This window comes from Castanea sativa, chromosome 12, assembly GCF_040712315.1.
Source record: "Castanea sativa cultivar Marrone di Chiusa Pesio chromosome 12, ASM4071231v1".
NCBI classification, from domain to species: Eukaryota; Viridiplantae; Streptophyta; class Magnoliopsida; order Fagales; family Fagaceae; genus Castanea; species Castanea sativa.
In genome coordinates, this window is record NC_134024.1 from 6838305 (window position 1) to 6957698 (window position 119394).

At 33.9% G+C, this 119394-nt stretch overlaps 11 protein-coding genes and 1 long non-coding RNA gene across 14 annotated transcripts; 6 read left to right on the forward strand and 6 right to left on the reverse strand.

Moving 5' to 3' along the window:
* The first annotated feature begins 2634 nt into the window (after window positions 1-2634).
* On the forward strand, window positions 2635-4378 carry LOC142618774 (AAA-ATPase At2g46620-like). Its single transcript, XM_075791795.1, has one exon. It carries the CDS (start codon window positions 2769-2771, stop codon window positions 4209-4211), a length of 1443 nt encoding a protein of 480 aa, XP_075647910.1. The 5' UTR covers window positions 2635-2768; the 3' UTR covers window positions 4212-4378.
* Window positions 4379-7864: 3486 nt separating this feature from the next.
* Window positions 7865-14372, forward strand: LOC142620935 (vacuolar protein sorting-associated protein 26A). Of its 2 annotated transcripts, XM_075794252.1 has the most exons (13): window positions 7865-8072; window positions 8678-8731; window positions 8821-8895; window positions 9911-9985; window positions 10122-10194; window positions 11015-11059; window positions 11299-11410; window positions 12262-12328; window positions 12704-12748; window positions 12983-13038; window positions 13290-13465; window positions 13679-13876; window positions 14020-14372. In XM_075794252.1, exons 2-12 carry the CDS (start codon window positions 8729-8731, stop codon window positions 13858-13860), a joined length of 909 nt encoding a protein of 302 aa, XP_075650367.1. In that variant the 5' UTR covers window positions 7865-8072; window positions 8678-8728; the 3' UTR covers window positions 13861-13876; window positions 14020-14372. The 2 variants fall into 2 exon arrangements, with proteins under 2 accessions (XP_075650367.1, XP_075650366.1); XM_075794251.1 differs by having other exon boundaries at window positions 13679-14372.
* Window positions 14373-16417: 2045 nt separating this feature from the next.
* On the forward strand, window positions 16418-20225 carry LOC142620009 (uncharacterized). Its single transcript, XM_075793444.1, has 6 exons — window positions 16418-16843; window positions 17310-17408; window positions 17937-18128; window positions 18316-18435; window positions 19467-19538; window positions 19689-20225. The coding sequence occupies exons 1-6, from the start codon at window positions 16508-16510 to the stop codon at window positions 19911-19913; spliced, it is 1044 nt and encodes a 347-aa protein (XP_075649559.1). The 5' UTR covers window positions 16418-16507; the 3' UTR covers window positions 19914-20225.
* A 640-nt stretch (window positions 20226-20865) lies between these two features.
* Window positions 20866-23899, reverse strand: LOC142621199 (rhodanese-like domain-containing protein 14, chloroplastic). Its single transcript, XM_075794519.1, has 6 exons — window positions 23505-23899; window positions 23308-23354; window positions 22577-22669; window positions 22014-22152; window positions 21808-21910; window positions 20866-21169 (listed from the first exon to the last, which is right to left on the reverse strand). The coding sequence occupies exons 1-6, from the start codon at window positions 23725-23727 to the stop codon at window positions 21055-21057; spliced, it is 720 nt and encodes a 239-aa protein (XP_075650634.1). The 5' UTR covers window positions 23728-23899; the 3' UTR covers window positions 20866-21054.
* A 6472-nt stretch (window positions 23900-30371) lies between these two features.
* LOC142619322 (uncharacterized) lies at window positions 30372-36255 on the forward strand. The gene is made up of 8 exons (XM_075792385.1): window positions 30372-30657; window positions 32160-32304; window positions 32400-32568; window positions 33630-33900; window positions 34749-35014; window positions 35097-35312; window positions 35436-35538; window positions 35773-36255. The coding sequence occupies exons 1-8, from the start codon at window positions 30507-30509 to the stop codon at window positions 35832-35834; spliced, it is 1383 nt and encodes a 460-aa protein (XP_075648500.1). The 5' UTR covers window positions 30372-30506; the 3' UTR covers window positions 35835-36255.
* Window positions 36256-37669: 1414 nt separating this feature from the next.
* LOC142618905 (F-box/WD repeat-containing protein pof10-like) lies at window positions 37670-40590 on the reverse strand. The gene is made up of 3 exons (XM_075791963.1): window positions 40387-40590; window positions 38761-38920; window positions 37670-38102 (listed from the first exon to the last, which is right to left on the reverse strand). Exons 1-3 carry the CDS (start codon window positions 40463-40465, stop codon window positions 37856-37858), a joined length of 486 nt encoding a protein of 161 aa, XP_075648078.1. The 5' UTR covers window positions 40466-40590; the 3' UTR covers window positions 37670-37855.
* Window positions 40591-51759: 11169 nt separating this feature from the next.
* Window positions 51760-58935, forward strand: LOC142621191 (U-box domain-containing protein 44-like). The gene is made up of 5 exons (XM_075794508.1): window positions 51760-51966; window positions 52837-54132; window positions 54386-54689; window positions 57034-57524; window positions 57817-58935. Exons 2-5 carry the CDS (start codon window positions 52912-52914, stop codon window positions 58810-58812), a joined length of 3012 nt encoding a protein of 1003 aa, XP_075650623.1. The 5' UTR covers window positions 51760-51966; window positions 52837-52911; the 3' UTR covers window positions 58813-58935.
* A 6684-nt stretch (window positions 58936-65619) lies between these two features.
* Window positions 65620-66488, reverse strand: LOC142620098 (uncharacterized). The gene is made up of 2 exons (XM_075793526.1): window positions 66151-66488; window positions 65620-65905 (listed from the first exon to the last, which is right to left on the reverse strand). Exons 1-2 carry the CDS (start codon window positions 66486-66488, stop codon window positions 65620-65622), a joined length of 624 nt encoding a protein of 207 aa, XP_075649641.1.
* A 3089-nt stretch (window positions 66489-69577) lies between these two features.
* Window positions 69578-70855, reverse strand: LOC142620099 (uncharacterized). Its single transcript, XM_075793527.1, has 2 exons — window positions 70578-70855; window positions 69578-70223 (listed from the first exon to the last, which is right to left on the reverse strand). The coding sequence occupies exons 1-2, from the start codon at window positions 70853-70855 to the stop codon at window positions 69578-69580; spliced, it is 924 nt and encodes a 307-aa protein (XP_075649642.1).
* A 1418-nt stretch (window positions 70856-72273) lies between these two features.
* On the reverse strand, window positions 72274-76319 carry LOC142618486 (oligopeptide transporter 6-like). Its single transcript, XM_075791427.1, has 6 exons — window positions 75758-76319; window positions 74965-75062; window positions 74293-74862; window positions 73580-73838; window positions 73288-73470; window positions 72274-73159 (listed from the first exon to the last, which is right to left on the reverse strand). Exons 1-6 carry the CDS (start codon window positions 76232-76234, stop codon window positions 72548-72550), a joined length of 2199 nt encoding a protein of 732 aa, XP_075647542.1. The 5' UTR covers window positions 76235-76319; the 3' UTR covers window positions 72274-72547.
* Window positions 76320-92355: 16036 nt separating this feature from the next.
* Window positions 92356-103807, reverse strand: LOC142618674 (RNA-binding protein 2-like). 2 transcript variants are annotated; one of them, XM_075791658.1, is made up of 7 exons: window positions 103539-103807; window positions 100125-100246; window positions 99793-100030; window positions 99615-99676; window positions 99460-99541; window positions 97307-97426; window positions 96713-97182 (listed from the first exon to the last, which is right to left on the reverse strand). In XM_075791658.1, the coding sequence occupies exons 1-6, from the start codon at window positions 103630-103632 to the stop codon at window positions 97323-97325; spliced, it is 702 nt and encodes a 233-aa protein (XP_075647773.1). In that variant the 5' UTR covers window positions 103633-103807; the 3' UTR covers window positions 96713-97182; window positions 97307-97322. The 2 variants fall into 2 exon arrangements, with proteins under 2 accessions (XP_075647774.1, XP_075647773.1); XM_075791659.1 differs by lacking the exons at window positions 96713-97182; window positions 97307-97426 and adding an exon at window positions 92356-92484 and having other exon boundaries at window positions 103539-103759.
* A 10857-nt stretch (window positions 103808-114664) lies between these two features.
* LOC142618592 (uncharacterized) lies at window positions 114665-116753 on the forward strand. The gene is made up of 2 exons (XR_012841321.1): window positions 114665-116095; window positions 116581-116753. It is a non-coding gene; the product is annotated as an uncharacterized LOC142618592 (long non-coding RNA).
* The last annotated feature ends 2641 nt before the right edge of the window (window positions 116754-119394 follow it).

A 119394-nucleotide genomic window follows, 5' to 3' on the forward strand; every position in this document is an offset into this window, starting at 1 on the left:
CGTTATACAAATAAGTTATTAGAAATAAATTGTTTCCAAGCAGACATGAACTAAATTTAAATTTCGCCTATGTGACGAACCAAAGTATTTGAACAAATCCAAACTTAGATATATATGCTTCCGAGAGTTAATACGACTCATGATTAATATATTTCAACTTTGAAGAAAATTTGTTGACAAACGTATTTTTATTTTAAGTTTTATAAAACTATTACAAGTGAGTTGTAAATGAATTGATTCGTAAATTGGCGTATAGTTTGGTGGCTAATATGTAACAACAAATGTAGAAATATAGGCTTCTTGGAAAAATTGTACATGAACAAATTTCGTTCAGGAAATTAACAAACTGAGTTTGAAAAAAAAGTATTTAAGTTTGGCCATAAGCTTGAGTTTAGCTTGAGCTATGATGACAGAAATAAACTAATTAGTTAGAACTCATGATGTTTGGTTTGGGTCCACTCTTTATAATCTAAGCAACCATCAATGAATGGTTTAACAATAGCGCAATTAGCATGAGATCCTATTAGAAGTTTGTTAGATTAATTTTTCTGTTCTCATTTTTGTTCCTCTCTAATTTTCCATACTTGTTTTACTGATTAATGCTGATAGTTTATTTTAATTACGCTTCGTTTGTTTCAATGAAAAATATTGTATAAAGATAGTTTTTTTTTAATTTTTTTTTTCAGTGTTTGGTAGCATTAGAAAAAAAAATGAATTAAAAGAAAACTATTTTTGATCAACATAAAAAAATAATTTATTTTTAGAGATTGTCTTCCACTAATATTTTTTGGAAAATAACTCTATCTAACAGTAAGCTAAATAAGAGAAGTTACAAAATTATTTTTCAACTTATTTAAGGTTATTACCAAATATAGGAAAATGAAATAGTTTTATAGAAAACATTTTTTGAAAAATGACTTATTTTCTAGAAACGTTATTGCCAAAATAATCAAAGTGTTAGTTAAACTTTTTTTTTTTGGGGGTGGCATCTAGGTGTGTTTAAGTCTTTGAGATATCTATTTTCCATTGCCTTATTTTACTTTTAAAAAAATATAAACTGGGTGAAAAATAAAAATATTTATGAAAAATGAGGTTTTAAAAACAAGCCAGCTAAGCTTATAAGCTATACCAAGTACACAAAAATTAAAATAATAATAATAATAAATTGTACATCAGGTTGTAAACAAAAAAAAAAACTTTACTGACAGTTAATTTGGTTTTACATTTTTTTGTTTTTTGTTTAAATTTTATTTCAAATAATCTAAAAGTTATAAGTTAAGTTTTAGCTTTTTGTCTCATATTTTACGGATAAATTTACTAAAGATAAATTGTTCCCAAACAGACATGAACTAAAATTTAAATTTCGCCTATGTGACGAACCAAAATATTTGAACAAATCCAAGTTTAGGAATACATCATTCTTATAACGCGGATACGAAAGTTAATACGTCTCACAATTAATATATTTCAACTTTGAAGAAAAATTTGTTGACAAATGTATTTTTATTTGAAGTTTCATAAAACAATTACAAGTGAGCTGTAAACGAATTGATTAGTAAACTGGCGTATAGTTTGGTGGCTAATATGTAACAACAAATATAGAAATATATAGGCTTGGAAAAATTTTACATGTACTAATTTCGTTCAGGAAATTAACAAACTGAGTTTGAACAAAAAAGTATTAAGTGTGGCCATAAGCTTGAGTTTAGCTTGAGCTATGATGACAGAAATAAACTAATTAGTGAGAACCCATGATATTTGGTTTGGGTCCACTCTTTATAATCTAAGCAACCATCAATGAATAGTTTAACAATAGTTTATCTTATTCTTTTGCCCAAAAAAGAGTACGAACAACAAATATGCTAAAAAAATGTTTTGTTCCCATTATAAGCTACCTATTCAATAAATGTTGAATATATTATTTTAAAATTTTATCTAGGTGTTAGATACATTATAAATTCACTGTATAAGTTTTATAAATTGATGTATCATCAATCATAAAAAAAAATTCAAATATTTATTTATTATGTTATTAAAGTCGTATTACAATCGTCAATTTGTATTAAAATTAATTATATTTTAATAAAAAAAATTAGGCATCATTAATTACATGCTTAATAATTGACATTTTATTTTATTTTATTTTTTGATGTGAATAATAATTGACATTTTACCTTTTACAATAACGTGTTGGTTCATGGTTGTTACCATGCATGGATCATGTAAAGGCTAATTAATGGGAAAAAAAATTAATAGTAAAGAATATTCGATGGAAAAAGCTTTGAATTGGATGGCATTAAAGTTTTTTTTTTGAAAGGGTGGCATTAAAGAATTGAAGAAAAGTGTTTAAAATTCATAATCAAACCCACCGTTTGTCAATCCAATTGAATAATTTGCCCACATGACCAACTACTAATCAAACCCACCATTTGTCAATCCAATTGAATAATACTTTTCATAATAATCATCACCCTCTCTCTCTCTCTCTCTCTCTCAACAATGGTTCATAGTCATTGGTCGTACATTCACAGCCAAGAAAATAGACTAAATCCTCTCTCTCTTTCTGTCTCTCTCTCTCTCTTCCATTTTTGACCTTTTAAAACTCGCCGACTCTCCACCTCTAAACACCCATTAAATTCACCTCCATTTCTAGAATTTCATTCTCAACTCCCCCGTTCACTTTTCCTTGCTTCCTTAATTTTCTCTCTATCAAAACAAAAACTCAATCTTCAACTTTTGCTCCTAAACCTTTATATCATTATCTTACCATGTTTTTGGTTTTCTTGTTCGTTACCATTTCTTTTCTCCTATTAGTTCTTAGACTCTTGTACAAAACATCCGTCATTCACATTTTCGTAAAAGGGTTACGGTCCTTAGGGGACAAGTTTCATGCATACCAGTCCTACAAAATCCCACAACACAATGAACACTACCAAGAAAACCAGCTATACAACAAGATTTCAATTTACCTGAATTCGTTGCTAGCCACAATTGACGAAGACTCTGATTTCACTAATTTGTTTTCGGGTTCTTCTAAACCCAATGACATCTCTCTCCACTTCGATGACAACCAAACCGTCCACGACACTTTTTTTAGCGCTCGAGTGTCGTGGACAAACGAGGAATCAGAAAAAGAAGGTTGTACTAGCAGGTCGTTTGTACTAAGAATACGAAAAAACGACAAGAGAAGAGTTTTGCGACAGTACTTGCAGCATATTCTTTCGGTGGCGGACGAGGTGGAGCAGAAGAAGAAGGAGGTCAAGCTGTACATGAATTTGGAACAAGGAGATAGACGGTGGAGATCAATTCCGTTCACTCATCCAGCTAGCTTCGACACGGTGGTCATGGATTCTGATCTGAAAAACAAGGTTAAGTCCGATCTTGAACAGTTTGTAAAGTCGAAGCAGTACTATAACAGGTTAGGCCGTGTCTGGAAACGGAGTTATTTACTTTGTGGTCCGGCGGGTACAGGAAAAACCAGTTTTGTTGCTGCAATGGCGAGGTTTTTATGTTATGATGTGTATGAAATTGACATGACTAAGGTTCTGAACGACTCGGATTTGAAGACCCTTTTGTTGCAAACGACGTGCAAGTCACTTATTGTGATCGAAGATTTTGATAAGTTCTTTGTTGGAAAATCATCAGCGGCGGTTAGCCTGTCCGGGATGTTGAATTTCATGGATGGAATCGTGTCGTGTTGCGGGGAAGAACGCGTGATGGTATTCACGGTGAATGGTAAGGATGAGGTTGATCAAGCGGTGATGAGGCCAGGGAGGATTGATGTTCATGTGCAATTCCCATTGTGTGATTTTTCTGGTTTTAAGAACTTGGCTAGTAGTTACTTGGGGGTGAAGGATCACAAGCTATTTCCACAATTGGAAGAGATGTTTCAAAGTGGGGCTAGTTTGAGTCATGCCGAAATTGGTGAGATTATGATCTCGAACCGGAATTCGCCTAGCCGGGCATTGAAATCGGTTATCACAGCCTTGCAGAGCAACATTGGTGGACAGAGATTGAGTGAGAGTGGTTCAGGTAGGTCTAGAGATGAGGCAAGTGAGCCAGCAGCAGGTGTGTTTTGTAGAGAAAGTGTTCATACAGTGAGGGAGTTTAGGAAATTGTATGGACTTTTGAAAATGGGAAGTAGAAGAAAAGAGTCTGTGGATTTGAGTTCAGCTGAGAAGGAAGGATCACAACATGGAGTTCAAAATTAATGTAGGTTTTTGTTGTTAATTGTTTCCTATAGAAATTAATGTTAGGGATTATTTTCATAATGATGTAAGTAGTGTACCTTTAAAACCTCTTCACAATTTTCATAAGTTTGTTATATTTATAATTGTAAATTTTTAATGAGAATGTGAACTTTCTGTTTTTTTTTTTTTTTTTTTTTCGGTTAAAATAGTTTCAATGGTTGAATAAGAGATTTGACGTTCAATTCTGCATACACCAAAAACTAATTGGTGTCTTAGTCTGACGATAAAAATGTATCATAAAAAACAAACACCACAAGTTAAAACTATTTCAAAAAAAAATTATGACGTTCGTTTCTGGTAAATATTTTTTATCATATACCAATTAATTTTGGTGTAGGTAAGAATCAAATCCTAAATATCTTATTTAACAATAAAAGAGTTTTTTGGTATGAAAGAGTTTTTTGGTGTAGTGGATATTTTTTGAAGTTTGAAATTGTATAAACCTTGAAACTTAGTTTTCAAGAAAGTTTGAGTCGTTTTCGGTTGCCGTTGACAAATATTGCATGGAAGAAAAGTACTACATGCGGTGAATTTCTAATTACTTTTTATATTTATAAATGACTAAATGTAGCATTTTTCTCGAATAATCTAAATTAATGAAGTGTCCCAAATTTTACCTTTTTGCGTTGTCTTTTATTAAATTTAGTATATAAGTTCATTTGAAAATAATTTATTTAACTGAAATCGAAAACTTTTTACTATAAATATTGTAGATAAAGTTAAAAGGCAACTAAAATAGTATAGTGGGATCATGAATAGTAAAAAAAAGTATAATGAGACTCATGAATAGTTGTAAAAATAAGTTGAATAGTAGCAAAAATAATTTAAAATAACTTATTTAGGTAAAATTGAAAATTTTTTGCTGTAAATATTATAGATAAAGTTAAAAGGCAACTGAAATAGTATAGTGGGATCATGAATAGTAAAAAAAAGTATAATGAGACTCATGAATAGTTGTAAAAATAAGTTGAATAGTAGCAAAAATAATTTAAAATAACTTATTTAGGTAAAATTGAAAACTTTTTGCTGTAAATATTATAGATAAAGTTAAAAGGCAACTAAAATAGTATAGTGTGACCATGAATAGTATCAAAAAGTACAATGAGATCCATGAATAGTAGTAAAAATAAGTTGAATAGTAGTAAAAATAAGCTGAAACAACTTATTTAGCTAAAACTGAAATTTTTTTAATGTAAATACTGTAGATAACGTTAAAAGATAGCTGAAATAGTATAGTGGGATCATGAATAATATCAAAAAGTATAATGAGACCCATGAATAGTAGTAAAAATAAGTTGAATAATAGTATAAATAAGCTAAATAGTAAAAAAAAAAGAAACTGATTTTCTAAGCCAATGCCAAACGCAACCTATATATGTGATTCAATACACGGACAAGACAAGTCACACTTTGAGGAATATTAATATAAATATATGTACCAATTTTAGTAATTTTTATTTTATAAAATTACACTTTGCGCCTCTGACCAATATTATTGATTCTTTTAATAGTAATCTACAATATTTTTACAAACTGTTGAGGTGGCTAATTCTTATTAGTTCATATCTGGGTCCACTACTTACATCACTTTTTTTACTTATTAATAACCACTTATCACATCAACAATTTGTAAAAAAAAGTTTGTAACTATAACATTTTCCTCCTTTTAAAAACCATTATAAAAATCTACAGATCCAAAATCTAAAACAAAATATATAATCCCCAAAAAAAAAAATTATCCCAACAACAAAAATTATGAATAGTAAAACTAAAAAAAATTAAGTTCAATCAACTAATTTTACCCAAAACAAACAACTCGGTCCTTTAAACAAATTTTAAACAAAATCATTGTCCTTACCACCTATTAATATATGAGTTTTATTTTATATTTAAGAAAGATATTATAAATGTTTTTAACCTATATGTAAAATATTTAATATATATATATAGTATATATTTAGTATATATTTGTAGTATGTATGAAAACCAATCAAATTGCATAACATGGCAGTCTAAAATCACATTGCACTGCACCATAACTGATATATTAAAGTGCGATATAATTCTAAATATGACTCAAAATTGAACCGAACTACACCATGAATATCCCTAATTGAATATCATAAATCTATTACAAAATTTCACCAATATAAGTGAATATGGATAAAAGCCTCTCAATGTGGATGAATGCTGCCTTATATTGAGCAAAAAAAGAAAGAAGAAAAAAAACTAAATAGCTCCTTACTATGTTTTATTATAGTTAATTTTCCAAGAGCACTGAGCAATATGTAATTTTGTTTATTTTATAGAAAAATTATGATTTAAACCTTTATTCTCCACTTATTATTATAACAATTAAATATAGGGTTATGTTAACAAGTGTTTTTAGGGCATTGGTTAACAATCCATTTTAGGAAAGTTTTGACACCACTTTTTATGGGAGATGAAAAAAACTGTAAAAACATTAATTGTTTTTTTTCTTTTCCCATAAAAACTTTCTTTAAATTGATTATTAACTAATACCCTAAAAGTATTTGTTAGCATTTCCCTTAAATATATAATCCAAAAGAAAGAAAAAAATCTTATGGTGCAAACTGCAATGCAATGCTATGATGCATGTGGGCAATTATGAAAAAAAAAATTTCAAAAAAAATGAGTAGCCACAACCTACAAAATGACTGGTTCAACTTTTAATATAATGCAATAATAAATCAATTCTAGTGAGTGTTTGGATTGCGATAAAACAAAGAGCACGTCTGCGATTATGCATTTTGTTTAAAAAATGTGGGTTCCACGGTACTGATCATGGACCCACAAAAGTCATCTAAACACAAATTTCAATATAAAGTTGGGTCCCACAGTACTATTCAAACATTTAAAATTTATTTTACTACAGTGTTTTCAGTTTTCAGCAATAAACGGTATCCAAATAAACCCTAATCTCTAGATTAGGTAGATAAAAGTCTACTAACTAGTGCATTGATGCAAACTTCAATGAACTAGTAATTCATCCCTAGGTTTAGGGGTTCGTTTTGTCAACTAGAACTCCAATCATGATTACAAATACATATTCTAATCATGTTTAAAAAAAAATAGCCATTTTTGTCTTCTTTCAAAGGTAGAAGAAAACAAGACACCAACCCATTATGGCACTGTCAAAAAAAAATTTCTTATCACATGATAGGTTTAACGGCGAATAAGATTAACAAACATGTTGTTCTTCAACCTTGACTAATTTATTTAGGAAAATACTAAACTCCATCATAAAATGCTCATTAAAAATGATTTATTATGAGATTCAACTAATAAAAAATTGTTATAAATCAATGAGAGGGCTAAAAATATCACTGAAGCGACAAACAGAATTAAAAACGTTAACTCTATTGGCTTTATACTATAAAACTAGTCAAAAAAATTTATATGAAATTATTTCTTAATGGTCAACTTACCGTGTCCGTTAATACTACCCATTTATTTATTTTATCTATCCTCAAAATAAAATAAATTATTTATTCCCTCAATAATAAGTTAGGGCACTTGGGCCTTGATTAAAAAATTGGGCCTAGAATTAACAGTTAAGGAATACAAAATTGTTTGTGAAAATTCTCAATCTTGTCCCTCCCATCTTATCACGTGCATATCACGTGAGAAATGAGCTCGCTTCTTCGTCCCCATTTCGTAAAAAACTGTCAGAAAAATTTCAGATCGATCAAACACAGTTTCGTTTTTCTCGCTGAAAATCTCTATTGTATTGTACCAAATTCCCCAAATTTCCAATCCTAGGGTTCGTGTCCAGACTCGTTACTGTCCTCTCTTCCTAAGGTACGGAATCAATTGTTCTCAATCTCCAACGCTAAATCGGTTCGAATTTCCAGTTGATTCTGATCTCGTTTACTTTTGGGGCTTTAATTTTGTGATTGATTAATTGATTGATTGATTGATTGGGTAGCTAATTCTATATGTACCCACAGTAAATATCACTTGGGATTTATGTAAATGTGTTGTGGGGTTTTGAAAAACCTGAGCTTTGGTATTTCTGACAGTTTTTCTTGAATATGTATGATATTTTGGGTATTGGGTATGTTTCATTTTTATTCAAACACACACAAACACTCAAATACACATACATAAGCAATTTTTATGTATTAAGGTGGTGATGCAGGGTTTGGAAAAATATGGGCTTGGGTGTTTTTGGTAATTGAGCAGTGTGGCTATTTGTGTAATCTGTGGGTTTTAAGCTTAGTTTGAGCTTGGATTCTTGAATTTAGTGCACATGCATTGGTTATGAGCTTATCCCATTTCTGTCTTCCTTTTAGGGTTTCTATTTTAGCTGAAAATTCATTGACTTTTGAAGAAATTTAACTTTGGCAATTGGTGACTGTGCATGTTTAGCTTTGAGGTCTTAACATTTACACTGAATTCTGCAGGTGCATAGAGTAAGGCATTAAGATTTGGGATTTGATTTGATTTTGATCAGCATGGTAAGTTTGCACGATTAGCTTAAGACAGATCTGATGTTGTTGTTTGATACATTTTCGAAAATGTGTCTTGAAAATTTTGTTTGTCCCAGAATTACCTTATTGGAGCTTTCAAGCCGGCCTGCAACGTTTCAATCACATTTTCGGATGGAAAAACTCGCAAGCAGGTAGCTTATTGATTTGAACTTTGTATAGTATTCTACTTTAAGCACTAGCCAGGGTTGACTTAAAAAGGGCAGTTTCTTGTTGTTGCCAATAAGTCTTTTTATTGAAAAATTGGTTTCTTCTGAGTGTTGATTTAAGGCATGGCATCAAGTGTATGTGAAATTTGGTTATGATGATGCATGGACTGTTTGAATCTCTCATGTTATTGTGATCTAAACATTTTAACAACGAAACTTACCATATATGGTGTAGAATGATTCATCATTCAAATAAGTGCTTATGTTCTCTGCAACTGTGTGGGAGTATTACTTGGGACAATATTGGCTTATGACTGCTCAATCAGTGGCTATCTAAGATGCTGGGGTACGGATACGGGTATGGGTATGGGGATACAACATTTCTTGAAAAACTTAGGATACAATATGTCGAGGATACATGTATTAATTACTTATTAAATTTATTTTTTATATAGTGCTAAGCATTTGTTTTTTTATATATTGTTAAGCATATACCAATTTAAAAGAAATAATGGATAATAAAGTGAACCCATGACCATTAAATTTTGTATAGAATACAAACCAAGATCCAAAAGAGTAAATAAAAGATAACTAGATAAGTGTTCGACATTGAAACCAATACATAAAGCATATAAATAAAAATTCTTAAAAGTTTGGGCTATCTCTCACCATCGGGGGTTGAGTTACAACAGTATCTAAGTCGTGTCACTGGTGCATCTAGATGTATTGGCATTTAAAAAAGAAAAAGAAAAAAAGATTGGGTATGTATCTTAGAGGTATCCAGTATGATACCGGTATGATACATATTGGATACCGGTATGTGAGCAAAAATGGAGTATCTGTGCATCCTAGGTGGCTATAACTTTTTTTTTTTTTTGGTTCGGTGTTGGGAGCTTTCATTTCCATGTGATTACTATTCAAAATTTAATTTCTACTGAAATTGAAACATTTTTTATAGTCTTACGATTTACCTTTTTTTGTTTTCTATGCGCTTACATAGGTCCCGCAAAAGAAGGAAAATGGTCAAACAGTTATGGTCCCACTTTTCCAAAGTCAAGAAAACATTGCTGGGAAGGTATTTGATTGATAGCACAATTTTAAATGTTAAATTATTGTAATGCAAAATGTGAATTTATAGGAAGTGTCTAAGAATTCTAGATTGTTAACAGCATTACTTAGAAAATATTTTCTTTCTGTGGTCTTATTTTCAGATTTCTATAGAACCATTTCAAGGGAAGAAGGTTGATCACAACGGTGTGAAAGTTGAGCTCCTTGGCCAGATAGGTGTGATTTTGTTGCAAAGTTTCAGTTTGGTACATTATCAATAATTTTGTGAAACAATAGGTTTAGTGTGAGAATCACAGGATAATAATTTTTCTTTACCAAGTTATTATTGGACTTCTTGCTTGTAACAAATATTCGAAATATTAAAAGCACAATGGCTGAAGGATTTTATTTTATATTTGCTAGTGCAGTATGTAAATCTTTAAATAATACACCTCTTTGGATGCTTATAATTCGTTTTTGAGGATTTGGATTAGTCCTTCTGTTTTTGATCTAGACAGTCACCTAATTACTATGATTCTGAATGAGTATGATATTTCCTGATGTTAGAGGGTTCAAGACTGTTTCTTTGGAATTCATCACTGATTTCTTTCATTTCAGTGTAAAGGGTGTGCTTTGTTGTTAGGGAGACCAATTGCCCCAATTTGGCTTTCTTTTTCTTACTCTTAAAGAATATGTATTATTAACTAATTTATTTAGTGGTTACATGATTAGAGACCTTTTTAAACAAAATAAAAAACGTTGAATGTTATACAAATAAACATGCTTGAAAGTGATAAATTTCTTTTAACTGTTCTTCCATGATCTGAAGAGTGATACCATTACTAACTAAATATAATACGATATTAAAGTTGGTTTAGCTTTGATAGATTCCAGTCATGAGCAGTGACAGAAGCATCTACTTCACTAACTTTTTCATATTTTGGTCTTATTTTTTGCTGGTTCCCTTTCCTTAGTTGCTAGTCAAAAAACTTTCTAGGACTAATTTTCTCTCTTATTTCTGAGACAAATCATCAATGAAAATTTATTTTGCTCGCAGAGATGTATTTCGATAGGGGAAATTTCTATGACTTCACTTCCCTTGGTGAGTATACTTTGGCTTCCTTGTCTTTAGCTTTAATTATAAGCTATCAACGTGGCTTCTTTTCATTTATTCATTGTTCCTAATTAAATACCCCCCCCCCCCACCAAAACACTCACACACACGCATGTGCAAAGAAGTTCCTTTTCTTGCAATTTGTATTATGCCAGGTTTCATTCTGAGATTTAAAAATGTGGAAATTTATTTGACTGCTTTTAATTTTTACTGCTCTTTGTTTGTAGTCCGTGAACTGGATGTTCCAGGAGATATATATGAGAGGAAAACATATCCATTTGAGTTTTCTACAGTTGAAATGCCATACGAGACATACAATGGGGTGAATGTGAGGCTTAGGTAAGCTATTTATCATATTGTAAAGCTTTCACTATTGACCAGTATATTCGTACTTTCTGTTAGTATCTCCTGTTGTGGCATTTACCATTTACTACTTGCTTTTGCTATAGTACTTACTTGCTTGCTGAGTAAGATAGTAATTGTTTGTGCATCCTCTGCCTTTGGTCCTATATGTAATTACCTATTTTATGATTCTGGTTTTGAACTTTGAATAATGCCTTAGGCTGGGGGCAGAATCTCCTCTCCCCTACCCTATCAGCAGCATCCTTTTATTGTGTCTCATGTAATAAAACATTTAGAAACCTGTTTTCTTCTCATTTTGTGTATTGCTTGCTTCTGAAATTTCCTGAAATTTAATATCTTATTGTGTCTTTAGCAAGTCTGCTGCCTAAAGAGAGAAGACTTATTTAATCTGTTATTAGATTATAAGTTATGGTAATAATTAATTGCATATTAGTTTGCCAACTGCAAATTTGCTATGTATTTCATGTTATGAGTAGGTTATAATGGTAATCCTAACATTAATTTTGGGAACTTGTGATATTTTGCTGTGAGTCACTGCCTGCTATTGAATTCTATTGTGTCTATAATTGTTTCTTTTTTAGAGGACAACCAATTGTGCTTATCATTTCAATACCTTTGGCTGTCTCAATATATTATTTCTTTTATTCCTTCACTAAATTATCATTTAATCATAATTGAAGGATATGACTAAGTTCATGTTAGTTTGCCTAAGTAGATTGCTATGTAATTAAGTAGATTGCTATGTAATTATTACTGGTGATAATTAAATAGGAAATGTGATGTTAGCATTAATGATTTATGATATCCTGGAAATCTCCTTTTTCCAGGTATGTCCTGAAAGTCACAATCAGTCGTGGTTATGCTGGTAGCATCGTGGAATACCAGGATTTTGTGGTATTGTCTCTCTCTCTGCATCAGTAATTGGTGATTAGTTTGCATGTAGCCTTAAGTAGTTGTTACTTCGCTTCTTAAATGTGGTATATAATTTAGTTTAGGGAGTTTTGATTGAAGAGGAAGCTTATATTTTCCTTGTCACCTGTCTTTTGTTGGTCACTCATTATCTGCTTTCAAGTTTCAACAATTATTTTGGTTCAGTGTTTGTGAAGATACAAAAGTTATACCTATGTACTTTTTCTGGTCTATTCCCTTTGGAATTTTAAACAAAAATTCTGTGCAAGTCTTTTTTCCTTTATCTTTATATTCACTACTGTTGTAGCATCTCACTTCTGGTTCATATTCTTTCTTTTTCTTTTTCTTTTTTTGCATCAGGTTCGCAACTATACCCCACAACCATCAATTAACAACAGCATCAAGGTGAGTGCAGCAACATAGCTTTGTTTGGTTATTTTTGCTGCTGTCTTAATGTCTTTGTAGGAATGCTATGGGTCATTACTTATTTAAAGAGGATTTATTACGTTGATGAAGTGAAAAGTCTGGTTGTAGTTGCCCATTTGATAGTGTATCATTTTGGAATTATGTTGCATTTGTCTAATGCAGTGTTACAACTAATGTCACTGGGGATTCTCATTATTTTCATGGTCTATGCAGATGGAAGTTGGAATTGAAGATTGCCTACACATCGAGTTTGAGTATAACAAAAGCAAGTATGTCAAACATGTACTATTAACTGGATTTTTAAGTTGCAATTGAATATTGGCTAACCCTGACTGTAGTTAGATCTGGCTAAACCTGGTGTTTAGGGTGGTCCATTTGTACATGGTTGCCAGTTCAATCAATAATTTATAGCCTTTTTGTCTATCTATTCAGGAGTACAGAGCAAATTAAATTTTTTTATGTAGCATAAGTTGGGAGGGGATCATCTATGTCATTGCTTATTGGTGTTTTAAATATGCAGGTATCATCTGAAAGATGTTATTATTGGTAAGATATATTTTCTTCTTGTAAGAATCAAGATAAAAAATATGGATCTGGAGATCAGGCGTCGAGAATCAACAGGATCAGGGGCCAATACCCATGTTGAGACAGAGACACTTGCTAAATTTGAGTTGATGGATGGCGCTCCAGTCAGAGGTATTCTTTTAATTACCTTGCTTATATGTACAGTGAAGAAACGCTTCTATTTTATTGGCAAACATAAAATATACCCTATTAATTTAGTTTAGTGGGATCGTCAGGTGAGAGGTAATTTACTTGTTGGTTTCTGATTTTACATGTTGCACTTGTGTCAATTTATTTAATTGCCTATAACTGTAATGGCTTACAATCATGTGCTTGATTTTACAGGTGAATCAATTCCAATCAGACTGTTCCTTAGTCCATACGAATTGACACCTACATACCGAAACATCAATAACAAATTCAGTGTGAAGTATTATTTGAATCTTGTTCTAGTCGATGAAGAGGACCGGCGGTATTTTAAGCAGCAGGAAATCACTATATATAGGCTTCAGGAAACTTCCTCCTGATTAATCATCTTACATGGTATGAACTTTTGATTCCAGTTGGAAGGGAAAAGAAAACTAAATTGCCTCAGAGCACCTTGTAAAGCTTTGTTAGGATTCATTTCGCTGGTGTGAAAATCTTGTTTCTATAAATGGCTATAAATAGCTTTGTATTCTTGCCAGTGACAGCTTTCATACAAAATTGTTGCAAATTATGTACATGGGCCATGCTGGGGCGGGGAGGATATCGGCTTGCTGTTGTGAAAAATCATCTGAGATCAGCCATTATGACTTACTGTTGCAGCAGAGATCTACGCTTTTGTTTAAAATTATGGAGCATTTATTTATTTTATATTTTTCTTTTCTTTTCTTTTCTTTTTTTTTCTTGCCTTTTATTTTGTAGTTTTAGTTTTGTAGAGACATCTATGGTGTTTCCATAAGCATACAAGGATTACTGTTTTTTAATCGTGATTGTTCTTGTTTTAATAGATATTCTGCAGGAAGATATAATAACAAGAAAAAAAATCTTATCTGAAGTGGTGTATGACTTCCTTTTATTGGCAAATGGCATAGTAGTCCTATGTCAAATTGATGATAACTAGACAAAGAAGAATCACAACCGTGTTAACCATATCAAGGGTTAAGAAAGGCATATGAAAATCGTCTTGAACCTTTGCAAATGGTAGAGAGAAAGCTCATGCAACACAACAAATAATAAGAGTAGCTATATATAATTTATTGGGACTCCTGGTGTCCTTATTTTCTCTTCTTTTTATCTTTCATGGTACCTAGGTACGAATGCATATACTACTATTTTAAAAACCAGGCCGGTTCAACTAGGAACAAATCTTAATTTGGTTTGGTAAAAATAGAAAATCACTCTTTTCCCGTTATTTGACTATTTCAGTTTTTTAAAACCATGCATATATGTAATTATTTCTAGATTTGATACACTTTTTTTTTTTTTTGGTTGAATAGAGATTTGAAACACTCGAACAGACAATGAATGAACCATTACACAGTACTTTAACGCTATGTTCGTTTCAATATAAAATATTTTTAGGAAAATATTTTCTAATTTTACAGTGTTTGTTTTGTAATAAAATATTTGGTCAAAAGTAAAATATTTTCAGTCAACCAAATTACCCAAAGCAAATTTATGTAATATATTTTACACTTAAAATTTTGAGAAAACATTTTACATTTGCTCAATCCTTCATACCCGATACTTATCACTCCCGCACTTTCACGCTAAAACTCTCCTCTCGTATATCTCTCCAAAAAAATCCAACCACCCTCTTAGATTTCTCTCAAAAAAACCCAGCCACTTTCAGTCTCCTCTCCTGCCAATCTCCGGCTCTAAGGTCTAAAGACACCACCAGCCAGCTCCAGCTTGCCAATGTCATCTATCGCCGGCAAAACCAGGTACTTTTCTGCATTTTTAGATTAGATTTCTCCTTTTCTTTTCGTTTTTCTTCATCTCTAACCCTTCTCTGGTTTTTCTTAAGTTCGATCTGTTGTTTTATTATTATATATCTGTGTGTGTCGTATGGTTTTGTTTCATTTTGATTTATACATTTATTATATTAAATCATCTAATTTATTAACATTGTCATATTTCTTTGAACAGGCTCATCCTGCTCATGCGCCATATTTAAATATAAAAAAATTGAACAGTATGATGAGATGGCTATTGTTGTTGGTAAGGGCATGGCAACTGGTGGCTTTTCAAAGCAATGGAGTGAATGTTCTCCATTCGTTGAAAATGAGATCCCACAAAATGACATCCAAAATCCAAAATTTGAAGGTGACTCTAATACATTGCCAAAAGATGCCCATGAAGCTTCCAATGGAACTTCATCTAAGGGAAGGAGCCATAGAAAGAGAACTTGTGCAGCTATGAATGAAGATAGTCCTTTTAGTGAGATGATTGAACAACTCAAACAGATTGCAATACAACTTTAAATTTTTACCTTTTTTTTTTTTTTTTCATTTTACATTGTGCCAAACATCGGAAAATATTTTACACAACATTTTCATATACACTACCAAATACTATAAAATGAAAATATTTTCCTATAAATATTTTACATGTAAAATATTTTACCTTTGCAAATATTATACATCGAAACAAATGGAGCGTAAGAGTTTTAGAGCTTTTTTTCCGCTTTATTTTTTTTTATTTTCCAGAAATTGTGAAACATTTGGCAATTTTGCCAAAGAGCCATAAGAAATTCCTTATTCCTTAAAGTCAAGACTAAAGTTGGTATTTAGAGTTTTTTTTTTTTAGAGAAAAGTTCTACAATTACCTGCAAAATCAAGATCTTTGAAGTTAAAAAGAGTTTTTCAGTTAAAATCAAGTTGAACTACTATAAAAATTCTACAGCTATAATACTCTCTGCTCATAGTCATAATACTGTTTTCTCAAAATGCTGTTTTCTTTTGTATTTATGGTAGACCCATCATTAATTTAATTAATATAATCCACCATAAATTTCTTTTTGAGTGATGATTATTAATTTATTATACACAGTGTGTTAATAGTGCATGCACCATATCAGTTAAAATCTAAAAATGTAATTTTTTTAATGGGAGTTGTAACTATTAGTGTACTTTATCCAAAATATAATACCCGGGAAATTGAAAACAACGAACGGGCACAGCACGAACTATGTTCACCAACCTGGGGAGACTGATGAGCCAGAATCTAAACCATCTCAGGGTTCGCGCTTTCTCTACAGCTACAAGAGTTGGAACCCACAATGGCAGCTTTCACTGTGACGAAGCTCTTGCCTGCTTCATGCTTCGTCTCACTCACAAATTCTCTGCTGCCCAAATCGTTCGAACCCGAGACCCCAAGATTTTGGAGTCACTGGACGCGGTGGTCGACGTTGGAGGACTTTATGACTCCACCCGAGACCGCTACGACCATCACCAGAATGGCTTTGCCGAAGTGTTTGGTCATGGCTTCACTACTAGGCTCAGCAGTGCTGGCTTGGTCTACAAGGTGCTTGATTGAATTACTCATGCTTCTGAGAATAACTTCTTTGATTTTATGTTACTTAAAAGCGTTTTTTAGTTTTGTTTTATACAGTGCCACTGCATTTCTAATATGGGGTTGTTCAAAGTCTCTAACTTTATCTCCTCATTGATTATTATGTTGATGTCATTAGTAGAATTTCATGTTTACAGAATTTTGTCATGATATTCATTTGGATGATCAAAGTTTTTCATCTCTAATATATGTTCAAAGTCGGAACCTTGTGTTCATCGAGTTTTATAAATGCCCATTATTGGAATAAGATTACAGACCTCATGAAGTAACAAAGTTGAAGTTGACTCATTTGCTTGAGTTTGTTTCTTATTACTATTTTTACTGATATATCCATGCAATATTAACATTTTATAAGCTACTAATAACAGTACTTCTTCGTTTTCTTGCAATCTAATTAAATGTTTTTTTTTTCCTTAAGCATTATGGGTTGGAGATAATTGCCAAGGAGCTTCAGCTTGATGAAGGACACCCAGATGTGCATCGTTTATACCTAGCAGTGTATAAAAGCTTTATGGAGGTACTAAATTGTTTTAGCTGATATATAACATAACGGGAAATTTTCCTTGCTTTCTTTAATGGTAAAGATTTGTGTCTTCTATATGCAAAATGTACTGCATTCCATTTCAAATTCTTTATGCTTCTCAAGTTTTCCCACTCCTTATCAAAATGAGGGAAAGGAGGGAGCGGGGGAAATATCAAATTATCAAAAAAAAAAAAAGGTAAGGTGGAGTATGGCTTATAAGTCAGCTATTGGGAATATTTACCAACCGACAATTATACTTTATAAAATGATAGAAAGACTTGTTGAACTTCTAAATCACATTACCAAACAAGATTAACTGAAGTGTGGAAAATATACTTGGTTCTTCCTGTAGTACGTTATGTTTAATTTATGCAAGATATAAGCCTTTTCTTTACTTGAGTGCCTAGGAATATCTATTGAAACAGTCATTTGAATTCTCTCTCTCCATCAGTGTGTGCGCTTTTGTTGACTTAGCTTTTTATGTTTTTCTCTTTCTTTTTCAACGTTGCTCATTTTTAACAGGCAATTGATGCCATTGATAATGGAATCAATCAGTATGACACTGACAAACCTCCAAAATATGTAAATAACACAAACTTGTCTTCAAGAGTGGGAAGTCTGAATTTGGACTGGGTGGATCCTGATCAATCATCTGACACAGAAAATGAGGCCTTTCAACGAGCAATGACTCTGGCTGGCAGTGAATTTTTGGAGGTATGACATTTCTCAAGTCTCCTTTTGTGTGTGTTATATGTTAAAATTTTCTCAAACACCTGTTTACTGACTGGCAGCTGTTTCTTGAGCATACATTGTGATGTATTATTGAAGAGCCGGCTGTAGAAAGCCATCAAGCATATTCATTCATAATAATAACCAAATCTTTACCTTTCTTTAATCACAGAGTGTTCAGTTCCATGCAAAATCTTGGTTACCAGCACGATCAATTGTAATGGAGTGCATTGCAGCAAGAGATAGTATTGATTCTAGTGGTGAAATCATGGTGCTGATGAGATCTTGCCCAGTAAGTTGGCATTACCTGCCTTTATTGATAGCCTGATAAAACTTACTTTTGTTTCCAACCTCTGGTTGTGTCTATTTAAGGGTTGGAGTGGAAGGGACATTTCAATTTTAACCAGCCTAAAATTAAAAATTATAATATTATGATTATTTATAACAATATTGACTTCTTCCAGTTTTACTTGGGTCAAATTTTGTTACTGAAATGCTGAATATCTCTGTTCTGTAGGTTGTATGCTGAATATATGTATTTGTTAAATAAGCATGGCTTACTTTCAAACATCATAAAAAATCAATAGGAAGCCTCGTTGTCTAATGTATTTTACAAGATAATCTGTTGAAGTTTGCGAAATCTTGCTGAAGTCTATACAGGGAGCTGATAACTGATGGGGGTTCTGATGCTTTATCCATGTGATTGGCTTTTGATCTTTGTATGTCAATTAAATCTCCAATATCTGAATTTATTGTATTTGGTACACATGTTTATGATACTTTCGCCAAGAGCCTCATAGCTCAACTGGTTGGCACCTCTTGGTGCATCCAAGCCCCTTCCCTCATTGTAATTACTAATTATTGACTTATCAAAAAAAAAAAAAATTTGTTTATGATACTTTCATCCCCCCCCCCCCCCAGTCTTGCACATGACAGTGTAGTTTTTAAGTAATAAGGAAAAAAAAAAAAAAAAAGATAGAAAAGAAAACATTAGGTTTTGTATTACTGGGCATTGAATCCATTTTTGTTTATGGTTTAGAGTTGATATTGCAATGAAACATAAAATGAAAAAGAAAAGCAAGGTTTTTTGAAAACTAGTTTAAAAATTTGAGATGGAATGTAATAAATTGTTTTGGTATTTGATATCATCCTGCTTGTTATAGAACATTCTTGCTGAATTTTCTCTTTCAACAGTGGAAGCTGACTTAGGTTTTTTTGAGTACTAGTTTAAAAATTTGAGATGGCGTGTAATAAATTGCTTTGGTATTTGATATCATCCTGCTTGTTATGGAACATTGTTGCTGAATTTTCTTCTTTCAACAGTGGAAACTTCACATTTTTGAGCTTGAGGAGGAAATGAAGATTGATCCGTCCATCAAATATGTCATTTACCAGGTTCCTATAAGTGATACTTGTCTTAAAATATTTCATTTCTCTTCATATGGTGAGAACTTTTTGAGAAACAAGGGGCTGTTTGACTGTATTCTTTGTAGATGAGTGGCTTAGACAATATATTAAAATAGTTATACTACTCTTTATATACAGGATGATAGGAGTGAAAATTGGCGGTTGCAGGCAGTGCCAGTGTCACCTGACAAATTTGAGAGCCGAAAACCTCTACCATATCTTTGGAGGGGTTTGGAGCATGACAAACTCTCTGAGGTTGCAGGGATACCTGGTTGCGTTTTTGTCCACATGAGTGGGTTTATTGGTGGAAATAGAACTTATGAGGGTGCTCTGGCTATGGCAAGAGCATCTCTCAAGGCCTAGGCAAAGCTATTAATTGGAGATACTGTATTCACAGCTTTTGAATGTTATCTGGAGCTATTATATCCCTGATCTCTGTGACTAAGCCTCTTATGATAATTCCAGGGACCTTTCAGATTTGTGTTGGACTACCCATATGGCATACTCAATCTAGTGGAGTACCACTTAAAGATAAATGTTAATCCATCTTTTAAATGAGTACACCAAGGCATTGTCACACTATTTATTACTTTGAAAAGGTACATATGATAAAAAGTTAATTTATTAGAATTGGAACTCTTTTTTGTCGAATGAAAATTGCATTTTGTTCAAGACCATGATTGGGTTGAGTGTCAAAAGGTTAAATACCTTGTCGTATAATTTTTTGAGTTTCATTCTGGTTAATTATTGCTGCTGTCATTTTTTAAATCAGTTGGTATGCAGACTCAATCATTTATATTGGAATTTTTTGCTAGTAATCTTTGGTGCTCCTCTTGTATTACTGTTGACTCTAGTTCTAGATTTTATTTAGCTTTGAGTCTTGTAAAACTTGTCAAAACATCCTATTTTAAATTAATAGCTTCTTTTTGTTTCACAGAGCATTTGATGGCAAAAATTTATTTCCAAATTGGAGCCCTTATCGCAAATGACAAAAAGATATTTAAAGAGTACTTAAATCTGCAAATTTTATATTGAGATGAATTTTCATGTTCTCTTTTGCTGCTATAAAAGTGTTGATACTCATTTTAATTGTAATTTGCATGCCTCACAATAGACTTGAGCATCAATAGGGGTAAATGGAGGAAAAGCAAATACCACTAGAGGGGTTTTCTTATTCAATAAAGTTGATGATCACACTACTTGTGTCTAGTCGTTTGAGTTGAGGGTGTGTCCAAGTTCAACCTCCTAGTGAGAAATAAATGCTGCTTCCATGTTGACAATCAGTTTTATTATTATAATACATTTAGGTTCCAACTTCCAAGTAAAAATGGGTTTGATTAAAAGATTTCCTACAGATTTCAATAAAAGCATCCAGTATGAATACAACTTGATCTTCATACAAGAAGTTAATGTATGGACAAAAGTAGATCAATCATGATGGGAGCTCACTGACATTCTCATATGGGACAAAACTGGAGCAACTGTGGAAGCACCATCTATTTCTTCACTTTTCTGAAGTTATTGGCAATTCCTCTTTCGACCATGCGTATAGGCCCCCTTCTAAGTGGAAGACATTGGTATAACCATTGAGGACAAGCAAGTAGGCTGCTATAAGTGACCTGCATGGAGAAGCACAGGTAAATGTTAAGATCTCTCAGTTGAGCATTGAAGATGCAGAAGATAACCCATATAATTATAGTAATGCTGGGAAAGATGTATTACTAATTTACGTTTGCCACAAATATGTGAAGCAAAGGAATATGCAAGACTGGACAAGAGACTAGGCTGACTCCATGCTTAGCCCAGTAGATGAGCATCATGAATGTTCTTCCCGCTATATCTAGCTATACACTACAACTACAAGTTTCTCTACTCCTATAAATTTGTGTCTATCCACATCTGAATGCCAAAACTTGAATTGCTTCTTCATTAAGCAGAATGACTTTAACCAGATAACATATTATTAATATCTTTATTGACACCTCTCCAATTTGTGTGAAATACAAATTTTGCAAAAGAATGCCTCTAGAGGGAAATTTGAAAAGTAGCCCACTGTCTAGCTTTCTAAATGACCTACTTCACATTAATTTTATTATTGAATTATCCTCATCTTAATGTACTTTAAATTTTGAATTTTTTTTTTGAGAAGAAAATTTTTAATTTAGTATAATGCACATGTTGAAGTTGTCTATAGTCTATAGTGCATTGCAATGAAGTCTCAAAGGAGAAAAATACAGGAAGAATTGATAAAATTCACCTTGACTGTTGACCTTCTGGGAGATTTTGGGTTGGTTTCATTGTACCCCCAGCTGAGCAGGCTACTATTATCTTTGCATTTTTATCTATTTTTGATTCCACACCTGTTAGCATGTCAAACAGTCAGTTACTTCTAAAACTCTTACATAGTCTAAACTCTAAAGTCAATGCAAAGAAGGGAACCATGATTTGGCAACTATGTCATACTCTGTATGAACTCTGGATTTTCTTCTGTACCAGAGAAGATTCCAAAGAATGCAAATGCAGCACGTCTAGCAATGTCCCATGCTGTCCACTCCTTTATAAGCCTATATATTTGCACATTAATAGCTCCTGGTGGATGAGCCTACACCCAAAAGCTTTGTAGTTATAATTGAGCATAGAAAAAGAGTATTACTTTAGCATCATATTTATTGCTCCTGTCCATAAACGATCTACATTGATAGAACAAAAAGTGAAGAATGCTTTTTTTGTTAATATAACAGGCTCAGTTGGGGCAGTTATCAAGTCTTCTCTACCATTTTCTTAAATCCATCATTTTGGGTCCTTCTAAGGGTGACTTGGGCAACTTGATTAGTAGAAATCCATATTCATCAGTGTAATAAGTATTAATTATTGCCAAAGGGTGGGACTTGCAGTAGTTTTTCCATAATTTTCGGTAAGCATGCCTAATTATTACTCCAGGTCAAAACCCAGGTCACTATAGAATTTCTTCTATTATTTTGACTTCTCTTTAGCTAATTTAGTTTAAAATGTAATAAGCAGATTACCTCTTTGAATTCTGCTTCAGGCCGTACATCAAGGATCACAAAGTTGTTTTCTTTCTGGAGGCGCAGAGCCTCCTTTACATCCACACTCCTTACCTGCAAAAAGAAATATGTTATTGAGAATATCCATCTTATGTTCCAATAAGCATCACCATATTCCTTCTAGTTTTTGTCTACCTTGATACCTACATTTCATTCAACCAGAGTGATAAACTTGTGTTTCTAACCTTTTTCATGATGAAATACATGTTCTCTTTCCCTCATATAAACACAAGATACATGATCTCATTCTCATTCTTCATTTCATGATGAATTATCTCACTTTATCCATTATTTTCTTTTTTAGCTTTTATGCAGTTGAAGTAGCTGTAGTGGTTGTCGTTGCTCTGTTGATCTGTTTGTCCTCTAAAATCCTTTAGAGGTATGGATGCAACATTAAACTTTGATTGATCAGATCATGGAATGTGACAGTGTATCAACAATTCCACAAGAAATTAATTTTGTGATTACTGTTGCTAGTGGCAAAAATAATTCCCATCCACTTTGAATGGCTTTGTGTGCTTTAACCCCACACCACATGTATGTGAGAGTGCTGTTGCATAGACCTGTTACATAAGATACCCATTCTACTTTACACTTTAGAATTGTAGAATTAATATCTTCTTTTAGGTCTCTGTATGGCTGTGTGCTTAAGAGGGAGAGAGAGAGAGAGAGAGAGAGAGCTGAAGCTGCACCTTTTTCTGTAGCAGATATTCCCTCTTAATCTTCCAGTCTTCTTCAGCTAACCCCTCCAATGGAAGAGTAGAAAAAAAAAATTCAGTTTCAAACAAGGAGATAAGCATATCAAACAAACTTATAGCTATTTCAGTGATCATATTGTCTTTTGAATGTGGGGGTCTTATAAATTAAACATAGCCTAGAACAGGAGTACCTGGTGATTTTGCAGGTTTTGTGGCTGCACTTCGGATACTCAGGCCCCTTGGCACAGTATGTGACAACATTCTTTGCCTTGTGGAGCTGACTGATCTCACTGCGACCCAACAGGAACTATGATCATGAGTATGTTTTGGAGAAAATGTTAGCAGTGATGAATGGAAATTAGGATGTAAGGAGGATGTAGATGAGTGTAGGGTAATTGAAGTTATAGTAGCCATTCTTCAAAGCTTCAAACAGCAACGCAATTTTCAAATATTAACAAGTTGTTAATAGTTTGTAAGTGCTATAATTTGAACTGCTGCTGCTTATTTTGCTTCTGTTATGTTGATGGATTTTTGGATACTTGGGGAGGTGGCCAGGTCATTGGACATTTTGGATATTTAGTTCTGTGGGAATCTGAGTTTGTGGTGGATATATAGAAGGACCAGTTCCTATAGGATATCTTTCAACCCCATCACTTTGTCTTCTTTCGGGGCTTTAGTAGCACTCCATCCGACCTGGCTGCTGGCCTTTTAAGACTTTGTGTTCCCTCTACATTATGTAAGTGCAATTGGCATTGAGTCTCTATCAAAATTAAGTTATTGCATTGTATTATATTACAGACAACTATTTTCATACTTAATTGCGGTTGTGAGTGGTTGATATAATGTGGTAGGCCACACAAGATTATAGTAAATAGAAAAATGTCCTGACTACTCACAATCGCACAAATTAACAACTTGTGAATTTAGGTATGCGATCAAGTGTGCCTCTAAAATTTTTCTAAGCTAAATTTCACCTCCTACTTTAGGGAGTTTTTAATTTAATTTTTTAAATAAAAATTCTAGTCTTTAACTTCCATTTATTATTCATTGTAGTCCTTTTGTCCAAATCAATTCAATATGTACCATTAAGATCGCCAAAATGATGTCATTTTAGATAGCAAGTGTAAAATAGTAAAACTAATGGTGAAATTAATCACCCAAATGGTGTCATTTTAGATAGAAAGTGTAAAATACTAAAACTGATGTGGGACGAAAACGCTGACCGTTCCTGGACGGTCGTCACCTCGGCAGCCGTCCAGGAGTTATCCTCATAACGAGGGTAACGGGCAAGGCCGTCCTGAGGATGATGGCGAAACTCCATCCCTCGTCCATGGGATGCGCACGGTTTATCCCGAGAGGACTCGTCCACATAAAGATTGGTGGACGAGGATGCTATTGGAATTCAAGCACACTCGACGGAATTCCAGGACGAGGATATCATACTTAGGAAAATCTCCGAATATAATATGATAATCCCTTATTCTACGCATAACTGTCATATATCCGTTGTGAAATGGAAATGTAACTCCTAAACGGTTATGGCAGTTACATTTAATCATTTTGCCTCCTCGAATTCAGGGGAGGTTCTAGTATTCAATAACCGTCTATGGGAACGCTATATAAACACTGATTCTGACAAAGCAAATGTATGTGAATTTTTACTCCAAAAAAGTTGGAACTCCAAAAACATAGTGAGAAAAACTAACTTTACCATCGGTGGGTTTTTGGCCGGCAGCCCCGGTCGCCTTTGATTGGCTTCTCTTTTTTCTTCAGGCCGCAGAGAGAGCAAGTGGTCCTATCAAGTCCGAAGCATCCAGCCTACTGATCTTCTTAGCATCATCAAAAACTAATGGTACAATTAAACAAGTGAATTAAATTGAAATTAACCTATTTTCTAATTATTTGTAATCTAACTTATTTTTTATAAATCAATGATAAAGTTGTGATTTTGTAACTTTTTATTATTTGTTTGATCAAGATGGTGAAGGACTGTCTAAATCTGAAGAAAATTTTTTTTTCTTTGAGGTAAACGATAGAAAAAGAAGGAATTCTCAATTCACTAAGAAGAAAAACATTTGCCAAAATCTAAAAAAGACCCTTGTTTTGTGATGAGTAGTGGGTTGCCATAAAAGGTGGGAAAGATTGAATACTAATTTAAATTGGGGTCATGGAGTCATGTTGTGTTAGGAACATGTTGGCATCGTTAAATAAAGATACTCTTCTTTGTCAACATCAATCTTGCAATTATGCAAATACATGAGCCTCAACCTCACATGCCTCTTGATTTGTGTGCTTCGACTTAATAGGCATCAATCACTTTTGTGCTGGAAGTCGTATGATGTGATCTTAAGTGAGAATGAAAAAATGAATTCCTTTCAATTTCAGTCAAGAACGAGTTAAAAATTAGCTTAGCTTCCACCAAGGCTCAGTCAGTATTGGGTATTTGACTCACTAGTTCTTCACTTGTTAAAACCGCGACTCTAAAAATGAGTTAAAAAAGTGTGCATGCGTTTATCAATGGCTCAGTCAGTTTTGGAGTCCGTGTGCCATTGTAAGTTTGTGTGTTTTCCATCCAAAAAAAATCTAAAAAAGTCGACGAAAATATTATTTCTTAAACCAATACTTTTAAAGTATTCGCTAACATTTTCAATAATTTTAAGAAATTTGGTAATTGACTATTTTAGAAAAGTTTTGATACCACTCTTATGAGAAATATGAAAAGTAATTAAAAAAAAAAAGATTCAGATCCTCTAGATTTCTTAGGGTACTTTACCAATAGATTTCTTTAAATCCTAATCATTTTTTTATGATTTAAGAGTTTAAATTCTACCATGTCAACATTCTACTAACAATACTCTTAAGATAATATAATAATATTGCAAACAAAACAATTAAGATTATTGTTAGTGAAATGTTGATATGGCAAAATCTAGACCATTAAATCATTAAAGATTTAAGGAAATCTATTTGGAAAAGTACGAAATTTAGAAGATCTGAATCCTAAAAAAATGGTTACTTTTTTCTTTTCTCATAAAAAAAATTGATAAAAATATTTCATAAACTAATACCCTTAAGGCATCTGTTAACATTTTCCATAATAAAAATAATTGTAGCTTTTTTTTTTTGAAGAAAAATAGTGATAATTAGATGCAATGATATTGTTTTTATGCTTGTGAAAAATGTTGTATCATTATGAAAATATTCCAATTATAACATGCTATCTTTAATTATAAAAGAATTTTGTGATAATTTTGTTCGGGCAAAGATTTGATGCAAACTAAGTAGACTCCATCTAGTGAAAAATTCAATCTTAACACCGAAAGATATAAATCTAGACATGTATCTATCTTAGTTTGCAGCAAATCTTTTTTTTCTTTTTTCTTAGATTTTTTTAGTTGTTAACTTGTTATAGTCTACTAGAATAACATTATAGGGCATTGTCGACATTAATAAGATAGCTTTGCATGTACAGTTTAATATAATTATTCAACTAACAGTCTTGAGCACTAAGTCACTTTCTTAAACTATGGCTAATCTAATCTAAATCCACCAATCACGTCAACTTAGGGCTTACCCGATTTGTACATTGATTTGATCATATATTTTAGGGCATATGCACAAGATCCAACGGTTCCAAAAAAAAAAAAAAAGCTGACAAGTGGGTCCCACAATTTCCTCTGAAGTCGGTACAAGATCCAATGCGTACAATTTTTTTAGGGAAGTTTTGTACTGTGCTCTGCCTCGCTAACAGTACCACCGACAGCTGCTATCATGATTTCTATAAATTGGACATCCTAGATCTCGCCACGTGGCACACCATAGCAATTTGGAATACATTAAATGACAGTCAATCCTAAAACCGCGTCCTCTGCACGTATCCTCTGCATCTCATGGTTGTACTTTTTTTAACTTTAATTAATTCAATTATTGTATATGCAATTTTATTAAAATTAATAATCATAATAAAAATTCTACCTCCCTTACCAAATTGGCAAAATTGTCAAGGGTGTTTTGAATAGCAGTTTAAATTATGTTGTTTGAGTGATTTTGATATACGTAGGAGTAAAAAAGTGTATGAAAATATGTATAATGTTGTTTAAAATGTGAAAAAACTATTGTGCCAAACACCTTCTAAGAATTTTCCAACCAAAACATGGATATGTATTCCGTACCCATTTCTTAGCAACATGCATTTATTTTCACATGGCTTGAGAGTTTTTTTTCTTTCTAAATGAAAAAAGAAAATAAATGAATGAGTATATTGAATTGGAAAAAAGTTTAGAATCACATAATTTTTCACGATTTTTTGCCACAACTATAACATGGCAGAGTATGATTGGTAAAGAAAAAATGGTGGGTCCATGTGTAAGTGATAATTAACCACTCACAATCTGCCACACTAGAGTTGTGGTAAAAAAATTGTGGAATAATTTATAGTCCTAGAACTACTCTATTAAATTTTATTTAAAACTAATTTAGAATTAAATGATGAAACCTTTAAGGGTCATAACTCCATTAATTAATTTGTAGCTTTTATTTACATTTCACGAGTAATACTTAGCTATTTGCGAAGCATGAAGAATGGTGCTCTCCTTTCACATTTATAGTAGAGTTCACTCATTAAATTCATTATATGGTCCATTATGAATGTGTGAGAAAGGAGCACTACCTATCCATGCTCCGGGAGTATTTAAGAATTTTCCATATTTCACTAGCTGACTTCCATGTGCAGTGCAATTTATTATTAGTTTTTTTCCCCAATATTTCAATATTGTAGCTTGAGTGATTGACATCTTATATTGTTTCTAACATAAACATGATTATAAAAAAAAAAAAAACATAAAAATGTTCAAATCCCCACCCCAACTATCAATGTATACAAAAATATATTTAATAATTTGATCATACTATACATATATATAGTATGATTTGATCATACTATATATACATACATGTATGTATGTATTTACAAATTGAAAAATTGTATGATATAGTGGCTAATATAATAGGCATGTTTCATGCCTACTAAACAAACACAAATATCCTTCAATTAATTTTTTTACATTCTTGATTGTGTTACTATTTTTTTTTTTTTTGGACATTATTTCAATTGTTGCAAAAACAACTTAATTTGAGCAAAAATACCATATTTCATATCAATTGTTTCTCACATAAAAAAAATATCAATTGCTTCTCATATAAATCTAAGAAAAATGATATTAAAATATTATTACGCTTAAAAGAATTAATATAACAAATAAACATATCTATTCTATTAGTAATCTTTCTAATTGCATAAAAAGTTAGGAAATATAAATGTTTAAGATTGATTTTATGAATTCACAAATATATATATATATTTTTTATGGTCTTTGTGTCAATTATTGTCAAAACAACTAAACATGAAGAAGAATGTCATATTCTAAATTTATTATTATAGAATGTCATATTCTAAATTTGTTATTATTATTCCAACATAAAAAGTACTATTTCTAATATAGATTTTATAAAAATCATATAAACTTATTTAATATAAAATAATTAACGCACAACTATAGATGCATTTATTCTATTGGCTAATTCAAAGAATTAATATTTTGATATAAATGCAAACTTTGTTAAAGTAAAAGTATATATAAAGAGAAATCTCAAAGAATGTGCTACGTGGCACAACCCATACTCTCCAACATGAGTTTTATAGTTATATATATATTGACTAATTGATTTCTAATTGCAAACATTGTATTCAACTATTCATTAAATATCCCCTAAAAAAAAAACTATTCATTAAATATATTTGAGAAAAAATCATATTATAAATTGGCTCACTTTAATGGGCTTGTAGCTTGATTGGCTCCACTCATCCTTAGTTCATGCCTCCCTCTTCTCCTTAAAGAAGAAAAAAAACTTAGTTTAAATCTTGATGCAAATTAATTTCATTCTTTATTTAACCCCACCTACATAGAATAATATTCTCAGATTTATATAATTGGCAAAATATACAATTTAATACTTATAAAAAAAGATTTAAAACTATGATTATTTCATGATTATTATTCTTACCATGAGCTCAAGACATCAATTAATTTTTAGTGCATATAAGATTCTAATCTAAATCTTTTAGTTATAGACAATTTTTGTTACCAAATTAACTTATTGAAATTTACCTATTAAATAGTGATGTGGCGATATGAAGCTCGATTGCCAAAAGATCAAAACATATAGAGGAAAAGTTAACGGGTGTCTAAAGACATTGATTTAGGAATTATTTATAGAAACTTTTTATAGGAAACTAATTTTTTGACCATTTTTTATATTTCTCACATGACATCAATTAATTTTTAATATAAATGAGATTCAAATCTCAATATTTTAGTTATAGTCAATTTTTTATTTATTTATCAATTTAACTAATTGAAATTTACCTTTTCAATTAAGAGTAATGTTACATACACAAACTATTTTACAACATTTTTACAAAATATTGATGTGACTAACCTCTTATTGGTTTTCATCTAGGCCCACTATTAATATCATTTTTTCATTTACCGATAATCACTTACCACATTAGCAGTTTGTAAATTTTTTTTATAAAATAGTTTGTGTCTCTCGTATTATTCAAGCTCAAAAAATATAAGGAAAAAAAAGTTAATGGATGCCGTAAGAGCATCGATTTAGAAACTAATTATAGAAGTTTTTTATAAAAAAAGAAAAAACCAACTTTTTTGACAACTTTCTATATTTTGAATGACAACCGTAGTAAAACTTTCCTAAAATAAGTAGTAACAAATGTTAACCGACCAGAGGAGAGACATGAGCACACAGCATAACTTTTTTTTTATACCAATAGAACAAAGTCATTACACAAGTTCTGGAGTAACACAGCTATGATTTTCTGGGATGGTAGCTGCTAGATCAGCTGAGCACACAGCATAACTTGAACATTCTTTAATAAACTAAAAAAAACCAAAAGTCAAAAGTACAACAACAAAAACATTGTACAACTACGAAGGAAAGCAGAGGATAAAAACCCCAATCTTCTTCCACCTATATATACACACCATACAAATCTCTCTTCATACGTATCTCACAGTGTATCTCACTCTGCAGAGAACACACATAACATTTTGCTCTGCCGTTTCCATTCTTTCTCTCTAGTAACTGACTGTGAAAACCCAAAAAGCAAATCAAAAATGGAAATTTTCTACTATTTGGTGTTTGGTGGATTGGGAGCAGTGGTGGCAGCAGTGGAGCTGAGCAAAAATAACAAAGATCGAATCACCACCACACCTGCTTTCAATTCCTTCAAGAACAATTACCTTCTTGTTTATTCTCTCATGATGGGTGAGTCACAGGTCCAAAAACCTGAGCTTTACATGTATAATTCATTTATATATCGTCTGGATCTTATTTAGTATACCTCTCTTCAGATCTCACTGTAACTTTTTTGGGTACTTTGAGATCTCAATGTGTGTGCTTTTTTCTATGCGTATGAGTAATTATATGTCTGTATGTATGTGGGTTTGGTGAATTTAGATCTGATCTGGTGTCTGTGAATTACAAAGTCCCTTTAGAAGAAGAAAATAAATTCTGGGTCTTTTTTTGTTTTTTAGATTTGGGATATGGTGGCATTGTGTTTTGGTGATCTGGGTTTTGTTGATTGAACATTTTGGGAGTGCTTTTGTTGCTTTTGAAATGTGGGCAAAAGTGTTATTGAAAGTGTGTTGCTTTGATTTTGAAGTGGTTGAGATAGTGGATCTGGATTGCATTGCTGAAGTTGATGGTATCTGGTGTAGATTAGGAATTGAGAGAACAGAAGGTTTTGCTCAAACTGAGCTTTGTACTATTACTTGGCTTAGTTTGAAAGCTTTTACTTTTTGAGGATCCATAGCCGACCCAAAAAATTTGGGATATGCACCAATGGGTTTTGAACCCACAACTTTGCCCTCCTCCCAATTTGAGCTACGGCTCCCTTTCATTGTTTTCTTGGGAACCAAGAGGAGCGTTGATGTTTTTGGACATCCTCTGTTCCTGTTGTTCCCTATGGTCATTGGCGTGGTATTATTATGTTCTGGTCTGTGACTGATTGAGTTGGTTGGATCTAGTTGGTTTCTAAACCATAATGCTTGCTCCTCAGTGGATATATTCTTATTCTCCTCATCAATATGTACTTTTTTGGTTTATGTTAAGCACTCTTATATATCGTCATTATTTTGGCTTATATTGAGTCACAGGGATTCATTAGGAAGAAATATAAAGTGGAAATAAATAAAAATTTGAAGATCTAATACTAGATACTCTAGACAAAAATAAGTATTCAATATTGGACATTTTACTTTCTAGTTATGTAGTCACATGAACCCATTTAAATTTTGATAACAATTTTTTTTGTTTAATCAATATTGATGAATGAAAAACTTTCTTAAAAGCAAATCAAAGTACATGGCTGAACTAGCCAAACTCAGGCTCAGGGTTTTACAGCCTACCAATTAGACTTAGCCCAAAAATAGATAATTGAATAAAAAGCTTAATGAATAGACAGGTAACAATTATTACAGAGAAAGCAACCTAAGGGGAATCCCCTAATTCATACAAGGAGTCATATTTTTTGTTGGAATCTTTTGTTCTCCCAAAACTGGTAAGCCTGAATCTTATATCTGCAATAGTAGACTTCATGACTGCATCTTCATCATTATGGTAATCAAGGTGAATAATAAATTGATCTTGCATGTAATTATAAATATCAATTCTGGTTTTAGTTGAAAAGGAAAAGTGTTGTTTATGTTGAAGTTTCTGGTGATAGTTGTAATTCTTTACCTAATGGATTACTGTTTATGTGGCAATAGCCGGGGATTGGCTGCAGGGTCCTTATGTCTACTATCTTTATAGTCAGTATGGTTTTGGAAAAGGGGAGATCGGACAGCTGTTTATTGCTGGGTTTGGTTCATCCATGTTATTTGGGACAATTGTTGGATCTCTGGCTGACAAACAGTGAGATTTTCCTAGAACTTTGTGTTGTATTTTGTCTTGTGTTATTGATTGAATTCATTTTCTCATGATATTTTGACTTCATGCACTTAATGCAGGGGTCGAAAGAGGGCATGTGTGACGTACTGCATAGCATACATACTGAGCTGCATCACCAAGCATTCTCCTCAATACAAGGTTTTGATGTTGGGCCGTATTTTGGGAGGTATCGCCACTTCTCTCCTATTCTCAGCTTTTGAGTCATGGCTTGTAGCGGAGCACAACAAGGTGAGGGGTTGTTGCTTTACCCTTTCATGGTGATTGTTAAATTGCAAATTCACATTCAGTTGTATGGTTTATATAAATGTTCTACTGGGTAGTCAATGGGAACTGCTTATCACTTTCAGCTGATACTGTGGAGCCATTATGCTCTCTTTGTGTTTGAAGGTAGGTGAGTAGTAACGTAAATGGTAACTTGTATGGTTGAACCCTCCAGGTCTTTTGACTGACCAAGCACAGTATACAGATTTTTAATTTTCCAAAATCTACATAGTCCCCCCCCCCCCCCCCACCCTTCCCCCAACAGGGAACTGGCAGGGCAGTCACAGTGAAAAATTAATTTTGTATCTTTTCAATTCCATATTGACATAAAATTCTTTATATAATACCTATAAAAGAAAAATCTTTATATAAGCAGATTTTCCATCTCTATAGTTAATCCAAGCGTCTGGTCTGATGCAGTCCTTGGAAGTAAGATACCCAAAAGAGACCGTAAACATATAATTAATGAGAGTTCTCAATAAATTCAATGTAATTAGCAGAAATAGATATTTATGCTACTTGTCAAAAAAGAAAATATATTTATGCTGCTTATAATTTTTCCAAACAATTATTTTAGCATTCCATTTGCCCACAAGTTGTTTTAAATTCTAGAATATTGTGATTAGAAGGAAAAATAGTACTAGTACTGCAAGGAGGAAAACAAAAAAGAGGAAGAAAGAAAGGTTGCTCCCTTTCATGGGTGTCTGAAAGACTGAAACCTGGAAACTGGACTGTTTGAAATTTCTTCAATTTAACTGCCTCGTTCTGTCCTAATTTAATTATTTGGAAACTCTTTCAGAATACGATATTATCAGTGTAAGTGTCCTGCTACTGCTTCTACTTCCACTTCCTGAATTCATTATTTGGTGTCTGAAGGATATAGTTTGGAAATTATCACATTTTCAGCTTTTTTTTTTTGGTTAAAACCAACTTCCAGTATAATTAACAACCGATATTTGATATCTTCTATGAATGTTATCTTCTCATATTAATAAATATTAATTGTGTTTTCCCCTTAATCTGTGCAGAGGGGCTTTGAACAACAATGGTTGTCAATCACATTCTCAAAGGCAATATTTTTTGGCAATGGTCTTGTTGCCATTATTTCTGGGTTGTTTGGTAATTTACTAGTTGATACATTTGCTCTTGGCCCTGTGGCACCCTTCGATGCTGCTTCCTGCTTTCTTGCTATTGGTATGGCCATCATTTTATCATCATGGACAGAGAACTATGGAGATCCTTCTGAGAGCAAGGACTTGCTAACCCAATTCAGGGGTGCTGCTGTGGCAATTGCTTCTGGTAAAGTTCCATTTTTTTAATTATACATCTGTTTTATTCTTTTTAAATACAATCATAGCATGTGGATACTGAAAATAGATCTTCAAGAGTACATATCTTTAGAGAGTGTTCGAGCCTGCATCAAGGACATATCTTCTGATTATTCCACCCAGCAATCAATTATGCCATTCAATTCTTGTTCAAACAATTGTTATGCTTCTGATCTTTAACATGTCTTAAGATGGTCCTGTTTACTGTGGCAAGCTGTTGGGCCTTATTAGCTATTAGCTTGCCATTTTTTCTTATGGTTTTGTTCAGCCTGTGTATGCTTTTTATAAATACTTTCACGACATCATCACCTCCTCTTGGATCCAAGATATTGTGAATTAAGAAGTCGATTTTGATTAAAATAAAAGATCATATAGCAGGCTAATTTTGGTTTCTTTGCCTTGCTTGTTCTTCTGTCTTCCTTATTGTGTATTTATTTGTTTCCTTGAAGTTCATTTTCTTTATTTGCTTCATTATGTTTGTCCCTCCTTTAGTATTACCTTTTGTGGTTTAGATGAGAATATTGTGTTGCTCAGTGCAATACAGCTTGCCATTTTTTCTTATGGTTTTGTTCAGCCTGTGAATGCATTTTATAATTTCTTTCACAAAATCGTCACCTTCTCTTGGATCCAGGATATTGTGAATTAATAAGTTGATTTTGAGTAAAATAAAAAATTATTTATCAGGCTGATTTTGGTTTCTTTGGCTTGCTTATTCTTCTTTTGTTCTCATTGTGTATTTTTATGTTTCCATGAAGTTCATTTTCTTTATTTTGCTTCATTATGTTTGTCCCTCATTCAGTGTTACCTTTCGTGGTTTAGATGAGAAAATTGCATTGCTTGGTGCAATACAGTCACTGTTTGAAGGTTCAATGTACACCTTTGTGTTTCTCTGGACTCCTGCTTTGAGCCCAAATGACGAGGACATCCCTCATGGTTTCATCTTTGCGACATTTATGTTGGCTTCAATGATGGGAAGCTCCCTTGCATCTCGGTTGATGGCCCGCTCATCACCCAGAGTAGAGAGCTACATGCAGATTGTTTTTGCAGTCTCTTCTGTCTCTCTCCTGCTTCCCATTGTGACCAGTGTAAGTCATGTTATTATAGCACTTTGATATTGATGTAGTCTTATACTCTTCTGGTGTCTTCTAACTTCAGTAATTCAAACAGGTCATGGTGGCACCTTCCAAGGTGAAAGGTGGAAGCATCTCATTTGCAGGCTGTATTCAAGTTGTTGGCTTCTGTGCTTTTGAGGCTTGTGTGGGAATATTCTGGCCGTCCATTATGAAAATGAGGTCCCAGTACATTCCGGAGGAGGCCAGGAGCACCATCATGAACTTCTTCCGCATTCCTCTCAATATTTTTGTGTGCATTGTGCTGTACAATGTATGTTTGCATTCCTCTAAATACTTAAATATGTTACTTGATTTGAGACTTTATTGGCTAGGGCATGTGTAGATAGCCTCCCACTGTTTGTCACTGACTAGTTCTTTTGGTTTGTCTTTAAAGGTTAATGCGTTCCCCATCACGGTCATGTTTGGCATGTGCTCAATTTTCCTCTTTGTAGCATGTTTGTTGCAGAGGCGGCTCATGGTGATAGCAGAAAAGCCAAGTATAATTCCTTAACTATCTAATGTTGCTACTTTTATTCAGATTTAGAATTGGATTGTATCATACTTCATTCAGGCTTGTGTTGTGTTGTAATTGTCCAAAATTAAGTCCATGAATTACAATATAACCTGAATTCTAATCCAAACTCTAAATGTATATTCCTGGATCATCTGATACCCGTTACTTATCATGGTATTTTGGTGCTTATAGTTGACTGTGTTTGTATTTGTTACAGAGACACAAGACTGGACATCATTGAAGGAAAAAGATACGGAGGCAGACCCATTAAACATCTAATTGATTTTGAGCAACAGAACTAGGAGTTTTCGAGAGGTTGGAAGCGGCTGATTGAGGGTGTATTCATTTTATAGTGATGGCTACGTTATGTAAAGATAGTGCTCCACCCAGCAAAGGAAGGGAGAAGGGGTAGTCACTCTTTCTGTAATTGTTTTCTGGCTGTCACTAAATCAACATGGCCGTGGATTAGTTATCTCTTCAACCATTCTTCAGGGAAGAAAAGATTTGCTTTTCTAATGTTGATACTATTCTTTTCTAATAGAGATCTATAATTCTATATAGTCTGTACTGATGGAGAGCAATATTTGTTTACATTTTTGTCCATTAGTATGTTGATTGAAAGTGCAATCATGAATTAATGCTCTCAATATTTTTCCTTGAATAATGAGTAAATGTATCTTATCTTAGGTGTTCAATTCAATGTTGCTGTCATTAGTTTTTATGTACAAAAATTTTATTATAAGTGGAAGGGAGATCACAATTCTTCCTTGGAGTATGCCTTATCAAACATTTATAAGTTTCATATAGCCAATCATAAATCATATATAATTATAAATCGCTCAATCAAGAGCACTTTGATTTTGTGCCATCTATCCTTCGAATGCCCTATTATTTGGAGCAAAGTGTGTTTAGATTTTAAAAGCACCCAAATTTTCTACCTAGTGTCCTAATTATACTCTAATTGTTTGTTTATTGTATTTACATGCAAATTCAAGTTTCTTAATGTAGAAAATATAAAAAGACTCGATTCGAATATATTATGCTTCTATGAAACACCATGAATGTGTATAGTTTATTGTTTATTTGGTAGAGACATTATGTGTGTGTGTGTGTGTGTGTGTATGTATATATGTATATGTATGTATGTATTTCACCCTTGCATATATAGGGATTATAAGCTTGTCTTATACTCTTATATTATATATGAGGGCAACATTGTGAGTGGTCTGAGGGGACAAATTCTGAATAATTTCACTATTATTAAATTAATTATAATATTCTTACAAATTCTGAATAATTTTACTATTATTAAATCAATTATAATATTCTCTTAAGTTTATGTGTAACTTTAAATCCACACCAAATATAATAATTCATCTCTTTAGAAATTTATGTGAACTCACCTTAGATCTTCGCCCACTTTGAATACAACCACTTCCTATGGTTGTAACACCCAAAAACATCTCTCAAGAGAAAAAACCCCTCAAATTATCTTCCTTGTATGTGCTTACGGCTAAAGAAAATCTCATTGGAATTTGAGGCAATTTTCCAACAATCTCCGCCTTAACTCATATTCCATCAAGACGTCTTCTTCTTCTAGGATTAGCTCCACCTTAATCAAAGCAAACTTTTCTTAGACAAAAGAATCATCACATCCATAACTTAAGCCATACTTATTCACACTTGGATCAAATTCCACTAGGAGCCACCAGTTCAATCATGGTTCTAGATGTCTCATCCATCTTTAATTCACACAAACCACCAACTAATCAACCAAGCTCTAATACCACTTGTTAGGAGGTAAGGCCTAGGTTCGGTGATCTTTATGGGTCCAATGTAATTGGACACTAAACTCAATCCAAGTCCCTTATTCGGGAGAGAACATTGAAGATATTATAATTAAGTAGTTAATATAACATATATGAACACCACTCAACCCGAAAGCTTAAGCCAATGAGTGTGAGCTTAACTATGTTATATTAACTACTCACTCTTCTCATTATTATATAATGTGAGACTTCACTCACATGTGTATTAGGACAATGTGACATTTTTTTTATTTATACCAATTTGACATCAGCATGAACTTCTTGTAAAGTAGTCTATGTATATGATTCAGACAAAAAAAACATCTCATTTGGAGTTTTATATATAAGATGTTAAAATAAAAATCAATACAACAAGAATTTTACACTACCACCAAGCTGGTTTTTTCAAAAATCACACTGAACAGGTTCCACAGTAATGCATACATACAGAGACTTTACATCAATTTTTTGAGGTTCAGATTTGAAATCCATTTATAGCACCCGACCACGTTTTGCATCAGTAGAGGCAACTTCCAAATCCCCTATGAAGAAAAGTATTTTGTCCAAGATCCCTCTACAGGATCCCTCTTCTTGTGATCCTTCACCATTGAAACCTCTTTGTGAATCTAGAGTACAACTAATTGCACCTTTCCTTTGCCTCCTTGAACCCAGATAGCGTTGGATTTCACCTTGGTGAACAAGATAGTAGTCACCACCTTCTCTTATTATCTTCAGGCCTCTGGTAACATATACAAGCATTATCATACGAGTGCGCCCAAGAATTAGAGCCAGAATTGTCATATTAATGACTTTTGATTTTACTGTAACTCAAGCTCCAAGTCAGACATACTCAATCTGACTGAACCTTGAGATAGATCAAAGAAGATAGCACAAAACAGAAAAAGATCAAACTACTATGATAATTACTCTGTCTTTTAAAATGCATCTTCCCTTCAAACAACCAATTTACAATGGGTTTGCACTTTGCATGATCTAACTACCTCTAAATAAAGAGAGGACCATCAGCAATTTCAATCATAAGAATTTCACAAAGCAGAAAACACTTTAATTTTTAACTTTTTAATCTCTCCAGTGTCATCAAATGCAATGCTAACAAACCAACATCAAATGCAAGCTTTTAAAATTTTTTATAGTTCAATTGATACAAGTGGGGGAGGAGGGATTTGGACCCTAACTCTCCTTATGAAGGAGAGCAGGCAATGTGGGAAAGGTGAAGAATGTAAGCTTCAGATGCATGTGAGCATGTGGGAAAGGTGAAGAGAGGGGGAAGAAGAGGCGGGGGGGGGGGGGGGGGGGATGTGGAAAAGAGAAGGTGAAGAATGAGGGGTGATGAATTTGTAAAAACTTAATCATACTAACTAGGGCTATGAACTTACAATCCAACTCGATGACAACGATCTTGAACCTCATACACATCTTTCCACGATTTTGAACCAACAGGAGCATAGAACATGGCATGATCTCCTCCCCATCTTTCCCTAAATAGGTTAGACCATAGATTGTTGTCTGAGGCCAAGCCCTTCCACTTCCTGCATACTTTACAGCAGCAAAATCCCATGTTTATAAAAAATAGAAACTCAAGCTGTGAATCAGAAAAACGAAAAGGCAATGAAAACCAACACTTAAAGCTGGAAGTTATAAATTATAGAATTATTACAGTCCAATCAAATCATTGTTCTGGAGACCAACAAACATCAGTTATATCAATTTTAACCACATTTATGTTTGTTTTTCTTCATGTTTCCTACTTTATCATCACTAACCAAAGGATTTCAAGGCAGAAATCCAGCATTATGCAGTGGGTGATATGTCTTAACTTAGGCTAAGCACATAATGTTGTGGAAAATAATTTTTTCTATTTTGTTCACCATGCCAATTAAAGGGAAAATGGATGGCTAAGAGAACAAAAACACCAAACATAATCATAGAAAAATCTGAATTAAGATGAATCTGTTAATAAGATATTTTCCTTTAAACAAAATAAATAAGAATGTAATTTTCACACAATATGTTGTAATCCTATGAATACAATAGGAAAATGCCAATGAAAACATTGAGTGTTTTGCGTATTGCGGCATATTGTATGAGGATTTTTCAGATGAAAATTTACTCTAGGTTGTAATTTAGATATTCCCAATCTAAATTCCCCTTGTTTGGTTAACACATAACTTGATTAAAAAATTCTGTGAATTTTTTAACTTGATACTTTCAAGCATCCAAATCCTAAGTGCAAATTCCTTAGGATAAAGTGTTGTTTACAAATTTTACCAACATTACTATACCATGCACTGTCATCACTCTTCATACTGTTGTCCCCATCAACACCACAATGTCACCACTGCCAGTCTGCCACCATTACTGTCATTGTCCATGCCATTGTTCCTGCTATCAATTGTTCTTTTTTGGAAAATAAAATAACAGTTTTTTTTTCACTTAAATTTAAAAACTTTCCTTATGGAAAGTTGGCTACTCAAAATCTGTAACTGGAACTAGAACAATTCCTCTATTTGAGATCTGTATAACCGTGTTCACAATCAGGTTTTCAAACTTTCTAAGTTTCTATTTCCAAATCGTCATTGATGATTGATCACAAGCATAATTTAGAACTTGCAAAAGCTCAATCAGTCATGAACATGATCCAATCAACACTAATACCACAATTAACAACCACCAGCTCTCTACTCTCAGACTCTGATCTATCCTTATCACTCAATCAAAAAGGTAAATCGAACATACATCACACACCCATTGACAGTTAGCAATTCCACTAATAAACAATGTGGATTCAACAAACCCACTTCATATATCATCAATTAAAAAAAATACACACACACACACATATATATATATATATATATCTAACAGACAAGATAACATTTCAGGTTGAATTCTCAGAACCCAGTTCAGATCTGATCCCAAACTCAGAAATCAACACAAGAAAATAAAAATAGAAAAAGCCAAAATCTTGGTTTAAGAGAGAGAAATTCTTTGAAGTTACTAACCTTGTTGTGCAATTGCAAGGTTCTGGTGATCCAAAAAACAGAAAATCTTAAGACAGATTTCCACTGGTAAACTCTCCATATCTATTCTATGAATCAAGTTCGTGTGTGTGTGTCAGCAAAGATAGATATCTAAGAGTTCTTTCTTTTTGATGATATGCTTTCTTTGTGGAACAGTTTCTAAAAATAGTTATTTATTACAGTTTCTTTCTATTACACGTGTAGCGTTTGTACTTTGTAGTGAGCAGTTAAAACCACGTGTCTATAAATTTCCCAAAGAAGTCTGCTTGGAACAATTTTGGTTTACAGTGAATTTTTTTTAATTTTTTAATGAGGAAATATTATGTGGATCAGTGTAATGTAAAAGAAGAGTGGAGTTTTCTGGACTTGAACAAGGCCCACTAATAAGAAAAATTTATTTGGACCAATTAACTTAGTTTCCAGTCCTTATAAAAGAACAATATTGACATGGCCTACCCCAAGTTTGGGCCAACCTAGTCTTGAGAAGGGATGGTTGAATTAAAAATTTAGTAAAAAATTTTAATAGTAAGATTCTCAGGATGTGAAATCCCATATTTAGTTTATTTATATGAATAAAATTGAGTTACCTTAATAACATATATATATATATATATAATTACAGCCTCAATATTATAATTTTATTTTAAAACATCAATTATAAATAGGTGGAGGAAGGAAAGATGGGTTCAAACAACAAAAATGAGGCACCACAAATGATGCCATTACCACTAAGATATCAACTTGAACAAAAAAAAAAATTTAAATGAAATTAATTATTAGAAGAGAGTGTTTCACTTGAATGAAGATAATCCATTTCACTATTGTGATTCTATTTCTTGGGCCCAACAAGGTATATATTAAAATATGGGTCCGTTTGGATAGAACTTATTGCTGAAACTGAAAACACTATAGCAAAATAATTTTTAAATGTGTGAATAGTATTGTGGGATCCATTTTTAATAAAAAGTGGCTGAAAATGAAGTTTGTGGGTTCGTGAACAGTGCACGAATGCACTGTTTATGGAAGAAAAGTGGCTAAAAGTCAGAAATATACGGCTACTGTTCATGAATAGTAGCCGTTTGTCCCCCTGAAACTCGTGCTGCAGCTAAAAAAAAAAAAAGGTGAAACGCAGGAAACACCAGACGCAATAAACGCAACGTGTATCCAAACGCAACGTATATATCATTTAAATTACAAGTGCCTGTGGGATGTAGAGTGTGGGGGATTAAGAGCCGGGATTCAAGTTTTCAGAAATGAGTTTTATATACATATACACTTAGATTAGGTTATAGTAGAATTTCTATCTTGTATAAAAAAAAATATATCATTTAAATTTTAAATGACATCATACTAGATATACTTTTACATCTGTAATATTTAATCTAAATCATCGAATGGGTCTATTTCAAATGGAGATGATGTTTATCCTAGTGGTTGCATGAGATGAGAAAAGTTTAATTTTTGTTAGTTAAAGACTTAAAAGGGACATTAAATTAACTTCCTAATTCTAAGAACGTCGATTAGGGCTATAAACAAGCCAAGTTTTGCCGAGTAGTGTGTGTTTGAGTTTGACTCATCAATAAAAATCAAATACTCAAACTTGGTTTAGGCTTGTCTCAAGCTTATATATATATATATATATATATATATATATATATATATCAAACTCAAAAAGTTTGTACTTGAGCTTGTGAGAATGCCAAAAACGATGTATATGTGTATATATATATATATATATATATATATATCAAACTCAAAAAGTTTGTACTTGAGACAAGCCTAAAAACAATGTTTGTACTTGAGCTTATGAGAATGCCAAAAAGTTTGAGTTCAGCTTGGCTTGACTTGATTAATTAGTCAAGCCAAGCTCGAGCTTAATATCAAACTCAAACTCGAGCTCAAGTCAAGTTTTTTAGCTTGGAATCCAAAAAAATTGCATCATCAAATGCTTATATCACCAAAAATCAAGCAAACAAATACACACACACACACACACACACACACAGATATATATATAATATACTCATTTTATCATGCTTCTAATACTCGTGATTAGAATTTGTTCACATTACAATTTTACATAATTAAATCCATCCATCATCATTTATTGTCTATAGCTTAAGTAACTGTTCAAAATACAATTTTTACATCCACATTTGTCATTCGTACAACTATAATCTTCACAAATCTAAATAAATTAACATTCTAAAACATTTATGAATAAACAAGTTATAAATTAACATTCCAAAATATATGTGTAATGTCATAATAATAAGTTTATTTAGTAAACATATATCAAGCTATAAACAAGATTAAGCTCGGCATGTTTTGTATCGAGCCTTATTGTTCACGAGCTTATTTACAAACAATTTTTTTTTGCTTGAGCTCGGCTTGTTTATTAAACAAGCCTAAAACTAGGGCTTAAGCTTGACTTATTTGTAAACAAACGAACATGAACGAGCTTTTTATCGAGTTGAGCTCGAGTTATTCATGAACGGCTTGGTTTGTTTACAGTCGTCGATACTTTTCAAGGGACTCCGTATTCCTATAGAGGTGAGACCCATGGGTGTTTTCCTTTTAATGTTTGCAAAATATAAGAACATATACATTTAGATTAGGCTAGAGTATAATTTTTATTTTGTATATAAAAAAATTATATCATTTAAATTTTAACTGACATCATATTGGATATACTTTTAGATTTGCAATATTTAATCTAAATCATCAAATGGGTTCATTTCAAATGGAGATGATGTTTATCCTAGAGGTTGCATGAGATGAGAAAAGTTTTGTTTTTGTTAGTTAAAGACTTAAAGGGACATTAAATTAAATCCCTAATTCTAAGAACGCGGATACTTTCAAAGAGATTCCATATTCCTTTAGAGGTGAGACCCATGGGTGTTTTTCCTTTAATGTTTGCAAAATATAAGAGCATGCTAAATAATATTGTTAGGATTCACCAAGAATTCTAAAGAAAGATAATCCAAACCAAACTTTTACATGGGGTTCATATGCACTGACTACTAGATTTAAAAAATAATTCAGGTATGAATTTGATAAAAATTATTGGAAAAGATAAATGGTTCAGAGTAAACATGGTGAATATTTTTCAGCTTCCATGGGTTCATAAATAAATAGAGCCTTCTAAAAAAAAATCATTTTCTAGGTAAATCTTCCGTCAACATACTATCTGTCAAAACACACAGAATCTACACTTTATAGTAGTAGTGTGTAATGTAGATTCTTTAGACAAAGTCATGAATAACAACTGTGTAATGTAGATTCTTTAGACAAAGTCATGTTGGTTCTACTTTTACTTGAGTCATAGTCATGAATAACAACTGTGAATTTGGATATACTTTTAAAGGATGCTATTTTTTATATATGGACGGCAAGTAATATATATATTTTTGATGAAGACAAATTGAAAGGGATTACTGCCAAAAAGTAAACATTTCATAATTAACTACCTCTATAATTAGCAAAAATAAACTACCTCTAAAATCTTCTCTTCTCTCTCTCTCTCTCTCTCTCTCTCTCTCTCTCTTTTGAAAAAATGGGTGCCTTAAGGGTACTAGTTTATAAAATATTTTTAGAAACATTTTTATGGGAAAAAAAAAAAAACTGATTTGTTGACAACTTTTTATATTTTCCATAAAATTGGTATAAAAATTTTCCTAAAATTGTTTATTAACAAATACCCAAGAGCACTCGCTAATAGGATTGTTTTTTTTTAATCTAATGACGCAAGATTTTATTAATGAGCTAGCTAGTGTTACATCAGGTTTAAGACAACTTGCCAAAAACATTGTCACCTTCTCAATCCATACTTCAGCCTCTATTACATGTGCATACCTATAACTGATTTGTGAATAGCCATATTTCTCTAAGTATATGCGCATATACTTAACCATTTAACATATTGATGCGGGTAAACTATATAACTTTTGCTGGAGATAAAAATTGACAAAGCTAGCATCTCCCTTATGGGAATCTGTTCTAGTTTAAGTTAGAATTTGATTTATCATTAATGACAAATTTATCAAAGCAATTAACTAAAATCTTCCAAGTCAGAAATTACAATTTACAGCAACAACAGCACCAATTAAATGAAAAGATTTTTTTTTATTAAAAAAAATTGAAAAAGCAGAAAACAACATAGGGTTTACAAATTCTTTTTTTTTAAGTAAAAATAATTCATATCATGTATGATACTAGTGCAAGTGGATCGTCTACCAAGATTTCTAAGAGTTTTAGCTAAAAGACAGTTGAGTTCCATATATCTTAGTAATATAAAAAATAATTATGAATGATATGGACCCGAGATGTGACATAAGGCATTGTAATTTTATGTCATACACAAGGCTCCGAAATCCGAATTGGTTTCTGCTTTTTGGCTAGCGTTACAAACAAATCAAGTTTAGGCTTTGACATTTTTTTTTATTTAATATTTGTTCATTTAAGAAATGAGCCAAACTTAAGCCTAAAGTTAGGCTTAATTATTAAACAAGCCAATCTCAAATATAAAAATGTGTTTGTGAACAAGTTCGTGAGTATGAAACTTAATTAAATAAAGCGTATAATGAGACTTTATCAATTAAGCCAATTAAAACCCATAAGATTTATATAAGTTTGTAAACAAGTTCATAACATATCAAATTATTATTTATAATTAATGATAATATAAATAGTCCATGTTAAGGTGGTATAAGATTGGATTCTGCACCATAAAGGCATGGGTTCGAGTCTCACCAATAAATGTGGCTAACAGGGTTAAACCCAGAGTTTAAAACACTGTTTGGTCTGCATAGCGTGATGGAGACGCTACTCTCGGTCAATTGTTCACTTTTAGGTAGTCAAGAAACCAAAAGAAGGGGCCCTTTTAGTATTCATGGGACGTATAGGTAGGGTAAAGAAGATTATGTTGTCCTATATATAGGTCCAGTTGATTAGATTTCCCTATATCTTTATATTATTTTCCTTCGAGAAATTAGCTACATTCCCTTCAGCTAGAGTAGAAAGACTGTAGAGAGAAAAGTTCTATTTGGTCAGCCAAAAAAAAAGGAAAAAATAAAAAAAACATGAGAAACGTGGCCTATACAATACACAAGTAGTTGTCTATTTCTCATTCCATAGGATTAGTCCTGTTCTATCTGTAATATTTCTCATGCCACAAGTAGTAGAACCCTTAGAATGCTTTTCATTTTATTAGGTGTACGTAGTAGAACTTGCATGTTTTGTGGTGCGTGAAGTAATTAATAAATGTATAATAAACACACACATATATATTAGTTTGTGAATCACAATACTATCTGTAATATTGATCCTATTATTTATTTGTCTTTTCTTGCTTTGTAGAGCTTAATTAAAATTTAAAAAAAAAAATCTTATGATTGCATGTTTTGCACCCAAGTTCCAAGAGAACCTTGCTGCCTCTAATATTGACAAATAAAAGTTCAATTAGTCAGTCACGATGATCGCAGCATTTTCCATAAAAGTAATGCCATTCTATCCTTTGTCTTTGTCTTTCTTTCTTTCTTAATTTCTTGGGTAGAAACAAATTTTTTTGGCAGAATATGTGGCAACAAAATTAAAATGCACAAAAGGGCACCTCTTTCGATTGTGGAATATATATTTTTGTCAAACTTCTCAATACACCTTGCTTATTTCAATATTTATATGGTTTCCAGAACATTGTAGGGAAAAAAAATAAAAAGCAGAAGGTAGTTATATCTCAAAAATAAAAAATAAATAAATAACCTGCAAGATTCCCATATAATTAATTGTCTCCTTTTCATGATCTTTCTAGCAATTTAATGGATTCCTAGAAGATAATTCACTAAAAAATTGATTGAAATCCATATGTTTGAAATTTAATGGATTCCTAGAAGATATTTCACTAGGAAATTGATTGAAATCCATATGATTGAAATATAAAATTAAAATGGATGCAAGAGCGTAGCCAGGATATTTTGTTTGGGGGGTGAATTTTATATTTCTATGTTAAATTAATAAATATATGGTATACAAAATGATCATTTTTAAAAAATAGTAATATTATTTCTAAAGTCAAATTAAAGCATCTAAACTAAAATTGAAAGATAAAATTAGTTAAGGTAAATGAAATGATGACAAAAAGATCAAATTTGTGAAAAAAAAAATTCATAAGTTCAAGCAGTGTTGCCAATGCACAAAATATACAAACGAACACAATGCACTTTTTTTCTTTTTGGCTAACAATATAGGGAACTTTTAAATGCAATGAACACAATACACTGCACTTTTGCATGCTTATAAAAAGGAAAGGACACACGAAGTATTTGTTATGCTTTGGTAAAAGTTTATGCTTTAATTGGGTGGATCTACTTAATAGACTAACAATGGTGCAAACATGCATGATGTTATTATTGCAACTATATATTTTTAATTTTCTCCTTTTCTAGATCTTTCCAGCAATTTAATGTATTCCTAGAAGATAATTCACTAGGAAATTGATTGAAACCCACATGTTTGAAATATAAAATTAAAATGCATGATGTTATTATTGCAACAATCAACAATGGTTTTTTTTTTTTTTTTTGCTGAATGTATCAACAGTGGTTGGGCTCAATGATCCAGTACCCCCATTATCTGTGCATTTTTTACAGTTGCTAGCCATAACATTTTCATTCTTACACTATTTTTGGTAGTGAAGCATGCAATTCGTACAATTTCACATGCGAGAATGATTCCACCAATACGCAGGTTTCCTAAACAGTGAAAAAGACAGCTATAAAAACCTAGGGGTTGGCCGAGTTGGTTGGGTTCTCGGTCTCAAGGTGCTTGTACTAGACTCGACTGGGTGTGCTCCCTAGTTCGATTCCTGCTATCTGCACTTTGAAAGAATTTCCTAGACCAGCGTTTTACCTCTTCGTGGGCCTACTCGGCGCAAACAGTAATTAGTCTCTGGTTGACAGTCTTAAAGATACAATGTGGGAAACCAAAAAGAAAAAGAAAAAGACAGCTATAGTGGGATTCGTATATTCTCATCATTATAATGTTTTCCATTTTTCTTTAGAAGTTCGGAATGTACAGTGCCCATATTATTGCTTCTTGTTAATTTTTAGCAACCACCAAAGTTTAAAGATTCAAAGTCTCAAACCCCTCTTCAGTCTTATTTATTGAGCCTCCAAAGTCCAAACTCTCCTAGCTATGCATTGAAGGAGATCATCATCGAAGTTGTAAGAAGCCATATCTGGGGAAGTAGACGTGCGTGATATTGATTAATTTGGCTCTTCTTTCTCATCACATAAGAAAAGCTATGACTATATGAGATGAGCCGAATCAATATCACTCTTGTATGCTTTCCTTGCTTTGTTCTTCTTTTGAAATGGTGTATTACATATGCTTGATCATCACTGTACCCTCTAAAGTCCCTCTATTTTCTTTCATTTACATATGTTTTTAGATTTGCAGAGATGTTCAAACAAGAAATTGTCGCAGCAAGTGTTGTCTATATCCTCCATATTTGTAGCCGGAGAGAAGATACACTAGTTTCACATCAAACTCTCTCCAAAACCATAAGTAGGGTACGTATTGAATCTGTATATATATATATACCTATGAATTTATATGATTCTGAGTTTAAAATATTTTCATTGGTAATAACTTGTCTAAACACGCTATTTGTTGACTACTTCAAAATGATTTTATTTTCTCTATCAGTTCATTGCACTTACAATTATTATTATTGTTGTTGTTGTTATCATCATCTTTCTTTAATTATAAAACAAGAGCATAGCTTCATTACCTTAAAAACAAAAAAACAAAAAAAAAAAGAGGAAAAAACCTCACCTCTTAATCACTTTGTTGCCATACTCCTTATTCCTTTCAGTTGGTCTAAATAAATTAAGTAGACTTGTTGTTGAGTCCTAATGTTTGCATTTTAATGGTTGCTTTCAGAGACTAATTAAGAGATGGTGGCTAGATTTTGAAGCAATGTAACGAAACAGCTTTGACATTACACTTAATTTCAAGAGACATAAAATACTAATAAACTGAACCTAAATCTAAATCTGGATTTGATGAATGATTGCAAATTTCAATGTACGAAACTGAGTGGAAACTAATAATGAAGTGGAAACAAGTATAGGTCCGTACGTATAAATAAAAGAGGATGCATAAAAACTTGCTAGTTTTAAGTACAATTGTAATTCTAATATACTAAGCTCCGTATTTGCTTTTGGACCGAGCTATAAAATATTTATACAACGTTAGTCGTAGTTAATTGACTGTAAGCTTTTGGTGTTTTCCTTTGTCCCCCACATGCAAATCCAAAATTTCGTCATTTGCAGATCATTCAAGTTTTATTTCTACTCTTTGCAATTTTTTTCAACCAAAATTATTGACCATTATATAAGGAAGTAGAACAAGTAACCTTGGAATGAGTCTCCCTATTTTGTATTGGAGTGGAATATTTCTAGATGATCTCCAAAAAGTGTAGATTTAGAGTCAAACTCTTGTATCTACCATGTGCTTATCTTTGGATCTGCTGAAACAACGAAATCTCCAAAATGCTGTGCTAAGCTTACCAGGAGACTTGTCTACGACCATTGACACTGAATCTATACTCTTTTTAAGGATAGGTGGGTTCACCCTTTTCTTCTTCACCAATGCAAGCTCTTGGTCAAAGTCCCTCGTTTAAAATTGTGTCATGGTGCCAGCAAGGACTTGGTCCACTTGAAAAATCTATCATAGAGTGATGTACATTAAGGATACAACCAGTTTTACTCTATAGATCTTACAAACAATGTGTTACCAATTACCAAAAAAAAAAAAAAAATTTGATATTCGCTAGATTGTTTGAAACCTTATTGTTTTACAAATCATTATTTCAAAAAAAATTTTTAACTGAATTTAAACTCTATTCTATATTTAAACATTCCTATTCTATATTTAAACATTCCTATAGAATCTTAGTAAGTCATATTTTATTTAAATAGTATAATATATAATTTCATTTACAAACACAAATGTGGGGAGTAAAAGGACCCAAGTGAGCATATGGGCCATTGGGCTGTAACATGGAGGGCCGACCTGCTCCAGGATTAAACTCTATGATTTGACCCATACGTCGAGGGTCCGAGGATACAGCCGAGGGAGAGTTTCACCTCGGACAGATCCAAGAGAACTCAAGATTTCATTATAAAGGTCAAAGCACAACTCTGGAAAGACTAATGGATAAAGGGAGATATCCTGAATCTTCTAGATGCACCAGTATTAAAGAAAATATCAAGAGTAAAGGCTGCCACCTCCGCATTAAAGGCTCTGCACCTACCTCCCTGGCCGCATTAATGGGGAGGTGACCCCTGAACAATGAGGTGGAAACTTCTAGTCACTGTTCAAAAAGTATCAGGGAAGGAAGTATAAAAGGGGGGCGGTAGCTAAGAAAGAAATGGAGAAATGGTAATCTTTAAGGAAGAAAGAGAAATACTAAAGAAGTAGTCCTCGGCTCGAGTCTGAGGAGATCCATTGCAATTATTGTTCGTTATTTACCTGTATTTGTTTATAAAAGCCTGTTATCGAACTCCCATTACTTCTAACCTAGGTTTCAAGCCTACACTCTACAAATTTTATTGTTTAAGGCTCATTGGGCCTGAGCCCGTGATTGTCTTTGGGTCCAGGTGCAATTGTGCACCTACAACAAACATAATAAATATTTAATACTAGAATATATAGTTCCATATAAAAAAATCATAATAAATGTTTATTAATAACCATTAATAAATTTAAATTATACTCTTTATTTAAATCATCAATTAGAATTTTAGCACATTTTATTTATTTTTTAAATGGTAGAATATATAGTTCCATACTTCTTTTTTTGATACAATCCTATATATAAACACAATCCTAATAAATGTTTAGTACTAGAACATGAGAACCTTGTAACTGAATTGATACTTCCTCATGCACAAAATGCTTGAGGGTTTAAGAGGAAAATTGTTTGAATTATGGAGTTAATAGCATATTGTAATTACATTGTGGACTAGCTTCAACACTTACACTATCTAGGACATTGGTGGCTCTCGTCAATTCACTTTAAAACTAATTGTGATCATCCAAGAGACAATGTTGAATTTTTTTGGATTAGTGGGGATTTGGGTCATATAGTTTAATTGAAAAAAAAAAAGTTTATACATATTCTAATATTAAAATGAATATATTTTTATATAAATTAAATATTTATATATATTTTTAAAACACTATAATGTATTTAGGAATTAGGATTTAGCACTTAGCACTGATATCAAATTTCTTAAAATAGGGTAGGTAGAGGAGAAAATAAGGAAGCAAATTTAAAAAACACCCAATAAAACAACTCATATCAGATTACTTATCTTTACCCTATTTTAGGATTTTGCTACAATGCTTCCTTATTCTCGAAATCACTATTTTTTTTTTTGGGGTCTTGGACCGTTGGTAATTGTGATAAAGAAAAATATAAGGTTCAAAATAGAAAATTTGATATATGTGAAAATAAAGAATTTAACTTAAATAGAAAAAAAAAAAAGTAGATTTTTGTCTTTAAAAAAAAAAAAGAGAAAGATTTTGGTAAAATTACTAATATCGTAAAGATTATAAATTAAATGACAAAACTTAAGTACAATACTTAGATATTGTGTTATTTTTTTATTTTCCCTTTTAAAATTCAATCATGTGGCTTTTTTCTCATTGGATGAAAATATATTTTTAATTAAATAAAATCATATAGCTAAATTTTAAGATTAAAACTTAAAAAACAATTTAAGTTATACAGTAATTAAATTTTGCACTAAATCAAAAATCAAATAAAACATGTACGCAAGGAAATGGTATATAATATATGGATATTACTAACATCTGCCTTTAGATTATACAATAATATACCATTTTATAAAAAAATAAAAAATTTATAAACCTTTTAAAAATGAATTATTGATTTATGACCTTAGGCCGGACCCATGAATTTAGTTAGGAACTTCCACTTGTATTTTGCCGTTATAAAGGCGCCAATTCTCACCTTAAACGTCCTTTCCACTTCGAGTTCAAACTCAGTACCCCGTCACTCTAACATACATTTTTACACCCGCGTCCCAAACTCAGCCACGTGGACACTAATGCAGAAAAATTTTCTGCAGAACTGACGTGGCATCATTTCATTGGCTGTGAACATGGAACACTGTAATAACAGTACAAGGTAAGAAACACTTTGACTTTGTCTTCGATCAGCTACTGTATTTTTTTTTATTATGTATTCTATTTCCACGTGACTGATTGACACTTTTCTGAGGAAAGAAAAGTATTATATTTCGAACGTAAATAACATTTTTCTTTAACTTTCTCGAAAGGGATAGTCTTTGTATTTGAGTTGTCAGTTGTGTGACTTGTGTCTGAGAGAGAGAGAGAGAGAAGCAGCTCTGGTTTTTGAAGATAATTAAGCTCCTTGACAACCCTCTTTTCTGGGAAAGTTTTTGTTTGCTCATTTTCCTGGAAATACTTACCAAAATTAATAGACCCATTGACTTGTAACTTGTATCTCAGGTCAGTCTCTCTCTCTCTCTTTAATTTGCATTATTTGGATTTAATTATGTGTTAATGTGGTAGATAGATAGTATCTCTCTATGTTTTGTTGCTGAGTAAATTAAAAACGAGTAAAAAACAAAAGAAAATGTAATATTGGAATTTATGTTTGTATGTTGTTTTGGTTTCTAAACAATGAAAATCTCAGCTTTGAGTATGCCATAAAAATTGGGTCCTTAAAAGTGAAAAGTTTAGGATATGGTCTTTTTTTCTTTTTCTCTTGTTTTGCTGCATTTTCTCTTTGTCCTAATAGAGAGTATATTTCAGCAGGCTTCATTGTTTCTTACCCTTATCACGCTTATGAAATTTAGACCACACCATTTGAATTTACTTTTGCTGTTGTTGGTTCCCAAATGACATGTTTAGTTGCTGAGAAAAGGTAGGAAAAGAAAAGAAATTGAAAAATGTGTGGGTATTTTTTTTTTTCTTTTTCTTTTTGATATAAGACATGGGGTTCAACAACAACCATAAGTCATAGTCCCAAAACCTTTGGGTCAGCTATGGCTGCTCAACATATTTATTAGGGCCAACCATATGTATTCTTTTTTGTCATGCTATTTTATTGAAATTCATAGTCTCTGACACTACCTCCCTAATTGACATAAGACATTTGTTTCAAATTCAATATTTTGTTTTCTTCTATTTTCTTCACTATTTCTCAGCAACTAAATATGGATAAGTCTCATCTGTTTAATACATGATCATTAAAATCTGTAGGTCATTGAGAATTAATACATCAACGAATTTATTTTCTAAATAGAAAATACTTATAGGAACTATAACCAGAGTTTAAGTGGGTGTTTCTAATTGTTTTCCTACTAATTTGGGCAGGCATCTGTCTTTCATGGTTGGGATGTGGTTGATGGAGCTGTTGGCAATTGTTTATAGAATTTCCTGAGTAATAAGATGGCAACAGGAGTGATTATTAGAACCACACCAATTCCAGCATCTGACTTATTCTCCCAGACTGTCCTGGCAATATCTGATACAGTAAATGCAGCCAAGGATGTTGTCATTCAGAAGGAAAATTTCAAGAAATTCTCGACATATTTGGAGATCTTAAAAGAGTTATTGGAGCTGAATGTAGACCATTCCGAGAGCTTAGAAAATGCTCTGCAAACTATCAACCGAGAGATTAAAGTTGCTAAGCATCTAGCACTTGAATGCCGTCACAGAAACAAGATTTATATCCTAATCACTTGCCGGAAGATTGTTAAGCTTTTAGAGGGCAGTACTAAAGAGATTGGTAGGGCGCTAAGCCTCATTCCTTTGACATCTTTGGATGTTTCATTGGATATTAAAAACCAGGTTATCAAGCTCTCTAAGGATATGCTAGATGCACTGTATTGGGTAACTGCAGCGGAGGATGTAGTTGTAAAAAAGATTGAGTTAGGGATACAAGGGAGAGATTTTGATCGGTCACGTGCAAATCAATTGTTAGTTCATATTGCTGAGGCTATTGGGATATCCCCAGAACAGTCTGAATTGAAGAAAGAATTTGAAGAATTCAAAAGGGAAGTTGAAGATGCGACACTGAGAAAAGACTTGGCAGAAGATGTACAAATGGAACAGATCATTACATTGCTTGAAAAGGCTGATGCCACAACATCTCTTGATGAAAAAAAAAAGAAATATTTTGAAAAGCGAAATGCTTTAGGTAGGCAACCATTGGAACCTCTCCAGTCTTTTTATTGCCCCATCACTCAGGCTGTTATGGTTGACCCTGTGGAAACTACCTCAGGTCGGACATTCGAAAGGAGTGCCATAGAGAAGTGCTTTGCTGAAGGGAACAATCTTTGTCCCTTGACCATGGTTCCCTTGAACACTTCAGTTATCCGGCCCAACAAAACTCTTCGAGAATCAATTGAAGAATGGAAGGAAAGGAATAACATCATTAACATTGTCTCTATTAAGCCCAAACTCCAGTCAAGTGAAGAAACAGAAATGCTTCAATCATTAAGCAAACTGCAGGATATATGTACAGAAAGAGAGTTGCATCGAGAATGGATGACAATGGAGGACTACATTCCAGTTCTAGTTGGACTTCTCAGTGCAAAAAATCGTGAAATAAGAAAGCATGCTCTGTTCATCTTATTTATGCTTGCAAAGGACAGTGATGACAATAAGGTACCTCAAACCCCCTTTTTTTTTATAATTTTTTTTTAAGAGGCTAAACGGTTAATCTAATCTTCATGCTATAGTACTTTATCTGGTGATGAAGTAGATATGCGTGATTTCTTTTTTATGCTTTGTTTTAAGAATTCAAAATGCGTGATTACTGTACATAGCTTTTTTACTTATGGATATAAACCGACCTTATTTTTATCAGTTGGTGATGGAAGGGACAGTTAAATATTAAATGAATCCTGCTTTTTGGCAGGAAAGAATCTCGAAAGTGGATAATGCACTTGAATCCATTGTTCGCTCACTAGCACGCCAAATTGATGAAGGCAAGTTAGCATTGCAGCTGTTACTTGAACTGTCCAGAAGTAATGTGGTACGAGATTCAATTGGATCAGTTCACGGCTGCATACTTCTCCTGGTGACCATGTTAAGTGGTGATGAAATTCAAGCTGCCAAAGATGCCCAAGAGCTTCTGGAGAATTTGTCTTTCCTTCATCAGAATGTTATACAGATGGCCAAAGCAAATTATTTTAAACCTTTGCTACATCTTCTTTCTTCAGGTATGCTGGAAAGTCAGGATGTTAGATCTTTTGGTGTATGGTTGAAATAATAAAATTTGACCAGAATTTATTACTTTGGGAGTCATGGAAATTAGTTTTTTAGAAAACATGCTAATTATATCTAGTTTAATTTTTAACATTAGTATTATTCCGATAATCTTTTGTGCAAAAAGAGAGCAACCTTCAGTGATATTCACACTATAAAACTATATATCAAAGGGTATTTATAGAAAAACCCAGACTAACCTCATTTTAATCCTAGTCGTACTAGGTTACTTGTCATGCAACTAGTTTGGGCCCTAATACAACTAGCATCCCCCCTCAAACTCAAGGTGGCAAATCTGAGACTAGCTTGAGTTTGGGGAGAAGCACGCAAAAAAGCAACTAGGAGCAAGGGACTTAGTGAAAATGTCGGCATGTTATTCATTAGAAGAGACAGATTAGAGTTGGAGAAGGTTGTGAAGGAGATGATGATGATGGATGAAGCAACAATCGATCTTAATATGTTTTTTCTATTCAGGGAAGACATCATTGTGAGTGAATAGCACTCTGATTATCAAAATAAATAGAAGTATTAACAAAGACTCCCTTTTCCTTGAGAGAAGAAAGTGCAACCAATGAGCTCAGCAGTTGTGTCTGTAAGAGCATGGTTTTCAGCCTCAATACTAGAGCTCTAGCAACAAGAAGTTGCATTTTACTTAGCCAAGAAATCAATGCATCATCTTGCAAAAAGCAATATCCAATGGTGGAACAACTATGAATGGAATCACATGCCCAATCACCATCAGAATAGGCTTGCAATACGGAATAATTGGTAGAAGGGAAGAAAAGTCCATGAAAGTGTGTCCTTGAGATAGTGCGAAATGTAGAGGACAATACTGAAGTGAACAGGGCGTAGAGCATATATAAATTGACTGAGGATGTGTATAGCATGAGAAATATCAGGACAAGTAACAGTTAAGTACACAAGACTACTAACTAATTGCTTGTAGAGAGTAGCACCACGAAGAGACTCATCATTTGTGGCATGAAGCTTGATATTGGAGTCAAGAGACACCTTAGTAAGTTTGCAATTAGTGAGACTTGCATGAGAGATGAGGACAGAGGCATGTTTTGTTGGAGAGAGATAATAGCTGTCAAGTCATCAAAGGAAGTGACCTTCAGATCAAGAAGTAGCTGAGAGTGCCCAAATCCTTCATTTTGAAGTGGTGGCTGAGTGATCGATTTAGTTCCTCAATCCCTACAAGGTCATCTCCAATAATAACAATGTCATCGGCATGCAATAGCAATTGACTAACTCTCGTATTCGTGAGATGAAGAAAGAAGGCAGAGTCATTAAGACTGAGAAGCTGGGCTGTTAATTTATAGCACTAAATTTGGCAAACCAGGATGGGGGGGCTTGTTTGAGGCCACAAAGGACTATGTGAAAGTGACAAACAGTGTGCGGTTGGTGATTATAGCCAGAAGGAGGCTGCATGTCCACTATACTATCAGACCAAGTTTTGATCTTCTAAACTCATTTACAATCAACTGTAGACTTTTCTGGAGGCAACACAAGGAGACCCAAAGTATGATTCCATGTGAAAAGAGTGTAAAATTCATTAATATTGTACATCAAAGGGTATTTATAGAAAAACCTAGCCTAATCCTATTCTAATCCTAATTGGACTAGATTGTTTGACCTGCAAGTATAGATTTTCAAAGCCTTGGGCTTTACAATAAGCTTGGGCCCTAATACATTTAACATTGTGCCTTTGAGGAGCAAGATCACTGACTTAGGAACATTTCTTATTACTGAACTTTGGACTCATTCTATCTCATCATCTGGAACCCTTTTCTTCAATTAACTCTATGAAGTGACTTGTATGAGCAAGAAATGCAAATATGAAAGAATATATTCTTAAATGGGTCTTTATTTATTTATTTTACTCTAAGCCTGTGGAAAACATCATATAAACTTAAAAGAAATGCGCAAAAGGTCCTTAAGAGATTAAGACAAGAGACACAAATTAAAATGCAGGCTAAAGACAGTGAAGGCAGGAAAATTGTGTCCACAGTTGATGTTTCCTATTTGTTTTGGCAAAATGTCCCTACATGTGGGTTATCCTTTCTGAAGTTCAATATAGAATACTTCCACACTTGAAGTGAATTCTTGAGATTATGACAATATATTCATGTGGTAATTGTATGAAGCTTTTATTTGGACTTTGAGTCTAGCATATGCAAATGTCTACGAGGTTGGATATTGGTCCACAACTTGTGACAGCTGGCTTAACTTGTATAGTGTAGGAAAGTCTTAAATTTGTTACTACTAAGTTATGATTTGATGACTGCCTTGATGCAGGACCTCAGAATGTTAGATTGATCATGGCTAAAACTTTTTCAGAAATTGAATTGACTGATCACTATAAACTGTCCATGGTTAAAGATGGGGCATTGAGGCCCCTTCTTCAAATGCTTTCACATGGTGAATTAGAGATGAAGGAAGTGGCTGTTAAAGCTCTTCTGCAACTCTCAGACTTACCACAAAATGGCCTCCAGATGATCAAAGAAGGTGCAGTTGGGCCACTATTTGAACTTCTGTATCGTCATAGTTTATCATCACCAACTCTACGTGAGCAGGTAGCTGCCACAATCATGCACCTCGCAGTATCAACCACTCTCCAAGAAGCTGATTGGGAGAAGGTTTTGTTGCTAGAATCTCAGGAAGATATTTTTAAGCTCTTTTCACTTATATCATTAACAGGACCAGACATACAAAGAAGCATTCTCCATACCTTTCAAGCACTGTGCCATTCTCCTAATGGTTCTGACATCAGGATGAAGTTGAGGCAGGTAATCATTAAACTCCTAGGATCCTATTGGGAAACTAAAAAGGATTACAGCAAAAACAGCCTAAACATGATATTCACATTTTTTTTTTGTTGAACTAAAATTTTATTTTACATATAAGTTGATTTCTCTTGTGTCTCCCCACTTATTTGGCGATCCCTTCTATTAGTCAAAGAATTTTTACAGTTTACCATCTCAGATGAAATCATGCTTATCCTTCTTGATTGAGTTTAGAATTTCTAACGAAAGTGATTTGTTGGAAGCAACCACTAACTGGCATGTCTATAATTCCCAGCTCTCTGCAGTTCAAGTATTGGTTCAGTTATGTGAGGTTGATAACCATACTGTACGGGAAAATGCTGTAAAGCTGTTCCATTGCTTGATAGAAGATGGAGATAAAAACACCTTTTTGGAGCATGTGGGTCAGAGATGCATTGAGACATTGCTCAGGATAATCAAAACTTCCAATGATCTAGAAGAGATTGCTGCTGCAATGGGTATTGTCTCTAAACTTCCTAAGGATCCACAGCTCAATCAGTGGCTTATAGATGCTGAGGCAGTTCAAACCATATTTGTGTGTCTCACTGATGGAAATAAAAATGCCTTACACAAGAGGCAGGTAATAGAGAATGCTGTTGGAGCTCTTGGCCGTTTCACTGTCTCAACAAATAAGGAATGGCAGAAGATAGTAGCTGAAGCTGGCCTTATCCCTGTGCTGGTACATTTGCTGGTTTCTGGAACTGCTTTGATGAAACAAAATGCAGCCATTTCACTTAAGCAATTTTCAGAAAGTTCAGTTAGCTTAAGCAAGCCAATGAAGAAGCGTGGGATTTTCCAGTGTTGCTTGGCTGCACCTGAAATTGGTTGTCCTGTACACTTAGGAATCTGTACAGTTGAGTCTTCATTTTGCATATTACAGGCCAACGCTCTGGAACCTCTTGTGAGGATGCTTGGGGAGCCTGATCTCGGACCCTGTGAGGCTTCCTTAGATGCACTGTTGACATTGATAGATGATGAAAGATTGCAGAGTGGCAGTAAAGTGCTAGCTGAAGCAAATGCCATTGTTCCAATTATAAAATTATTGAGTTCACCTTCTGAAAAATTGCAGGAGAAATCCCTTACTGCTTTAGAAAGAATTTTTCGGCTGGTGGAGTTCAAGCTAAAATATGGAACTTCAGCACAAATGCCATTGGTAGAAATAGCTCAGAGGAAAAATAGTCAAATGAAATCTCTGGCTGCCAGGGTACTTGCTCAGTTGAATGTGCTTGGTCAACAGTCTTCATTTTTTTGATTGATGACATTATTCACTTTGTTTATACATGAATCATGTTGATCAATAATCCGTAGGTTGTAATCTAAGATAAGTCTTTTTCTTGAGATTTCAATGAGAATTTTCCTCAACAGTTACAGAAAAGGCTGAACTAAATTCACTCACATAGACGTTAAAGCTTTAAGGTGTCCAAGCTAGTAAACAGGCATATATACGAATGGATTTTTTTTTTTCTAGTATATTTTGAACTGAATTCAGATCAATTTTCAAAAGACAAAACAACTCTGCACTAAACCTCACCCTTCTAACTGTTTTGCTTTATAAAATAGTTAATTTAGAAATAGCTACGTGGTACATTGTGATTAAAGAAGAAATTTTTTTTGGCCCGTTTTCTAGCCCATTGTGAATCCTGTGCGCAGAATGTAGAAAATGCTGTTTTTTATTAGGGTTTGTTGGTTGTCGGTTTTTGTGAGAGAAAAAAAACTGTAGCCGCACTTTGTATTTTTCCTTGATAATAGTGAAATCTCTGCAACTCCGCGAACGTAGGCAAATTGCCGAACCTCGTAAATTCTGTCTTGTGCGAGTGATTATTTTTCTTTGGCGTCTGTTTTCTCTATTTTTTGTTTTTCACAGGTTTAGGAATTCGTGAAAATTCCCTACAACGGGAAGGGGAATGCATTTGTGGTACTCTAAGGGTGTGTTTGGTTGGGGTGAAAATAGAAAAGATGGAAAATAGGAAGAGGAAAATAGGGTAGAAAATGACATTTTTCACTGTTGAGAGGGGGAGGGGGAGAGAAAAGTAGTGGGGCCCACAAGTTTTCTCTTCTCCCCTTCAAAATACAATCTCTTCAAATTGGAGTGAAAATTAGAGTGAAAAGTGAGAAAAAAGGCTTCTTCTTTTTTTTTTTGTCAGGTGGTGGGTTCTTCTTATTATTATTATTTTTTCTCTTAATTTTTATTGTTATTATTTTTTTTAATAAAAGACTTTTGAATGATTTCTTATGCTATTTTTTGAAATATCCACTTTCATTTATACACAATTTTTTTTAAAAAGTATAATGTATTACTTTCTTTTTTATTTAAGAGGGGCATGATGGTAAATTTATACAAACCTTATTTTCAACCAAATCAAAAAGTTTTCCATTTCTCTACTTTTCCATCCTCAACCAAACACAAATGAGGAAAACTAAAAACTTTTCTATCCTCTCACTTTTCCCTCCTCCTTTTATTTTCTATCATCTCACGTTTCCATCCTCCAACTAAACGGACTCTAAGAGTATTCTATAATTTTACTGTGGCACAAGAGAGCACAACACCTGTCCATGTGTTTAAAATGAGTCAAATACATAATTACCATGTGCTAAATGGAGTGGCAGCCATATATCGGCTGATCAAACATCTATAAAGAAGCAGAAATATAAATAAAATGGAGTTAGACTCGCAATAAGTAACTGTCTCAAAAATCAAGGAAAGAATTACAAGGTATCAAGACAGGAGTCCCAGAGGATCAAGATGTGCATGTCACGTGATTTATGTCAACCACCAACAACCATCAAGTCTCAAGTATCAAACATCCATATCCTTTTTGTTTATTCTTATAATTTCTCTTTTTTTTATTTTAATTAGCCTGTATATACAAGTTTCTTTCCAATATTTAATCTTTTATGCAAGTAGTTTGTCTTATTGAATTTATTTTCTTGTAGTGTAGATCTTATCTATTCAACAATGGATTTGTTTGATTCAAAGTCTGCACTTAGTCATAGTTAAGTTGACAAAGATAATTAGATAAAGTAACTTAGCCTCCAAAAGTTTAATTCCACATACTACAACCGTTGAATTTGCATTATATATAATCCACTTCATTAAGGTATTTTTGGCCCCAGAGTCCTTAAACACGAAATTAGATAGCATTCTCAAGACTGACCAAGAAGTAGCCTCGAAGTTCACTTTTTTTTGGGATAAAATTTCAATATTTGGCACACTCTTTATCATCAAACCCCAGATCTAGAAGGTATAATAATATCCCAAAGCTTCTGTGTGTGCCCAAAATTTCCTTAATGGATTGGGCTTAGGATTGGGCTCACAACTTATTTGTATAGTGGGTAAATGGGTTTCCTATCATGGGCAGCCCTACCGAGCTCCTTCCTATTATACCTCTCCCCTCCGTGGAATTTCCTGCTCTCCTCTTATTGTATCCTCTCTCTATCTCTCTCTGTATTTTTGCTCAAAATAACCAACCCCTTCTCTCTACTCTCTTCTCATATTTATAGCTCGAGATTGGTGGTAGCTCGAGACTGGTGGAGTGCTCATGATTACTTTTCAATCTCACTTGGGTGGATGGGACCCGATCTAATTATTCCTGACAAGGAATATGCTTTCTTGGTAATAGTAATGATGGTGTTGGAACTGGTTCCAACCTCCAAAAGGCTACTTGGCAGCAATATTCCCCAAGGCAATACCGAGATGCCGAGGTCATGGGCTATTCTGAGTAAGTACATCCCCTGACCAGCCATACATGTTCGACAAAGGCCTGTATAACTTGCGATCAGTTGAATGGGTTTACCATTGGATTTGGGCTTGAGAGTATCTTAGGAGTGTGTTAGGGCCAAAGCCCAAGGCCTACTGGGCTTGTGGTCATATGTCATACAATAACCCCCCTTGATTCGTGTCCAGTCACCGGGAACGAATCAAGGACATCCTGACAAATTAGGGATTCCTCGGGAAGCCTAACCATCAGTCATTAAATGAAGGATAAGACGATTATTAATGCCTTTTAAAAGAAGCATTATGATAGCCTGTCAAATCCAATCGCAATCATAACCTGATGGTTCGCGAACCGAGGTCACGCGTGTGGGAGTTACAAAGAAGGGATTTGAAAAGACCTTTCCAGCTCCTTTTCCAATAAATACCTTTTCCCTATAAATAGTACCTCCTCTTCATATAATTTTTTGCATCCCTACACTTTCAAATCCTCTACTGTCGATCATACTCTTCCTGAGCATACATCCTCAAACTGAGATCACCAAATTCATAGAGCCCACAGTAAGTTTCTTCGTTTATTCCTTCTCTTGTTTCAATTTCTATTTCTTACTCTAGAATTAAGAATGGGTTTCGCTTATCTTATTAACACCGAGGCATCCTTAGCTAACTTTGGGGCGGTTTATGATATCCCTGAGGATGTAGAGGTTGCATATTGTCACGAGGGTGACATTACTCTTCAGCGGCGCCCTTATGTAGTATTTTTCCCATTAATGACTATCTTAGAGGAAGGGGTTAGATTTCCAATAGATCCCCTGATACTTTGGACCCTTAGATTTTACAGTTTGTGTCCTGACCAATTCCCCCCAAATTTTTACCGAGTGGTGAGTTGTGTCAACAGATTAAATCAGTTGTATGGGCTACAACTGGACCACCATGATATAAATTTCATGTATGGTTTATGTGGTAACATTAGGACAAACTATTACCTAAAATTTAAGGACGTACGGGTACGGCTGATATTGTGCCTTCTCGACTCTAACAGAAAGTCTGCAAGGGAGTACGTCATGGTGAGCGGCAACTGGCATGCCAACGAGCTCACCTGTCCGACCTCACCTCAGGATGTTGGTCGATACCGTACATATTTAAGTTTATTCTTAATTTGATGCGGATTGCTTGCATTTATTATCATTTAAACATGTACTAACCAGTTTTTGTTTCACTTTGGCACAGATAGTAAAAGGTTTGTACTGGACATCAGAGTCATGCACGTGAGGGACTTGAACTTCGTGCTCTAGTCAGAGATTTTTGTTAACTTTGACAGGCAACTCTGAGCATCCCACCTCATCCTTGGTTGCACTCTGTGCTACACGACTTGGTAGCCCTTTGGACAGGCTCTGCTGGTGGATAACCCACTATTGTCCTACATTGACATACGACATTCGAATCTCTTCCCTCCCAACCTAACAGTGGGCGAAGCTCAGGATCTTGGTCCCTGGTTGGTTTAGGCAGATTCACTAGTACCAGTGAAAGACGCCTCGGCCGACCTTGTCTTCCAAGGACGTGCCGTTCACGTACTGGTTGAAGAGCCCCGTGCTAAAGTCTAGCCAGCCGACCAAGCAGAGGCCGAGTCAGTACACTCTTCTAAAGCAGAAGCCGAACAGGGGGAAGGCAAGATGGTGGTTAAAAGGATGATGACTATCGATCAGTTTCTGCCCGACGCCCGCCTGGTTGCGCAACAGCAACAGACTCTGGGTAGGAATCAGCCTCCTCCTGCCGCTGGCACTAGGAAAAGACAGCGCATCACTGACCAACCTCTAAGAGTACTAGTAGACACCCCTCCGAGGACTCCTTCGGCTTCTGCAGTGGGTGGAGTGGTTATCCGGGAACCCACTGGTGGCGCCTGTCCAACTATGCAGATCGGATCCCACGTGGCGTCTTCCTCCACTCGCCCTGCCGTTGGATGGTAAACAATTTTTAGGCTTAGGAATGAGCCTCTCTCGATGATGGCCAGCGTAAAAAATTGGGCTCAAGGTGAGGGTGGCCAGATTGCCTGAAGCCTCGGACAAGGCCTTTAACTCCCCGAAGACGTGCACTTTTTCTCGAGCGGCGCTAACGAATCCTTAGTTGCTCGGTTGCAATGGCATACAATCGCGGTAAAACTTTATTTTTCTTCTATTAAACATATGCATACTTTTCTCTTTCATGTTCATTGATATTGTGGTTACAGGCAGCGCAATTGGCTTACATGATTGAAGATCGATTGAAGGATGCTATCGAGGAGGCTGACCAAGAAAAGGCTTTAAAGGACGTTGCTAAGGCCATGGCGAAGGATAAGGGCAAGGCTGTAGAGGATGCCAAGAAGAGGGCACGGGAGGTTAAAAAGGCCCGGGCACTGTTGGAACAAAAGCTGACGGAGATAGAAGTAAAAGCTGGGGTGAATAGAGCTCAAGTTGGATGAAGCTGAAAGCTTAAATCTAGCACAGACCAATGAAATTGCCGAGCTCAAGGCGGCCCTAGGAGCTTGTGAAGACAAGTGGTACAATGCGGGCTTCACGAACGTCAAGAACTCCGCGGAACCAATTGTCTACCAAGCACAACGACTTGAGTTCGACGAAGGATGGACAGCCGCCCTACAAGCAATGGGGGTGCCAAATGATTCCCTATTAAGGAATCCCAAGAAAATACCTTTCCTAGAGCCTCCTCCCCCGGTGCAGAACCCTACTGGTGTCGACGATGAAAAAGACATCCCCAATTTAAGGGAGTGATAAGATTCTAGCAGATTCAATGTAGGAAGGAATGAATTAAGAATTGGAATAAGGAAGATAGAAGGAAAAGAAAGAATAGAGAGGGTAAACAATGAAGATTCTTATATAAATGTCTTTTACAATTTTCCCCTTTCCCATATAAGCACTACACCCCTAACTAACTAACTAACTGCCTGACACCCTGGCCTAACCAACCCACAGCCCACAATAGCAGTCCAGCTCATCTACACTAATTACTGCACACACCCACGCACCCTCGTGCAAGCTCACACACACCCACTTGCAGGCACACACGCACACCCCTCTGCACACACATACTCTTACACAATTACAATGTCATAATTACAAATGTCAACAATACAAAACTAAGCCTATCAGGGAGTTGGTGCAAGCAATTGACTCTCATGTGGAGTTGGTTAATCTTGAAATCACCAGCAACCTAGATGCTGCATTACCCCCTCCAGACTCCGCTGTCCAGCCTGCCAAGAATGCTTCAACTCAGCCTGCTGTGGACACTACCCCATCTCAGCCCAAGGACCCCGCTATTTAAGGAAGAAAAAACCATTTTATCTTTTCCTTATGCTTTTCTTTATTTCCCTTGTTCTGTTCAGTTTGCCTATGGTCACTAGGATGTGGTGACAAAACACTTGTTTTACTTCAGCTTTTTGTTTATCTTATTTAGTTTACTTATAGTCACTGGGATGTAGTGACAAGACATCAGTTTCGGCCATATTTATGAATAATTCTTACTGCTATTTGTTTTATTGGAGTTAAAATTATTTCAGCTATATTTTGCTCTTGCTCATTTATATTTATCATGTAACCGAATTATGGTGTGCTCTTGGTCCGTGACTGGGATCTAACCAAACACAGCTTCGGCCCTTAGATAAAACGAAAATAAGGTTTCCACCTGTTTGGTGACCGAATCGAACCGAGCACAGGCTTCTGTCAAATAAGGTGTAGATAAGGTTTCCACATGTTCAATGACCAAATCGAACCGAGCATAGGCTTCTGTCAGATAAGGTGTAGATAAGGTTTCCAACTGTTCGGTGACCGGGACGAATCGAACAGGCTTCTATCCTTAGATTAGATGTAGATAAGATTTTCATCTGTTCGATGACCAGGTTAAACTGAACAGGCTTCTGTCCTTAGATAAGGTGTAGATAAGATTTCCACATGTTCGGTGACTCGGTTCGAGTTGAACCGAACAGGCTTCTGTCCTTAGATAAGGTGTAGATAAGGTTTTCACATGTTCAGTAACTGGGTCGAACCGACCAGGCTTCAATCCTTAGATAAGGTGTAGATAAGGTTTCCACATGTTCGGTGACCGGGTCGAACCAAACAGGCTTCTATCCTTAGATAAGGTGTAGATAAGGTTTCCGCCAATTTGGTGACCCGGTCGAACCGAACAGGCTTTTGTCCTCAGATAAAACAAAGATAAGGATGGTAATTTGACTTCTATATATTACATGCACAAACAGTGTTCTTTATACAACTATAGTACATAACTTGTAACTCCTTCTACAATTAATGGTAAAATCTTCTCAAGTTTTGAACATTCCATGGCTGAGGGAGTGGCCTCTCATCCATATCTTTCAAGTAATAAGCTCCAGCCCTGGTAATAGCAGTAACCCTGTAAGGACCTTCCCGATCTGGAGCCAACTTTCTGGTGTTGAGATCCTGTGTAGTCCCCTACTTTCCGCAGTACTAAATCTCTGACACTGAACTCCCTACTCCTGACGTCCTTGTTGAATCGAGGAGCAAGCTTCTGCTGATACTCGACTAGCTTTATGATTGCTGATTCCCAGCATTCCTCTAATGAATCAAGTTGCTTCACCATTAGCTCTTCATTCTCGACAGGGAAAAATCTTGAAACCCAAGCACTGTATAGGCTTATTTCAGCTGGTATTACTACTTCCCCTCCTTACGTAAGTGAAAAATGAGTTTCTCGATGGATCTTCTAAGGGTAGTCCTGTAGGCCCATAAGACTTTTGGCAACTCCTCGACCCACATCCCCTTTGTGCCCTCCAATACTTTCTTCAACCCATTCATAATTGCTTTGTTAACGGCCTTGACCTAACCATTGCTCTATGGATATGCTAGGGTTGAATACCTATTCTTAATACTGAGATTGTTGTAGAACTTGCGGAAGGCTTTACAGTCAAATTGCAACCCATTATCAGATACCAAGGATTTTGGGACTCCAAATTTCGTTACCATGTTTCTCCACACAAACTTCTTGACATCTATATCCCGGATGTTGGCTAATGCTTTAGCCTCCGCCCATTTAGTGAAGTAATCCACGGCAACCAGAAAAAATCTGCGGTTTCCTGTAGCCCGAGGGAATGGACCGATAATATCTAGCCCCCATTTTGTGAAAGGCCATGGGCTACTGATAGGATTCAAACTCCCAACTGGCGTGCTTCTAACACTGCTCACACTTTCGAACATATTCGATAGCATCCTTATGCATCTGTGGCCACAAAAATCCCTAGGTACTGCGCAGTGAGCCAATGAGCATCCCCTAACATAACTACCGCAGACCCCCTAATGGAGCTCGGTTAAGAGCTCATCAACCTTGCTTGGGTGTAAGCATTAAAGATACGGTCCCCCGAAAGACCTTCGATACAAAATGCGGTCCGCCGACAACCAATACCGAGCAGCTATTCGATGTACCTTGTCTGCTTCTTTTCCATTGGCTGGCACTCGATCCTCGGCCAAAAAATCAATGATCGGGTTCATCCAGCAAGGTTCAGACACCGCCACGACCTAGACAATCACCCTTGCATCAATGCTAGGTCCTTTCACCATCTCCACTTTGATCAACCGTGGTACTTCCTCGTTCAGTGATGACGCCAAGGTGGCCAAAGAATCAACATGTTGGTTCTGGCCCCTAGCAATTTAAACGACTTTCACTTTCTGAAACTGATTCATAGTTTGCTTCACCAACTGTAAATAATCGGTCATCTGGGGATCTTTGGCTTTGAAGCTTCCCTGCACCTAATTAACAACCAACCGAGAATCTGAGTAAACCTCCACGTCCCGTGCACCCAAATCCAAAACAGCTCTTAGTCCGGAAAGTAGGGCTTCATACTCAGCCTCATTGTTGGAAGCCTTAAAGCCTAACCTAGAGGAATGTTCCACTCTTATCCCTTCCGGTGTGATAATAACGATTCCTGCCTCAGCTCCCAGTGCACTAGACGCACCGTCCACAAACACTCTCTGCGGTTGGATTTCCACATGGTAAACAATCTCCACGTCCTTTCTCGAGGAAAATTCTGCAACAAATTTAGCAAGGACTTGACCTTTCACTGAACTTCTAGGTCTATACCTTATGTCAAAAGAACCTAACCAGATTCCCCACTTGGCTATCTTGCCCATAAAATCAAATCTCTTCAACAAGGACTGCAAGGGATACTTAGTCAGCACGTAGACGGTATGAGCTTGAAAATAGTGGGGTAACTTTCGTGTGGCATGCACTAAGGCTAACACCAACTTCTCTAGGGGCAAATATCTTGTCTCGGCGTCGACTAGGGTCTTGCTAACATAATACACCGGCTATTGCACACCTTGATCCCTCAACAACCCAACACTTACGGCATGCTTGGATGACACCGAAAGATACATGAACAAATTCTCGCCGGGCTTTGGAGCTGACAACATTGGTGCTTGCATCAAATGCTCCTTTAAATCCTATAAGGCTTTTTCACATTCCTCGGTCCATTGGAATCCCTTCCATTTTTTCAAAAGCTGATAGAATGGACAACACCGGTTTGCGAACTTAGAAATGATTCGGTTTAGTGCTGCTAGCATGCTGTTCAAAACCTGGACTTCCTTTGGATATCTTGGCGACTTGAGGCCTTCTATAGCACTGATTTGATCGGGATTAACTTCTATTCCTTAGTGGGTAATCATATATCCGAGGAACTTGCCAGCCCCTACTCCAAAGGCGCACTTGTCGGCATTGAGACGCAATATGTGTCGCCGGAGTACATCAAACACTTCCTTATGATCATCGATGTGCCCTTGCTCCATTTTACTCTTCACCACCATATCATCAATATATACCTCCACCGTACGCCCAACCTTATCTCTGAACATCCTCATCATCATCCATTGATAAATAGCCCCAGCATTTGTCAGACCAAATGGCATCACAGTGTAATGATAATTAGCATCGGGAGAAATGAATGCTATCTTTTCCTAATCTTCGGCAGCCAGGGCGATCTAATGGTGACCCTGAAAAGCATCCAGGAAACTCATCCTTGGGTGTCCGTGTATTGCATCTACCAGCTGATCAATTTTTGGTACAAGAAAGGGGTCTTTCGGACATGCTCGATTCAAGTCGGTAAAGTCCACGCATACCCTCCACTTCATGTTCTTTTTCACCACCACAATATTTGCTAACCATTCCGAGAAGAAAACCTTCTTTATTGCCCTTGCTTCTTTTAATCTCTTCACCTCTTGCTTGACAGCTTTAACGTGCTTTTTAGCCGACCTCCTTTGCTTCTGCTTCTTGGGAGGGAAGAGTGGATCTACATTAAGCCTATGCACTATAAACTTTGGATCTACCCTGGGCACCTCGTAAGGACTCCAAGCGAATATGCCTACATTTTGTATAAGCAAGAACAAATCTCCACCTTATCTTCGTCAGACATTCCTGCTCCTACCTGAAAACTCCTATTCTCATCTAGTAATATACTCACCCTTATCAACTTATTGGCGCAACTAGACCCCTTTTTCCTCCTAGGGTTCCTGTAATTGCTATAAGGGGACCTCCTCAGCAAACTCCTTTTGCTTAATCTCCTAGTTAACAGCGGTTACCAAGCATTGTCTGGCCACTTGTTGGTTTTCCCTTACTGTGGTAGTACCGTGCTCAGTATGGAATTTGACCTTAACATGCAATGTAGAAGAAACTGCTTCCATTGCATGAATCCACGACTTCCTAAGAATTGCCATACATGGTGAGAATGAATTGACCACTATAAAGGTCACCATCACTTCCTTGCCTTCCATGTTCATGGGGAGCGAAATCTACCCCTTAGGGACCACCATTCGACCATCAAATCCAACCAAGAGTGTATTGTACTTAAACAGATCTTCATTCTTTAAACCAAGCCCCCAAAACAAATCTGGATACATCACTTCGGCGCCACTTCCTTGGTCTACTAACACCCTCTTCATTAGAAAACCATTTATTCGGGCCGTTACCACCAATGCGTCATCGTGTGGCTGGGTTGTCCCCTCCAGATCATCACCATCAAAGGCGATGGGCTCCCGAGTATACTTCAACCTCTTCTCGGATGGCTACGTGTCTTGACAGCTCTCCACCGGGACCAAAGTCAATACCCATTTCCTCCGGGTCACTAATGTACCCCTTGAAGCAGCATGGATGACTTCTATTACTCCCAAAGGGGGCGAAAAAGGTTCCCCTGCAGTCGGGCACCTTGCCCAATCTCATGATTCTTCGGCTTTGCAACAAATTCCTTCAAATGCCTCACCCTTACTAATTGCTCCAAATGGTCTTTCAACACTCTACATTACTCGGTAGTATGTCTCTTTTCCCTGTGATAATTGCAATATAAATTCTGATCTCTTCTAGAGGGATCACCCCCCATCTTGTTTGGCCATCTAAAATATGGCTCGTTCTTAATCTGATCCACAATTTTGTGCACTGGTTCTTTGAATGTCATGTTTATTTCCCCAAGTTGAGTTTCCGGCTCTTGGATTTTCAAATCCCTTCTGGATCTTGACTGGAAACCCCCTTGCTTGGATTGACTTATGGTTGGAGCTATACCTTTGTTCTGCTGCCGATCATCCTCCAATATTTTGTACTCCTTGATACGCCTCATAAGTTGTCTAATATCCTCGAGAGGCCTCATTGTCAATGACTCCCGTAATTCGAAATCCTCGGGCAACCCCAGCCGAAATGTGTTAGCGGCCACCTTTTCGTTATCGCCGCCAATCTCATTATACAACTCCCAATACCTACTAGCATAACTCCGAAGGGTTTCCCCGGCTCCCATCTTCAAAGACAACAAAGCATCCACAGGTTGTGGTACACGGCTACATGTCATAAACTGGGCCCCGAACTCTTGAATCAATTCCCCAAAACTATGAATCGAACCTTTTCTCAACTCGTTGAACCACCTCAAAGCAGTGCGCTCGAGACTAGAACGGAACACCCTACACATCAAGGCATCATTATGATTATGTAAAAACATCATTTGAATGTAGTGATTTACATATTCCACCAGGTTTGTTTTTCCATCGTAAGAAATAAACGAGGGTCTGGTAAATCTGCTCAGCATTGGCGCTCGTTCAATCTCTTCCGAAAATGGTGACCGAGCAGCTTTCCGTTACGCTCGGCTCATAACATCTAGCACAACATTTCTAGGCCTTCGTCGATCAAGGGAAACCAAGTCCCTGTCGCCATAACCCTGAGACTAGTCCCTAGACTGATGCGAGCCTGACTGGCGGGATGCTTTTCCATGGCCACCCCTCACTGTTTTAGACCCCTTAGCATGCTTATCGCAGTACCTTCGTCGACACCTTTCTTGTAATTCTAGCTCCAAATCCCTTATCCTTCTATGCATGCGTTCTAACTCCCGGTCCCTCTTGTCATGACATTCATGGCCGGAGGCATTTAATGTTGATCGATATGTCTGTGACGATCCTTCCCCAGAGCTTGAATGTCCCCCTTCTTGGTCGTGACGCCGATCCTCATTTCTCTTATGACTTCTTTCTCGCCAACTCGAACCCCAAAAAGATCCTCCTGAACTACTAGCGGCATAGCTGGCCAAGTGATGTTCAGACATCTTCCTCACTCAATTCTCAGCAAAACTACAGCTCTGTAGGAGATTCCCACAGAATGCGTCAATTGTGAGTGCCCAAAATTCCCTTGATGGACTAGGCCTAGGATTGGGCTCACAACTTATTTGTATAATGGGTAAATGGGTTTCCTATCACGGGCAGCCCTATCGAGCTCCTTCCTATTATACCTCTCTCTTCCGTGGAATTTCCTCCTCTCCTCCTATAGTATCCTCTCTCTATCTCTCTCTGTATTTTTGCTCAAAATAACCAACCCCTTCTCTCTACTCTCTTCTCATATTTATAGCTCGAGATTGGTGGGGTGCTCATGATTACTTTTCTGTCTCACTCGTGTGGATGGGACCCGATCCGATTATTCTTGACAAGGGATATGCTTTCTTGGTAATAGTGGTGATTGCGTTGGAATTGGTTTCAGCCTCCAAAAGGCTACTCAGCGGCAATATTTCCCAAGGCAATACCGACCTGCCAAGGTCACGGGTTATTCTGAGTAAGAACATCCCCCCGACCTACCATACATGCTCAACAAAGGCTTGTATAATTTGCGATCAGTTAAATGGGTTTACCATTGGATTTGGGCTTAAGAGTATCTTAGGAGTGTGTTAGGGCCAAGGCCCAAAGCCCACTGGGCTCGTGGCCATATGCTATACAGCTTCTATAAAAAAATAAAAATAAATAAAAATTCCAAAACTAAACTTGGTGACATTGACAAGAACTAGCAGCAATAAAATTGTGAGTTGACCAAAAAAAATTTTTTAAATGACAAAAAAAAAGCATTATGATTCAACTAGTGAATCTTTCATTATGTATATTAAATATCTTACCAACAATTCCTAATCCAATAATATCCCATCATATTTTTTAAAACAAAGTTTTGTTACAAAATTGGTTGTAGTCTTAAGCTACAACTTTACTCAATAAAATAAATATTACTATATATTTTGAAAATCTAACCGTTGAATTGCATGTTCTTTAAGTTTTTAATCTATATGTCAAATTTTGTGTCAATTAGATATTATTTACTATAGGATCTATAAACTTATATTTTATGCATAATTTTAAATTACAAAAACTTACAATTTAAACAATTTATTGATAATATAGCTATTGATCTTTAATTTTCTAGAAATTTTGCAAATATGGAGAATATAAGAAGAAGATATAATCCAATGGTAAATTTGTCAAATTCATCTTCAATAAAAAAATATTGAGTAAGATTGTAGCCTAAGGCTGCAATTAATTTTGTAACTAAACTTTGTCCTTTTTTATTATAAAATAAACCCATTTCACTCATAGTTGAGAATGAATAATAGATAATATTCTAATTATAATAGATAATCTTTTGATTATATAATTTCCTTACATAACACAAGAAACACAAGCGATTGGATAGTGACAATAAGAGAGAATGGAATCACTACCTTGAAAAGCAAAAACATCTATCATATATCCAAACCAAAAACAAACATTAAAAGAGTATAAGAACTTGTTTGGTACATGTGTTTGAACACATGTTTTCAGTTTTTAAACAATATTACACGTATTTTTATACACTTTTTTACCCACACATATTTCTAAAAAAATTAAAAATTGTTGTTTAAACACACGTACCAAATCTTTAAAACCCATAATTTTTTACAAGAAATAGTTCAATAAAACTGAAGTCAGTCAATGATATGATGTTAAGAAAAAACTGGGCAACCATCAACAGCAATCCCCTTTGCAGTTGGGCAAGAAGCTAAGGGGCAACCTTCCCCATTGTTTCCCCACCATTTAATTTGCGTGGCACCCAAGGCAAGGAACAACAACACAGTCATGAAAGCAGTTCCAGCATCAACACCACCAGAGAGGACATAATTGTAACGCTTCCACATATCTGGTTTGTATTTGAACACCACATATCCAGACAGAAACCCAACAATGATCCAACTAGTGAAGTTTACCGCGGTAGCTGGGGGCATCATTGATGTGGCACCCAACAGCACAGGCATGTGAACCAATCGGATCCAATCTTGCTTTGGGAATGCCTTGTGTGCTAGCCAAACTAAGAGAGGTGCAATTGCTCCACCAAGAAAGAACCAATTGATATTTCCATATTCGCCAAGGTCTCCAAAGATTCTACGAGGTCCAACAAGTCCCCAAATGACAGATGCATCAAAGAAGACATGGTCCATTGGACAAGTCCAAGGGCTATCCTTAGGCAACATGGAGGTGTCACAGAGGTGAGGAATGGTTTCCATCAGCCACCATGCAGTTCCTGTGTATACTATTACTGCTAAGATTGTCCCTACTACCTGGAAATGCCACCAAATTTATTTAGGGGAACATTGTTATTACTCCTACAATGTGCTTATATATATATATATATATATATATATATATATATATAATGAATTTGCGAAACTAAGAAAACAAAACTCACCTGTGCCATAAACATTGATCTTGGCGGAATTTTCATGTAGTGGCCAAGCTTAAAGTCTTGCAAAAAGTATAGACCTTGAGTCATGCTGATGTATCCATACACCTTGAAGCACATGTTAGCAACGGGGCGCTCTGGATACATGTACCCAATAATGTATTCTGTTATAATGTTCAAACCTGGTGTCTGTTTTACCAGAGATTAAAATTCAGTAGTTTTTTTTTTTTTTTTTTTATAAAAAAAAAAAATAGTTAAACGAAAAGCTAAAATCGTCAGTAAAGTTTAATATGTTTACCTGGTTTGTGGTGGCACTGATAACACCAATTGGGAGAGTGAAGAAAACGGCAATGGCACAAGCTAGAAGTACACCCCACCAAGGCAATTGAAGTGACTCGTTGTAATACTCGCACACAAACATTATAAGACCAATGTTACCGACAAGGATGACAAGAAACCACCACATGGGAACCTTTTTATACCTCTTCATAAGCTTGGTATGTATATCAATTTTTGTTTTCCCTCCAAAGGCGCTTTTACTTTGCTTCCATAGGTCTCTGTATGTGACAGGTGAAAATGAACTTAGGTTCCCGAAAACTCTTACCAGAGCTTATATTGTCAAAAACTGGCATTTTGCACCAAATAGAATTTATTTTACAGAGACTAATGATATCAAGAGGAATTTAAAGAAGGGAAATCCAGTGAATTGAAAATGGCAAAACATCTGTAGTGGCAGGATGATTAACAAAAGTTGGAACAACAATTAATTTACCATTAACGCAAACTTGCTGATCAGAGAGAACAGAGAACAAGCAGAAATGTATCTTTTTTTTTTCCATAGTTAAAGGAGCATAAGAAATTTAAGAATGAAAAAGAAGCGTATTCTATTGCTAAAACGTGTGATCCTTTTTGTGCATTATCTATTTTGTTTATTACTTATTAACACAATTAGCAATTCCTAAAAGGACTGTGAAGTTTCATCATTCATGGAATGCTTTAAGTTATGCTTACCTTCCACTGAAAAGGAGAACATGCACAAGAGTAGCACCAAGTGTAGCAAATCCAAGTCCGTATGTCATTGCAAAAAATGTGCTTAGATGAATAGGCCCCATCTGTGCATACGTAGCACGATCAAGATGAAAATGGGAATTAATGATGCTCAAAATGTCATATTCTGAACCATTTGTTGTGTAAAGGCCGTTAGAATATATTGGGAAGGTCTTGGCGTTGTAGACATTGAACCAGTATGTGATGGGTGTCATCACATACATTACAAGGAAGAATCCCACAGCAATATTGGCAGTGGCGAACCATGGACTAGCTAGTGGACTACCAAGGTATGAGGCAATTGTAGACCAATCAATACCAAAGGAACCAATTCCAAGGCCTTGTAAGCCAGAACCCAATTGATGGACAAGAACAGACTTAGGAGCAATCCAGCAAACCCAAGAGAAAGATGTTATCATGACGAAAAAATAGACTGGAAAGACACCGTAAGCAAAGCTACAGATCAAGACTATGAGAAAGAATTGGGTACGTGTCACGCCGCCTTTAGGCCTTTTTTCCTTCTCATGTAGAGCCCTGTAATGGTGATATTACATCCATCAAGATACAGCAATTTTATGAATATGAATGTACCTATTCATTGATTATGATTACCAAATATTACAAAGGTACAATTACCTGAACAATGCAACCTGAACAAGGTTAGATGGCCACCACATTTCCCCTGGCTCTACCAGATATTTTCGGAAAAGACCCGCCCAACCGAACCCTAACACCTACAGTTTAAACAAGAGAACTACAACATTAGACTTTGATTTTATTTATAAGTAATCCACTGCACACTTCTATATACCAACATTGGACAATTTGTTTATTGTTCAAAAGATATGAAGGATTTGAAATTTTCAAATTAACATTTTAATAGCCATTATCACAATAAAATCAAATTTACCTAAATAACATTTTTATTTTGACATTTGCATTAGATCTCTGGAAAGTGAGTTGATAACAAACAACTTATGGACAGATATTGCAACTTAAAATCACAGGAACAAAATTCTTCATCCCAAAGGATCCCATGTTTATTTAACTTTTTCATCATACTGAGTAGCCTACAATTACCCTCAAAATCAACAATAGCTAAAGTATTACATGATAGAGTTTCCAAGATTCTCTGTCTGACAAATTATTGAGTGCCAAATTATATTATTGTTCCAGATCTATTCTTTTAAATTTTCAAATTAGGCTGGAAGCATGTGCTAAAATTCCCACTTTAATTCCAATGTCCCAGAAAGCATAAAACATTACAACAGTCAAATATTCCACAATCCAGTATGTAAATCATCAACCAACCATTAAAAATCCTTCCTTTAACTCTTTGAAATAAAAAATATATATATATATATATATATATATATATATATATATATATATATATATATATATATATATAGAAATAAAGGAATATAACCTGCGTTGTTAACATAACAATGAAGGCTGGAAGAAATGTGAGGCTCCTCTTGTAATAGAGCCTAACTGCAGACAATATATGAGCAGCATAAACTGTGCCAGCACCCGAGTTTGCAAAGATTGTGATCAAAACATGTTCCTTGATGTTAAAAGACCCTGGATTCATAGTAAACTCAAACCGTGTACCCTTAAAGAAAGGGTCTTTTGGCAACACCTTGGCCATGAAGTGTCCAATGGGTACCACAGCAATCTGGGCAGATATTGAACTCACTGTCAATGGCATTTTTCTGTACCAAAAGAACTGGTTCACAAAAGACAGTATGGCACATGCAGCAACACCCAGAACCCACATCCTGAATGTCACTGCAGGCATAGTAGGATCATCAGTTTTGGGCACTGTTAAGTCCACTTGTTTTATGGGACACTCTTCCTTAACCTCCGAGAAATCATCCTTGATCCCATCAAACACTTCACCCATGATTATATTGGGCAAAACTTTAATGTATGTGTGATTACTGATTTTTAGAGTAAACAGCACAAATAACTGAGGAGAGTGTGATGTATCAAATAGCAATGGTTTATGTGCATGTAGGCCTGGTGTCTATATATAAGGAGAGATTCATAAAGAGAGGAGTAGTTCTTAGGTACTTTCGGAGCACGGAGAATGATGCTTTCTTCTCTCACATTCATTATGAGGTCCACTCATTAAATTTATGGTAGGGTCCGCTATAAATTTGAGAGGAAGGAACACTATTTCACTATACTCCAAAACTACCTAAAATAATCCCATAAAGAGAGTCAGTTTCAAAATAGAATCCGAATCCTAACAAACATAGAATCCTTTTCCTTTTTTCTTTTCCTTTTTGTGTTGATAAAAACAAACGCAGTACTTTTTTTTTTTTCTTTTCCTTTATGTGTTTTACATAAAAACAAACACAGTAATTCTAACCCGTAAAACTGGACTAATCAGTACCGAACAACCTTGTTGACCATCTATTTCAGATAAAATTATTAGCTACATCAGAATTCAGATGATATTTCTTTCTTTCTTTTTGTTTTTTTAAGAGACTTTCAACTTATTTATATACATAGACATCAATTGATTTTTGAATTTAGATGGTAATTTTTTTTCTTTTTTTAGAGAGTTTCAATTTATTTATCATCAAACCAACACACTAATCAATTTTTGGTGTTTTGAATTTAGATGGTATTTTTTTTTTCTTTTTTTTAGAGAGTTTCAATTTATTTATTATCAAATCAAGAGACCAATCAATTTTTGGTGTAGGTGAGAATTAAACATCAGATCTCTTATTTAACCATAAATGACTTTACCTGTTAAGTTAACTGGAACTTGATAATCTATACTATTTTTTAAGAGGTTTCCCGTGTTTGGATTCCTTATTTTTTAGTTCAAAAATGCCCCTACACCCCTATGTTTAAGTAGAAACAAAACTAAATGACAATTCGGTAAAAATGCAACTCTAACTCCCACTAAAACATTGCCTAAAAAATAGGACTACTCTATTAATTTTTAAATTAATTTACTCACTTATAAATTAGATTTTCAAATTAAAAATTATATATATATATATATATATAAAATACAGTAGTATAGAAAATACAGTTTTTTTTTCTACAAAATAAGACCACATAAAAAAAAAAAAAAAAAAAAGGTCTCATTGCACGCGCGAAGCGCGTGTGATAAGGTTAGTAATTATTTAAGATGGTATATGACTTCAAAGGAAGGAAGCCATCCAATAATTTTTGGATGAAATTTCATCTAATTTTTATTCAGTTTATCTTATATTATTCTGGAGAAATTTTATAAACTTCTTAATTAAATCCAAAGTCCAATTACAGTCCTGTATTCTCTTGGAAAGATAATAGTTGGAATTTTTAAGTAATTTCTTTTTTGATTATGTGTTCGAAAGTAGTGTAGTGATATAGAGAAAATATTGGGTAGGAAAAATAAGATGAATGTGAGGGGAAACAAGGCTGGATTTTAAGAGTTCTCTTAGTTCAAAAAAAAAAAAAAAAAACTAGAGGTGTTTTATTCAGAAAATTGCTAAATTTTAGAGAATAAAAAGATAAACATGGAAAAAAAAAAAACTAAATTTTAGGAGTTCTCTTTTAGAATTCAAAATGATAGTAGCTGTAAGTGTTGTAAAAAGTATAGATAGATTGGTTATTTGTTTGACATTTATGACTCTATTTCTAAGAGAATTTATCATTCATTAATGAGAGTATTTTTGAACAAAATAAAAGTCTAGTTCAACATTTTTTTTTTTTTTTTAGTGTCATAATTTTTCATTCATTTCAATTTTTAGATAATGACAAAAAAAAAATCATTAGAGATGTCATTTAGAGAGATTATACTATTTAGATAAAAAAATAAATAAAAAAACAGAAAAATTAAACTATTTTTCAAAGTGGACTAAGAAGTTTTTTTTTTTAATTTAAATTTTTTTCTTTTTTTGGATAAGTTTGTTTTGAAAACATAGATTAGTAGGAGAGTATCCTATTTTGTAGGCATTTTAAGTGGAGTTGGAGATATATTTTTACCGAGTTGTCCATAAGTTTTTTTCTTGTTAAACATAAGATCTAGGGGTATTTTTGAACCATATAAAAATTCAATCCAAGGGAAATCATCTTATAAATAGTATAAATAGTTAGCTCAACTGGTAAAGTTTTTGATGGTTGAATAAGAAACCTATGGTTCAATCTCTGCCTACACCAAAAACCCGATTGTTGTCTTGGTCTGATGATAAAGAGTTATCATCAGGAGCGGACGTCATAGATTAAAAGTCTCTAAAAATAAATAAATTACAAATTATGGTAGTTCATATGTGAAATGGTAGACTAATTTTAGAATATTATGAAGTTATTTTAAATTTTTATCATTCCCCTAACTATTTTTTAATAATATCTAACTATTCGTAGTATGTCCTAATAATTGTTGTGCATCAATTGTAGTAACATTTTACCTCAAAAATTGTGAAATAAAAAACAATTTACTAAAGAATAAAGAATAACTATTGTGTCATTAGACTAAGACACCAATCGGTTTTAATAATATCTAACTATTCGTAGTATGCCCAAAAAATTCAGAGATCATATAAAATACCATCATTTTGGTCACAATTGTCTTCAATCTTCATAGCAGACTGAATAATAAAAAAAATAAAAAATAAAATAAAAAAGGTTTATGTAGGTAATCAATTATATTCATAGTAAGTCCATGCAGGGTCGGCCCATCAAAATTTGGGGCCTAAGGTGGAAATTTTATATGAGGCCTTTTTATATGTAAACATTAATTAAATAAATATATATAATACAAATTAAATTAAGACTAATTTGATGTAAATACAAAAATTGATGAATAATAATAATTAAACTAATGTTAATTTCATACAGAGGATTGAATATCATAGTTGAACCATAAATTTAAACAAAAAGAACTAGAAAAAATATTATTTTTTTAAAAAAGAAACTTACTATAACTTGGATATATAACTATGCATAGTTAAGTACAGTTGTAACCTAAATTTTAATTTATATATTCTTTTTAAGAGAAAGAGATAGATAAATATTATTTGGTGCGCAGCTTTGTAGGATATTGGTTTACAAAAATTAAGATCTCAAACTATTAGATGAGATTAGTCATCATTGATGTTCTATCACATTTGCAACATTTTTTTTAAAAACATTTTAGGGTTTCAATTGGTTTTAATTTCTATTGGTCTCCTATTTTGGAAGCCTTGTTAGAAATGAAAAAGAAAAATACTAAAGATACTGTAAAATGTTTACAATATAATGTGATAATGACTGTAATTGATAAAATTTAACAACTTAATTTATTTGTGTTTGAATTAATTTTTTATGTGATTAGTGACATGTTAGTTAAATTTAAACTTAAACCTATATTAAAATTTGTGGTATCTTTAACATCACTTAAAAAAAAGTACTAATTATTTATAAAATGTTATAATTTTATAAAATTTTGGACTTTTACAAATGAAAATGGGCTTTTTTTTAGTAGGGAATTTTTTTTTGGTTGTGGGGCTAGGCCTAAGTTGCCTAGGCCTTGAGCCGGCACTGAGTCATGTTAGAGTGACTTACAATCAATTATAGTGTTTAAAGTTATTAAATTTTATATGATACTGTCTTGGCCGAATGCTAGGCACAAGCATCGTGCATCACGATGAAAGCTAAAATGGTCTTTGTTATTTTAAAGTTGCAACTATATTAAAAGAAAAGTCAATTTGGCCAACTTCTCCACTATACTATTACAAACTACAGTTGCAGCTTTTCAGCTGTATCGCTTTGCCTGCTTATACTATTTTTATTAGGAAAATGATAAAGATATCGTCAAAAGCAACAATTCGGCGCCCAACATGATTAAAATTATTCTGCCCATAAAAATAAAAAAAAAGTGCTACGTTGATAATAATTTTATAATATTTTAATAATAAATCACAGGTAGTTAGTTGTTATTAGTTCAAATTTGAACTTAACATTTAGATTATTTTTTTGCCCTAACAATAATAACCAGTAATAACTTACCACTTAAGATTTGTTGTGAAAATATTATAAAAATATTATAGACATATCATTTCTCTAAAAAAAATTATTTTGCTCCAATATGCTAAGACCACTATGTGTAGCTTAATTCTATACTTTTAATTGCATAATTTTTAAACTATTTAATGAGATATGTGACTTATTTAAATAATATACATAAATAATTTAGTAAAATATCATTTTTATCTCTAAACTACCACAAAAATTCATTTTTCATTCTTAGACTTAATAAAACGTTCCGATTTTCGTCCCTCGGTCTGTTTCTGTTAGTTTATGTTTTATGTGGCCTGATAGAGTGATGATATGGTACTTAACTTAGACTAATTTTTATACTAATTTTCATTTTATACCAAGTCAAGTACCACATCAACACTCCATCAGATCACATAAGAAATAAACTAACAAAAATAGATGAAGGGACGAAAAAAAAAAAAAAAAAAAAAAAACTTTTTTAAAGTTCAAAGACGAAAAATGAACTTTGTGATAGTTTAGGGGCGAAAAATAATATTTTGCCCTAAATAATTTTACAATTTATTAGGTAATCGATTGGAAAATTAATGAATACAAATTCTTGGAAAAGATATTGAGCCAAACTTCATCCCCATAAAAAAAGGGTCATCTCTTCCTAAAATTTAGGTAAGTTTGGCGAAGAATCTTGAGGAGATAAGGAATGGAATTTGATCGTATTTCCTGCAAAAATTTAAATAAAGAGAAATCTTATCTTTCTAAATTTTTTTAGTCTCGTATACTGTTTTCCAAAAAAAAAAGAAAAAGAAAAGAAAAATAAAGCTCCAATGGTGCAGCTTCCACATAGTCAAAAGAACTTTTATGACTCGAGCCACTAGGACCACCACAGGTCAAGCGAAGACCGCACTAGTTCACCACCGCCGACATAAGTGACCTACCGACATGGAGTCATTAGCTACCATTTAATGGTTTCACACGGACCCACCGCCTACGCCCAACCCATTAACTACCATTTATTACTCACATTTACAAAAGGGTTCTACTTATCAAAAACTTTCAGCATGACTTTATTATAAGGACCCCCACATGTAGAAGATTAAAGCTTTCTTACAAAAACATCATTACATTTTGAAGAAGTTTGTTATTGGATAAGATGGTGACTAAGATGTATTTAATGCTTTTAAATAATATTTTTATATATTCTCTGAAATGAGTAATTTTTTTTGTGTTTCTAAAATACAGAAAATGATACTCAATCATTTCACATTTATGTAGAGTTTATTTATTAAATTTATGGTGTGGTCTACCATGAATGTAAGAAGAAAAAATATAAATTTTTAGTGTTACGAGAATACCTAAGACTAAGAGTTTTTTTTTTAAAATGATCATATTAAAGAGTGGCCTTAGGGCAATTGTTAATAAACAATTTAAAAAAAAAAAAAAGTATGCTACTTTTATGAAAAATTGGAAAACTGTCAGGGTATGTTTGGTAACTATATTTCCCCTTATTTTCTGTTTTCAAAAACAATTTTCTATTTTTGAAAAGAAAATTGAAAACATGCAAAAGGTGAAAACAAAATAGACTGAAAACAAGAACTATTTATGTGGAAAACCATTTCCCTTTGAAGAGGAAAATCATTTGACAAATTTTGAATAAATTTACTATTATTAAATCAATTACATTAACTCTCATGTTTATCTCCCTTGAGATCAATCCTCTTGTGTGTATCTTATGGCTAAAAATTTTTTTTTTTTTTTTTTTTTTTGGCTCTCTCTCCCTCTTACGCACATACTAACTGCTCTCACTGCAATTTCTTCTTCTTTCTCTTCCAACGGCTCATCCTGGCTGCTATCTCTTTTTCTTTCATGCAACTCTCCTTGAACGTGTTTTCCCTTCTTCTTTCTTCACTTTTCAACATCAAACAAAGCCTCACAAATTCTCATTAATTTATGCTAGGCGTGTGCATGGGTCGGGTTAAGGGAATTTTTTGACCCAACCCACCATGATGGGTCAAAAAAAAATTCAACCCAACCCAGCCGATTACATATGTCCAACCCAACCCACATGGGTCGGGTTGAACCCATGGGTTGGACATTTTTTTATTATTATTATTAAATTAAACTCATATTTTTTTATTAATTATATAATATATTTAAATATATATTAAAGAAAGTAATAAGATTTTATATTATATATGTTTGTAGGAATTGATGAAGTGCTCTACAGTTAGGTTTTAACTTTAAAAAAAATATTTATTAAATATATAATATATTTTAAATATATATATTAAAATATGGGTGGGTCATGTTGGGTTTAGCAGGTTTGTAATTTTATGACCCAACCCGCTACCAAAAAAATTTTTATAACCCAACCCAACCCACCAAGCCCTAAAAACCGACCCAACCCGTCGGGTCGGGTTTGATGAGTTGGTTGGTTTTCTGCACACCCATAATTTATGCACTTTAAAAAAAAAAAAAAACAAACAAAAACAAAAACGTTGTGGAGAAAATCCAAACCTCGTTGCCTCTTTCTTTGCACTACTTTCCAAGTAAATTTTTTTTCCCTCTTGATTTGATGCTCTATTTTTCCTGTCCTAAAGCTATCAATTTCTTAATAGTATTGTCTATTTATAAGACTCTAATTTTCTATTCTTTTGTGAACAAGGAATACAATTTTCTTTGATAAGGAATAAAATTTGTCCTGTGATTTTGGGTATGTTTGGCAACCCAAAATGGACAGAAAACAAAAATCACTCTTAAAACTCAATTTGTGAAAGAAACTGAAAACATGCTATTGATACCCATTTTCGCGACACATTTTCTACAAGCTCGATTCAACCAAGCCCGACTTCCTTGTGGGCTCAATTTATGTATTATATTATATTATATTTTTATTCTTTTAAGCATGACCCAAGCCCATGCGATTTATTGGGGGAAATTGAGGAAGCGTGGTTTGGAGGGTATGGGTCGGTTCCTTTCGGACCTTTTGCATGAGCCCAACCCATGCGTGCCACCAAGTGGGCAAGGGCACTAGTAGCACCTTAGGCTCATAGAGGAGGTCTTGTACCCAAAATTTCCACCTCAAAAGAGCTTTCATGCTCTGGGTGACTATACCCCTAATTTTCAACCCAACTCTATTTTCCACACCAAAACACAGCTGACTCTAAGAAAAAGGCTGAACAACCTAGCCCACTCAACCACCCAAATATAGTTTTCCAAGGCCTACAAAGACTAGAGACAGTAGCCATGAAGAGGAAACAACTTTGTTTCCAAAATCATGTAAAAAGAAAGCCAACTCTCTTACCTAATTAAAGCAAATTTGACCATAACCTCTTTGATTGAGACATTGGGGTTCAAAACCCCTTCTATTGACCAAAACCCCTTCTATTGACCAAAACCAATCACTTATAGCACCCCAAACTCAATACAAAAGGCCCCAATCAGATTCAAAAGGAACCAACCACGTTCTATCCACTGACCTGAAACTTCAGAGCTAAAACCCATTCAGCCAGTCAACATTCTCACAATTCTAAACCTTAGGGGTGGAAATATGGTAAAGGAGAACCTTCCCTCTCTTCCTCACAACCTCTCTCAATTTTCTCTTCTCAATAACTGTGGGTCGAAGTTTCAAACCTGTTATATTTTTATGCTTTTTCTGCACTTTTGTTATTAGCATTTTGATTCTCTCTTATCAAAACACCATTAGCCTTTGTTTTCTATATATTGTGAATTTTGGACTTGATTCTCCACAAATAAACACTTCTAAATAACCCAAGGGGAGATTTGAGCTAATATCACATCTTTGGCCCTTGTCGCAAAAACGTCCCTAACAAATGCAAAAGGTTGTTTTCACTTCAGTTTCTAATTTTTAAAAGTTAATAAAAACACGCATTTAATTTAATAAATATGTCTCATTTAATGAGTTAGCATTAGAGTTCAAATCCTAGTAACAACATATTTTAGTGTTTTTTATTTTTTTCTTCAAAAAACTATCTTTTTAATTTCAACTAACCAAACATATTTTTTATTTCAAAAATACAAAAAAAAAAAACTTTTTTTTCTTTATATTCCCAAAAACAAGTTTTTTGAAAATAGAAAACAAAATCTATTACCAAACATAACCTAATTGTTTTTTTTTTCTTTTTTCATAAAAACTTTCCTAAATTGATTCATTAACACATGTCCTTAGGGCATTCGTTAAGCTTTCATTTTTAAAAAATAATAAAGTTAAATTATACACATATATCCAAAAAAAGACATACAACCACAATGACTTTGTAAGCATTTATTAGTCTTTAACTTGTGTCATTTGGGTACTCGTTTACACATGTCCAATTTTGAATACATTATATTTCATACTTTATATTAAAAAATATATAATATATGAAATCTTAAACCAAAAAACAAAAACAAAAACAAAAAGTCAAGACTTTTGCTTTGCAACCTTGATGAAGGAAGCAAGTACTTTATTATGAACATGAACAAATAGAGTTTACTATTGATTTTCCCTTAAAAAAGAGTTTTATTTTGTTGTATTATTCTAATAAATTGGTGATAGAATTTCAAAATATTAATCTACTAAAAAAGAAGAACTATCATATTAGTTTCTAATTCAAGAAAAACTCAAAGTACAACATTCGTACATACATATATGCATACATACGTATGTATGCATGTATGTATGTCTTAATACATTAGTTTTTGTTTTTATTTTTAAGTCAAATTTTTAATTCCAAGGTAAGATATGTGTGTGTGTGTTTGTGTGTTATATGCCTACAAGATTATCTTATATGAAAACTTTACATCTTTCTAAACTCTACATAATATACACAAGTTTTATAATTTTTTTATAGACATGTATTACATATATTCAACATTTGTTTTTCCAAATGTCAAATACAAAGACAATTTGAATAGTAGCCAATATAGAATTCAAAATAGTGAATAAAACCTATCAATTGGCTAATATAAATTAAAGGAAAGAAAATAAAATAAAATCATAAACTATAAGATAAATAAATAGAAATTAAAAAAGAGAGGAAGAATTTTATACCTCTCAAAAAAAAAAAAAAATCTATGGTGACTGGTGTTAATTTTGCTTGAGAACACTATGTTACCAATACCATTTTTATTTTGGCCTCTATTAAAGGGTATTGGTAATCAAAGATAGATATTGAAGAGGGCTTAAACTAATGTGAGAAAAGTAGAGCACCAAGTGATGATGATAAATGATGAGAGATTTTTTGGGTGGCTAGTGAGGAAAATGAAGTTGAAAAAAGCTGTAGGGAAAGTGATAGAAGTTTTTAAAGGAATCTTTTGCTAAAAAAAATAAAACTAAACACTGACTAAGGTGTTGGGACTTGGTAGTTTTGGGACTTGGGAGGGGGAGGTTGAAAAGGTTGTAGGGAAGGTGATGAAGTTTCTAAAGGAACCTTTTGCTAAATTTTAAAACTAGCCTCCTAATTGACTAAGGTGTTGGGACTTGGGAGGGGGATGGAGAAAGTTTTACAAAATTTAGTGTAATTGGGAGGAGGACATGTATTTTTGGTTTGGGGGTCGAGTCTTTCAAAACTAAATTTTGTTTCAAATTTTACCTATTAAAAATCATATTTTAGTAAATTTGGATGCCCTTAGTTCCGCCTTTGTGTCACATTAATAATTTGTTCTCTTGAAGAGAAGAGGAGAAAGATGAAGTCTTTTTTACAGTTTGAATAACATTAGGCAAAAGAAAAGTTAAATTTAATGAAAAATTTATCATTTGGGCTCACATTCCCTCGTTCCAAACATAGGATAAAGTTAGTTGACACAAAAGTTATGTATAAAGGATTCATGGCCAAAATGGGCTTTTGCCCTTTTCGCAAAAAAAAATCACATGTTGCCCCCTTTCTCAAACTAATTAGGAAAATACTCCTCTTTTGAAACTCAATTTTATCAAAATCGAGTTAAGCCTTATAGCGACGTTTTAAAGAGCTTAAAGTGACGTTTTTAAGGACCTATAGTGGCGTTTCTTGATTTCATGCAAGTCGAGTTACAAAACACCGCTATAGGTCCTTAAAACATCGCTATAGGCTCTTTAAAACCTCGCTATAAGACTCTAGATTTTTTTTTTTTGAAATTCGATTTTGAAAAAATCGAGTTTCAAAAAAGGAGCATTTTCCTAATTAATTTGGAAAATAGGGCATTTGCCCTTCTTTTTTTTTTTTTTTGTGCGAAATAAGCATTTGCCCATTTTCGCCAAGGATTCATATATTTCCTAATTTGATTATCCGTTAATTATAGATACCTTTTTTAGCTGTGATGTATATTGAATTCCTTTGAGGTGACTGAAAACGGAAAATTAGAAGTCTTATCAAACTAGCAAGAATGGCAACTTTTCTGCCACGACGTTGTATTCTATTCACGATGGTCTTCATACAAGCAGTGTTGTAGTTCTGGACTTTTTGACTATGGTACTTGTTTCTCAAACCAGATATGAGTCTATGACTACAAAAAGTCTAGAGCAGAGACGAAATCTAGGAAAATCTCTATCTAGAATGGCCAAGTCTCTTTGTATATGGATAATTGGATGTTAATTATTGAGTCTCACAACAATATTATAACTTATGAGCATCCCTAATTTCACAATCAAATCTTCAATTTAATAAAGTAATAGATTGTTGAATGATTAAAAAGTAATGGATACATGTCAAAAGTGGTGGGAAGAAAGTATCTACCACTCACAATTGCTCATATCAGCATATTATAAAATTGAATGTATTCCTAAATTTATTCTAAGCTAGCCAAACAATAAAAAATTTGAAGTAAAGATGAATTTAGGAAAAAATTTAAAATTCAAGGTTTAATGACACATTTAGTACACAATTTTTGTCTCATGTTTCAAAATGGTTCTTATCCACATCCATGTTGTTAAGTTTAGTACACAAATTCATTTTAGTCATTATATATTTAAGTTTGTATCAAAAAGATCCATGTTGTTAAATCTCTCTCTCTCTCTCTCTCTCTCTCTCAATAGACATAAAAGAGGTAAACAAAGAATTTGAATAACCAATCCCTTCCCTACTTTGTTGTTATCAAAGATTCAAAATGCATGGGATTTCATTGAATAATCTCAACTCAAAATCAAAACAAGAATTAATAATAGGGATCTTTTTAACACAAACTTCAAATATAAGGACTAAATTGAAACATTCTAAAGGATAGAGATCATTTTGAAATATGTGGCAAAGGTTGAAAGGCTAAATATGCAATAAAGCCAAATTAAACTTAGTCACTTCAATTGTGAAATTAATTTGTGAGGTTTAATTTCGGTTAATTTAATCCTTCATTTTATCAAAATGAGTCAATAGGATCTATCCATCCAAATATGTCTATATAAGAAACTATTTAAACTTTCTCTTTAGTTTGTATTTTTTATATTAAAAAAATACTCGTCAAATATCGAGATTTATTAACTAGCGCAACTCTCCAAGAACCTTATAGCTTAACTAGAATCTCTTAATGTTTCCAACAAAAACGTCTCGATCCCCCTCCTCAACTATCGCATTACCAATAAGAATAAAATAACATATCTCATGAATGTTTTGAATTAAAATTTTAACTTAAAAAAAGAAAGCTTAAACAGCAGTGATCACATTGACTTTTTTTTCCAAAGTGGTGGAGCAAATTGACGAAATTTAAAACTTAAGAAATAATTTGATAATTAAAATAAATTGTGAGATACGCCTATCCAATTGGGTTCTAGTGTACGAGACTAAAGCATGTGTATATAAATATACACACACATTACATTACATGTAAGAGCCAATTTAGAAAGACAATCAGCAAGATTAAATTCCAGCCTTGATGGTGCTATTTGAAATATTAACATTGTTTCAGGAGCTCGAGATAGAGAGAGTTGCAATCCAACATTTATTTTTCCAGCTGTTGAAAATTTATTTTTCTTGGCTCCCAATAGAAACGTTGTTCATGAACTTTCCAATGCATTTCAAATTGGAAACTTATCTATCTAAAACAAGTTACAAGATTCTCTTTTTTGATCTAGACTTTTCTTAAGGTTTTAGTAACCAATACATGTCAGAGCCAATTTAGCAAGACAATCAGCAAGATTAAATTCCGGCCTTGATGGTGCTATTTGAAATATTAACATTGTTTCAGGAGTTCAAGACAGAGAGTTGCAATCCAACAGTTATTTTTCCAGCTATTGAAAATTTATTTTTCTTGGCTCCCAATAGAAATGTTGTTTGTGAACTTTCCAATGCATTTCAAATTAGTAACTTATCTATCTAAAACAAGTTACAAGATTCCCTTTTTTTATCTAGACTTTTCTTAAGGTCAAAAATACGTCATTTAGTAACCAATACATGTCAGAGCCAATTTAGCAAGACAATCAGCAAGATTAAATTCCAACCTTGATAGTGCTATTTGCAATATTAACGTTGTTTCAGAAGCTTGAGATAGAGAGAGTTGCAATCCAACATTTATTTTTCCAGCTGTTGAAAATTTATTTTTCTTGGCTCCCAATAGAAACGTTGTTCATGAACTTTCCAATGCATTTCAAATTGGAAACTTATCTATCTAAAACAAGTTACAAGATTCTCTTTTTTGATCTAGACTTTTCTTAAGGTTTTAGTAACCAATACATGTCAGAGCCAATTTAGCAAGACAATCAGCAAGATTAAATTCCGGCCTTGATGGTGCTATTTGAAATATTAACATTGTTTTACGAGTTCAAGACAGAGAGAGTTGCAATCCAACAGTTATTTTTCCAGCTATTGAAAAATTATTTTTCTTGGCTCCCAATAGAAACGTTGTTCGTGAAATTTCCAATGCATTTCAAATTGGAAACTTATCTATCTAAAACAAGTTACAGGATTGCCTTTTTTTATCTAAACTTTTCTTAAGGTAAAAATACATCATTTAGTAACCAATGATTTCTCTTACACATATTTTAGGAATACGGCCAATAACGTAACAAAAATACATTAGTTTTTTTTTTTAAGTCATAAATTTTTTTTTTCCTTCTCAAAAAAAGTCATAATTTTTAATTCCTAGGTAAAATATGCTATAGAAGTTATCTATCTACAAGATTATCTTATATGAAAACTTTACATCTTTATAAACTCTACATAATATACACAAGTTTTCTAATTTGTTATAGACATGTATTACAGATATTCAAGATTTGTTTTTCCAAATGTCAATCACAAAGACAGTTTGAGTAGAAGCCAGTATGAAATTCAAAATAGTGAATAAAACCTATCAATTGGCTAAAATAAATTAAAGGAAAGAAAATAAAATTATAAACCATAAGATAAATAAATAGAAATGAAAAATGAGAGGAAGAATTTTGTGCCTCTAAAAAAAAATCTATGGTGACTAGCCTATTAATTTTGCCAGAGAACACTATGTTACCGATACCATTTTTATTTTAGCCTCTTTTAAGGGGTATTGGTAATTATAGATAGATATTGAAGATAAATTATGAGAGATTTTTTGGGTGGCTAGTAAGGAAAATGAAGTTGAAAATAGTTGTTGGGAAGGTGATAGAAGTTTCCAAAGGAATCTATTGCTAAAAAAATTTATATATATATATATATATATAAAAATTTATTATAAAAAAAAAAAAAAACACTAACCTCTGACTAATATGTTGGGACTTGGAGGTGGATTGAGAAAATCTTACAAAATTTAGTCTAATTGGAAAGGGCACATGGGCAAGTCATAACTCATAGGTGGGGGGTCCCAATATTTTTGGTTTGGGGGGCCTAAGTCTTACAAAACTAAATTTTGTCTCAAATTTTATCTATTAAAAATCAACTTTTAGTAAATTTGGGGATGGGGGGCCTAAGTCTTACAGAACTAAAGTTTGTCTTTATCTATTAAAAATCAACTTTTAGTAAATTTGGGGATGGGGGGCCTAAGTCTTACAGAACTAAAGTTTGTCTCAAATTTTATCTATTAAAAATCATATTTTGCAAATTTTAATATTTCAATTTAATTACAGTGTGTGAAGTGTAGCTGATTCAAGAATCACATGCATGTGGCTTGAGTTTGAGGATTACTTGAGGAAGACTTTGGGTTTATGTAGAAGTCTCATCTTATATCTCTTTAACTTATTAGTTTTTCTTTGATTTTATCTTATTGTTATTTGAATAAAATTTGGATAGCTGACCATTGATGAATTTAATAAATGTTATTGCTTTAGTGAAAATTTTAATTTTTCTTAAATCTAAATCCTAAGTATGAACTGGACAGATTTTCAATACTTTTGTTTTTGTGACAAAGTTTATCTTTGCTTTATTATTTTGTTTCTATCCGTTGAAAAGATTGTGGTTGAAACGAAAATATATATATCACGAAGTGACATATACTTGTTTCAACCACAAATTTTTCAACAGGAAGAAACAAAATAGTAAATCAAAGATATACTTTGTCACAAAAACAAAAGTATTAGATATCCGCCCGCTTAATCCAAATTTCAAATTTCTCTTTTTCTCACTTAATTCAGATTGTTTGCAAATCAATCTTAATTTTTATATATTGCTATTTTTTGAGTCTATGATTATCTGCTTCAATTTTTATTTACTTACAAATTTTTTGGCCTCAAATATCCATCCAAAATTGCTAATTTTTCACCATGGAAAGCCCCTAAAATTTATGACATTAGAAGAGTTGAATTAATAAAAAATTATAACACTAAACCCAAAAATAAAAATAAAAAGAACCTCATAGCGTAAAAACTCATGTGATGAAGCTAGTAGTAATATAATGATGTAAGATGTCCTTATTGGAGGGTATAAATCAAAGAATTTAGCATCAAATCCTTATAAAATTTAAAAAATATATATATATATTTCACGAATAAAAACTTGACACATGGCCATCTATTTAATTAATTGCTAATTTTCTACCTTTCTTAACTCAGTTATCTAAATTAAATGAAAAAAAAAAAAAAAAAAACACACACACACACACACAACAGTCAACACGTTGCCACCACCACCATCTTTTACTGGCACTACTTGTTAGCACTTAGCAGCAACAAGTCGCCAAAGAAACAAAATAAAGAAATCCTTGAGAAGAAATCCTTACTAGCAAAAGTCTCTTGTCTCATGTTTATTCTTTATGCGTTCTTTCCAAAGTCTTTATTCATTCTTAACCAATACGTTGACAAGTTGTATGCCACCCCCTACCGACGGGAAAAAAATTGGAGCATAAAATTACCATGATGGGTATCCACCGCCTCTTTGTCTTCTTCAAATCTCTTAAAAAGTTTTAATATAGATGATTGACATCTGCTAATAATAACAAATACCAATCCCCAATAATGGTAGTAGTGAACAGTTGTCTAGCGGCATTGAACGCATCTGCGATTGCTAGTGGAGCCAGCAATGGTTGGTGTGGTGGTAGTGGGGATGTGGCGCCAATGAAAGATGGTGGTGGTGCCCGTGCCTGTGCCTGGTGGTGGAGATGTATTGACTGTTGTGTTTTAATTTTTAAGCATTTATTTAATTAAGGTAACTAAATTAAGAAAGGCATAAAATTAGCATGTAATTAAATAGATGGTCATGTGTCCAATTTGTATTTGCGGAATATAGAATGAGATACAAGATTTGAACTCCAAATACATGCCCTACATAGGGCTTTCAAATATGACATTTTATACCACCGCACACCCTTGGTGCGATGGTCACTCCACAAGTATAAGTGCTTGTGGGGTGGGGTGTGGGGGACAAGGGCCGGGATTCAAGTCTCCAGGAGGGAGCTTCACACACATATACATTTAGATTAGGATAGAGTAGAATTCTATCTTGTATTAAAAAAAAAATATGACATTTTATTACAAGGGTTTTTACAAACTGACAAGACAATCCATGTGACATCAACACATTAGCAACTAATAAATAAACAGATTGACATGTCAAGTGAGGAATTAATTTATATATCTTATTTTGAGGAAAAAAAAATCCCATAATGTAGGCTACCTACAATGGCAATGATGAGAAACATCAACTCAGCAGTTAGCGCTGCCTTAGTGCCTTCAATCAAAACCCCATTGAACTTCTTCACCAAGCCATGATTCATCATCAACAAATTGGGATCTAATCTTATCTGCCCACTCAAACCCAGCCTAATGCTCATCTTCAAGCTGTCGTCACCACAAATCGTTGTTGTCCATAACTTCGACCCAAAGACACAGTTTCCCCATTATCATAGTCCTCTAAAATTAATGAGAAATGCTACGAATACAATATTTTCACAACAAATTCTAAGTAATAAATTATTATTAGCTGTTACTCGTGGAAAAAAAAAAAAAAAAGTAATTTTAGTGATAGGTTTAAATTAGAACGAATAACAACTTACCACCTAAAAAAAATGTTGTAAACGTAATACTTTTCAAAACTAACACACCTATATCTCAAACCAACCTACCTCTAAACATTCATTCATCAACAAATTCAGCTTTATCTCTAATTCATGTTTGTGTGAATAAATTCACTTCCTATATATATTTCAATAATTATGGAGACTTGAACCCTAACATCTCTATTAGAAAAATCAACAAGTATAAGTTGAGTTATAAGGCTCTTGGCAACATAATTATATATTTTAAGTTCTTGTGAATTGATTTTGGTGTTGTCAAGAACTTTGTAGCTTAACTAATTGGCATCTCTTGATGTTTCTAAATGATACATTTAAGATTCAAATCCCCACTTTAACTATCGAATTTATATAGCAATTGATTTTGGTGTTTGTCCAATGATTGTGGCAAAATTTAGAAACAAACCACTTAAATTTCTGTGCAAACTTTGCACTCAATCTACTTGTTAGAGCAACTGCATCAGTTCTTCTAAAAGAGTTCGTTTATTTTACAAAAAAAAACCTATTTTTTTCTATTTTACACATCACTTTTACAAAACACTCACATCTATCCATCTATTATACACTATATTTTATATAAATAATATTTTTATATTCTTTTTTTAATATTATTTTATCTCTGCCATTTCTTTTTTCTTATTCTTCCTCTTCTTTCTTCTTCTTTCTTTTTCCTTATCTCTCTACTGTTTCCTCTTTCTTTTTCTTCCTCTTCTTTCTTCTTCTTTCTCTCACTGTCAGACCAACACTCCATCACAAGCACCACAACCATCAAAACCCACAAGCACCACTGTAAAGTTGTGATTTACAACTATGTTCTATGTTGGCTTTATTCCATGACAAAAAGTGTTATATTTGCTTTAATTTGTTCCTTGTATTTTGTGGGATTTTATTGTATTGGGTTTAGTATTAAGTTGGTGAAGAATCGAGCATAAAATGAAAAATCAGTGGATTTCATGAGTATCTTGCTAAAAGCTAACCCGCAAAAAAGCCACATAAGAAGCACATGCCAGAAGCTGAAGAGTCATGCCAGCCTGGAGGATTTCGCGAGTGTCTCGCGGGTAAAGCCTTCTCGCGAAATACCCCTGAAACTCTCTGTCTGGAGGATTTTTAAGTGTGACTTTCTTACTCTTCACCTACACTATATATACTCTCATTGCCCACAAAAGTATGAAAGATCATTTAGAGAGAAAAACCCTAGATAAGTTTTCAACAACACACACACACACCCATCTTTTAGAGAGAGAGCTACTAATCCTTAATGAGAAATTATCCTAGCCTCTTCTCCTTCCCTCTCCCATTGTCATACCTTAAGAGGAAATTTGTACTCAAACACAACCCACACATTTTCAGAGTGTAAAAAGTGTTTTGGAGCTTGGGAAGCTTTGGGAATTTGCCAAAAGAAGCCGATGAGGCTTGGTGGATGCAATCGGACGTATTGCAGGATCCGGAAAGCTAGACAAGACACGATTCTGAAAAGCCTTGTTGGAGTAAGAGCTTGGAGGGCTTAGGTACATTGAGTAGATTTGGCTTGGAGGGTCTCTTGCTATTCGTGTATCCCAACTTATTGTCTAGTGAATTGATTTACCACTTGGAGGACGGCGGAAAGGTTTTTCGTCGAGTTTTTCGGTTTCCTTTTCGATAACACATCGCTGTGTTATCTTGTGTTTGCATCTCTCTTCCCTTACTCTTGTATTTTACTTTTATTATTTGTTATTCATGTTTATGCACTAGAGTAGTATCGGTTGATTGCACTTCATTTACTTTTATTTCCGCACTTAAATAAGTTAGAGTAAAATCAACTGAGTTGTAATTTTTAATTTGGGGTCTAAACAAGCTCTTGTATTTTTAACACAAATCCGAGCTTTCAACCATCAATCTCCGACAACCCACAAGCACCTATCTACACTGCCAACACTGATCCACATGCAGCGGCGGCGATGGCGACGGTGATGAAATCGCCTCTCCAATCCATGATCCATTGCTCCACGATCACCGATCAACGATCCACAAGCAACGATCCACAATCAAAGCACCATTCCAATTGACCCACAGCCACAAGTTCACAAAAATGCTGTCTCTATCTTTGTTGGTATGTCCGTGTGGGGGTGTTTTATTTTTTATTGATTTTGTGGTATGACCGTGTGTGGATTTGTTTAATTTTTAGTTGATTCTGTAGTGTCCGAGTTGTGGTGGTGGTGGTTGGCAGTGCTGGATTGCGATGGTGGTGTTTGGCAGTGCTGAGTTGCAGTAATGTGGGTGGTGGTGTTGGGTCTATGTGGTTGGCAGTGGGGGTTATCAATTGCAAAAATTATGAGTTGAAAAGAGAGAGAGAGAGAGAGAGAGTAAGGGGAAGAGAGAATGTGAAGGTAGAGCAAAATATTAAAATAATGTATAAAAAGCTACAGTAACCGTGCATATATGCACGGTTACTGTAGCAGTTGTGTATATTTGCACACTTTTGTAAGAACTAATGTGAGTTTTTTATTGTTAAAATGTGCAAAATTAAGCACTTTTTGTGTTTTGCAACCGCATGTTAAAATGCCTAATGTAAAGCTGATGTTATCATTAATATTTACTCTTATGGTACCTGATATTGATTTAAGTACGAAAAGCTGATGTGCCCCAAATTTGAATTATTTAAAAAGAAAGAAATTTTTTATTTGATTAATTGTGATGTTGCCTTCTCAACTCCTTACACCGCCGCTAGTTTAGAGAATTGAAAGATGTAAGATAAGGCGAAGAAGGTGAATGTCAAGGGGCCGGTGATGTGGTGAGAAAATGGTTTTCATCAAACCGTGGCTGATCATTTTTTATATACCTTTAATACAAGGATAGTTTTCTTTTCTATTTTCTTCTTTTTTTTTGTTATTTGTTATTTATTAATCAATAGCAAATTTTAATAGATAAAACTCAAACTATGACGTGTCCAGTCGCAATAGTAACACCATTCATTACTCTTTTGTATGTGTTCTAAAATTATCACATCAATTTGCAAGGTCCAAGGTCTATGTGATAATATTTAATAAAAAAATTTAGTATTATAAGTATATAACTACACTCTATTTAGTAACCTATCCTGCAAATCCAGCATAGCGTCTTACGTAACCATTAGACACCATATGATACAATACCCCCTTTCCACAAAACCAAAAAGAAAAGAAAAATGATTAACTCAAAACATCTAGATTCTAGAATATGTAGAAACCAGGAAAATATTTGAAAGAACTAAGCCCATGCTAATCCAAATTTCTTGTTTTCTACCACATGCTTGAATGGAGCAAAGGGCATGAAAAACTAGAGCATTTTTCTAATAAACTTGCACTCCAACAATTGATTGAAATCATAAATAGGGCATATCACAATCACGGGATTTTCATGAAACCACATTTTTATCAGGCCTCAGGAAATTTTTCTGCTACTTAAAAGGGTGGCTACAAATACCCTGAAAATATTATCCTCGTGCAAAAACTAATACCATTATTTGCTCTAAGGGGTGTTATAACACAACCTTTTCCCATTCTCCATCACAGACTCTAGCATCCAGTTTTAAAGAGTCAAGTCACAAACTCGGAGCATCAGTAGCTCTAGCAAAGGATAAGAATATAGGTTTGGCCTAGGCTCAACTTTGGAGAACTTCACAAAGCTCGTTTGAGCCAAAAATTTCATACGAGGAATGCATGATGCATTCTGGAAATCCCACAACACCATTGTAGGAGTATTTTAAGATTATCCACTGTACCAGAAAGCTATGGACCTAATTTGTGAAAATATGCAGTGTGACACTAGACGTACAGGCCAATATCAAGATTTCAAAATTAATACTTCTTAAGGTAACAGTGGCCCACAGGCTTTGGGATATAGTTTTTGGAGCATGAGGGAATTGACTACAGCCTCTGGAACACAGCAGAAACAAGTTTTGCTAGCATCTCCTGCCTACTATAAAGTTATAAATAGGCAATGGAATACTCAACATATAACCAACACACCCCACCCCAAAAAAATAAAATAAAATGAAGGCAATATAGTATTTACCTGCTAAAAAACGTCCTTTTTTTCTTCTTATTTTCTTTGAAAAGAAAAAACAAAGGCTTTAAAAGAGAAATCTGGGGCATCATTCGAGTAAAATGTGGAACTGAAAAATTACACCACATGCTTTTGACTTCTGACAACCTACTTCGAAGATCACCTCACTTGCTATAAATATACTTTGAAACACAAGATTAAGCCCAAAAGGCAGGACAATCAGAAGTTTACACCAGCTCCAACTACGGATAAAGATAATAGTATTTAGTCAAACGCATATCGAAACAGTCTGAAGTAATTAAACGCAAAAATAGTTCACAGCATTCTAAACGAAAAGCACACTCCACATCTCTAGCAATGGCACCAGAATTAACGAAAACCACACAGTTCAAGTCGTTCCTAATGAATGCGCTTGTAAATCACGAACTGTTGTATCACTCCTCATTATCATAACCTCTCCAAATCGAGCGAATCCTACAGAGAAGCGTCGTTCAATGATTTTAGCGTGATTCATTGTTTTATAATGAAGTTTTCTTAGTCAGCACCTAACGGTCAAGAATAATAAAGAGTCGAGCGGGTGGAAGATAACGTTAATCACCTGCAAAACTGCTATTTCAACGCTTGCCACGATGCCCGCCACCTGACCTTGCACCAGGATAGCGAGCAAATTGCAACCTTAAATTGACCGAGTCACGGTCATGCTCATCAAATTTATAACCTGCAAAATCGATTGACTATTTTACGCTGAACATCTAGCCACGTTTTGAACGGTTAAGTAGGGCATCAGCAGACATGATATTAGACGTGTGCATCATTACCTCAACTGAAATACATAACAAACCCAAAATAAACCTGACAAACAGTTAATCACTTTCCATAACACCCTGTGGATCCACCACTCATTTCCTGATCGTCAAAAGGGCACCACATTAGGACTCCCCGTCACGGTGAAACAAATTCTACCATCTTTACAAGGTTTTAAGCTCACTCATCAGGCCTCCAATCTCTCGCTTACATGCAAAATAGAATTGGAGGGATATTTTGCCCCAATCGAATCTGCTTTAGTTAGTTGGAGGTTTCAATTTTTCTAGAACAGATGAGGAAAAGGCAAGTCTAAATCTGAGGTATTTATCGCGTCATCATTTTAACCAATAATCATGGTTGGCCAGCCATGTGATTAGATCCACCTCCTCAAGCAGTCTAGGTAGCCTATTTGGCCAGTTGAGTTTACGTTTCATAAAGTCAACTAAACCAACCAGGTTTTTTTTTCTTCTTTAAAAGAAAAATTGTTGAATATTGTACAATCCAACGGAATTGGGTTTTGAACTGTACAGTCAAACAATTTTTCTTTAAAAGAAGAAAAAACCAGGTTGGTTTAGTTTATATATATAAGTCCGATAAAGAGTGGCAGAAAAATCATATCATTCTTTTAGAGGAACAAAACTTCCAAGCCCTCCAAAGTGAGTTCCTCACCTTCATTTTTTTTTATAAGTAGAAAATTTTATTTGAAAGAAGGGTCAGTTCAAATACACTATGTGCATTGACCCACTCCTAAGTAATTACAATCTAAGATTCAAAAGATCTAAAAATTCTAGATTCAGAGATGTGGTAATACTACCCAAGGTGAGTTTCTCACCTTCATTTGAAATAACTAATCCATCAAACTAATTATTAGCAAAGTTTTTGAGATATTTTTAAAAAATTTGTGAACCTCTAGAAGCTTAGGGTTTCAAATTTCAAAAAAAAAAAAAAAAAAAAAAAAAAAAAAAAAAAAAAAAAAAAAAAAAAAAAAAAAAAAAAAAATCCAATTTATATTATTTTCCTATTAAATTTGTCCATAATTGTTGCAATTGAAGAGGAAGTCTTTTGCTTACATCATAACAACATAATGTTAGATTTGGCAAACTAAAATTTTTTTTTTTTTTTTTTCACATTCAACTTATTTCAAGATTTTGACATTTTAATTTCAGCAGACATGCACACAAATAAATGAAACAGGTTGATACATACTACAATATAAAGGATTCCCAGCTACAAACATTTGTATGACATTTTTTACGTCTATCATAAACTAATTGATGCATACACAACAAATTTCATATGACTTGCATATAAGCATACCTTTTTTTTTCAATAGAAATGGAGAAATAGAGATATATGTTAGTTGCCTAAAAACACAAAATATTTCAATAAGTCTCATTTAAAAACATGCATATGCACATTGGACAAGTACAGAGACATACAGTAGCACACTAATCAAAGGTTTAATTATTGTATGCATAAAAGTGAATCTGTGAAAAACTGTTGATAGAGGTCAAGACATTCAGAAAGACATGGTGACCCTAGAATTTGATTCCCAAGGTAGCTTTTTCGCTTATGGGTAGGGATGGACTCTTAGTGCCAGCCCACCCCACCATGTCCTTTAACACCATGCAAAATCATAAGATTAGATGCAACGAACCTATAATTCTATATGCCCCCCGCCCCCTCCAACCCTCACCATAAGTCAGAATAGCACACAATATTCAGTTTGAACTTTTGGTACACCTTATGGTGTAACTAGCTATTCCCCTCTTTATGTGTGTGTTTGGGGGGGGGGGGGGGAGGACCTTTTCTTGTCGAAAGATTTCTAGGAAAACATGTTTCTCCACTAATGGCACAACAAAAGGACAGCAGCTATAAGCAATAAAACAGATGACTTAGATACAAGATCCTAAAATTCACAAAAATCAAAGGGTAAAATATGCTCACCTTGCAATGCATCCATGGCAGTGGCTGCATGGGCTGGACTTACGAAGTCAACAAAACAAAGTACCAGTGGCTCTCCCCCAGGCTGGACAGATTAATCATCAGTGAATCCATCAATGCATGAAATATCAACATGCACTTACAAAAAGATAACTTACATGTCGTGATTCCTTGCTCACAAGTCTTACTTCTTTGTAGCCCACAAAAGGGCGAAAGATATCTGAGAACCCAAGTGAAGGAACAAGACTAGGAAAGGAAAAGTGCAAGCAACGATGAAGTGAAGATAAAAGAAAAGGAGCAAACAATGCCTGTTAATGTAAGCCAACATAAGGATACGAGCCACTTCCCGTCGTGTACAGTTTGGAGGTAAGCCCTCCACAAATAGTGTACTGGAAGCATCAGGAGGAAGGGGAACCTCAGACCTTCCACTTCCGTATCCCAAGGTTCTTTCTTTCACAGTTGAACCTGGGTCCACACTCCCAAGACCTACAATACGTGGATCATCAACAGCACGACCTGACATTCCTCCACTCATGGCTCTAGCAGACTGCCCCCCACCATAAGATGAAACTTGCTGAAATGCATTGGAAGAACAGATCTTAATATAAAATTGAATTAAGAGTGAAAAATGTGTCTTGAAATACTAAACACTAGAAATAACTATATACCGCACTGCGAAGGTAACGGTCATAGGATGCTCCAATGGAGTCAGTATCCCTCATTCCACGAAGTGTCCCTCTATCATCATCACGAGGGAAATAACTGGGCAGGTCATGACCACTATGGACATCTTCACAATCAAGAACATACTTTCAGTCAATGAGCCCAAGTTTAAAGGAGCAAAATATTAAGACACATGATTCTAAAGTCAAACTGCCAGAGATAAAGCTACTAATTAAGAAATAACAGTAAATATTAAAAAAAAATTAATCACAAAAAATAATAGTAAATATAATGAATAACATAATGAGAAATAGTCGATCTCCAAAGAAATCTTATTGCCACAATTACTTAAAACTTCAACTACCACATCACTCATAATTGGGTCACTGCAATTGCTGAGGGTCATTCAACATCACCAATTACACACAACATACCAGAAGTGGTATATCATCAACAATAGAAAGCACCCTATCAACAACTTTTGATACATCAAAGATTGGGGTGGGGTGGGGTGATTTGAACCCTGGATGTCTCCAATCTCCATTGGAAACACCAAGGGTGCCAACTAAGCCACAAGGTTCTCAGCAAGCATCCTATCAACAACTATCAAATTGATAATAGAAGAGTTCAATTACCAAATTTTTATTAATGCAGCCACGGAAAAAGGGAAGAGATGTTAGTTTCTATTTGATTTCCAATTCTAGAAATTATGGAGATTCGTTTGGATCAGGTGAAAGATCCGATTGAGACAAGTTTTAAATTATTGTAAAGGTACTGCCCCAAGTAAACTAATAAAACTACAACATGTTCCTACTTGGGTCATTTGTCTAAGAGTTTTGATCGGTAAAATAAGGAATTCATTTATAAATAAAATAGGACCAGGCCCAAGTACACGAGGGAGTAGCAAGACAAAGAAAGAATAAGAAAGCGAAAACAAAAAATTCAACCAAGATGCAAGGTATCCCAAAAAGACAAGATCTGAAACAAAGGCAAAAGAATGCAGAGTAACTTGTTCCTACTTGAATAAATTTCACACCAGGTTTGTCTAAGAGTTATAGTTGTTATAACAAGCAGGTTCAGAATCGTAGATATCCCTGGGGATTATTTTGCTTCTTAACAGCCTTAGGAGTCTTTTCTACAATTTTAAAATAGTCTTACCTCTCTTACATGGTTTTCCCATATTAAGAGCTGCTTACAATGAAAAGTAAAATTCTAGAGCCTTTATGAATATGTCTCATTGTACTCAAATGAATGTTTTAAAGCAGGTTTCATCTCATTGTACAAAAAAAAAAATCATTTTTTTAAAGGAGGTTACATAGTGTGATTTTATTCGTCTTTTCTTTTTCTACCTCCCATTCTTCTTGCCTCACTTCATTATTCTTGGCTTACTATTCATAAGCCCAGAACAGCCCCATAAACATTTTCTTTCTTCTAATTTTTACCCTATAATAAAACAAAAATCCCATAGTTTCCCATAGCTTTTACCTCCAAATAAACCATTAAAATAAACTATAAGAAACTTAATTTTGCTGCTGCCAGAAAGATTCATACAATCTCTTATTTTTGACAAACATCCCCTCTCTAACAAACTTTATCCTATCTTTTTCAAACCATAATCATCCCCATACCTAAATCCCTTTGTCTACAATCCCAAAACAAAAACCTACAGTGTTTTCAAACCCTAAGCCTCATGTATAAGCAATTGTAGGCAGCTTCTGTCTGTCCAAGCTCACCTATCTCTATATAGGGTAAGTAATTCTCAAAAGAATTACTATATGTAGTCACCAAGGTTACGCTAAATCTCCTATTTCCTGTATAGCAAGGCATATAATGTAACAAGAGACACATGCACGCCCTCATACACAGCCAGTGATCACCATGCACCAATCTTTTTTTTTTCTCTCTGGAGAAAACCGACAAGCACTATCCTTACCTTGTTTAACAGCAAACATGTCAAAATCTAAAGGCCTGGAGACAAGTTAAAATCTATGTATGAGAAACGGGATTTTTAACCAGATTTAGAATAGAAAATAGATCCATCATCCATCCTTCACAGTTATGAACTTACATCATTTCTAAAGTTTGAACATCACAAAGTATTTTTTTTTAGCAGAAATGAACATCACAAAGTCATGCACTTTCATAATTACTCTAAAATAAACTCCCATTCCAAATCTAAATTTATTGTCTTTACCATCAACTTCATGAGTCCAATTAACTTTACAAAATACTATTATTTAAATGGCACCAAAATCTCAAAATCTCTAACTTTGTTAAGTTTGATAAGGTATTATCAATTAACCCTGATCTTTTACTAACAAAACGCATTGTTGAAAGTCTAACCAATATCATAGGACCATGGACTATTATGGCATGGTACAGATCAAGCACTAAAAGCACACCTTACCATGGAGCACACAGCAATAACATAAATTCCTTTAGGTCTAGCTACATTCAGATGTGAAAGGAATAAAAAGAAAACTAGCAGTCATCAGAAAGTTATGAGTAGCCAACGCCAAACTTTAGGAGTAAAAAAGAAAGACCACTAATTTCATTGAAGTCAGGAAGTTGGAGTAACATCTGATAAGCGGGTCAAGCAAATGAATATGAAAATGATCAATTCTTTTATACGTGTCAAGTGTATGTTCTAAACGATATCATGTAATCACAGCTAGCTGACTGTGATTGAATTTGGTCAAATTATAAATATGTGAGCTATGTTGCAATTTATGATTCAACATCATTCACGAGGAAGAGATATGTCTCCTCATATAGATAAGCATATTATTGACTTAAGCCTTGAAAATTATATTTCTTACCCTAAACTGAAATAAATAGTACTTACAATTCAATATCATTCAAAATCATAGAACATAGCTCTCAAAACTGTTACTTTACACAAAGCAACCTTAAAACAAACATACCTACAGGCATGTAAGAAAACAATAAAAAAAAAATAAACAAAAAAATGTAAACTTTCCTATAATCCAAGCAACAATATTTAAGAAAGACCATGCAACTACTAATTTCAGATATCAAACAGCTGAGACAACAACACTTAAAACAAATTGGACCTCAAAGAAACCTAAAAAAAAAATTAATAAAAGAAACCCATTTCACCATTAAACCTAAAAAATCAAAATTCTAATCACAACCCAGGAAATAAAAACATAGCCTCTACATATTCTTCAGCTAAAAGGGTCCTGTTTTTTAAACACAAATCAAACATTCGAAAAAAATAATTGCCCAAGATTCTGTTTTTCCTCGGCTTTCTCAGCGACCAGACAGGGTAGAAAGCAATAATTCTCAAAACCCTAATTTGAATCACATAGAGGGAAAACAAAAATACAAGAGGAGACACCAAAAAACAGTAAGTAAATCGTAGAAATTAAGGTTGTTTTTTGTTCTGTTTTTTTTACCGTAATCGGAGCGAGAGCGTTTTCCGACCATCTGAGGCATCGCCTGCGACTGGGCCTGCCGTGCGTCGCCGTACCTCCAATAACCGTCCGCCATGTTTTTAGAGAGAGAAAGAGAGAGAAAAGCCCTAAGAGAGAGAGAGAGAGATGGAAATTAGGGAATACGTGTGTTTTGCAAAGACACGATTTAGATTTTCTCTCTTCTGAGGACGAGAAAGCGGCGAAGTACAAATAACGCAACGAAAAATTCTAGGATTTTTGTTTCTTATGTTGTTTTTTTATTTTTTTTTATTTTTTTTATATTTTCACTAAATGAAATCTTGCGATATTTTCTCGACAAAAATATAATTTAATTAACGAGTTCAAATTAGAATATTTATTAAAAAAATGTTGTAATAATGTCATGAAATATGACTATCCGTTATTTTATAGTTTGCTTGTGTTTTTAAATTTTTAGAGAATGAAAAATAGTTCTGGTTTTTGAGCTTTTAGCTTTTTAAGACTTTATATATATTCCTTTCATAAATCATTTTTAATCAAAAATGATTTATTTTATATTGTTTTGTGCAAGTTTGGTGAAAAAGGTTTATACTACTTGCTTACACTGAAAATTTCTACAAATGGTGGTGGTTATGACGGCAGAAAATGGCGGTAGTGGTGGCGGATTCAATGACAAGTCATTAATAATGGTTGCAAAGAAGAGTGGTAGTTGGTAATTGGTGTTTACAATGACCAATGATTGGTGGTAGGTGGGTCACTAGGTGGCATAACTAAATAGCGAGCAAAACGAGTGATAATTAACGGTCGGAGGTTCATGGCAAAAATGGTCGAGAATCGATAGAAACAAGCAACAATGTGGTCATAGACAATGAGGGGGAAGTGTTGATGATGATATTAAGGAGTTAAAAGGAACAAGAGTTGTAGAGATGAAGCTAATGATTTTTCTCAAAGTGGCTCAATTTCATTATATTTATTCTATATCTTAATGTCATTCATTTAATATTCCTTTAGTTTGGTGTTATTGAGATAAAAGATGTCTTTTCCAATCTATTTGTTTCTATTTCTACATATATGGAAAGTTTAAAAAGAAGTTCGTGACGATTTTAAATCTTTTATATTAGATAATCTAGAATCTTTATACATGAAGATAATTGATTCAGTTGTTGTAGTTGGACTCTATTATGAGCTTCTAACCCACACCCATTTTAATATAATTTTTTATTGACTCAAAAATAGTTTTAGGTGACTATCATTTTCATTCACACTAACCATCATAAACCATTTTACGCCCAAATAAGTACATCTTTTAGGTATTCTTTTTTGTCTACGATTTGGCTCAATTTTCACATCTTTTTTTTTCTTTGGTACCATATTCAGGAATATAGGAAATATACTTTTGACTTAAGTATTATGTTAATTAATAAAAATAAAGAATTAGTAGTTGTTATGGCAAGCTTTACTATGTTTGAAATAGTTATTGAAGTTGATGCTAAACTTGTTTATGATGGATCATCCATAGAAAATGCTGGGTTAGCAGGTATTAAGGGCTTAATCCCTACACTAAGCCATATGAACTATAATATGATATCCTAAAAACGAAAGTTACAGTGATCTACGTAATGATTTTAAGTCTTCGGGATTATTCATGGTGCCCCTTCTTAGAATCAAGCCTCTCATTGGTTGTGACTTATTTTCACTTCCTTATTCCCTATTTCTTCCTCATCAAGCTTAAATGACACAAGTTGAGTCAATAGCAAGTGCTTGTAACTTTCCTTAACTATTTCAAAGTTTACAATTTTCGGTGTAAAATAAAATACTGTCATTAGAGAAAAGTATGGTGGGCGTACATGCTTCCAAAAGAAATCACATTTTTCAACAAAAATTATAAGAATTTTCAATGGAAATATTTTGTTGTTGAAATGTTTCAATACTTGACAAACTGACAAACCATTTCCGATGGATGAGATTTTTCTGATGTTTCAATGGATTCTTCTGATGATTTTTATTGTCAGTCAGAAAAGTTTCGTGGCGAATAACAACTTTTTTTTGTAGAGAAAATTTTCACAAAGATTGTCAGATCAGTTTCGTACTTCATTTTTACAATTGTATTATTGTGCCACTTGTTGCTCTCTTAATAAACCATAAAATTTTAAATAATACCAACCAATGGCACCATTGTTAATGAAAATTAGTTTATAACCTCGTGTATATACATAGATATACTTAAAAGATATATTATTGATAGTATTTTTTTAACTTTTTATAAAGTCTTGTAAGAATATTATTAGATAGAAAATGTAAATTGCCTATTCTTTTATGTTCATTTTTTAAAATTATTCAATAACTCACTTTGATGAATATTTATGATATGGTTCTACATTTAACTTCAAAATTAAGAAATAAAACTCTCTCTAAAAATAAATAATTTAGAACACATTGCAAAAAATTAAACTCCAATTGTAGAATCTAATTGGATTTTTTTCTAAACTTTGCTAATTAATATATAGATTCAAATCCTCTAAGTTCCTTAGGGTACTCTACCAAATAGATTTCCTTAAATCCTAATAATTCTTTTATGATTTAAGGGTCTAGATTCTGCTATGTTAATATTCCACTAATAATACTCTTAAAATAATAAAATAACATTGCAAACAAAACAATTAAGATTATTGTTAATTAAATGCTGATATGACAAAATTTAGACAATTCAATCATTAAAGAATGGTTAAGATTGAATGGTCTAGATTTAAGAAAACCTATTTGGTAAACTACCCTAAGAATCTAGAGGACCTAAATCCATTAATATATATATACACACACACTACTATTCCTTCTGCTACTTATAAAAAAAATTAGGGCAAATTGCAACTTACCAACCTATGGTTTTGCTAAAATTTAAGTTGCATAAATATGGTTTAAAATTTGATATTTTACCCACCTGAAGTTTGATTGAAATTTAAGTTGCCTACCTATGGTTTGAAATCCCATAATATCAATGTTCAGCTTGATTCTTTTTTATCTTGTATTTTTATGTTTTTTCATTTTTTGTGCTTTTTCATTTTCTGTGTTTTTAGAGGAGAGAAACATAAAAGTTGAGTAAAATTACATATTTAGCCTGTTTTTAACTTATGTGGGTTACAGAAATCTAACCCAGTTAACCTCAAGTTGGTTAAGTGCCAAATTTTAAATTATAAGTAAGCAACTTCAATTTCGGTCAAATCACAAGTGAGTAAGTTGTAATCTGCTAAAAATATATATACAGTAACAGGAGCTAAAACAGTTTTTTTTTTTCTTGGGGTGCAAGTTTCATTTCTGTAGATAGAAAGCGGTTTTGTGCAGTGTTTTCTTCTCTACTGTTTTCTAATTCCTCCTCAGTCTTTACCTAACTTGTCTCTATCAACCTCATTTGTCTTCCCATGTGAAACTGACTAATTGGTTTTGGATATTTTTTAGCATCTAAACCCCAAAAAACCATCTCCATCAAACCTGGAATATGTTATAAAATTTACAATCTTGCTACAGTGCAATGTCATTTTTGAGACGGCACTATAGCTGTATTGTAAAATAAAAAATAGTTTTTTATTCCCACCCACACTTTTTGATTTCTCATTCTCTTTCCTCTCTCTTTCTCTCTCTCTTCTTTCATCTCTGTTCTCACTTCTCTCTCCGTGGTTCATGGTCTGTCGTGCTCGACGCCGATCTCTGCTCGTAGCCAGTCTCTGCTCGTCGCCAATCTCTCTGCTCTCAATCACTCGAACTCTCTGCACTCAGTCACTCGATCTCTCTACTCTTCTCTGCAACGTTGCCAATCCCTCATGTTCCGATTTGCAGGTTGTGGGTTCCGATTCACCCTCACCGGTGGAGGTTTTTTTTTTTTTCTACTGTGGTTGGTGGTGTTGAGTGGATGTGGTGGTTGTGATTTGTAGGTTGTGGGTTCCGATTCGCCTTCACCGGTGGAGGTTTTTTTTTTTTTTTTTTTGATGTGGTTGGTGGTGGTGAGTGGATGTGGTGGTTGTGGGTGGATGTGGATATGGATATGAAGGTTTCTTTCTGCTGTGATTTTCTTTTCTTTTTTTGTTAGTGGTGGTTGTGGTGGGTGGTTGGTCGTGTGGTGCCGGCGGTGCTGTGAGAAAGAGAGAGACAGAGGAGAGAGAGGAAAAATAATAAAGAAACAATATTTAAATGAAATTGTAAATAAAATAGAAGTTTTGATATAGGTTGTATTGTAAAGTGGTGTGTTATATGTTATAAATATAAGTTTTGAGAGGGTAAATGCTAAATTTTTTAAAATGCTTGATAAGAATGTTCTATTATAATGGAATATGACTATTTGTTATTTTATAGTTTGCTTGTGTTTTTAATTTTTTTAGAGAATGAAAAAATAGTTTTGAAAAGATGTTACTTTTGAGCTTTTAGCTTTTTAAGACTTCATATATATTCCTTTCAGAAACTATTTTTAATCAAAAATGATTTATTTTATGTTGTTTTGTGCAAGTTAGGTGAAAAAGGTTTATACTACTTGCTTACACTGAAAATTTCCACAAATGGTGGTGGTTATGGCGGCGGAAAATGGCGGTAATGGTGGCGGATTCAATGACAAGTCATTAATAATGGTGGCAAACAAGAGTGGTGGTTGTTGATTGGTGTTTACAATGGCCAATGATTGGCAATAGGTGGGTCACTAGGTGGCATAACTAAATAGTGGACAAAATGGGTGAGAGTTAACGGTCAAAGGTTCGTGGCAAAAATGGTCGAGAATCGATAGAAACAAGCAACAATGTGGCCATAGACAATGAGGGAGAAGTGTTGACGATGATATAAAGGAGTTAAAAGGAACAGGGGTTGTAGGGATGAAGCAAATGGTTTTTCTCAAAGTGGCTCAATTTCATTATATTTATCTATATCTTAATGTCATTCATTTAATATCCCTTTAGTTTGGTGTTATTAAGATAAAAGATGTCGTTTCCAATCTATTTGTTTCTATTTCTACATATATGGAAAGTTTAAAAAGAAGATTGTGACGATTTTAAATCTTTTATACAAGATAATCTAGTATCCTTATACATGAAGATAATTGATTAGTTGTTGTAGTTGGACTCTATTATGAGTTTCTTACCCACACCCATTTTAATATAATTTTTTATTGACTCAAAAATAGTTTTAGGTGACTATCATTTTCATTCACACTAACCATCATAAACCATTTTATGCCCAAATAAATACATCTTTTTGGTATTCTTTTTTGTCTACTATTTGGCTCAATTTTCACATTTTTTTTTCTTTAGTACCATATTCAGGAATATAGGAAATATACTTTTGACTAAAGTATTATGTTAATTAATAAAAATAAAGAATTAATTGTTGTTATGGCAAGCTTTACCATGTTTGAAATAGTTATTGAAGTTGATGCTAAACTTGTTTATGATGGATCATCCATAGAAAATGCTGGGTTAGCAGGTATTAAGGGCTTTATCCCTACGCTAAGCCATATGAACTATAATATGATATCCTAAAAACGAAAGTTACTGTGATCAATGTAATGATTTTAAGTCCTCTGGATTATTCATGGTGCCCCTGTCTTTAGAATCAAGCCTCTCATTGGTTGTGACTGTTATTTTCACTTCCTTATTCCCTGTTGTTCTTCTTCATCAAGCTTAAATCACACATGTTGAGTCAATAGCAAGTGTTTGTAACTTTCCTTAACTATTTCAAAGTTTACAATTTTCGGTGTAAAATAAAATACTGTCATTAGAGAAAAGTATGGTGGGCGTACTGCGTACATGCTTCCAAAAGAAATCACATTTTTCCTCAAAAATTATAAGAATTTTCAATGGAAATTTTTTGTCGTTGAAATGTTTCAATACTTGACAAACCATTTCCGATGGATGAGATTTTTCTGATGTTTCAATGGATTCTTCTGATGATTTTTATTGTCAGTCATAAAAGTTTCGTGGCGAATAACAACCTTTTTTGTAGTGAAAATTTTCACAAAGATTGTCAGATCAGTTTCATCCTTCATTGTTACAATTGTATTCTTCCTATTGTGCCACTTGTTGCTCTCTTAATAAACCATAAAATTTTAATTAATACCAACCGAGGGCCCCATTGTTAATGAAAACTAGCCGATATCCTGCACGATGCATTTTGATAAATTTTGTAATAAATTATTTATGATCCATTGATTTCATGAATACTATTGTTGTTAGTCACACCTATTCTATGAGGTTTTCTACAAAACAAAATTCAAACTAAATGCATTGGGAAAATTTCTCTAATTCATGCAACCAAGAAATGTCACCAAATCATAGTGAAATTGTCATCTACAAACCTGTTGGTTCCTAGGTGTCTTTCTTGTATTATTTATGTTTTATATATCAATTAGCTATAAAAACTTCTAGAATTTCATTATACAACAATAGAAAAAATAATGTCATACTAATGTAATAATATCACAATTTAACCTCCAAATTTTAATTGAACTAAAAGTAGACAAAAATAGATCCTTACCAGGTATACGCATCATACAGAAAACCAAAAATATAAATTAGCACATAATATGAAAAAATAAGCCTAAATAAATTACAATGCTGCATAAGTAAAACCGTATACATAAAATCTAAACAAAATATTTAAGATGAACGTAATATTTTGAAAATTAAAATACCTCTCAGAAAGTAAAATAAAGATATTGTAAGAAACTTATAGAAGTTTAATTTTTAAGTCCAATGGAAATGGAGATTTATACTGGACAAATGTGGAGACAAATAATATTTGTCCAATTCATTGAATTCGACTCTTGCAATTCTGCATTGAAGTTAGTCTTATGCAGAAAATTGAAAAGTTTTTTTGATTCCTACATTTTCCATGACTTTTTAAACTCATCTGTATCGATTCAAAGCATGTAAAGTTATTAATGTACACAAATTCTTTGAATTTTATTCCTACATTTCCCATAACTTTTTAAATCCACCTGTATCAATTCAAAGCATGTAAAGTTATAAATGTATACAAATTCTTTGAATTTTATTAATACATTGAAATAAATGCATTTGTCATTACTTAATAGTTTGACATAAATGCTAAATTTAGATGAGGTGGAAGCCTAAATGAGAAGGATGTCATACAATGTGTCACTTGGCAAAAACTCATGCTTTCCAACATGAGGTCTCTGCTTTTATATATATATAGGTTTTGGGGACAGAGACTGTTTGGATGGTGCTAATGTTTCTAGGCTCTGGTCCACTAAGAAACTTAAACTTGACGGTCTGGCCAAAGGGATGGGTAGTAAGTCCTTTACTATCCACCATAAAAGGGTACAGTATGCACAAAAAAAGATTTCCTGAGATGACATTGTCTGTCATATTTTTGACAAGAACAAATGTGGTTTTGAAACACATGTTGTCTTGGCAAACATGGGTTTTTGGAATTTTGAATTCAATATGCATTTTCCCGCCACTTGCGAATGTCAATCGCTCCGTAGACTTCTTGAAGTATTTGGAGGGAATAATTCCTTCTTGAATGTAGTTAAGATCAGCACCTAGATCTATTAAGGCTATGACCTCGAATTCAAAATCTTTGCTAATGACAATCTTGACTTTAGAATGCCATTTATGGAAGTTAATCCTAGTAATGGTATCTAAGAACTTCTCACCGGATGGTTCATGGATCAGATTAGCTGTAGGGTTAACAGATTTGTCTACTTCATCATCAGAAGGGTTCTGAAATGAGGGACCTTCCTCATTGCTTTGACGAGAAGTATTTTCCAACTGTTGGATCTTAAGCTTTTGTTTTAAGGTTCTAATTTCAAAGTTAATCTCTTTAGCTTCTTTTTGAAGGTCGTTGATTGTAACTTCCTTCTTTAGCTTGGGAAGCTTAATGCAGATTTTCTCTGAATCTACCTGAGATTGGTGGATCCTTAGTTTAGGCTCACTGGTTTCCTGTACTAAAGGTTGAACGGTTTGGCTAGGCTTCTGAGGCTTGGCTATTGGGTCATCTATTCCTTTAGGGGTTATGGTAAGGGATTTGGTTCCACATTCCTTCCTGAGATGGTCATGCTTGCCACACTCAAAGCATTTTCCAAATTTCTGTGGAACATGATTTTCAAGTTTCTTAGCCTTACTATAGGCTTTGGAGGCTATCCTTAACCTTGGGGCTCTGCTATCATGGTTTTCAAGTCTTTTTGTTTTCAGACGTTTCCATTTGGCTTCTAAAGGTTCTTTCTCTTTTTCAGTATCAAAGGAGGAACTACTAGATGCTGTTTGGATGTCTAAGACTTTAAGCTGGGGATTCTAACTAGTTGAAGGAGTGACTAGTTTCTTCTTCACTAGTTCTTCTAGCTTCTGAGCTACTATTTCTAAGGCTGTTTTGTCCTTAGGGTAACTGAGGCAGGTGTGCCTAGTTGTGGGTAGCTTGACTAAAGGCTTTTCTAGGGGTGGAGGACTAGACCGGACAACTTCCTTAGTTGCATTGGGTCCTTCTATGGTCCAAACTTTGGTGAGAACACAAAACTGCTTGTGTTGTCCAAAGTATCTTTCAAAGTATATGAAAAAAGGGACATTACAGGATATCTCCTTCATGAATGCCTTCCATTTTTCTAATACTTTTACCTTTTGCTCTCTGGTGTAGTTGGCTCTATAGGCTTTTCTTTTGACTCTGTTTTCCTCAGAATCAAATTCCTTTCCTAATTCTTCTAGGTCAGGAACGAACTCTCTGTTTAAAACCATGAGCTGGTGATCTATGGGAGGGCTCTGGGGTTCTTGCTGAAATGGTTGTTCCATATCAGTCCTAGATAGGGATGGAGGGGATTGCTCTCGGTCGTCTTCCTTATTGACAACTGAGTCTGATTTGGCTGTGTAGCAAAAAAAAAAAAAAAAAAAAAATATATATATATATATATATAACACGGGAGGTGAAATGCTTTTATTGAGGTAAAAAACCTTTTCTACCGAAAGCAAACAGTGCTCCTTGATGATTGTGTCTTGTGAACAGTAACTGTTACTGTTCATGAATAGTGACTTGTCTCCTTGCTTTTTCGGAGTACTATTCATCTGTAGTGGTTGCTACTGTTAGATGAATAGTAATCTGTCGGGGAATCTGCTGAGTGCGAGTACTGTTTATATCAGTGACTGGTGCTGATTTTTGAATAGTAACTGGATCCTATCCTGTGTCAATCGCTGTCCAAGTTGTAACCACTGTAGGGGTCCTGGGAATCCTGTAGTGGATCAAAAGTAATTGATGTGGAGACAAATAATATTTGTCAAATTCATTGAATTCGACTCTTGCAATTCTGCATTGAAGTTAGTCTTATGCTGAAAATTAAAAAGTTTTTTTGATTCCTACCTTACCCATGACTTTTAAATTTATCCGTATTAATTCAAAGTATGTAAAGTTATAAATGTATACAAATTCTTTGAATTTGATTCCTACCTTACCCATGACTTTTTATTCCTAATGTTATAAATCTACCCATGACTTTTATATATATATTGATTAGTTTATAACCTCGTGCATATACATGGATATACTTAAAATATATATTATTGATAGTCTTTTTTTTTTACTCTTTAAAAAGTCTTGTAAGAATATTATTAGGTAGAAAATATAAATTACCCATTTTTTTATGTTCATTTTTTAAAATTACGCAATAACTCACTTAGATGAATATTTATGATATGGTCTCACATTTGATTCCAAAATTAAGAAATAATACTCTCTCTAAAAATAAATAATTTATGACACATGATGCAAAATTAAACTTCAATTGTAGAATCTAATTGGATTTTTTCTAAACTTTGCCTATGAATATATGGATTCAGATCTTCTAGGTTTCCTAGAATACTTTACTAATAGATTTCCTTAAATTCTAACTATTCTTTTATGATTTAAAAGTTTAGATTTTGTTATGTTAGTATTCCACTAATAATACTCTTAAAATAATAAAATAACGTTGTAAACAAAACAATTAAGATTATTGTTAATGGAATGTTGATACGACAAAATTTAGACCATTCAATCATTAAAGAATGGTCAAGATTGAATGGTCTAGATTTAAGAAAATCTATTTGGTAAACTACCCTAAGAAATCTAGAGGGTCTGAATCTATTAATATATATAGACACACACACACTACTATTCCTTCTACTACCTATAAAAAAATTAGGGCAAATTGCAACTTACCCACCTATGATTTGACTAAAATTTAAGTTGCATAACTATGGTTTAAAATTTGACATTTTATCCACCTGAAATTTGATTGAAATTTAAGTTGTCTACCTATGGTTTAAAATCTCATGATATAAATGTTCGACTTGATTCTTTTTATATTATATTTTTTGTGTTTTTAGAGGAGAGAGATATAAAAGTTGAGCAAAATTACATATTTAACTTGTTTTTAGCTTATGTGGATTACAGAAATCTAACTTATTTAACCTCAAGTTGATAAAGTATCAAATTTTAAATTAAAAGTAGGTAACTTTAATTTTAGTCAAATCACACATTAGTAAGTAATAATTTGCCAAAAAATATATATACGGTAAAGGAGCTAAAGCTTTTTTTTTTCTTTTTCCTTGGGGTGCAAGTTTCCTTACTGTGGATTGATATAAAGCGGGTTTGTGCAGTGTTTTCTTCTCTACTGTTTTCTAATTCCTCCTCAGTCCTCACCTAACTTGTCTCTATCAACCTCATTTGTCTTCCCACGTGAAACTGACTAATTGTAAATTTGTAATTGGTAACACTCATCTTCTTTTGGATATTTGATATGACAGCAATTTGAAAATTGGGCCCTCTAATCTTTCACACCCATCTTATATATTTCACGGTTTCAGTGCTTTCATCCCCACATTGTAGTTTCTTACTTTCTTAACCCCGAGGCCAGAATTCTGGACCTTCTTTCAAGTTTCAAGTACGAGTAATTAATTAACACCAATTTTCTAAGCTTTTCATGCATGTGTTGGAAAAGTTTCTTCTAGTTTTGTTCTCTTTTTATGGTTTGGTTTTTAATATGTTGTCCTTTGGTATTTCAGATATCAATGGCGGACTTTTCTTCTGGTCGTCCCTTTTACAACTGCAGGAACTGTCAAAATCCGGTTGCCCTTCGCAGTGACCTTCTTTCTAAGGATTATCTAGTAAACTACTACTCATACTTTACTCTGTGACATGTTTTGTCTTTTTTATGTGTCTATTTTCCATCATTTCATGTGAAGTGATCTTTACAGGACAGATTCGCTATATTTGCTGATTATTGTTGTACACTCTAAGTTACGTGTTTAAACACATAATGTAATTATTACCAATCATAATAGAAGCAGTAAGATACTTGAGTGTCATGTTGGATTTCCCTATAAATCTGGTTTGGTTTTTGCAATTTATTCGGTTGATTTGGCTGACGTACAATCCTGAAAGGCCTTAAACACATTGAGCTTTTCCAATGAGCTGACTAGATCCAAATCAACTAGTTTAAACATGTGTCGCTCTGTTATTGGGTAAGAGGACCACATTTTTCGTTTTTTCGTCTAATTAATTTTTTTAAGCTAAAATAAACCAATAAAGATGAAGTAAAGAAAATATTATTATTATAGTCCTGTGTGTTTCATTTGTCCAACATTTTTTTATTACTTCTTTTCCTGTAGTGAAAATTGGGCCAGCAATGTATATCTCCATTTCTGTGCCATAAACAATTTTTTTTTTAGAATCGTGGAATAAACATTAGTTTTGGACCTTTTGGAATAATCAATAAGTTTTAAATCCTAAAATAACACACTGCAAAGGGCTATTGGGGTTCTGACTTCTTACTCCTCCCATTGTTATTAGTAAAATATAGTTACTAAACTTTTCCTATTAATTTTTGGCTCAAACTTAATTCTAAAAAATTAGTCTTTGGACCTTTACATCCTTTATATGTATGGATCAACATGAAAATTTGGTAAAGGATTGGTAAGATTTAAAGATCCAACATTTTTTTATTAAAATCCTAACGGTGTCTTCATAATTTTAATATTTTAGCTGGGATCCACTTCTTTTGGGTTTCAAATTTAATTAAGATTTTAAGATCCTATCAAGATTTCAATTCCCATGCCCATGACCTATTGTTTCTTTCTCCTTTCTCCTTTCATAAGAAAGAGAAATTCCAATTTAGAGAGAGATATTTGTCAAACAATTATTATTTGATTTAAGGTTTATCCCTAGACAAAATTATTGTAGTTTGTATGGATATCCACCATCTATTGACTTTTCTCAATGTCCCTTTTGGCTTTTGTCAAGTTTTTTCCACAGTTAACTTTATAAATTTGGCCTTTGTTCAAACTCTGCCACAGACTCAAACTTGTTTTTGGGATATCCACCAACCAGTCGACAATTATCAATCAAGTTTGCTTCCACCAATTGATATTGTAATTTGAGTCCTTATCATTTCATCTCCTTAGATTTTGACTTTGCCATTCTTCTGGTAAGCTTTCATTTCGATGGCAGAAGCCGCAGAACTCAGTGATCAACCTTTGTTCAGCTGTAGAAATTGTCAAAATCCTCTTGCACTGCGCAGTAACCTGCTTTCTAAAATTTTTTGGGTAAAGTATATGATGTTATGTTTAACTTTTCTAGTCTCAAATCTGCTACATAGTTTAGTTTAAGAATAACATACTAATTTGAAGCAGTGAAGAGCTGATAGCCATACTGGTCTAGCTTTCTCCTACAAAAGAACTCAGTGATATTTTTTCACAGCTTATTATTTTTAATACTATATAACTTATTGCAAAATGTAAGAGACTACAAAAGAAGGGAGGACTATTATCTGAAATTCTGAATTGACTGAAGATGCAAGGATAAAATATTCAGAACTGTGCTCTTCTCTAGATATGAATCTGTACAAAAATTGGCTTAGAAACTGCATGTTATTGAGAAACCTTTATTTTATTCAAGCTGATGTTTTGGATCTGAATTAGATGCTAAATTTTTTGTTATATTTCTTCATAAGTCATATACATATGTTGTATGTGTGATTATGTGCCATAATAATATGCTTGCCCAAATTTATTTGTGGTACTTTATTCAGGGAAAATCTGGGCCAGCATATCTGTTTTCTCATGCAATGAACATCATTGTGGGGCAAAAAGAGGACAGGCAGCTAATCACTGGTCTATACACTATTGCTGACATCTATTGCTGCAACTGTGGTGAGGTACTAGGCTGGAAATATTTACGATCTTATGATGTCAGACACAAAAACAGGGAAGGAAAGTTCATAATCGAGAGAGCAAAGATCAGCAAGGAATATTAAGGATCCACTGTTATGAGCCAAATAACTGTGTACTATGCTTAGCACCAAAACAATGGATAATAATTCCTCTATGAGGAAGGTCCTTGTTTCATATGTTCAAGATTGAATTCAAGCAAATAGGCTTCACATGTTCATCGATCTGTTACTATTATATGCTGTATTTGAGCCTAGGAAGCTGTGTTGGTGTATATTAATTTCATTGTTGCTATAATTAGGGTGTTGGTGTTCATAAGTAAATCTTGTCGCTAAAATCAATGATAATAATCCTAGTCTCTTAACAGGATGGCTATATATGATACTAAAAGGATTTCTGGACTACCTTGGATGATAAATCTGGTGAAAGAGAACTTAATTTCCTTGCCGGAATCTTGTTTTAAAATATTGGAAAATGAAATCCTCATCCTACTTTATGCAGTGTGGTTCATTTTCTCTAAGGAATAAACTAAACTTTTGTGTAGGGGAACTGGGGCTTGAAATAGTACATTGCTTCAAGTCAGAACAGTCCAAGAATGTGCCTTTACTCCCAATATTAGTAACATACTTCAAATGAGAAGCTTTAAACAAAGATCTTATGGTTTTTTATTATTATTTTTGTTGATTAGCATTTCCCTCTTATCTTCCTAGTTCCTTTTTTGGGATGAATAAACTCTTTATTCAAAGCAGGGAAAACCTGCAGAACAGGAACAAAAACACTAGCACCAAACTGTTAACAGACAAACAAAACAAGCAGCTCCAAACCTCCAGCTGCTAACAAAACAGTGGACTAATCCTCATACCACAGGAACAACCAGCCAAGACAAGCAATATCAACTGCTAACTACCACAGTCAACTCCATTTATAGGAATATGAGAGCCTATGAAATACAAAACAAACTAGCTATCAAAACCAGATTAAGGGATCCTCCACAGGCTACAAAAAACTTGATTCTGGATACTATTCTTTATCATGGATTTTGATGCTAGTCTTCCTCTCACATCTGACATAACAGCAGTTCTATAACTTTCTATTTCACTTCTAGCCTTCCAATTATGGACTCTTCCACTTCCATCCTTCCATGTGTGATGACCTGCAGATTGCTGGTAATGATCTTTCAATTGAAGGAAATATGTAGAATGCATTTCAAGATGCGAGTAACGCGACAAGATCTAAGATAGAATATGGGTACAAAGGTATGGCAAATTATATTATGAAATATAATTTTACTTTTTTTATTGGTTAACATTTTTCCAATATTGGACTGATTTGGTGTCTGCATCCAACTGCACAAGACTCACCCATTTTTACAAAGACTAGGAGAGGTCATTGGTAGACACCATTACCCTCAATTTTGGAGAACAGATGTAGTGCCTGACTAGTCTGCATCTTTAATGATCATACAGATAATTTAAGAGTACGTTTTAAAAAATTCTAGCCACTGTAGTAGTTCCACATGTTGATTGAAAGTTTGTGCCGGCTATGATTTTAACTTCATTGTTTGATGTCATGACTCATGATCCTTGATGATGCTGAAAATCGTCAGTAAACTGAATGATCCTCACGTGTCCTTGGTAACCTATGTGACCCAAATAAAAGAGTACCGGTGTGGTACCGGCCAAAGACCCTCTGAAGGTTAAGTTAGAAAAAAGAATTTTCTATCACTCCAGAGTGCCAGAGCTAGGGTATTATTATGCGTACCTTGATTTGTGAGGGCTTTGAGTTTTTTTATAACAGTGTAGAGTCGACCTTAATTTCTTGGTAGAAAGGGTATTTCTTTGTAGGGATGATCCTCATTAATGCTCATATTTTGAGGGATCCTTTCCTTGTAAGGCTTCCCCTGATTACGGTTGGGTGTAAAATGCAAGGTATTTCCATATTTAGATTCTTGGAGGCCACTTAGTCCACGTAGGTGCCACATGGTTGTCGCCCGTTTCTGTTGCATCTGTCCACATTAAAGGCTCCGTCCGCTTCAAGGAGTCTATTTGTTCAAGACATGACTCCATATACTGGTCCTTTGACTTGTTGGGCTGCCCAGACTATCTATCACCGTCTCTTACACTTAACTTGGCAAATTGAATTTTTCTAGTCTGGGATTTATCCCTATCAGTTGCCCATTCACTCCATGGGTTCGTTGCTAGGTATCCTAGACGAACACGTGGGGTGACGGTTTCACCTAGTTCTAGGGAATTGTGCCTTGATTGACATAATGGTTGAGGGTCATAAATGCTGAGGGGCACGTGACAATTTTTTAGTGGCTGGTTACTTGTACCAAAGCGTCGTTTCGTCTTCTACGCCGTTTTCCCTATATAGATGTCGCCTCTCCCTTTCATTTCTACTTTTTGCAACCATTTCTTAGTGTCAGAGCACCACCGTCACCTGCTAGTATCTGTCAATCCGTCATCTTTGTGCATCCGTTCATCACAACTTTTTTGTCCTTTACCGCGTCGTATACCTGTAAGTGAACTCATGTATTTTCTACTTTTTGACTATTATACACTCGTTGAATATATAGACCTGTAGAGTCTTAGTAGTTTATCCGTCACTTGTAGGTGTAATAATGTCTAGTGAAGTGTCGAGTGAACAGTCGTGTGTCCACGAAGAAGCGGGCTACG

Bases quoted from the DNA above. Each gene is read 5' to 3' on its own strand.
- LOC142620009 (XM_075793444.1), top strand. From the start codon at position 16,508: ATGTTCACCAACCTGGGGAGACTGATGAGCCAGAATCTAAACCATCTC. The intron at 16,844-17,309 runs GTGCTTGATTGA...TTTTTCCTTAAG, and splicing joins GTGCTGGCTTGGTCTACAAG to CATTATGGGTTGGAGATAAT. The intron at 17,409-17,936 runs GTACTAAATTGT...CATTTTTAACAG, and splicing joins TGTATAAAAGCTTTATGGAG to GCAATTGATGCCATTGATAA.
- LOC142618486 (XM_075791427.1), bottom strand. From the start codon at position 76,234: ATGGGTGAAGTGTTTGATGGGATCAAGGATGATTTCTCGGAGGTTAAG. The intron at 73,839-74,292 runs GTAAGCATAACT...TGTCACATACAG, and splicing joins GTTCTCCTTTTCAGTGGAAG to AGACCTATGGAAGCAAAGTA. The intron at 73,471-73,579 runs GTAAACATATTA...CTGGTAAAACAG, and splicing joins TCAGTGCCACCACAAACCAG to ACACCAGGTTTGAACATTAT.
- LOC142618905 (XM_075791963.1), bottom strand. From the start codon at position 40,465: ATGGAGAGTTTACCAGTGGAAATCTGTCTTAAGATTTTCTGTTTTTTG. The intron at 38,921-40,386 runs GTTAGTAACTTC...GCTGCTGTAAAG, and splicing joins CCTTGCAATTGCACAACAAG to TATGCAGGAAGTGGAAGGGC. The intron at 38,103-38,760 runs GTAAGTTCATAG...ATATGTTACCAG, and splicing joins CGTTGTCATCGAGTTGGATT to AGGCCTGAAGATAATAAGAG.
- LOC142621191 (XM_075794508.1), top strand. From the start codon at position 52,912: ATGGCAACAGGAGTGATTATTAGAACCACACCAATTCCAGCATCTGAC. The intron at 54,133-54,385 runs GTACCTCAAACC...GCTTTTTGGCAG, and splicing joins AGGACAGTGATGACAATAAG to GAAAGAATCTCGAAAGTGGA. The intron at 57,525-57,816 runs GTAATCATTAAA...TATAATTCCCAG, and splicing joins TCAGGATGAAGTTGAGGCAG to CTCTCTGCAGTTCAAGTATT.
- LOC142620099 (XM_075793527.1), bottom strand. From the start codon at position 70,855: ATGTCTGAACATCACTTGGCCAGCTATGCCGCTAGTAGTTCAGGAGGA. The intron at 70,224-70,577 runs GTACTGCGATAA...CTTGATGTGTAG, and splicing joins CAAGAAAGGTGTCGACGAAG to GGTGTTCCGTTCTAGTCTCG.
- LOC142619322 (XM_075792385.1), top strand. From the start codon at position 30,507: ATGGAAATTTTCTACTATTTGGTGTTTGGTGGATTGGGAGCAGTGGTG. The intron at 32,569-33,629 runs GTGAGGGGTTGT...TAATCTGTGCAG, and splicing joins TTGTAGCGGAGCACAACAAG to AGGGGCTTTGAACAACAATG. The intron at 35,539-35,772 runs GTATAATTCCTT...TATTTGTTACAG, and splicing joins GGTGATAGCAGAAAAGCCAA to AGACACAAGACTGGACATCA.
- LOC142618674 (XM_075791658.1), bottom strand. From the start codon at position 103,632: ATGGCGGACGGTTATTGGAGGTACGGCGACGCACGGCAGGCCCAGTCG. The intron at 99,677-99,792 runs GTATCCTTATGT...TTGGGTTCTCAG, and splicing joins TACACGACGGGAAGTGGCTC to ATATCTTTCGCCCTTTTGTG. The intron at 99,542-99,614 runs GTAAGTTATCTT...TAATCTGTCCAG, and splicing joins TGAGCAAGGAATCACGACAT to CCTGGGGGAGAGCCACTGGT.
- LOC142618774 (XM_075791795.1), top strand. From the start codon at position 2,769: ATGTTTTTGGTTTTCTTGTTCGTTACCATTTCTTTTCTCCTATTAGTT.
- LOC142620098 (XM_075793526.1), bottom strand. From the start codon at position 66,488: ATGTTCGAAAGTGTGAGCAGTGTTAGAAGCACGCCAGTTGGGAGTTTG. The intron at 65,906-66,150 runs GTATTCAACCCT...TTGGGTTTCAAG, and splicing joins AATCTCAGTATTAAGAATAG to ATTTTTCCCTGTCGAGAATG.
- LOC142620935 (XM_075794251.1), top strand. The intron at 8,896-9,910 runs GTAGCTTATTGA...GCGCTTACATAG, and splicing joins ATGGAAAAACTCGCAAGCAG to GTCCCGCAAAAGAAGGAAAA. The intron at 12,749-12,982 runs GTGAGTGCAGCA...TGGTCTATGCAG, and splicing joins CAATTAACAACAGCATCAAG to ATGGAAGTTGGAATTGAAGA.
- LOC142621199 (XM_075794519.1), bottom strand. From the start codon at position 23,727: ATGGCTACTATAACTTCAATTACCCTACACTCATCTACATCCTCCTTA. The intron at 23,355-23,504 runs GTACTCCTGTTC...TGGAGGGGTTAG, and splicing joins AAAACCTGCAAAATCACCAG to CTGAAGAAGACTGGAAGATT. The intron at 22,670-23,307 runs GTGCAGCTTCAG...TTCTTTTTGCAG, and splicing joins AATATCTGCTACAGAAAAAG to GTAAGGAGTGTGGATGTAAA.